Here is a 144,179-nt window from a genome sequence, read left to right as displayed (position 1 = left end):
CCAACCCCCTCACTGCCCTCACCGTGAGGAACCCCCTAACCAACATCCCCCGGCAGGGCATTCCCCAACCTCACTGCCCTCACCGTGAGGAACCCCCTACCCATAATCCCCCGGCAGGGCATTCCCCAACCTCACTGCCCTCACTGTGAGGAACCCCCTACCCAACATCCCCCGGCAGGGCATTCCCCAACCCCCTCACTGCCCTCACCGTGAGGAACCCCCTACCCAACATCCCCCGGCAGGGCATTTCCCAACCCCCTCACCGTGAGGAACCCTCTACCCAACATCCCCCGGCAGGGCATTCCCCAACCCCCTCACTGCCCTCACCGTGAGGAACCCCCTACCCAACATCCCCCGGCAGGGCATTCCCCAACCCCCTCACTGCCCTCACCGTGAGGAACCCCCTACCCAACATCCCCCGGCAGGGCATTCCCCAACCCCCTCACTGCCCTCACCGGGAGGAACCCCCTACCCAACATCCCCCGGCAGGGCATTCCCCAACCCCCTCACTATGAGGAAACCCCTACAAAAAGTTCAGAAAGTTCAGTTCTTATACTCTAAAGGGGTGGGGCCTCTGGTGCGTTTTTGCCCCTTCTCCTTTTACATTGTAAGTTCTGTTGGACAGGGCCTTTTTACTTCCTGGATCAGTTATTGGTTGCTTTGTATGTAAATCTGTATGATTAGTGCATATACCCATTTATTTTACAGTGTTGCGGAATGCTTTGGCACCTTATAAATACATGTTTGTAACAATAATAATAATAATAAAGATATCTGTCTATAATGTCATGTAATGTATTTGTAAAGAGAAATCAGCCTCTTTTCTCCAGAAGAAACAACCCCAACTGTGACTGTTCATGTTTACCAGTTTAGTTGCAGTCTCTGCACTCTCTCCAGCTCATTAATATCCTTCTTAAGGACTGGAGCCCAAAACTGCACTGCATACTCAAGGTGAGGCCTTACCAGGGACCTATAAAGGGGCAAAATTATGTTTCATCCCTTGAGTCAATGCCCTTTTTATACAAGACAGCACTTTATTTGCTTTAGTAGCCACAGAATGACACTGCCTAGAGTTACACAGTTTGTTATCCACAAAAAAATCCTTTTCAATTAATGAGGCCCTTAACCATGCACTTATCAACACTGAACCTCATTTTCCATGTTGGTGCCCAGCTCTTCATTTTAGTCCAATCTCTCTACAAAGTAGCAGCTGTCACATAGAAAAGGCATAACCATGTATCAATCAATGTCGATAAATTCAAGCTTTGTAACTGGGTAATTTTTACTTCAACAAAGCTGCAAAGTGAGTCAAAGTAGTAAATAATACTCACTCAATACTATCATAATATAGAGAAATGAACCATTAAATAAAGGCAAATATATTATAAAACATACTTATAGTTTGCCATTAGGAGGTTCAGGGCTGACAGAGCGCTGTCCTGGCACAATAGGAAATACAGGTATGGGACCCATTATCCAGAATGCTCGGAACCTGGGGCTTTCTGGATAAAGGATCTTTCCGTAATTTGGATCTCTGTGGCTTAAGTCTACTAAAAAATCATTTTAACATTAATTAAATCCAGTAGGATTGTTTTACCTTTAATAAAGACTAATTATATCTTAGTTGGGATCAAGTACAGGTACTGTTTTATTATTACAGAGAAAAGGGAATCATTTAACCATGAAATAAACCCAATAGGGCTGTTCTGCCCCCAATAAGGGGTAATTATATCTTAGTTGGGATCAAGTACAGGTACTGTTTTATTATTACAGAGAAAAGGGAATCATTTAACCATGAAATAAACCCAATAGGGCTGTTCTGCCCCAATAAGGGGTAATTATATCTTAGTTGGGATCAAGTACAGGTACTGTTTTATTATTACAGAGAAAAGGGAATCATTTAACCATTAAATAAACCCAATAGGGCTGTTCTGCCCCAATAAGGGGTAATTATATCTTAGTTGGGATCAAGTACAGGTACTGTTTTATTATTACAGAGAAAAGGGAATCATTTAACCATTAAATAAACCCAATAGGGCTTTTCTGCCCCAATAAGGGGTAATTATATCTTAGTTGGGATCAAGTACAGGTACTGTTTTATTATTACAGAGAAAAGGGAATCATTTAACCATTAAATAAACCCAATAGGGCTGTTCTGCCCCAATAAGGGGTAATTATATCTTAGTTGGGATCAAGTACAGGTACTGTTTTATTATTACAGAGAAAAGGGAATCATTTAACCATTAAATAAACCCAATAGGGCTGTTCTGCCCCAATAAGGGGTAATTATATCTTAGTTGGGATCAAGTACAGGTACTGTTTTATTATTACAGAGAAAAGGGAATCATTTAACCATTAAATAAACCCAATAGGGCTGTTCTGCCCCCAATAAGGGGTAATTATATCTTAGTTGGGATCAAGTACAGGTACTGTTTTATTACTACAGAGAAAAGGGAATCATTTAACCATGAAATAAACCCAATAGGGCTGTTCTGCCCCAATAAGGGGTAATTATATCTTAGTTGGGATCAAGTACAGGTACTGTTTTATTATTACAGAGAAAAGGGAATCATTTAACCCTTAAATAAACCCAATAGGGCTGTTCTGCCCCCAATAAGGGGTAATTATATCTTAGTTGGGATCAAGTACAGGTACTGTTTTATTATTACAGAGAAAAGGGAATCATTTAACCATGAAATAAACCCAATAGGGCTGTTCTGCCCCCAATAAGGGGTAATTATATCTTAGTTGGGATCAAGAACAAGATAATGTTTTATTATTACAGAGAAAAAGAAAAACATTTTAAAAATGAAAATTATTTGCTTATAATGGAGTCTATGGGAGATGGCTTTTCCATAATTCGGAGCTTTCTGGATAACAGGTTTCCGGATAACGGATCCTATACCTGAATTCCCCAAATAATAAACAGCTGATAGCATTACACTGCTATATATAGATCATTTCTAATGCTTCACCCATTTATTGGCCACCTTTGTCATATGATTAAAAAAAAAAAGTGTCAATAAGTATTTAAAGACTCTCAGCCCCTCCCCACCTCAACAAGTAGGGGGCGGAGCTAAATGCCTGGCATACTCAATTCACAGAACATATATAAAATAATAGCGCACATATATACAATAATGGTGCATTTAGTCCATTCTATTTTTGTATCCAAGTGTCCATAAAGTCCATAAATGTTAATTTCAAAAATCCATACAGATGTGGTTTTTTAACTATGGAAAATCCTAATTTAGTTGCATTTCAGAGGGCACACCAGTTATACCAAGGTAGAACAAGTTGCACAGGGCAAGTTGCTTTGCGCCATTTTTTTTGCACTTTGTCCCGTGCTTTGTAAGGATGCCATGAATCTCTGATAAGCCTTCTGTATGAGTACAGTACAATTACTAATATTAGTTTGTAGGGGATCAGAGAACTGTGTCCCCTGTTTCTCTGTCTGTGACACAGGGGGGGGGCAAGCCGACCGGGCGCCCTAGGCAACCCGGTCAGCCAGCTCGCCCCCCCCCCACCCCCGTACTTTCGCACATGCGCAGTCGAGGGGGCGGGGTTTGCGGCGCAATAGATCATTGCCCCCGCCGCATGACAAGCAGTGGGGCAATGACTAAGAGAGCAGACTAGGGGTAGGCAGGAGGGGTTCCTGCCTGGTCCCCCAATGGTTGCGCCCTAGGCAGCTGCCTCTTCTGCCTACCCCTAGTTCCGGCCCTGCTGTGACATCATCCTGACCGGCTATAGACTGGGGAAGAACCCGATTGGCTGGATGCCCCAGTGACTGTTGGGAGAGAGAAGGCGTGCTTAGGTTTGGAGTAAAAAATCAGGGGGGGGGCCCAGCAGTTTATAGAGGGAGCCCCTGTTGGTTTGACAGCTTCTGGAAGAGAGACCCAGAGTGAGTAGCCAGTACCACTTGTTGTGAGTTCAGACTGCAAAGAGAGAAGGCTGCTGGGCTGCTGGTGATTACAGAGGCCTCTGTGGATTCTCCATGTGTGTCCCCTGGTGGTGAGGGCAGGTATTGCTCGCTTGCCTGCTACATGGGAGCAGCCACCTTTCCAAAGGGGAAGGGACTCTGGGGCAGGTAGTGCTACCTGGGGGGGGGGGTTAAAAGCTCTTGGGGAAGGGACTGAACTGAATAAAAGGGTTGGGCTCTGTCCGGATCCAAGTTGGGACTGGGCACCTACAGAGACTGTGCCAGGAGTGGATAGACTGCACGGGTTCCTCAGAGCAGGATAATCAGTTATCCATAAAGTTGTTTTACTTTCTATTTCAACTTTCTAGTTCAAAGGGTTACAGGTTCTTGTATGGTATAGACTAGTGTTCCCCAACCTTTATTACTTGTGAGCCACACTCAGATGTAAAAAGTGTTGGGGTGCCACACAAACATAAAAAAAGTTTTGGGGGTGGCAAATAAGCACTGTGATTGGCTATTTGGTTGCCCTATGGGGACTGCTGGCCTGCAGGAGGCTCTGCTTGGAGTAAAACTGTGTCTCTGGGCCTCCAAAACTTGTCTCTAAGCCAGAAATGTAAAAATGGCAACATGTTGGCCCCGAGCCACTGGTTGGGGATCACAGGTATAGACTGAGGAACAGAAATTATTCACTATATTTAATTTCTTAGTGTAGCCTATCCCCTGCATATTTTCATTAGGGATTCAGCTCAGGATTCGGCCAAGATTCAGCCTCTATCAGCAGGGTTCCATATGCCTGGCCGAACCGAATCCTGACTTTTTGTCACATAAACATGGAGTTGGACACCGGGGATGAATTTCATATATAGAATTCAGAGCAGAACTAACTGCTTATTGGTTGCTATTGGTAACTGCAGACCCAATTCCTTTCTTTTGCTGTTAGCTATTTCCTCTGATTCTCTCTCCCAGTTTGGGGACGGTTGGCCTTTAAACCATAGAGAGAATAATAACCAGAAGCTGATAGAGCGGATAAGAGGCTTCAGGGGAAATGGCTGAATTGCTTCACAACAACTTCTGGTTTGTTCTCTCTCATGTGGTAAAATCTGATAATAATGTTTATGTTCCTGAATGTGGCAAACCACACACGTTGGAAATCTTTCTTACTGCCTACGCATGTATGATAAGCTGAATGATGCCTATCTTGCTATCAGATAGGGAGAGTCATGGTGAGATTTTCCATTACCTGTGTCTTGTATCGCACACATCCCAGTCTCTCAGTTGCACAATTTGTACCCTGGTTGATGTTTATGAAGATTCTCATTCATCCAGGCCATGGTATATCTGTAGTAATAAGTCAAATCAACTGGACTTGCTGGGTTTTTCTTGAAGACATTTTGTTGGTCATCCAACTGGCATTCTCAATTCAGAATGACTTGTACAAAGATCTTCCTGGAATAAATACCCTGGGATGTTGCTCCAATCAGCATTATCTGTTTATCATAACCAACATGGGGTCAGGGATCTCATGGAGTTGAGGTATTGATTGTATTAGCATGATTGGAGCTTTGATGTGTTATTAAACCTTCCAGGGAAAGGTGCCAAACCAGCATTGGATGTGGTAGATCAGTGATCCCCAACCAGTGGCTCAGGGGCAACATGTTGCTCCCCAACCCCTTGGGTGTTGCTCTCAGTGCCCCCAAACCAGGGAGTTATTTTTGAATTCCTGACTTGGGGGCAAGTTTTGGTTGAATAAAAACAAGATTTCCTACCAAATAAAGCCCCTGTAAGCTGATTGGGTGCATAGAGGCTGCCTAATAGCCAATCACAGCCCTTATTTGGCTCCTCCATGAACTTTTATGGTGCTTGTGTTGCTCTCCAAGTCTTTTTACATCTGACTGTGGCTCCCGAGTAAGAAAGGTTGGGGACCCTGCAGTAGACAATAGATGTCGCACCCCCCCCCCTTGCCTCTATTCAAACTTGCAACTGGTTCACCCAAAAGACCCAATCCCAAAGCATAAGAGTAATATTGTGTATGCAGTGCAGTGAGGAGTGCTCTGACTTATATGTGGGAGAAACCAATTTCAAAAGAGGTGTTCAAGAGGTTGTATATGTGAAAACAGAAAAAACAAGTTTGAATAGAGGTGCGGGGAGGGGGAGACATCTATTGTTTGACACAGGGATCCCCAACCTTTTTTACCCATGAGCAACACTCAAATGTAAAAAGAGTTGGGGAGCAATACAAGCATAAAAAATATTCATGAAGGTGCCAAATATGGGCTGTGATTGGCTATTTGGTAACTCCTATATGGACTGGCAGCCTATAGGAGGTTCTGTTTGGCAGTACAATTGGTTTTTATGCATCCAAAACTTGCCACCAATCCAGAAATTCAAAAATAAGCACCTGCTTTGAGGCCACTGGGAGCCACATCCAAGGGGTTGGGGAGCATCATGTTACTCACGGGCCACTGGTTGGGGATCATTGGTTTAACACATACAATGCAGTTTTGGCACCTCCCCATGGAAGGTTTAATAACCCCTCATAGCTCCAATCATTCTTTGTACAAGTCATTCTGAATTGGGAAAGCCAGTTGGATGACTGGGGAAACGTCTTCTGGAAAAACCCAGCAAGTCCAGTTGATTTGACTTATTACTACAGCCTGTCTCATAGAAGGGGTTCCGATTTATCCTATGGGTGTTCATTTGGGTTGCGGTCAGGGCTCTGTGCAGTTAAGTCCTTCCACTCCCATCTGACCAAACCAATTGGGTGGCAGTAGCTCCAAGGTTCCCATAATGGCCCCTGTCAATAGCCACATGTACTTGAGCCTATAGAATCACATGCAGATGCCATTTTGATGCACTTGAAATGAAACAACCCCAACTACACATGGCGACTTGTATCCAAATTGCACTTTGCTCTCTGTAAATGAGCTCTTGTGTTTGTGTATGAGTATATTATGGCTGTGCCCTTGCTCATCCTCCATTGGCAGCTGAAACAAAAACAATAACAATAGCACCCAGGACAAAGGGAACCCTGTATGTTATGTCTGCCCAAAAGGGGGTACTACATACAGGACTTACTATCAGAAACATAGGGTGTTTAATATCTAGATATATAACCTTGTATGAATGTAATTTGAAATTATTTTTGTAGGGCCCATTTTGACCAACCAGGAGAGACTGGGAAACATCACTTCTTATAGGGTAACAGTCTGCTAGAGAAAAGTATTAATGACACAGTAGTAACGATGCAGCCTAATTGTCTCAGCAGCAGCAGTGCGTGTCTGTGGGTAACTGTCATCGGAAACTTCCTCTGGCAGAGATAATAATGATAATAATAAAGAACTCAGCGAGTGTGATTGGGCAGGAGTTGGCATGAAGCTCCTTCTCTTCATCTTATAATTATTATCTGTCTTGTGATAGAGGCACCCACTTGTCACCCACCTGTCTCCCACCATGTCTCCGCTGGCTCTGCTGCTCCTATTGTGTAAGTCTCTTCTACTTCTTCCTTCCACTCATTTCTCTGCTCTGATTGTACAGAGATGTGCCATTAATTGTTATATTGTAGGTTTTATAGGTCTGAGTCCCCTTTGTGTCTTATATACCCTGGAACTATCGGTCTGTATCTGTCACTTCATATGTATTGGTCTGGTACCCCTGGAACTATAGCGGGGTGTTACCCCAATGTTTCTATATATCTGTAACCTTGTTATGGGCTAAGGGGGCCCAGCCTGAAGGCCAGTTAGGGGGGGATTTGGGGTGAGTGTGTGCCCTGGGTACCCCTGGAACTATAGCGGGGTGACTGTTACCCCAATGTTTCTATATATCTGTAACCTTGTTATGGGCTAAGGGGGCCCAGCCTGAAGGCCAGTTAGGGGGGGATTTGGGGTGAGTGCTTATTTGTGCCCTGGGTACCCCTGGAACTATAGCAGGGTGACTGTTACCCCAATGTTTCTATATATCTGTAACCTTGTTATGGGCTAAGGGGGCCCAGCCTGAAGGCCAGTTAGGGGCGGATTTGGGGTGAGTGCTTATTTGTGCCCTGGGTACCCCTGGAACTATAGCAGGGTGACTGTTACCCCAATGTTTCTATATATCTGTAACCTTGTTATGGGCTAAGGGGGCCCAGCCTGAAGGCCAGTTAGGGGGGATTTGGGGTGAGTGCTTATTTGTGCCCTGGGCACCCCTGGAACTATAGCAGGGTGACTGTTACCCCAATGTTTCTATATATCTGTAACCTTGTTATGGGCTAAGGGGGCCCAGCCTGAAGGCCAGTTAGGGGGGGATTTGGGGTGAGTGCTTATTTGTGCCCTGGGTACCCCTGGAACTATAGCGGGATGTTACCCCAATGTTTCTATATATCTGTAACCTTGTTATGGGCTAAGGGGGCCCAGCCTGAAGGCCAGTTAGGGGGGGATTTGGGGTGAGTGCTTATTTGTGCCCTGGGTACCCCTGGAACTATATTTTGGCTTTGTCTCTTTTCAGTCCCAATGCTATCCATCCAAAAACCCCCAATATATTTTCTCAACGTTTAAAAAGCATTTAAAAGTAAACTTAAATGCTAAAATAAAAATTATATCACATATTTCAAAACACAACTTATTTGTTTATTTCTATTTCACTGTTGCTTTATAGCTGATATTGTCCCAGATAGGAGCTGCTTTACTACACACTGTATTTCTGGCTGCATGTTGCCCATATTGAGGCTTAATAACACAATTCTGCACTAGTTAACACTAACTGGCCTGTCAACTTGAATATCCAACTTTTTTTGGCAACTTTGCATGGGACCTAATTGCAGATTGTACAAAGCCTTGAAAAAATGGGCAAACACATCAGCAATAGCCTTTGGATTTTGAATTTGGTCACCTTTTTAAATATATACAGGTATGGGATCCGTTATCCAGAAAGGTTCGAATTAAGGAAAGCCTGTCTCCCATAGATTCCATTTTAATCAAATAATTCAGAATTTTAAAACTGATTTCCTTTTTCTCTGTAATAATAAAACAGTACCTGTACTTGATCCCAATTAAGATATAATTACCCCTTATTGGGGGCAGAACAGCCCTATTGGGTTTATTTAATGGTTAAATGATTCCCTTTTCTCTGTAATAATAAAACAGTACCTGTAATTGATCCCAACTAAGATATAATTACCCCTTATTGGGGGCAGAACAGCCCTATTGGGTTTATTTAATGGTTAAATGATTCCCTTTTCTCTGTAATAATAAAACAGTACCTGTACTTGATCCCAACTAAGATATAATTACCCCTTATTGGGGCAGAACAGCCCTATTGGGTTTATTTCATGGTTAAATGATTCCCTTTTCTCTGTAATAATAAAACAGTACCTGTACTTGATCCCAACTAAGATATAATTACCCCTTATTGGGGCAGAACAGCCCTATTGGGTTTATTTAATGGTTAAATGATTCCCTTTTCTCTGTAATAATAAAACAGTACCTGTACTTGATCCCAACTAAGATATAATTACCCCTTATTGGGGCAGAACAGCCCTATTGGGTTTATTTAATGGTTAAATGATTCCCTTTTCTCTGTAATAATAAAACAGTACCTGTACTTGATCCCAACTAAGATATAATTACCCCTTATTGGGGGCAGAACAGCCCTATTGGGTTTATTTAATGGTTAAATGATTCCCTTTTCTCTGTAATAATAAAACAGTACCTGTACTTGATCCCAACTAAGATATAATTACCCCTTATTGGGGGCAGAACAGCCCTATTGGGTTTATTTAATGGTTAAATGATTCCCTTTTCTCTGTAATAATAAAACAGTACCTGTACTTGATCCCAACTAAGATATAATTACCCCTTATTGGGGCAGAACAGCCCTATTGGGTTTATTTAATGGTTAAATGATTCCCTTTTCTCTGTAATAATAAAACAGTACCTGTACTTGATCCCAACTAAGATATAATTACCCCTTATTGGGGCAGAACAGCCCTATTGGGTTTATTTCATGGTTAAATGATTCCCTTTTCTCTGTAATAATAAAACAGTACCTGTACTTGATCCCAACTAAGATATAATTACCCCTTATTGGGGCAGAACAGCCCTATTGGGTTTATTTAATGGTTAAATGATTCCCTTTTCTCTGTAATAATAAAACAGTACCTGTACTTGATCCCAACTAAGATATAATTACCCCTTATTGGGGGCAGAACAGCCCTATTGGGTTTATTTAATGGTTAAATGATTCCCTTTTCTCTGTAATAATAAAACAGTACCTGTACTTGATCCCAACTAAGATATAATTACCCCTTATTGGGGCAGAACAGCCCTATTGGGTTTATTTAATGGTTAAATGATTCCCTTTTCTCTGTAATAATAAAACAGTACCTGTACTTGATCCCAACTAAGATATAATTACCCCTTATTGGGGGCAGAACAGCCCTATTGGGTTTATTTAATGGTTAAATGATTCCCTTTTCTCTGTAATAATAAAACAGTACCTGTACTTGATCCCAACTAAGATATAATTACCCCTTATTGGGGCAGAACAGCCCTATTGGGTTTATTTAATGGTTAAATGATTCCCTTTTCTCTGTAATAATAAAACAGTACCTGTACTTGATCCCAACTAAGATATAATTACCCCTTATTGGGGCAGAACAGCCCTATTGGGTTTATTTAATGGTTAAATGATTCCCTTTTCTCTGTAATAATAAAACAGTACCTGTACTTGATCCCAACTAAGATATAAATAATCATTACTGGATACAAAACAATCCTGTTGGGTTTAATTAACGTTTTATTGTTTTTTTTTGTAGATTTAAGGTATGGAGATCCAAATTACCCTTGGTCCCGAGCATTCTGGATAATGGGTCCTATACCTAATATATATATATATATTCCACTCTTGTTCTATGTACCCATAAGCTGTGTAAACAATGATCAATCTATTGGAGGGGGAATGTGTTAGTTTGTCAGACGATTAATTTTTGGGATTCTGTTGCTGGAATAGTTTATTGCTGCACAGTAACTATCTATACAGCTGACCCTGTAGTCGTGGGGAGGCCCAGACCATAGGGGCCTGGATCATGGGGTCTCCTTTGTTGTCTTCTCTCCCTATTACCAAGGCTCTACAGGGAGTGGAACTGGGCTATGGGTGGGCATTCAGCACTTTCCTTTGATTTACCCCTATGGTTTATAGAGCTGTTATCCTGTATAAAGGGACAAAATCCTATCCCTGTAGATGCGGTTGCTCATATCTCTCCTTACATGTGTGTCTCTGTATGATCAGCCTATGAGTCTCCTACAGAAGCTTCTGCCCGACCCGTGGTTTCCCTCTCACCCAACTGGACCACAATTCTCTATGGTGATTCTGTAACTCTGACCTGTAACCTGGATCCCAAACCTGAGGGGGAGAAGAGATATTTATGGTACAGAGATAATGAGCAAATACAATATGAGCAGAGCTTTAGAATCCATTCTGCCGGCTGGAAAGACAAAGGGAATTACCAGTGCCGGGCTGGTACCAGTGAAAAAAGTGACGCAGTACGACTGGATACTAGTAAAGGTGAGTCCGTTATATAATATACAAAAATCTATACAATTCCATAAGATTTGTGAATGATTGCCTGTTATTTATCAGCATGAAATAATTTATTTCTAAATATTTATCAGGCAAATGTATTCATATTCTACAGTAGGGGGCAGATTAATCAAAGAGTTCATCCCAGTAAAATTCCCCCACTCTCTATTCATTCCTATGGGATTTAGAAGTGTATCTATCCAATGCTGAACTCACAGACCATGCGCCACCTGGTGGTGAATTTTGATATTTATTTCCCTGTGTAACTGGAACAGACATAACATGACAACATGATTGGCTGCATCTCTAACTCAAAATATCCTTTTAGTGTTACCTTTGCACCATTTTTATATAACTATGTCTGTTTTTTTAAGGCCCAGTCATCCTGCAGGCTCCGCCTTCTGTTCATGAAGGAGATTCCTTTTCGCTTAGATGTTACAGCAGGCGGCACAACAGTACAGAAAATGCTGTATTTACCAAGAATGGTGTCGCCATGGAATCCACAGGCGCCATTTTGGATCTACAGGCAGATACCAATACGACTGGCACTTACCAATGTTCTAAACCACTTAGTATGTTCCCATATTCCGGACACAGTGGGGAAGAATTTATTAACTTTGAAGGTAAATCGTAGCAATTGAAAAGTGTGTTCTCAATAGAAATCATTCCCAGTCAGTGCAAAGGGCAATTCCTAATTCATCCATTTGAACCAACTCAGCGGAAGTTATAAATTATTGGCTGGCACTAGAACGAGGTGATTGGTCCTTCCCGTATCAGGGATCAAGTTAGACATTTGTAGCCTTAAGTGTATGGCACACAAACAGAATCTCAATTAGACAAGCAAATAATTGAAAAACTATCAAAATAATATATAAATGGATTACGAATTGAAATGTTGGTAATAAAACCTCCTATAATATGTATAAAGGGGTGGGAAGATTAACTTCAAAACTCTATACCCTTAGACAAAGCCATAACATTCAGCCATTTCCCATAAAGTCATTTCCAAGACTGAATCCCATACTGTCCTAGTGCAGAAAGATATGTCTATGAAGATTCTCATTCATCCAGGCCATGATATACAGTATCTAATAGAATTACTTTTTCAGAATTCACCAATCACCCAACTGAAGAAGACACTCGGATAAGTGGTGAAATGTTTTCAAGAAAACTCAGAAAAGTCCAGTTGTTTTAGACTTAATTCTACTAGATACTAGGTGCAGGGAGGAGGGCTTTGGGTTTCTCCAGAACTGGGCTGATTTCTCAATCGGCTACAGGCTCTTTGCCAGGGATGGGCTGCACCTCAATGATGATGGGGCAGCTGCTTTGGGGGAAAAGATGGCTAGAGGGTTGGAGGAGATTTTAAACTAGGAGTGGGGGGGGAGGGTGCAGCGGGAAATTCTGAGGTAGACAGGATAGATGAGGTAGTGGGCATAGTAAGGGAAATTGGGGGAGGAGACTTGCTTCGGGATACTGATAATGGCAGGGAGGCCCATAAGTTGTTTACACGTCATTCTCACGCCGGAACCAGTATTAAATGTATGTTTACCAATGCAAGGAGCCTGACTGGTAAAATGGGAGAGCTGGAGGTACTGGCGTTGGAGCGAAAATATGATGTGATTGGTGTTGCTGAAACTTGGTTGAATGAGTCTCATGACTGGGCAGTTAATATTGGGGGGTTATACATTGTTTTGGAGGGACAGGGGCAATAGAAAAGGAGGAGGAGTGTGTCTGTTCGTTAAGCAGGAATTAAAAGCAAATATTAAGGGAAGTTATGGGGTTAACAGAGGGAGCTGAATCCTTATGGGTTGAGCTTCTCACAGATAGTAAAGAATCTACCAAACTAATTGTAGGGGTATGCTATAGCCCCCCTAATGTAAGCGAAGAGGAGGAGGCCCAGCTCCTGTTGCAAATAGAAAAGGCTGCTAGTTTGGGGCAAGTGATAATAATGGGGGATTTTAATTACCCTGATATTGACTGGGGCAATAGTACTGCCAGGGCAGTAACTGGGAACAAGTTTATAAACTTGCTGCACGACAACTTTATGTCACAGGTTGTTGAGGAGCCAACCAGGAACCATGCTATACTAGATCTAGTGATCTCTAATGATCCAGAACGTATAGCAAATGTGCAAGTGGTTGAACCCCTGGGTAATAGTGACCATAATGTTATTTCATTTGATGTTTGGTGCAGGAAACAAATTTACACGGGGGCAACAAAGACACTGAATTTTAGGAAGGCAAATTTTAGCTCCTTAAGGGCAGCGCTTCAGGGCATAGATTGGGGCATTATGTTTTCTGATAAAAACACAGAGCAGAAATGGTTGTCATTTAAAATTATATTAAATCATTACTGTTCTCAATTTATTCCATTAATAAGAAAAAGTAGAAGTGTTAAGAATCACCCTATGTGGCTTAACTCTGAGGTAAAGAAGTTAATAGGGAAAAAAAGGAAAGCTTTTAAGAAATATAAGTCAGAGGGGACAGTAGCTGCGTTTAATGAATATAAACACTATAACAAGTGTTGTAAAACAGCAATCCGGAAGGCAAAGATAGAAAATGAGGAGCGCATCGCGGCCGAGGCCAAGACTAACCCCAAAAAGTTTTTTAAGTATATTAATAGTAAAAAGATGCAGGTTGAGGGTGTGGCCCCATTGAGTTATAATAACAATATGGTTACAGCGGATACAGAAAAGGCAGATGTGCTTAACCAGTTCTTTTCTTCTGTGTATACAGTAGGGGGAGCCAGAGGGCCAAGTCCCACCCAATAGCTGCACTGTTGCCTCAGCTCCAACTACACAGTGGTTGGCACAGGATATGGTGCTTAAAGTGTTACACACGATAAATGTAAACAAGGCACCTGGGCCAGATGGAATACACCCTCGGGTACTGAGAGAGCTAGGGGCAGAATTGCAGTGGCCCTTGTTTCTGATATTCTCAGACTCTCTTTCATCAGGTATGGTACCTAGGGATTGGGGGAAGGTGAATGTCATTCCCATATTTAAAAAGGGAGTAAGATCTCAGCCTGGCAATTATAGGCCTGTAAGTTTGACATCCGTGGTGGGCAAGTTATTTGAAGGCTTGTTAAGGGATCACATTCAAAATTATGTAGTGGAGAATGGCATTATGAGCAGTAATCAGCATGGCTTTATGAAGGACAGGTCATGTCAGACCAATTTAATTGCTTTTTATGATGAGGTAAGTAAGAAGCTGGACAGTGGGGATGCAGTAGATATCATCTATTTGGATTTTGCCAAAGCATTTGATACCGTTCCCCACAAACGACTGCTTTCTAAGCTAAGGTCTATTGGTCTTAGTGAAGCCGTTTGCACATGGATAGAAAACTGGCTACAGGATCGGGTACAGAGGGTGGTTGTTAATGGTACATTCTCTACTTGGAATAAGGTTCTCAGTGGGGTCCCTCAGGGTTCTGTACTGGGTCCACTTTTGTTTAATTTGTTCATAAATGGCTTAGGGGAGGGTATTATGAGTAATGTATCAGTGTTTGCAGATGGCACAAAACTCTGCAGACCAGTCAATTCTATCCAGGATGTGACATCCCTGCAGCAGGATCTTGACCAACTGGCAATCTGGGCAGCTAAGTGGCAGATGAGATTTAATGTGGATAAATGTAAGGTCATGCACCTGGGATGTAAAAACATGCAAGCCCCGTATACCCTTAATGGGACTGCACTAGGCAAATCCATAATGGAGAAGGACCTTGGAGTCCTTGTAGATAATAAACTTGGCTGTAGCAAGCAATGCCAGGCAGCAGCTGCAAGGGCAAACAGGGTACTGAGCAGTATTAAAAGGGGTATAGATTCACGGGAGGAGGGGGTTATTCTTCCCCTTTACAGAGCGCTGGTAAGGCCCCATCTAGAATATGCTGTTCAGTTTTGGTCTCCAGTGCTCAAACGGGACATTACTGAGTTAGAGAGGGTCCAGAGAAGGGCAACTAAGTTGGTAAAGGGTATGGAAAGTCTCAGTTATGGGGAAAGGCTGGCCAAGTTGGGTCTGTTTACACTGGAGAAGAGGCGCTTAAGGAGGGACATGATAACTATGTATAAATATATAAGGGGATCATATAATGACCTTTCTAATGTTTTATTTACCAGTAGGTCCTTCCAACGGGCACGAGGGCACCCACTCCGTTTAGAAGAAGGGAGGTTCCATTTAAATATTGGGAAAGGATTTGTTACAGTGAGAGCTGTGAAGTTGTGGGATTCCCTCCCCGAATCAGTCGTGCTGGCTGATACATTATATAACTTTAAGAAGGGGCTGGATGGATTCTTAGCAAGTGAGGGAATACAGGGTTATGGGAGATAGCTCTTAGTACTAGTTGCCCCAGGGACTGGTCCGATTGCCATCTTGGAGTCAGGAAGGAATTTTTTCCCCTCTGAGGCAAATTAGAGAGGCTTCAGATGGGGTTTTTTGCCTTCCTCTGGATCAACTTGTAGTTAGGCAGGTTAGGTATAGGCATTATGGTTGAACTTGATGGACGTATGTCTTTTTTCAACCCAACTTACTATGTTACTATGTTACTATGTTACTATACTAGCGCAGAAAGAGGTACAGTAGGGTCCAGTTTAGTTGTGAAGAGGCTGAGGGAGAAATTCAGGACTGGGATTGAAGAAGCAGCAATAGACATGGGTTGGAGGCAGCAGAGGAAGGAGGCAGTGGGGGAGAAACAGAGGAGACACAATTGGAGAGAGGAGTGAAGAACCTCATAAGTGTTAGCTTATTTCATGCTTTAATGACCTTTAATTAACAGACTTCTCAACCAATATGCATTCTGTAATGTTTTCAGGAGGTGGGACTAAACCTGTGGTGTCCATTAATCCAGAATGGGACCCAATACTAGAAACGGACTCTGTAATGCTGAGCTGTAATGTGGCGCCTTCCACGCCAGAGAGACAGAGGTATATCTGGTACAGAGATGGAGGCTGGATACCTAAGGAACAGAAGACCTTTACCCTGGACCGTGCCCAAGAAAAGAACAGTGGGAAATACCAGTGCCAGATACCCGGGAGTGAGAGAAGTGACCCCGTTAGAATAGATATTAAAGGTAAGTTTAAATGGGAAAATGCTCTGTAATAACCCAAAATCTTTTTTTTAAGGATAAACAAAACCAGCGTAAGGTGCTGAGAGTACGGTTGGAGGCTACAAGGCAGGCATGGCCCACTTTTGTGCTTCTGATCGACATGCATGGGGGGGCGCCTATTTGCCTCCTTCCTGCCACCCCTTATAAATATAGTGTTGCCGAATACATTGCAACTGCCTTCACATCATAAATGATCCCTTGGGTCTCATATAATAACATACTGTTAGCAAACTGTACTCTTAGCAACCAGTCAATGACATTTATTATAAGTTGCACAAGACTGGTCTTTTCTAGTGACTGCTGGACTAGGTGTTACTGTACCACTGGCAGATGGGACCAAAGTTACCTGTAAATGATATGGCGCCTGACTATGCCACGGAACTAGCTCTGCATTCATAACATGGTTTAAGAAGACAACTGATGGTCCGTATTCTCAGGTCCTTAATCATTATCCATTGGTGAAGGGTCTTCTAGAGATGCTGTTACCCACAGGGACAGGGTGAGGTTGGAAGCAAAATGGTTACTACCTACTGTGTTTCCTGTTCTCTTTACAGAATGAGAATGGAGATTACTAGATAAATGGCTAATATATAGGGTTTTTATTGAAAAGATTAACACAGCTCACACCGACATGGTGACCAATAATTCCAACTTACCCGATACAACCAAAATTCCACCCCCCCCTCCCCACACCCAGTCCAATGGCCAAATATCCTGATGAAGAACTTGACAATTGGTCAAAAGCAGGCTAAAGTAAGCATAAATGATTGGTTAGGTAGTAAACCTTCAATGCATTGAAGTGAATGGGTGTTTTCTCGAAAATTTTTATAGCAATTTTATTTTTGCCGTGAATTCCTGCTGCAGTTTTGCCAAAGAAAATTGCCAATGGTAAAATGCGGAATTTTGCAGTAAATCCATGCCTGGAAAAAAATTTGCTCATCCCTATAACTGAAATAAGGATTTGCCACCAAAGGTCAAGCTTACAGAGCACATTCACTTACCCTGACGCAGTGAGCAAAGTGCAAGCGCCATGATTATTTCCCACGATGTACCATTTATTCCTACAATGCAGGCTTCATGCCAGGCGCAATGTGGATGTGGAATTGGGTGTGCAACTGTGTCTGATTGGTCAAAATGGGAACATATACAGTGATGTGAAAAACTATTTGCCCCCTTCCTGATTTCTTATTCTTTTGCATGTTTGTCACACAAAATGTTTCTGATCATCAAACACATGTAACTATTAGTCAAAGATAACACAAGTAAACACAAAATGCAGTTTTTAAATGAGGGTTTTTATTATTTAGGGAGAAAAAAAATCCAAACCTACATGGCCCTGTGTGAAAAAGTAATTGCCCCCTGAACCTAATAACTGGTTGGGCCACCCTTAGCAGCAATAACTGCAATCAAGCGTTTGCGATAACTTGCAACGAGTCCTTTACAGCGCTCTGGGGGAATTTTGGCCCACTCATCTTTGCAGAATTGTTGTAATTCAGCTTTATTTGAGGGTTTTCTAGCATGAACCGCCTTTTTAAGGTCATGCCACAACATCTCAATAGGATTCAGGTCAGGACTTTGACTAGGCCACTCCAAAGTCTTCATTTTGTTTTTCTTCAGCCATTCAGAGGTGGATTTGCTGGTGTGTTTTGGGTCATTGTCCTGCTGCAGCACCCAAGATCGCTTCAGCTTGAGTTGACGAACAGATGGCCGGACATTTTCCTTCAGGATTTTTTGGTAGACAGTAGAATTCATGGTTCCATCTATCACAGCAAGCCTTCCAGGTCCTGAAGCAGCAAAACAACCCCAGACCATCACACTACCACCACCATATTTTACTGTTGGTATGATGTTCTTTTTCTGAAATGCTGTGTTACTTTTACGCCAGATGTAACGGGACACGCACCTTCCAAAAAGTTCAACTTTTGTCTCGTCAATCCACAAGGTATTTTCCCAAAAGTCTTGGCAATCATTGAGATGTTTTTTAGCAAAATTGAGACGAGCCATAATGTTCTTTTTGCTTAAAAGTGGTTTGCGCCTTGGAAATCTGCCATGCAGGCCGTTTTTGCCCAGTCTCTTTCTTATGGTGGAGTCGTGAACACTGACCTTAATTGAGGCAAGTGAGGCCTGCAGTTCTTTAGATGTTGTCCTGGGGTCTTTTGTGGCCTCTCGGATGAGTTGTCTCTGCGCTCTTGGGGTAATTTTGGTCGGCCGGCCACTCCTGGGAAGGTTCACCACTGTTCCATGTTTTTGCCATTTGTGGATAATGGCTCTCACTGTGGTTCGCTGGAGTCCCAAAGCTTTAGAAATGGCTTTATAACCTTTACCAGACTGATAGATCTCAATTACTTTTGTTCTCATTTGTTCCTGAATTTCTTTGGATCTTGGCATGATGTCTAGCTTTTGAGGTGCTTTTGGGCTACTTCTCTGTGTCAGGTAGCTCCTATTTAAGTGATTTCTTGATTGAAACAGGTGTGGCAGTAATCAGGCCTGGGGGTGACTACAGAAATTGATATTGAAATTGAAAATTGAAATTGATAAACCACAGTTAAGTTATTTTTTAACAAGGGGGGCAATCACTTTTTCACACAGGGCCATGTAGATTTGGAGTTTTTTTTCTCCCTTAATAACGTAAACCTTCATTTAAAAACTGCATTTTGTGTTCAATTATGTTATCTTTGACTAATATTTAACGGTTTTTGATGATCAGAAACATTTAAGTGTGACAAACATGCAAAAGAATAAGAAATCAGGAAGGGGGCAAATAGTTTTTCACACCACTGTATATACTGTATGTGCAGAAGTCTGTCTGGAGTCATTTCCATTGTTAGTTTGCGTGGGTGCGACATTTTCTCTGTCCTTTCCTTACAGAGAGACAACACAAACACCTGGTACCGGTACTCATTGGGATACTGATAGGGGCAATAGTGATATCCGCTGCCATCATATTTAAGTTCGGGCACAAGATAACGTCACTCCTAATGTCTCACCACCGTTCTGAACAAGGTAAGTGACCAGGTGACCCCCTGTTATATTATCCAGTTACATTTGCTACATGCACTTGAATGATCAGTTTTCATGACATAGGCAGCACTTGGTGCATGTTTTTATATATTGGTGCAAATCACCCTGTTTGTTACCCACAATACTCTCAGAATGTCATTGTCATAGCATGTACCCAGCCTTGCTTGCTGTTTACCAATATGGATTCAAAACATAGTCGCATAACTACAGGGGGTGTAGGGGTTCCAAATGCACCCTACAGTGCACCCCCTCGGGGCCCATTAGAGCTGCAATAAAGCTTATTAAGGGCAGCAAGGCAGGGTAATCTTTGTGCATGCACATTTGGAGTGCGAATCCAGAGAAATTGGGGCCCGGTTGCACATCCTGCACTCCGATCCAGCCGCCGTTAGTTACATCACTGACTCAAAGTTTCATCCATTTCAGTACATCATGCTCAAGTTGTTTTGTTTTGTTTTTTTACAAATTGTGTGTAAATTAAGTCATTTCCATTGTTCCAATGGATGTGCCAACAATAATGCATTAGTGTGGTATTTATTATTTAAAATGTTTCGATCTAGAAGAATTACAAGCGCAAACCCCAGAAATCACTATAACGTTTTTTGAATACCGTCAAATGCGCCACTTTACTCTTCCTTTCCTATCACTGCAAGCTCTCACACCATTTGAGGCCTTGATGAGAAATGGATGGCCACAAAAGGCATTACTATCAAATATATATAAAATCTTAAACTCAATACCCTCATCTAACTTGTATGTAAGTATATCTTTATTTATAAAGTGCTACTTATGTACGCAGCGCTGTACAGTAGAATACATTAATACAAACAGGGGGTTATTAAGATAATAATAGATAAATACACAGTATAACAAAAAATACAGATAAATACAAGATACAGTTGCAATAAGTTAAGAGTCAAGGACACAAGAGGATGGAGGTCCCTGCCCCGTAGAGCTTACAATCTATATGGGAGGGTAAGAGTCAAAGACACAAGAGGATGGAGGTCCCTGCCCCGTAGAGCTTACAATCTATATGGGAGGGTAAGAGTCAAAGACACAAGAGGATGGAGGTCCCTGCCCCGTAGAGCTTACAATCTATATGGGAGGGTAAGAGTCAAAAACACAAGAGGATGGAGGTCCCTGCCCCGTAGAGCTTACAATCTATATGGGAGGGTAAGAGTCAAAGACACAAGAGGATGGAGGCCCCTGCCCCGTAGAGCTTACAATCTATATGGGAGGGTAAGAGTCAAAGACACAAGAGGATGGAGGTCCCTGCCCCGAAGAGCTTACAATCTATATGGGAGGGTAAGAGTCAAAGACACAAGAGGATGGAGGTCCCTGCCCGTAGAGCTTACAATCTATATGGGAGGGTAAGAGTCAAAGGCACAAGAGGATGGGGGTCCCTGCCCCGTAGAGCTTACAATCTATATGGGAGGGTAAGAGTCAAAGACACAAGAGGATGGAGGTCCCTGCCCCGTAGAGCTTACAATCTATATGGGAGGGTAAGAGACAAAGACACAAGAGGATGGAGGTCCCTGCCCCATAGAGCTTACACTCTATATGGGAGGGTAAGAGTCAAAGACACAAGAGGATAGAGGTCCCTGCCCCGTAGAGCTTACAATCTATATGGGAGGGTAAGAGTCAAAGGCACAAGAGGATGGAGGTCCCTGCCCCGTAGAGCTTACAATCTATATGGGAGGGTAAGTGTCAAAGACACAAGAGGATGGAGGTCCCTGCCCCATAGAGCTTACAATCTATATGGGAGGATAAGAGTCAAAGACACAAGAGGATGGAGGTCCCTGCCCCGTAGAGCTTACAATCTATATGGGAGGGTAAGAGACAAAGGCACAAGAGGATGGAGGTCCCTGCCCCGTAGAGCTTACAATCTATATGGGAGGGTAAGTGTCAAAGACACAAGAGGATGGAGGTCCCTGCCCCGTAGAGCTTACAATCTATATGGGAGGGTAAGAGACAAAGGCACAAGAGGATGGAGGTCCCTGCCCCGTAGAGCTTACAATCTATATGGGAGGGTAAGTGTCAAAGACACAAGAGGATGGAGGTCCCTGCCCCATAGAGCTTACACTCTATATGGGAGGATAAGAGTCAAAGACACAAGAGGATGGAGGTCCCTGCCCCGTAGAGCTTACAATCTATATGGGAGGGTAAGAGACAAAGGCACAAGAGGATGGAGGTCCCTGCCCCGTAGAGCTTACAATCTATATGGGAGGGTAAGAGACAAAGGCACAAGAGGATGGAGGTCCCTGCCCCGTAGAGCTTACAATCTATATGGGAGGGTAAGAGTTAAAGGCACAAGAGGATGGAGGTCCCTGCCCCGTAGAGCTTACAATCTATATGGGAGGGTAAGAGTCAAAGACACAAGAGGATGGAGGTCCCTGCCCCGTAGAGCTTACAATCTATATGGGAGGGTAAGAGACAAAGACACAAGAGGATGGAGGTCCCTGCCCCGTAGAGCTTACAATCTATATGGGAGGGTAAGAGTCAAAGACACAAGAGGATGGAGGTCCCTGCCCCGTAGAGCTTACAATCTATATGGGAGGGTAAGAGTTAAAGACACAAGAGGATGGGGGTCCCTGCCCCGTAGAGCTTACAATCTATATGGGAGGGTAAGAGTCAAAGACACAAGAGGATGGAGGTCCCTGCCCGTAGAGCTTACAATCTAACTTCCCCAAACACAAGTACATTCTCCATTGGGAGCAAGAAATAGGTGTTAAGATTGGGAATCAATATGGTGTAATGCAAAATGAATGGTTTCATGTGCCAAACAGAAAGAAAATGTGTATAAAGTTATGATGTTGGTACATGACCCCCACAAGGCTAAGCAAAATATTCCCTACTCTACCAAACACTTGCTGGAGAGGGTGCCCGGATCCTGGGTCTCTATACCACCTCCTATGGACTTGCCCTCGACTAATACCATTCTGGGACGAAGTCCAAAATATAATCAATACAGTAACATGCCAAAATATAACAAAAGATCCAATACATTTTTTACTGGGTAAGCCCTAAGAGAGCTATCAAGGTCTTCACAAAAGCTGGTCAACCACATCTTAACAATGGCACGAATAACAATTGCTACAAAGTGGGAAACAGCAACAATACCAGCTATAGCAGAAGTCGTTTAGCTCACGCACAAAGCAGAGTCAATAAATTCCTGGCGATCTGGGCACCCTACGAATTGTTAGCCAAAACACTATCATTTATATGGACATTATATGGACATCATAATGACAAAAAGAAAAAAGGGGTCAGGCCAACCACTTTGAGATGTGGACAGTACCCCATACAAACTTCTCACCCCTAATAGCTTATACCATCTCTCAAACTGTTATCCTTATCAGAATAGCATCATGAACGGAATTTACCAAACTACAAGTAAAAACATAATGATTATCACTGCTTGACTGTTTAATTTTCCCCCTTTTTTCTTTTCTCTCCATCCCCCTCCTTCCTTCTTTCTATAGTTCTTGTTCTTTATCTTTATTTGAACAAAGGGGAATCGATAATATAGCTACTCATGTACCTATTATGTAAGTTTACTACGCATCTTTTTGTCGAAAAATAACCCCATTCAATGGTACTCCACATGCATTGTTTGTATGATTCTTTGTTTCCTTTTTTCTGGAAAATCTATAAATCAATAAAAATTAATTTACAAAAAAAAAATGCTTTGATTTAAAGCTACAGACCAGGATCGGCGCTGCCAAAACTTTCTCTCCTCTGCTCTCTCCTCTCTCTTTGGAAGGGATCGCCGGCACCATCTTGCATTCTGCCCAAACAGGAAGTTGACAATAAACTGGTTACTGCGAATGCCTTCCCTCTCCTGCTTCATGTGCATTTCACTGATCGGATTGGCTGAATCTTGCCGGCCAATGGTATCAAAGATATGCAAATGAAGCAGGAGAGGAAAGGCATGGAAAGAACCAGTTCAGTGTGAATTTTTTTTTACTTGGCTGCCTGACAAGTCCTGGCCTGGTAAATCCCCTACAGAGAGAGCAGATCGGTGAGAGTTTTAAAGGAGAAGGAAAGGTAAAAACTCAGTAGCTTTATCAGAAATGTAAAATCATGTAAATACAGCCATAAGCACTCACAGAAACGCTGCACTGACTTCTCTGAAAAAAGATTTCTTGTGTCTGTACTTCCTGTGCCAGAGACATGCAGCTCTCTGTTCTCTCTCCTCTCCTGCTCCCCCCTCCCTCAAGAATGCTAAGAACTCACTCCCCCCCCTTAGGAATGTGGATCTGAACCAATCAGCAGGAAGCGGACTCATAGTCCTACTAACTGAGCATGTTCAGTTTGGTCTGGGTGTCTGTGCAGGAGTGAGGCATTATGGGAACTTTCTTTACCCAGCTCAGCATTTTTTCTTCCTGTTTGGCTTCAGATCATCTGAAATATGGGGAGACTTAAGGGCACTATTGAGAGAACAGAAGGTATGCCTGCAGCTTGGGATTAACTCTTTATTAGCCTTTCCTTCTCCTTTAACAGTGTTGATTCACAGCTTGGTCTGTAGTCTGTAGTAGTCAAAACTATACATTTAAAATTATAAAGATGATTTACAAAAATGTTATGTTTCTGACAGTGGCTGATCCTGTGTTTCTTTTGATAGAGGACTTGGTGCAGTGTTTCTGTGAGTGCTTATGGCTGTATTTACATAGACCTTTCTGATACAGCTTACTGCGTTTTTACCTTTCCTTCCCCTTTAATAACTTTCAGGATAACAAACACAACTTTCAGGCCGGTGACAGATAACTGTTCTGTGTTTTCTAGATCAGAATGTGTGCAGAACTCCAGGTAGGTAAGTATAAAGACTACTTCTGTTTCATCCCCTTATAAAGTTGCCAGTTCAGAACAATATGAATATGATATGCATCCTATACTTTCGGCACAACTGAACTGCGGTGATTGATGCTGGATGCTAAGGGAACCCTGGAGCTACTATCTGGTCCTGAGGTGGCAGTAGCTCCAGGGTTCCCTGTGTCAATAGACACAACAGTCCTTAATTTGAAACAGAAGGCAGGAAGGGCTGAGTGGCTCAGAGCGCACCTACATGGAAGTGAAAGGACCATATTTTGGTGCAAGGGCAGATATCGGTCAGGTAGGCCCCTCGGACAGCCCCTTATTGCAACACTACTTTAAAGTAAAGGACAATGTTTAGCCTTCCAGAAATTAGGCCCTGGGTATTCTGAGAGTTGGCCTCAGAGAACTATTTCCCAAACAAATTTGAGCCCAATTGGAATTTGCTTATAGGATGGGGTAAGTACCCCAGTAGCCTTGTTGCCAGGGCAAAAGCTGACCATGCTGTCTAACATGGCTGCCTCTCACCTATATAGAACTTATCTCTTCAGCCTGGACCACCTGGTTCCTGGCCAGTGAAGCAATTACAACTGAGCCTAGAAGACCATCTTGATGATGCCAGGCTGAAGAGTACTGCCTGTCTTTGAAACCTCTATTTTACCCACAACAATCTCTCTCATTTATAAATTACAGAACCGTACAGGGATCAGATACTGAAGACAATTTGTATTCAACAGAACTGAATGATGATCTGCCAGGAGACAACGTTGGTAAGAGAATGAACATACGTATATTTGGTGACACTACGGGCTAGCATTGACCATAAGATCCAGACTCAACCTGATCTAAAGAAACCCTTCTGTGATAATGGATGTGTTCCAGATCTATTTCACCTTTCTGCTCTAGCTCCAACTACTTCTTGCCTGCTCTTGCTTTGAGCTTCAGTCCCAGCCTGGAGAATGAGGGTTATTTCATACAGGTGGATATTTACCTATCATCAGTCTAAACTAGAAGAAACAGGAGTAGTTGATGAACCTCAGCTCCAAGCTCCTGAGCTTTAATCTATTCTGATTTCAGCTCCTTTCCTAAGATTGAACCATTGCTACATCTCTAGTTCTTACTTACTAGCAGGAAAGTAAACCTAAGCCTGTGGCACAAACTATTCTTGTGTTATTTCTGTGGCAACTCCTACTCTACACAAATCTTCAATATACAATAATCCCATAGCAAAGGGCTGTATGTACGGGACTACAGTTTTTACATCCAGTTATTTGATCTCTTCTAGCTTGGAGGTACCATCAGACAGCACAAGTTATTGCGTAATGTGCTTTTCAGGCTTTGGGCCTCACTATACTTTAATACTGTCCTATCTAAATGTTGGGCTCTGCTGGGGTTGATCCCAGGACCTCCTAATTGATGGCTGCTCTCCATGTCTATTGAGCTAGTAGAGCAGCTGGCTGGAGTTTGCTACTCGTTTCTCTTCCAATGTGTTTATGTTCTGGGCTTCGTGACATCACCCCAGCAGCCTTATTGGCTAGTTGGGGTCAGCCAATCAGGGCTGACTCTGCCCTATTTAAGCCCAGCCCTCCTCACACACTTTGCCTGAATATTGGTTAACATTGAGCACTGTGGCTTGCCCCTAGTTCGTTTTTCCTGTTCTGGCTCCTTTGTCTTGCTTCCTTGCTTCCTTTGCTCCTTTGATCTTGCTCCTTGCTTCACCCGCCCCGTCCTGTCAAGTCTACACCCGCTCCGTCCTGTCCTGTCCTGTCAAGTCTATGCCCGTTCCGTCCTGTCCAGTCAAGTCCTGTCCTGTTAAGTCTACGCCCACTTTGTCTTGTCCATTCCCGTCCTGTCAAGTCTACACCCACTCCGTCCTGTCCTGTCCAGTCCTGTCAAGTCTATGCCCGTTCCGTCCTGTCCAGCCCAGTCCTGTCCTGTTAAGTCTATGCCCACTTTGTCTTGTCCATTCCCGTCCTGTCAAGTCTACACCCGCTCCATCCTGTCCTGTCCAGTCCTGTCAAGTCTATGCCCGTTCCGTCCTGTCCAGCCCAGTCCTGTCCTGTTAAGTCTATGCCCACTTTGTCTTGTCCATTCCCGTCCTGTCAAGTCTACACCCACTCCGTCCTGTCCAGTCCTGTCCTGTCAAGTCTACACCCACTTCGTCTTGTCCATTCCCGTCCTGTCAAGTCTACACCCACTCCGTCCTGTCCTGTCAAGTCTACACCCACTCCGTCCTGTCCATTCCCGTCCTGTCAAGTCTACACCCACTCCGTCCTGTCCAGTCCTGTCCTGTCAAGTCTACACCCACTCCGTCCTGTCCAGTCCTGTCCTGTCAAGTCTACACACACTTCGTCTTGTCCATTCCTGTCCTGTCAAGTCTACGCCCTCTCCGTTCTGTCCACTCAAGTCCTGTCCTGTCAAGTCTACACCCGCTCCGTCCTTTAACAGCCCTGCCTCAAGGAATCACCTTCCCATCTCCCACTCGTAACACTAATGTGTTGAAAAACTTATTCTCCACTCAAGCTTTTCTTTCTGAGGGTCTATGTGAACCATCTAAGCATTGATCATGTTGCCTTTGTATTCTAGAACTGAGCCTAATTCATTGTAATTCGTGTATTAGAACCATCCAATCACACTGCTGTTCTGATTCACCTTCCTTTGCTGCCTACAGGTGGCAGGAACCCCTCTCTAACCCCGGGTGATTTCACCTACGTCAATATCAAGCACGCCTGGAGACGTGAGTAGCACTAACCAAATGACCTGTTATGAGTAGTGGCAGTCAGGGCCTCACATTACCGCCAACCCCTTCCACCCAAGTCAATGAGTGAAAAGATCTGATAGTATGATTGCAGTCAAGAGGGAAGGTGCAGGGGGATATGGGTCCATTTTGGCCCCTCCATTGTCCTGGGCCACCCTGCTGATACATAGGTTTGCCACTGGGGGCAGCTATACTTACCTGATATTTTATAGATAACTTTTTTTTAATTTTTGGCTTCAATTCCCTTTTTTTTGGTTTACCTTTGGTAGAATTTCACCAAGAAAGCCAGGATAAACAAACCATTCACCCCAACTCTCACCTTCATTGGCCCTTAGACTGAGGCCCTTCCCCTGCATCCTATTTAGGGGTGACTGAGTTCTGGAGCCTATATAGTAGTTAACAACATTATACAGTCACATTATTAATTTTATGACATTCATAGGGGCTTTGCTTACAGATGCCACCAACAAGTCTACTCTGTTTTATCACATTCAATAAAACTGGTGTACGTGTTATACGCCATTTTGTTGTGGCCTATTTATCGTTTATTCACATTGAGTTTTATTTTTAAATTCAACAGCAACTCCAGCCTCAAGACCAAAACCAGTAAGTACAACTACTATAAGGATTTGATCTTTATTCATCTTATTATTATTGGAACTCAATTGAATCTACAGAAATTCAGAAGTGTAGAAACATGAATTATTCTTGGGTGCTTCTTTGTGATTATCTGTTTAATCTCACTGCTTATAAGTTATGTTAATAGGCCTATAGCAAAAAAGGGAAAGTTGTGCTCAACCACTATATTTTAAACCATTAGGCTGGGGTGCAATGGGGCTGTGACCCCAAAATACATATAGACAACAACAAGAGCCCCTCTGCACTCACTCACCCCCGGTCTGGCCTGTCCTACACTCACTCACCCCCGGTCTGGCCTGTCCTACACTCACTCACCCCCGGTCTGGCCTGTCCTACACTCACTCACCCCCGGTCTGGCCAGTCCTACACTCACTCACCCCCGGTCTGGCCAGTCCTACACTCACTCACCCCCGGTCTGGCCAGTCCCACACTCACTCACCCCCGTTCTGACCAGTCCTACACTCACTCACCCCCAGTCTGACCTGTCCTACACTCACTCACCTCCGGTCTGGCCAGTCCTACACTCACTCACCCCCGTTCTGACCAGTCCTACACTCACTCACCCCCGGTCTGGCCTGTCCTACACTCACTCACCCCCGGTCTGGCCTGTCCTACACTCACTCACCCCCGGTCTGGCCTGTCCTACACTCACTCACCCCCGGTCTGGCCAGTCCTACACTCACTCACCTCCGGTCTGGCCAGTCCTACACTCACTCACCCCCGGTCTGACCAGTCCTACACTCACTCACCCCCAGTCTGGCCAGTCCTACACTCTCTCACCCCCGGTCTGACCAGTCCTACACTCACTCACCCCCAGTCTGACCTGTCCTACACTCACTCACCCCCGGTCTGGCCAGTCCTACACTCACTCACCCCCGTTCTGACCAGTCCTACACTCACTCACCCCCGGTCTGGCCAGTCCTACACTCACTCACCCCCGGTCTGACCTGTCCTACACACACTCACTCTTGCCTGCAGTGAGTAAAGGTGGCCATACACATTGCAATCTGCTCATTTGGCGACATTGCAGTGTGTATGGCCACCTTTACTCCCTGAGGTCCAGAATCATATATCCTTAGTATGAGACATAAGGTGGGCAATAACAGCATAATTTGTATAAGAAGAATCTGTATAAGAAGATGGTAAGAGCCATTTCACAGTATTAAAGTGGATGATCCCATTTTCTGTCACTTTATCTCTCCAGGACAAATACTCAGTTGCCTATGCTGTTGTGAAGGGAGGCCCCAGAGGAATGGAAATACTGGAACCTTCAGTCCAAGAAAGTCCAGACTCGCTCATCTATGAGAACTACCGTGGCCCGTATTTTAGAGAAAACCCTTTAAGTGATTAAAGTCTAATAAATTGGACAATATTTATGAATAAGCCCCATAACCTTTGCAGCTATGTGCCACTAATAATACATGTAAGAAATATAGGGCTTCTATTGTTGCTATCGGCCTTGGACTTACCGACCAGAGTATTAAAGGTTCCTTGCTTTGTAGTTAATTGGAAATGGCTTCAGATTTGTATTTTTTGCTTGCATGAACGAGTTTTTCGAGTTTAAGTGGACATCCATTTCCATGAATCCTCTTTATTTTTCCCAAACAGGAAGTGCTCCAGCGGCCATTTTAGGAGCATTGGTGCTCATTCTTGGAAAACAATGATGGAATTAACTTCCCCTTGAAACTGGGTGAAATAGAAAACAATGATGGAATTAACTTCCCCTTGAAACTGGGTGAAATAGAAAACAATGATGGAATTAACTTCCCCTTGAAACTGGGTGAAATAGAAAACAATGATGGGGTTAACTTCCCCTTGAAACTGGGTGAACTAGAAAACAATGAGGGGATTAGCTTCCCCTTGAAACTGGGTGAAATAGAAAACAATGATGGGGTTAGCTTCCCCTTGAAACTGGGTGAAATAGAAAACAATGATGGGGTTAGCTTCCCCTTGAAACTGGGTGAAATAGAAAACAATGATGGGGTTAACTTCCCCTTGAAACTGGGTGAAATAGAAAACAATGATGGAATTAACTTCCCCTTGAAACTGGGTGAAATAGAAAACAATGATGGGATTAACTTCCCCTTGAAACTGGGTGAAATAGAAAACAATGATGGGGTTAGCTTCCCCTTGAAACTGGGTGAAATAGAAAACAATGATGGGGTTAGCTTCCCCTTGAAACTGGGTGAAATAGAAAACAATGATGGGGTTAGCTTCCCCTTGAAACTGGGTGAAATAGAAAACAATGATGGGGTTAGCTTCCCCTTGAAACTGGGTGAAATAGAAAACAATGAAGTGATTAACTTCCCAGTGAAACAGTGTGAAATAGGAAACGATGACGGGATTAATTTCCACTTGACTGGGTGAAAAATAGAACAATGATGAGATTAACTTCACCTTGAAATTGTGTGAAATAGAAAACAATGATGGGATTAACTTCCCCTTGAAAATGTGTCGAAGTGTCACAGACTAGCCTATTTCTCTACTATTCTAAGCCTCCATAGGGCTCAGTAGTACTCAACAGATCAAACCTGCTAAAAAAAATAAACATGAATAAATCTCAAATTATGGGAGTTACCGTATATACTTGAGTATAAGCCAACCTGAATATAAGCCGAGGTACCTAATTTTACCTAAGAAAACTGGAAAAACGTATTGTCTCGAGTATAAGCCTAGGGTGGGAAATGCAGCAGCTACTGCTAAGTTTCATCGAAATAAATACCAATACAATTACATTAAATGAGGCATCAGTGGGGTATATGTTTTTAGATATTTATTTCAAAGAAAAACTGTAAACTAGCTCTGTAAGCGGAGGGTGAAAAAAAACAATTGTTTTATCAACAATGATACCTTAAGAGTACTTAATCAGCAGCCAAGCTAAAACACAAATAATTAAAATCCTTCAAAACTATATATAGTTTATATAGAATATAAAGTGAAATGTCTAGTGCAGAATGGGGCAGGTGAGGATGGTAGATGAAGATGAATTTGGGAGCGGGCCAGGGCGCTGGAGGGTCTGGTTGCGGGGGGCCTAATTTGCACACAAAGGACACAGGGTGCTAGTCTGGAGGGACCCATGGCACCCGACTCGAGTATAAGCCGAGGGTGACTTTTTCAGCACATTTTGGGTGCTGAAAAATTAGGCTTATACTCGAGTATATACAGTACTTTATGAGTCATGTGAGTTTCCATGAAGTGCTCCAGCAGCCATTTTAGGAGCGTTGACGCTCATTCTTGGACAAAAATAATGTGTTTAACTTCTGCTTGAAACTGGGTGAAATTGAAAAATTGGGTGAAAAAGAAAAAAATAAACATTAATAAATTACAAATTATGGGAGTTATTTTGTGAGTCATTTTTCTGTGCTCTGATCTCACATTTTCATAAAACCGTGTATGGTTGCGCCAGGTCAATACCTGCAGAGGGGGAAAACACTGGCCTTTCCATAGGGATAAGGCGACACATGCTTGGCAGGGCAAGCGTGGTCTCTGTGGCGCAATCGGTTAGCGCGTTCGGCTGTTAACCGAAAGGTTGGTGGTTCAAGCCCACCCAGGGACGGCTCTCCTCTTCTGCTTCTGTGGAAAGATAAAGTCTAGCGACGCAAGAATAAATGGCGCCTGGCCTTCTGTTGCCGGAGCATATGGCAAAGCCTGCTGGCATGTAGCAAAGCTGAATCTTACTGCTCTTTGCTGGCTGCCTTTGGAGACGGGGGAGTCAGCTATATATCTTTATAACTAGACTAGGCACTAAAGTCTGCCGATGAAAAACATTGGCATCTCCATATGGTTGCGGCAGCGCCTGCAGGCTGCTTTGCCTCATGGCCAGCTTTGTCACTGTCTTGTAATTGGTTGGCGCATTTCAGGTGTCATTTTGCTCTACTGGCTCGGTGGAAACAAAGGCTCCAGCAATACAAGGAGGATTAAGTGTGAGCTTTGTGCGCCACCTGCCAATTGTATACACGGTGCCTGCTGTGCTGTAGCGTGAATCTATCACAACCCCTGCTCTGATGGCGGCACCCTATCAAAAGAAGCGCACGCAAGCTCATCCCTTTCTTCTCATTCATTTCCTTTGCACTGAGATTCAATGTCGCCTAGAAATCAAGCGGCCTGCCACCATTCATCCTCAAAATCATTTGACTGAAACCCTCCTTTAATTACTCTAGACAGTGGATTGAAAGCCAGATTCTAGGTTGTTTTGCTGCCTGCCTAAAAAGGACTAGCAGAGGATGGTTTCGATCCATCGACCTCTGGGTTATGGGCCCAGCACGCTTCCGCTGCGCCACTCTGCTACGCCCTGGGTGCTGTCACCATTCAGCCTCAAAATCATTTGACTGAAACCCTCCTTTAATGGCTCTAGAGAGTGGATTGAAAGCCAGATTCTAGGCTGGTTTGCTGCCTGCCAAAAAGGGATAGCAGAGGATGGTTTCGATCCATCGACCTCTGGGTTATGGGCCCAGCACGCTTCCGCTGCGCCACTCTGCTTCTGGTCAGATGCTGGCGAGAGGACTCCTCATTAGTTCAATCATAATCACAATGCTTTGCGCCTGTCAATGTGTTCCTTTTAAAAACAAAGTTGTTCAGAGGAATACTGTCGGGGTAAACTGTGTGTCCTGCCATCATAACCATTCTGGCAAAATACAATGATTGATGGATCTATTGCCACCTAGTGGCCGCCTTTATGAAAGCAGTTATAAAAAAAAAAAACCTGCATTTAGTATGTCAGCAGGAAGTGACCTATATCACAGGAAGTTTCAGTGTTTCAGCCTCATTTTGGATGTTATCTCCTTGTGTGGTGTTTCTTCCTCAGTCCTGGGACATCAATTGTTTGTAAGTGTTATTGCACCAAGACACCTATATACCCATGTAGAAGTGTGTTTATACCTGTTCTCTATATATACAGCATACTGATTTGTTGTTGTTTGTATTGCATTTCAGTTTCACAAAAAGACCGTAGAATAAAAAAATACACGCCCTCCCCTGTGCCGCACGGCGCCTTTTCCCTAAGAGATGAGGCTGGTTAGAGCGCCACGGCGATGCGTGGAGCAGGGCCCGGATAGCTCAGTCGGTAGAGCATCAGACTTTTAATCTGAGGGTTCAAGTCCCTGTTCGGGCGAGATGCTTATGGCCCTCGTGAAAGGGCGTGCGTGTATAGGCAAACTAGGGTGACAAGACTCTGTACCGCAGAGTTTATTAACGCCAATAACCCCCAGGAATGTAGGCAGGTCAGAAGGACAGCTTGCCCTTGCGAAACAAAGTCATTCCTGAAAGCAAGTGAAGAGGCAGAACTTCTTTCTGACAGAGCCCTACTTAGCAAGACCTGGGAGCAGTACCCTTTATGTCTTCAGTCTCTCCAAAGTTGCCTCTTTGAAGTCCATCCACCCCATCCCTTTAACAAGACACGGATAGGTAAGGGTCCGCCGGCCTTCGATAGCTCAGCTGGTAGAGCGGAGGACTGTAGGTCTAATCAAGCAATCCTTAGGTCGCTGGTTCGATTCCGGCTCGAAGGACATTTTCCAGCTGTTTTCCCTGCAAGCCAGTGGGGTGATATCCCAACAACTTGCCAAATTCACTCTTTTAGAAAATGGATTTCAGAGTGGAATCCTGTTGAGATTATGATTGAACTAATGAGGAGTCCTCTCACCAGCATCTGACCAGAAGCAGAGTGGCGCAGCGGAAGCGTGCTGGGCCCATAACCCAGAGGTCGATGGATCGAAACCATCCTCTGCTATCCCTTTTTGGCAGGCAGCAAACCAGCCTAGAATCTGGCTTTCAATCCACTCTCTAGAGCCATTAAAGGAGGGTTTAGAGCTCATTCAGAAAGGGATCTGACTGGGCGCTGCACCTTGTGTCAGACAGCAAATCCAGCTGAAGAGGCACGACTTAGGTGGGTGTAAGGGGTGCCTCCCCCTTCTCATAATTGCAGTGCTCATTAAGAAAGGCAGCACTGTATTCATGGGAAGAGTGCGGTTTATAGGAAGTGCAAAAAAACATGGTGGATTGTGCATTATTTACATTTTCTAGAACAGCCACCAGATGGCGCCAAATTACCAAATGTATTTTACCTCAGTGATGTCCAGCAGAAGCTTAAAAACACCTTTGCATAACGTTTATGCATATTTTTTTATATATTTTTTTTAATTGCCATTTCTAAAGGCATAGTGATTGTGCTTGAAAATGGCATTCAGTAATTCTAAATAACTGCCTACTTGCCTCTCTACTAACGGGTCTATTTACCCATGGCAACCAATCAGATGTTTGATTTCAGCTGACCTGTATTATCTTTACAAATATAAACTAAAGCCTGATACTGTAAAAAAAAAGGTACCAATGATATGAGGACTCGTGTATGTCCACAGGGACAGTTAGCAAAGTCCCCCAACAGCCTCATTGCCAGGGGGAAAGCTGACCATTGTGTCTCACCTCTAAGGTTGCAGATCTAATCAATCCAATCCAGCATCAGCACCAAAACAGCATCAGCACCAATCCAATCCAGCATCAGCACCAAAACAGCATCAGCACCAATCCAATCCAGCATCAGCACCAAAACAGCATCAGCACCAATCCAATCCAGCATCAGCACCAAAACAGCATCAGCACCAATCCAATCCAGCATCAGCACCAAAACAGCATCAGCACCAATCCAATCCAGCATCAGCACCAAAACAAGTACAATATGGATTTATTGATTATTATTACTGGAACTGAAAATGGAACCTACTCTATAGCAGAAATTCTATGGTACAAGTTGCCCCAGGGACTGGTCCGATTGCCATCTTGGAGTCAGGAAGGAATTTTTTCCCCTCTGGGGCAAATTAGAGAGGCTTCAGATGGGGTTTTTGCCTTCCTCTGGATCAACTAGCAGTTAGGCAGGTTATATATAGGCATTATGGTTGAACTTGATGGACTTTTTTGGTCTTTTTTCAACCTAACTTACTATGTTGCTCTCAATGGCCTCAAAGTAGGGGCCCATTTTTACATTTCTGGCTTGGAGGCAATAAAGACACCATTTTACTCCAAGCAGAGCCACAGTCCACACGGGGCTACCAAACAGCCAATCACAGCACTTATTTTTCATCTTCAAGAAACTTTATTCATGCTTGTATGGCTTACTAGACCCCTGTATTAAAGGTTCCTGGTAGTGATTGGCGAAATGTTTCGCCAGGCATGGATTTGTGGCAAATTTCCACGTTTTGCAACTGGCGGATTGTTTTGCGAAACGGATGAAGAAATTTGCTGCGGAAAAATTTGCCGCACGTCCAAAAATGTCGCCCGAGGCAAAAGAATAGTCGCGCATCAAAAAAGAATAGTCACGGGCAACAAAAAAATAGTCGCGCATCAAAAAAGAATAGTCACGGGCGACAAAAGAATAGTCGCGCATCAAAAAAGAATAGTCTCGGGCGACAAAAGAATAGTCGCGCATCAAAAAAGAATAGTCGCAGGCGACAAAAGAATAGTCGCGCATCAAAAAAGAATAGTCGCAGGCGACAAAAGAATAGTCGCGCATCAAAAAAGAATAGTCACGGGCGACAAAAGAATAGTCGCGCATCAAAAAAGAATAGTCACGGGCGACAAAAGAATAGTCGCGCATCAAAAAAGAATAGTCACGGGCGACAAAAGAATAGTCGCGCATCAAAAAAGAATAGTCTCGGGCGACAAAAGAATAGTCGCGCATCAAAAAAGAATAGTCTCGGGCGACAAAAGAATAGTCGCGCATCAAAAAAGAATAGTCACGGGCGACAAAAGAATAGTCGCGCATCAAAAAAGAATAGTCACGGGCGACAAAAGAATAGTCGCGCATCAAAAAAGAATAGTCACGGGCGACAAAAGAATAGTCGCGCATCAAAAAAGAATAGTCACGGGCGACAAAAGAATAGTCACGCATCAAAAAAGAATAGTCACGGGCGACAAAAGAATAGTCGCGCATCAAAAAAGAATAGTCTCGGGCGACAAAAGAATAGTCGCGCATCAAAAAAGAATAGTCGCAGGCGACAAAAGAATTGCCGAGAGTGACAAAAGAATAGTCGTGGGCGACAAAAAAATAGCTGCGGGCATCAATTTTTTTTGATGTTTCGCAAATTTTTCACGAATTTTTCTGCGAAGCGAAACGGGACAGATTCGCTCATCACTAGTTCCTGGATCAGAAATTGTATTTTTGGCTTGGATTAGCCAAGTGTTATGTATGTGTATAAGCTGCGTTATGTTTTAGCGCTACCTGGGGGGGGCTTAACAGCTCTTGGGGAAGGGACTGAACTGAATAAAAGGGTTGGGGTCTATACGGATCCAAGTTGGGACTGGGCACCTACAGAGACTGTGCCAGGAGTGGATAGACTGCACGGGTTCCTCAGGGCAGGATAATCAGTTATCCATACAGTTGTTTTATTCTATTTCAGTGGTTATATAAAGTTATCCTTGCTGCAAACTGTGTGTAATTATTCCCTAGTGGGAACCCCCTTGAGGTGTGCTCCTCAGTGTCCACTAGGGGGAAGCACCTGGTATCAAATAGAACTAGTTTAGATTTCACTGAGGAATTACAACCAATTAGCTTTGGCTTTCAGCTTCTGGTTTGTGCTCTCTCATGTGGTGAATCTGACCGTATGCATTATGTGCCTGATTGTGGCTAACCACACATTGGCGATAACTCTTTCTCACTACACACGTATCTGGGGCTGAGCTCATAGCTGCACCTTTCATGTGAGTTACAGTGAGTTTTTCCATTACCCGTGTCCTGCATAGCACGCACTCTGGCACTGGCACAGCACGTACACTGTGCTACATACAGCAATAGGCGTTTGTCTTACATTTTATTCCTATTATAGGGGAAATAGGTCTTATTTAGCTTTGTATTTAGTTCAACCTTGTAATTAAATGAGGGACAGGAGGTTTGTAAAGGAGCCCTGCGTGAAGATGGGAAATGAAGGAGGCTGTACTGGTTACCACCGACTATTTAGGTACTCTAGATAGGAGCACTGATGGCAGGGTCGGACTGGGCCGCCGGGCCGCCGGTGGGCCCCGGCTCTAGTAGGCCCCAGCGGCCCAGTCCGACCGTTGCCTGCGCTCCCCCTGCCCGACCGCTCCTCCCCTGAAGCGTTAAATTTATGAGCTCGGGGGAGGACATCGGGTGGGGGCCCTGCGAGGGGGCTTAGGGGGGGGCCCTGTGGGGGGGCGGGAGCCCCAGTGGGCCTTTCACCCCCAGTCCGACCCTGACTGATGCCTTCATCTATTGGAAATTGTCACGGACTGCTTGGCCTTTTCCGGGTTGAAGTTTGGGTCTCAGTATCTTACTCACCCCATGAGCCTATGAGTAAGTGCCCCATAAGGCACCAACCACGTTAGGCTGATCCTTCTGTCCTAATAAATGACTTTTTGATAGTTCACCACTACTGCTTTGATTATTGATGGTCTTTTGCATTGAAATTGTTTTACTTCTATGCGCAATAGCACATACAGGACTTCTTTACCAAAGTCCCTGTCTAGAACGTGGTGGTGACTGTAAGACCTAGAACAGTGGTTCTCAACCTGTGGGTCGGGACCCCTTTGGGGGTCGAACGACCCTTTCATGGGGGTCACCCAAGACTATGGGAAAACACATATTTCCGATGGTCTTAGGAATAAATTTATGGTTGGGGGTCACCACAACATGAGGAACTGTATTAAAGGGTCTCGGCATTAGGGAGGTTGAGACGAGGACTGGTTATTGTGCTGAAAAAAAGGGTGATAGAAGTAGCAGAACAGGATCAGGATGCAGAGGGCAAAGAAGCAGTGACAGAGAGGAGCAGGTTTAGAACTAGTAACTGACAGGAGTGAGATGAAGAGGACATGTCTGGAGCAGGAACAGGATTGGAACTGAAGCAGGACAGGATCAGGATTTGCCAGGGAGGACTCAAACAAAAACTAGAGAAGACAGAACCAGAACAAGGATAGGACAAGGTTCAAGAACTGGAAGACCAAACTGGAATAAGGACAGGACAAGGTGCAAGAACAGGACTAGAGCAAACCAAACTGGAAGAAGCAGAGGACAAGGTGCAACAACAGGACTAGAGCAGACCAAACTGGAAGAAGCAGAGGACAAGGTGCAACAACAGGACTAGAGCAGGCCAAACTGCAAGAAGCAGAGGACAAGGTGCAACAACAGGACCAGGGTAGACCAAACTGGAAGAAGCAGAGGACAAGGTGCAACAACAAGACTAGAGCAGGCCAAACTGGAAGAAGCAGAGGACAAGGTGCAACAACAGGACCAGAGTAGACCAAACTGGAAGAAGAAGAGGACAAGGTGCAACAACAAGACCAGAGTAGACCAAACTGGAAGAAGCAGAGGACAAGGTGCAACAACAGGACCAGAGTAGACCAAACTGTAATAAGGGGGGACAAGGTGCAAGATCAGGACTAGAGCAAACCAAATTGGAATTAGGATGGGACAAGGTGCAGAAAACAAGAACAAGAGTCAGGGACATGCAAAGAAATAATGTGAAGGAGGGTTTATATATATATAGGGCTGAAACAACTCTGATTGGCTAACAGAGATGAGACTAGAATGGTCCGGTGAAATGTAATGGAAATGAATGAGACACAAGAGCTAGGCAATGGTTAGGGACCAAGGTGTTAGTGCAAAAAGTGTTGCACTTCAGCCGTTATCTCTGTGCTGCTTCATGTCAGCTTCCTCTGGCACAGATAATAATATAAATTCAGCGTGAGTGAGAAAAGCGGAAGTTGGTATAAAGCTCCTGTATTTGTTATTAGAAATCATATCTGTCTGAGGCGCCCACAGTGTCTCCCACCTGTCACCCACCGTGTCTCCCACCGTGTCACCCACCGTGTCTCCCACCTGTCACCCACCGTGTCTCCCACCGTGTCACCCACCGTGTCTCCCACCTGTCACCCACCGTGTCTCCCACCGTGTCACCCACCGTGTCTCCCACCATGTCTGCCCTGGCTCTGCTGCTCCTATTGTGTAAGTCTCTTCTACTTCTTCCTTCCACTCATTTCTCTGCTAACTCTGATTGTACAGAGATGTGCCATTAATTGTTATACTGTAGGTTTTATAGGTCTGAGTCCCCTTTGTGTCTTATATACCCTGGAACTATAGGTCTGTATCTGTCACTTCATATGTATTGGTCTGGTACCCCTGGAACCATAGCGGGGTGTTACCCCAATGTTTCTATATATCTGTAACCTTGTTATGGGCTAAGGGGGCCCAGCCTGAAGGCCAGTTAGGGGGAGATTTGGGGTGAGTGCTTATTTGTGCCCTGGGTACCCCTGGAACTATAGCAGGGTGACTGTTACCCCAATGTTTCTATATATCTGTAACCTTGTTATGGGCTAAGGGGGCCCAGCCTGAAGGCCAGTTAGGGGGGGATTTGGGGTGAGTGCTTATTTGTGCCCTGGGTACCCCTGGAACTATAGCAGGGTGACTGTTACCCCAATGTTTCTATATATCTGTAACCTTGTTATGGGCTAAGGGGGCCCAGCCTGAAGGCCAGTTAGGGGGGGATTTGGGGTGAGTGCTTATTTGTGCCCTGGGTACCCCTGGAACTATAGCAGGGTGACTGTTACCCCAATGTTTCTATATATCTGTAACCTTGTTATGGGCTAAGGGGGCCCAGCCTGAAGGCCAGTTAGGGGGGGATTTGGGGGTGAGTGTTTATTTGTGCCCTGGGTACCCCTGGAACTATAGCGGGATGACTGTTACCCCAATGTTTCTATATATCTGTAACCTTGTTATGGGCTAAGGGGGCCCAGCCTGAAGGCCAGTTAGGGGGGGATTTGGGGTGAGTGCTTATTTGTGCCCTGGGTACCCCTGGAACTATAGTGGGGTGACTGTTACCCCAATGTTTCTATATATCTGTAACCTTGTTATGGGCTAAGGGGGCCCAGCCTGAAGGCCAGTTAGGGGGGGATTTGGGGTGAGTGCTTATTTGTGCCCTGGGTACCCCTGGAACTATAGCGGGGTGACTGTTACCCCAATGTTTCTATATATCTGTAACCTTGTTATGGGCTAAGGGGGCCCAGCCTGAAGGCCAGTTAGGGGGGGATTTGGGGTGAGTGCTTATTTGTGCCCTGGGTACCCCTGGAACTATAGCGGGGTGACTGTTACCCCAATGTTTCTATATATCTGTAACCTTGTTATGGGCTAAGGGGGCCCAGCCTGAAGGCCAGTTAGGGGGGGATTTGGGGTGAGTGCTTATTTGTGCCCTGGGTACCCCTGGAACTATAGCGGGGTGACTGTTACCCCAATGTTTCTATATATCTGTAACCTTGTTATGGGCTAAGGGGGCCCATCCTGAAGGCCAGTTAGGGGGGGGATTTGGGGTGAGTGCTTATTTGTGCCCTGGGTACCCCTGGAACTATAGCGGGGTGACTGTTACCCCAATGTTTCTATATATCTGTAACCTTGTTATGGGCTAAGGGGGCCCAGCCTGAAGGCCAGTTAGGGGGGGATTTGGGGTGAGTGCTTATTTGTGCCCTGGGTACCCCTGGAACTATAGCGGGGTGACTGTTACCCCAATGTTTCTATATATCTGTAACCTTGTTATGGGCTAAGGGGGCCCATCCTGAAGGCCAGTTAGGGGGGGGATTTGGGGTGAGTGCTTATTTGTGCCCTGGGTACCCCTGGAACTATAGCGGGGTGACTGTTACCCCAATGTTTCTATATATCTGTAACCTTGTTATGGGCTAAGGGGGCCCAGCCTGAAGGCCAGTTAGGGGGGGATTTGGGGTGAGTGCTTATTTGTGCCCTGGGTACCCCTGGAACTATAGCGGGGTGACTGTTACCCCAATGTTTCTATATATCTGTAACCTTGTTATGGGCTAAGGGGGCCCAGCCTGAAGGCCAGTTAGGGGGGGATTTGGGGTGAGTGCTTATTTGTGCCCTGGGTACCCCTGGAACTATAGCGGGGTGACTGTTACCCCAATGTTTCTATATATCTGTAACCTTGTTATGGGCTAAGGGGGCCCAGCCTGAAGGCCAGTTAGGGGGGGATTTGGGGTGAGTGCTTATTTGTACCCTGGGTACCCCTGGAACTATAGCAGGGTGACTGTTACCCCAATGTTTCTATATATCTGTAACCTTGTTATAGGCTAAGGGGGCCCAGCCTGAAGGCCAGTTAGGGGGGGATTTGGGGTGAGGGCTTATTTGTGCCCTCGGTACCCCTGGAACTATAGCGGGGTGACTGTTACCCCAATGTTTCTATATATCTGTAACCTTGTTATGGGCTAAGGGGGCCCAGCCTGAAGGCCAGTTAGGGGGGGATTTGGGGTGAGGGCTTATTTGTGCCCTCGGTACCCCTGGAACTATAGCGGGGTGACTGTTACCCCAATGTTTCTATATATCTGTAACCTTGTTATGGGCTAAGGGGGCCCAGCCTGAAGGCCAGTTAGGGGGGGATTTGGGGTGAGTGCTTATTTGTGCCCTGGGTACCCCTGGAACTATAGCAGGGTGACTGTTACCCCAATGTTTCTATATATCTGTAACCTTGTTATGGGCTAAGGGGGCCCAGCCTGAAGGCCAGTTAGGGGGGGATTTGGGGTGAGTGATTATTTGTGCCCTGGGTACCCCTGGAACTATAGCGGCGTGACTGTTACCCCAATGTTTCTATATATCTGTAACCTTGTTATGGGCTAAGGGGGCCCAGCCTGAAGGCCAGTTAGGGGGGATTTGGGGTGAGTGCTTATTTGTGCCCTGGGTACCCCTGGAACTATAGCGGGGTGACTGTTACCCCAATGTTTCTATATATCTGTAACCTTGTTATGGGCTAAGGGGGCCCAGCCTGAAGGCCAGTTAGGGGGGATTTGGGGTGAGTGCTTATTTGTGCCCTGGGTACCCCTGGAACTATAGCAGGGTGACTGTTACCCCAATGTTTCTATATATCTGTAACCTTGTTATGGGCTAAGGGGGCCCAGCCTGAAGGCCAGTTAGGGGGGGATTTGGGGTGAGTGCTTATTTGTGCCCTGGGTACCCCTTGAACTATAGCGGGGTGACTGTTACCCCAATGTTTCTATATATCTGTAACCTTGTTATGGGCTAAGGGGGCCCAGCCTGAAGGCCAGTTAGGGGGGGATTTGGGGTGAGTGCTTATTTGTGCCCTGGGTACCCCTGGAACTATAGCGGGGTGACTGTTACCCCAATGTTTCTATATATCTGTAACCTTGTTATGGGCTAAGGGGGCCCAGCCTGAAGGCCAGTTAGGGGGGGATTTGGGGTGAGTGCTTATTTGTGCCCTGGGTACCCCTGGAACTATAGCGGGGTGACTGTTACCCCAATGTTTCTATATATCTGTAACCTTGTTATGGGCTAAGGGGGCCCAGCCTGAAGGCCAGTTAGGGGGGGATTTGGGGTGAGTGCTTATTTGTGCCCTGGGTACCCCTGGAACTATAGCAGGGTGACTGTTACCCCAATGTTTCTATATATCTGTAACCTTGTTATGGGCTAAGGGGGCCCAGCCTGAAGGCCAGTTAGGGGGGGATTTGGGGTGAGTGCTTATTTGTGCCCTGGGTACCCCTGGAACTATAGCGGGGTGACTGTTACCCCAATGTTTCTATATATCTGTAACCTTGTTATGGGCTAAGGGGGCCCAGCCTGAAGGCCAGTTAGGGGGGGATTTGGGGTGAGTGTTTATTTGTGCCCTGGGTACCCCTGGAACTATAGTGGGGTGACTGTTACCCCAATGTTTCTATATATCTGTTACCTTGTTATGGGCTAAGGGGGCCCAGCCTGAAGGCCAGTTAGGGGGGGATTTGGGGTGAGTGCTTATTTGTGCCCTGGGTACCCCTGGAACTATAGCGGGGTGACTGTTACCCCAATGTTTCTATATATCTGTAACCTTGTTATGAGCTAAGGGGGCCCAGCCTGAAGGCCAGTTAGGGGGGGATTTGGGGGGAGTGCTTATTTGTGCCCTGGGTACCCCTGGAACTATAGCGGGGTGACTGTTACCCCAATGTTTCTATATATCTGTAACCTTGTTATGGGCTAAGGGGGCCCAGCCTGAAGGCCAGTTAGGGGGGATTTGGGGTGAGTGCTTATTTGTGCCCTCGGTACCCCTGGAACTATAGCAGGGCGACTGTTACCCTAATGTTTCTTAAATGCCCCTCATCCAAAAAGACACTGGTGAATTTTTACTAAAAATAAATATAGAAAGACAATATTTTTGGTGTAACTTCCAACCACGAAGTAAGATTTTCGACAGATTTATTTGCCAACCATTTTGGCTCCATCCAACTTACATTTAAACCCGGGGCAAAAACACTGAAACAAATGAAAATAACCATATACACACACACAAAGAGAAGTCCCTGTCCCATAGAACTCACAATCTAACAATGTTAAGTGACACCTTTACCTTTCTAAAATGGACAAATAAGTTATCATTGTAACCCTTTTATACAAAGTTAATATATAAAATACATTTAATACAAAACTCCTTTTCATTTCAATGGATATATTTTTGTTGTACAGGAGCAGGGGCTCCATGTTTGTAGCCCCCACTCTTCCCAGCTACGGTCAGGTGATCCCAATGGGCCAATAAAAGGGCAGCCATTAGGGGTTTAACCTTGAAAGCCAGTAAGTTGCAGGTAAAACTCAGTCCCTTTGCTAAACACATAATTCTACTGTAGACTTCAGACCGACACTGGTTTCAGCTACAATTCCATTTACAGATATCTGTATTTTTTGTGTAATTAATGTATAGTGACAGGCTGATTATAATTACATTTTATTTCTTTATGATAGGAAAAAACAGTTTTTGTGAAGGTGGAAATCACCTTCATTCTGACAGAGCAGCCTGTTATTGTGCCGACGTAGGCGGCGGATGTGTACAACTGTCTCTAACCAGCTCTGCAGCCTACTGGTTAGGGAGTGTTACAAGTACAATGCGCCACAAACCGAAAATAAGGGGTCAAACTGTCAGTGCCTGAATCTACTAATCAGTTACTGCCCGTGAATCTAATGAATCCAAGTAATAAACATCTCTATTCAATAACTAAATTAGAAAATAAATATATTTTCGGCTGAGTATAGCACTTTTAAATGACTATTACCAGTAAAATGAATTAGTCATATTTGTGAAATCGACCCAATTACAGTAGGTTTTGTTTTTCCAGTACAAATCATTTTGTTGGTCATTTTTATGTCAAATTTTTTTATATCTTAGTTATATATAGGGCTGTTCTGCCCCCAATAAGGGGTAATTATATCTTAGTTGGGATCAAGTACAGGTACTGTTTTATTATTACAGAGAAAAGGGAATCATTTAACCATGAAATAAACCCAATAGGGCTGTTCTGCCCCCAATAAGGGGTAATTATATCTTAGTTGGGATCAAGTACAGGTACTGTTTTATTATTACAGAGTAAAGGGAATCATTTAACCATTAAATAAACCCAATAGGGCTGTTCTGCCCCCAATAAGGGGTAATTATATCTTAGTTGGGATCAAGTACAGGTACTGTTTTATTATTACAGAGAAAAGGGAATCATTTAACCATGAAATAAACCCAATAGGGCTGTTCTGCCCCCAATAAGGGGTAATTATATCTTAGTTGGGATCAAGTACAGGTACTGTTTTATTATTACAGAGAAAAGGGAATCATTTAACCATTAAATAAACCCAATAGGACTGTTCTGCCCCAATAAGGGGTAATTATATCTTAGTTGGGATCAAGTACAGGTACTGTTTTATTATTACAGAGAAAAGGGAATCATTTAACCATTAAATAAACCCAATAGGACTGTTCTGCCCCAATAAGGGGTAATTATATCTTAGTTGGGATCAAGTACAGGTACAGTTTTATTATTACAGAGAAAAAGGAAATCGGTTTTAAAAATCTGAACTATTTGCTTATAATGGAGTCTATGGGAGACGGGCTTTCTGGATAACGGGTTTCGCAGTGTAACGATAACCCTACATGTTTAGTTTTCTCAAGGGGTCAATGAAATGTAAAGTGGGCAGTTTCTATCCTGAAAAATGATGAAAGAAGTCATTTTTCAACCTTTTGGAATTGATCTTGATTAATGAGCGCTGTTAGTAATCTTTTTGTTTTAGAAACTGGGAAAGAGCTTTTCATTTAGAAAAGAAATATAATTCAGGGCAGACAGGCGACAATGATCACGTTGTACGATTTAACCGCAGTTTCATTATTACCGAGCTGAAGTCAGAACCGGAGAGTTTAGTATTTAGCCATAAATAAGTTTAACAATGAAATATATAGTATATATAGTAAAATATAGTATAGGTGGGAAAGTCATCAGAAATTTCTCAGACAATAATTTTACCTGTTTATTTGTAAATGTTCTTTTTTGGTAATTTTTCCTCGATGTATGTTTAAATCCCCACAATATCGCAAAAATTAGGCAACAATGTTGTTCTTTCTCTCCTACAATATGGGGCACATTTACTAATCCACGAACGTCCGAAAAGCGTTGGAATGCGTTTTTTTTTCGTAATGATCGGTATTTTGCGACTTTTTCGCGAATTGTCGCGAATTTTTCGAGCGCGCAATACGAAAAAATCGCGACAATTTGCGAAAGTCGTAATGGCTATGCAAAAGTGGCGACAATTCACGAAAGTCATAATGGCTATGCAAAAGTCGCGACAATTCACGAAAGTCATAATGGCTATGGAAAAGTCGCGACAATTCACGAAAGTCATAATGGCTATGCAAAAGTCGCGACAATTCACGAAAGTCATAATGGCTATGCAAAAGTCGCGACAATTCACGAAAGTCATAATGGCTATGCAAAAGTCACGACAATTCACGAAAGTCATAATGGCTATGCAAAAGTCACAACAATTCACGAAAGTCATAATGGCTATGCAAAAGTCGCGACAATTCACGAAAGTCATAATGGCTATGCAAAAGTCACGACAATTCACGAAAGTCATAATGGCTATGGAAAAGTCGCGACAATTGACGAAAGTCGTAAAGGCTACGAAAAAAGGTGACGAAAAAATCGCAAAAAATACGAAAAAGTCGCAAAATGTTCGTTTCCAATCTGATTTTTTCCCATTTGGGATTCGGATTCGTAAATTAGTAAATCAGCCCCTATATATATATATATATATATATATTGCGTCAAATTGGAAGTAGTCGCGTCAACATATTTGTGATCGTGTGAATATGGGCCCTGTATACATGTTTTGCAGAATTTTCACCGTTTTGTGAATTTTCCTGTCATTTTGCCAATTTTTCACTCATATATATATATATACGGTATATCATTTATATAGTGTAAGTAAAGTTTATTTTGCTTGACAAACACAATAGAAAAGAATTTGAAATTATTTCTTAGGGTAACAGGTCCCCCTTTACTCTGATACTTTGGGGCAGATTTACTAAAATTCTGTTTTGTTTTTGTTCCTGAGAGTTTTTCGATTAACACAATTCGACAACTAATAGTCATGATCATTTGTAAGCTGATTGTATGGCAGTTTTGAATGTTGTGTTAGCTTTATGCAAAATGTTATTTTTCTCAAAAATGTAAGACGTTTTACAAAAACTTTGAGAATGTATTTCTCGAAAAAATCATGAAATTAAAATGGACATTCATTTCCATACATCCTCTTTTTTTTTTTCCTTAACAGGAAGTGCTCCAGTAGCCATTTTAGGTAGTGATGGGTGAAATGTTTCACCAGGCATGGATTTGCGGTGAATTTCCGCGTTTCGCTATTGGTGGATTGTTTCACGAAATGAATCGCTTCACCATAAAATTCGACCAGAAAAAAAAAATCCGTGAAACGTGTTTCTCACTCGACTTTTTTGTTGCCCATGTCTTCTTTTTTCTCACCCACAACTTTTTTTATGCGACCACACCCATTTTGACGCAACTGCACCTAATTTGACGCGACCGTTACTTTTTTTGACGTGCAATAAATTTTTCTGCACCGAATTTTCACAAAACAATTGGCCAATGGCAAAACGCGGAAATTCACTGTGAATCCATGCCTGGCAAAAAAATTTGCTCGTCACTAATTATAACTGGAATCATGTCTCTGATTTGCCTTTGCAATAAATAGAACATAACATTATGTCCCTTCCATTGTTGTTCTTTTTATTTCTTCTTTTGTTTTTTTTTTATCAGTCTATGAGTCTCCTACAGAAGCTTCTGCCCGACCCGTGGTTTCCCTCTCACCCAACTGGGTCCCCATTCTCTATGGTGATTCTGTAACTCTGACCTGTAACCTGGATCCCAACCCTGAGGGGGAGAAGAGATATTTCTGGTACAGAGATAATAAGAAATTAAATCACTATAAGAAGAGCTTTATAATCCATTCTGCCAGCTGGACACAAAAAGGGAATTACCAGTGCCGGGCTGGTACCAGTGAAAAAAGTGACACGGTGCGACTGGATATTAGTAATGGTGAGTCCGTATATATCTTATATAATGTAATAATAAAACAGTACCTGTACTTGATCCCAACTAAGATATAATTACCCCTTATTGGGGCAGAACAGCCCTATTGGGTTTATTTAATGGTTAAATGATTCCCTTTTCTCTGTAATAATAAAACAGTACCTGTACTTGATCCCAACTAAGATATAATTACCCCTTATTGGGGGCAGAACAGTCCTATTGGGTTTATTTAATGGTTAAATGATTCCCTTTTCTCTGTAATAATAAAACAGTACCTGTACTTGATCCCAACTAAGATATAATTACCCCTTATTGGGGGCAGAACAGCCCTATTGGGTTTATTTAATGGTTAAATGATTCCCTTTTCTCTGTAATAATAAAACAGTACCTGTACTTGATCCCAACTAAGATATAATTACCCCTTATTGGGGGCAGAACAGCCCTATTGGGTTTATTTCATGGTTAAATGATTCCCTTTTCTCTGTAATAATAAAACAGTACCTGTACTTGATCCCAACTAAGATATAATTACCCCTTATTGGGGCAGAACAGCCCTATTGGGTTTATTTCATGGTTAAATGATTCCTTTTCTCTGTAATAATAAAACAGTACCTGTACTTGATCCCAACTAAGATATAATTACCCCTTATTGGGGCAGAACAGCCCTATTGGGTTTATTTAATGGTTAAATGATTCCCTTTTCTCTGTAATAATAAAACAGTACCTGTACTTGATCCCATCTAAGATATAATTACCCCTTATTGGGGGCAGAACAGCCCTATTGGGTTTATTTCATGGTTAAATGATTCCCTTTTCTCTGTAATAATAAAACAGTACCTGTACTTGATCCCAACTAAGATATAATTACCCCTTATTGGGGCAGAACAGCCCTATTGGGTTTATTTCATGGTTAAATGATTCCTTTTCTCTGTAATAATAAAACAGTACCTGTACTTGATCCCAACTAAGATATAATTACCCCTTATTGGGGCAGAACAGCCCTATTGGGTTTATTTCATGGTTAAATGATTCCCTTTTCTCTGTAATAATAAAACAGTACCTGTACTTGATCCCAACTAAGATATAATTACCCCTTATTGGGGCAGAACAGCCCTATTGGGTTTATTTCATGGTTAAATGATTCCCTTTTCTCTGTAATAATAAAACAGTACCTGTACTTGATCCCAACTAAGATATAATTACCCCTTATTGGGGGCAGAACAGCCCTATTGGGTTTATTTCATGGTTAAATGATTCCCTTTTCTCTGTAATAATAAAACAGTACCTGTACTTGATCCCAACTAAGATATAATTACCCCTTATTGGGGGCAGAACAGCCCTATTGGGTTTATTTCATGGTTAAATGATTCCCTTTTCTCTGTAATAATAAAACAGTACCTGTACTTGATCCCAACTAAGATATAATTACCCCTTATTGGGGGCAGAACAGCCCTATTGGGTTTATTTAATAGTTAAATGATTCCCTTTTCTCTGTAATAATAAAACAGTACCTGTACTTGATCCCAACTAAGATATAATTACCCCTTATTGGGGCAGAACAGCCCTATTGGGTTTATTTCATGGTTAAATGATTCCCTTTTCTCTGTAATAATAAAACAGTACCTGTACTTGATCCCAACTAAGATATAATTACCCCTTATTGGGGCAGAACAACCCTATTGGGTTTATTTCATGGTTAAATGATTCCCTTTTCTCTGTAATAATAAAACAGTACCTGTACTTGATCCCAACTAAGATATAATTACCCCTTATTGGGGGCAGAACAGCCCTATTGGGTTTATTTCATGGTTAAATGATTCCCTTTTCTCTGTAATAATAAAACAGTACCTGTACTTGATCCCAACTAAGATATAATTACCCCTTATTGGGGGCAGAACAGCCCTATTGGGTTTATTTCATGGTTAAATGATTCCCTTTTCTCTGTAATAATAAAACAGTACTTGTACTTGATCCCAACTAAGATATAATTACCCCTTATTGGGGCAGAACAGCCCTATTGGGTTTATTTCATGGTTAAATGATTCCCTTTTCTCTGTAATAATAAAACAGTACCTGTACTTGATCCCAACTAAGATATAATTACCCCTTATTGGGGGCAGAACAGCCCTATTGGGTTTATTTCATGGTTAAATGATTCCCTTTTCTCTGTAATAATAAAACAGTACCTGTACTTGATCCCAACTAAGATATAATTACCCCTTATTGGGGGCAGAACAGCCCTATTGGGTTTATTTAATGGTTAAATGATTCCCTTTTCTCTGTAATAATAAAACAGTACCTGTACTTGATCCCAACTAAGATATAATTACCCCTTATTGGGGGCAGAACAGCCCTATTGGGTTTATTTCATGGTTAAATGATTCCCTTTTCTCTGTAATAATAAAACAGTACCTGTACTTGATCCCAACTAAGATATAATTACCCCTTATTGGGGCAGAACAGCCCTATTGGGTTTATTTCATGGTTAAATGATTCCCTTTTCTCTGTAATAATAAAACAGTACCTGTACTTGATCCCAACTAAGATATAATTACCCCTTATTGGGGCAGAACAGCCCTATTGGGTTTATTTCATGGTTAAATGATTCCCTTTTCTCTGTAATAATAAAACAGTACCTGTACTTGATCCCAACTAAGATATAATTACCCCTTATTGGGGCAGAACAGCCCTATTGGGTTTATTTCATGGTTAAATGATTCCCTTTTCTCTGTAATAATAAAACAGTACCTGTACTTGATCCCAACTAAGATATAATTACCCCTTATTGGGGCAGAACAGCCCTATTGGGTTTATTTAATGGTTAAATGATTCCCTTTTCTCTGTAATAATAAAACAGTACCTGTACTTGATCCCAACTAAGATATAATTACCCCTTATTGGGGCAGAACAGCCCTATTGGGTTTATTTCATGGTTAAATGATTCCCTTTTCTCTGTAATAATAAAACAGTACCTGTACTTGATCCCAACTAAGATATAATTACCCCTTATTGGGGGCAGAACAGCCCTATTGGGTTTATTTCATGGTTAAATGATTCCCTTTTCTCTGTAATAATAAAACAGTACCTGTACTTGATCCCAACTAAGATATAATTACCCCTTATTGGGGCAGAACAGCCCTATTGGGTTTATTTCATGGTTAAATGATTCCCTTTTCTCTGTAATAATAAAACAGTACCTGTACTTGATCCCAACTAAGATATAATTACCCCTTATTGGGGGCAGAACAGCCCTATTGGGTTTATTTAATGGTTAAATGATTCCCTTTTCTCTGTAATAATAAAACAGTACCTGTACTTGATCCCAACTAAGATATAATTACCCCTTATTGGGGCAGAACAGCCCTATTGGGTTTATTTAATGGTTAAATGATTCCCTTTTCTCTGTAATAATAAAACAGTACCTGTACTTGATCCCAACTAAGATATAATTACCCCTTATTGGGGGCAGAACAGCCCTATTGGGTTTATTTAATGGTTAAATGATTCCCTTTTCTCTGTAATAATAAAACAGTACCTGTACTTGATCCCAACTAAGATATAATTACCCCTTATTGGGGCAGAACAGCCCTATTGGGTTTATTTCATGGTTAAATGATTCCCTTTTCTCTGTAATAATAAAACAGTACCTGTACTTGATCCCAACTAAGATATAATTACCCCTTATTGGGGGCAGAACAGCCCTATTGGGTTTATTTCATGGTTAAATGATTCCCTTTTCTCTGTAATAATAAAACAGTACCTGTACTTGATCCCAACTAAGATATAATTACCCCTTATTGGGGCAGAACAGCCCTATTGGGTTTATTTCATGGTTAAATGATTCCCTTTTCTCTGTAATAATAAAACAGTACCTGTACTTGATCCCAACTAAGATATAATTACCCCTTATTGGGGCAGAACAGCCCTATTGGGTTTATTTCATGGTTAAATGATTCCCTTTTCTCTGTAATAATAAAACAGTACCTGTACTTGATCCCAACTAAGATATAATTACCCCTTATTGGGGCAGAACAGCCCTATTGGGTTTATTTCATGGTTAAATGATTCCCTTTTCTCTGTAATAATAAAACAGTACCTGTACTTGATCCCAACTAAGATATAATTACCCCTTATTGGGGGCAGAACAGCCCTATTGGGTTTATTTCATGGTTAAATGATTCCCTTTTCTCTGTAATAATAAAACAGTACCTGTACTTGATCCCAACTAAGATATAATTACCCCTTATTGGGGGCAGAACAGCCCTATTGGGTTTATTTAATGGTTAAATGATTCCCTTTTCTCTGTAATAATAAAACAGTACCTGTACTTGATCCCAACTAAGATATAATTACCCCTTATTGGGGCAGAACAGCCCTATTGGGTTTATTTCATGGTTAAATGATTCCCTTTTCTCTGTAATAATAAAACAGTACCTGTACTTGATCCCAACTAAGATATAATTACCCCTTATTGGGGGCAGAACAGCCCTATTGGGTTTATTTCATGGTTAAATGATTCCCTTTTCTCTGTAATAATAAAACAGTACCTGTACTTGATCCCAACTAAGATATAATTACCCCTTATTGGGGCAGAACAGCCCTATTGGGTTTATTTCATGGTTAAATGATTCCCTTTTCTCTGTAATAATAAAACAGTACCTGTACTTGATCCCAACTAAGATATAATTACCCCTTATTGGGGCAGAACAGCCCTATTGGGTTTATTTCATGGTTAAATGATTCCCTTTTCTCTGTAATAATAAAACAGTACCTGTACTTGATCCCAACTAAGATATAATTACCCCTTATTGGGGCAGAACAGCCCTATTGGGTTTATTTCATGGTTAAATGATTCCCTTTTCTCTGTAATAATAAAACAGTACCTGTACTTGATCCCAACTAAGATATAATTACCCCTTATTGGGGGCAGAACAGCCCTATTGGGTTTATTTAATGGTTAAATGATTCCCTTTTCTCTGTAATAATAAAACAGTACCTGTACTTGATCCCAACTAAGATATAATTACCCCTTATTGGGGCAGAACAGCCCTATTGGGTTTATTTCATGGTTAAATGATTCCCTTTTCTCTGTAATAATAAAACAGTACCTGTACTTGATCCCAACTAAGATATAATTACCCCTTATTGGGGGCAGAACAGCCCTATTGGGTTTATTTAATGGTTAAATGATTCCCTTTTCTCTGTAATAATAAAACAGTACCTGTACTTGATCCCAACTAAGATATAATTACCCCTTATTGGGGCAGAACAGCCCTATTGGGTTTATTTCATGGTTAAATGATTCCCTTTTCTCTGTAATAATAAAACAGTACCTGTACTTGATCCCAACTAAGATATAATTACCCCTTATTGGGGGCAGAACAGCCCTATTGGGTTTATTTCATGGTTAAATGATTCCCTTTTCTCTGTAATAATAAAACAGTACCCTCACTGGGTGAAATAGACAACAATGAGAAGATTAACTTCTCTTTGAAACTGGGTGAAATAGAAAAAAATGATGGGATTAACTTCTCCTTGAAAATGTGCCAAGGACAGGTTGTCACTGACTATTCTAAGCCTCCGTAGGACTCAATGGTACTCGACAGATTAAACCTGACAAATATTTGTTTTTTACAAAAAAAAGTTAACTAAACATTAGTAAATTACAAATGATGGGAGTTATTTTCGAAAAACTCGAATTTTTGGGGGAACAGTAAAGAAAAAATCAAGGTCTGGTTAAAAGCAATTTGTAAATCTCGAATATATCTAGAAGTAAAACAAACTCTGACATTATCTCAAAATTGCCTTGTAAATGTGCCCGTTAGCCTGCCCCCCTCCCCCAATCCTCCTACCCACTTCTAAGTAGGTTCTGATTAGTGATTAGTTTCCCAAGGCATGGATTCGTGGCAAATTTCCGCGTTTCGCCATTGGCGGATTTTTTCGCGAAATGGATGGAAAAATTTGCCGCACGTCCAAAAAGTGTCACTGGCGTCAAAAAAGAATAGCCGCGGGCGACAAAAGAATAGCCGTGCGACAAAATAATAGCCGCGGGCAATAAAATAATAGCCACACGACGAAATAATAGCCGCGGGCAACAAAATAATAGCCACGCGACAAAATAATAGCCGCGGGCGACAAAATAATAGCCACACGACAAAATAATAGCCGCGGGCGACAAAATAATAGCCACACGACAAAATAATAGCCGCGGGCGACAAAATAATAGCCACACGACAAAATAATAGCCGCGGGCGACAAAATAAAAGCCGCGGGCGACAAAAGAATAGCTGTGCGACAAAATAATAGTCGTGGGCGAGGAAATAATAGCCACGCGAGGAAATAATAGCCACGGGCGACAAAATAATAGCCGCAGGCAACAAAAGAATAGCCGTGCGACGAAATAATAGCCGCGGGCGACGAAATAATAGCCACGCGACGAAATAATAGCCGCGGGCGACAATTTTTTTGGCGCACAACATTTTCCCCATTTCGTGAATTTTTCGCCGTTTCGCGGATCTTTTGAAAGATTCACAAATTTTTCGGCGAAACGAAACGGAACAGATTCGCTCATCACTAGTTCTGATCCATTTTGAGTCTATGCATTGGGACTGTCTCAGGCGTTAGCCCTTCTATATAATTTAACATAACTTTCACTTTTTCTAAGGCCCAGTCATCCTACAGGCTCCGCCTTCTGTTCGAGAAGGAGATTCGCTGTATCTTCGGTGTCACGCTCAGTTTGGATATTACATAAGAAATGCTCGTTTTTACAAGAATGGTGTCCTCATAAATTCCTTCGGCGCTGGTTCTGCTTACAGACTGGAAAAAGCATCTCTGGATACGACTGGTACTTACAAATGTGCTGCATCAGCTGATACATCCCCTGCAGTCGGGAACAGTAAGGAGGAGTTTATCTATGTTGGAGGTAAGGACATGTCCGTGTTCCCATTCATCCAGGTCATGGTGTATCTGTAATTAGAGATGTAGCGAACTGTTCGCCGGCGAACTAATTCGCGCGAACATCGGGTGTTCGCAAGTCCGCAAATTCGCGAACTTTTCGTGATGTTCGCAATTTGGGTTCGCCGGCACCGAAAAAATCGCAAAACTTACGATAACGGTACGAATGCTCCGAAAAAGTCGCAAAACTTACGATAACGTTACGAAAGCTCCGAAAAAGTCGCAAAACTTACGATAACGTTACGAAAGCTCCGAAAAAGTCACAAAACTTACGATAACGGTACGAATGCTCCGAAAAAGTCACAAAACTTACGATAACGGTACGAATGCTCCGAAAAAGTCGCAAAACTTACGATAACGTTACGAAAGCTCCGAAAAAGTCGCAAAACTTACGATAACGGTACGAATGCTCCGAAAAAGTCGCAAAACTTACGATAACGTTACGAAAGCTCCGAAAAAGTCGCAAAACTTACGATAACGTTACGAAAGCTCCGAAAAAGTCACAAAACTTACGATAACGGTACGAATGCTCCGAAAAAGTCACAAAACTTACGATAACGGTACGAATGCTCCGAAAAAGTCGCAAAACTTACGATAACGTTACGAAAAAGTCGCAAAATTACCGATCATTTCGAAAAACAGCGTGTCAATTTTTCAGAGGTTTTTGCCCTTGATCCCCCTCCTGCATGTCACTGTCCAGGTCGTGGCACCCTTTAAACAACTTTAAAATCAGTTTTCTGGGCAGAAATGGTTTTTCTAGGTTTTAAAGTTCGCCTTCCCATTGAAGTCTATGGGGTTCGCAAAGTTCGCGAATATTCGCAATTTTCGGCGGAAGTTCGCGAACAGGTTCGCAAACTTTTTTTTTGAGGTTCGCTACATCCCTATCTGTAATAATAAGTAGTGATGCAAAATTTGTAAAATCCAAAACTTATATATTTATACATAGTTATCATGTCACCTCTTAAGCGCCTCTTCTCCAGTGTAAACAGACCCAACTGGGCCAGTCTTTCCCCATAACTGAGACTTCCCATACCCTTTACCAGCTTAGTTGCCCTTCTCTGGACCCTCTCTAACTCAGTAATGTCCCGTTTGAGCACTGGAGACCAAAACTGAACAGCATATTCTAGATGGGGCCTTACCAGCGCTCTGTAAAGGGGAAGAATAACCCCCTCCTCCCGTGAATCTATACCCCATTTAATACAGCTCAAAACCTTGTTTGCCCTTGCAGCTGCTGCCTGGCATTGCTTGCTACAGCCAAGTTTATTATCTACAAGGACTCCAAGCTCCTTCTCCATTATGGATTATGGCCCCTTATGTGACAGGAGCGGTATAGTTTCCCTTTAAAATAAAAGACCTCACAATAAATATGCATTCTGTAATACCTGCAGGAGCCGGGACTAAACCTGAGGTAGCCATTAATCCACAACGGGGCCCAATACTAGTAATGGAATCTGTAACCCTGACCTGTATCGTGGCTTCTACCACGTCAGAGAGCCGGAGGTATATCTGGTACAGAGATGGGGACTGGATACCTGGAGATTTGAAGTTTTTTACCCTGCTCCGTGCCCAAGAGAAAGACAGTGGGAAATACCAGTGCCAGATACCGGGGAGTGAGAGAAGTGACCCCGTTAGAATAGATGTTGAAAGGGGTAAGTTTTAGTGAGAAAAATGCTCTATAATAACCCTGTAGTTATTTCCATGACATGTAACTGGAGGAGTCCCAAGCCGGACTTGGATTTCTTACTATTGAGTGCTATTCTGATACCTACTGGGAGCTGCTATCTTGCTCCCTTCCCATTGTTCTGCTGATCGGCTGCTGGGGGGGAGGGGGGGATATCACTCCAACTTGCAGCGCAGCAGTAAAGTGTGCCTGAGTCTGAGCTTTCAGCCAGCGCTACACATTAGAACTGCTTTCAGCTAACCTATTGTTTCTCCTACTCCCATGTAACTGGAGGAGTCCCAAGCCGGACTTGGATTTCTTACTATTGAGTGCTATTCTGATACCTACTGGGAGCTGCTATCTTGATCCCTTCCCATTGTTCTGCTGATTGGCTGCTGGGGGTGAGGGGGGGGATATCACTCCAACTTGCAGTGCAGCAGTAAAGTGTGCCTGAGTCTGAGCTTTCAGCCAGCGCTACACATTAGAACTGCTTTCAGCTAACCTATTGTTTCTCCTACTCCCATGTAACTGGAGGAGTCCCAAGCCGGACTTGGATTTCTTACTATTGAGTGCTATTCTGATACCTACTGGGAGCTGCTATCTTGATCCCTTCCCATTGTTCTGCTGATTGGCTGCTGGGGGTGAGGGGGGGGATATCACTCCAACTTGCAGCGCAGCAGTAAAGTGTGCCTGAGTCTGAGCTTTCAGTCAGCGCTACACATTAGAACTGCTTTCAGCTAACCTATTGTTTCTCCTACTCCCATGTAACTGGAGGAGTCCCAAGCCGGACTTGGATTTCTTATATTATTATATTACCAGCTGAGGAAGGAAAGGCAGTCCTGTAGAGTAGGACCAAGAGCACGGTATATAAAAGTACCCTCCATCAGAAGCCGACATGTTTTTTAACATATGTTCAAGTACAATAACTCAAAAGCTTGGTTATTCATCCCCAGAGATGAAGAATTTTCACGTATTAAAATCTTTGTTTATTTACTTTCCAGGAATATTTACTATTCCCCATGTAAAAGTGAATCCAGGTGACATTTTAGAAGGAGATCACATGACCATAACATGTGACACAAAGCTCAGCCCACGAAGAGCGACTACAGAGCTGCAGTTTGCTTTCTACAGAAATGGGCACAATGTGCAGGGATTCAGTTTATCCAACCAATATGGAGTCCCCTCAGCTCAGCTGGAGGATTCTGGGAATTATACCTGTGAGGCACAAACTCCAGTTGACGGTGTGAGGAAGAGGAGCGGCGTGTTACGTCTTTGGATATTGGGTGAGCTTTTTTCACAGTGGTCACGTGACTAGTCCCGTGATAAACTGAAGAGTGTGCGTTCGAGCCCTGGTCTCAGTATATTACTCACCCTATGAGCCAATGAGTAAGTGCCCCATAAGGCACCAAACGCGTTCGGCTGTTCCTTCTGTCCTAATAAATGACTTTTTTATAGTTATTTCACCACTTCTGCTTTGATTATTGATGGTCTTTTGCATTGTGCAATAACACATACAGGACTTCTTTACCAAAGTTCCTGTCTAGAACGTGGTGGTAACTGTAAGACCTAGAACAGCGTTTCTCAACCTGTGGGTCGAACGACCCTTCCACAGGGGTCACCTAAGACCATTGGAAAACACATATTTCCCATGGTCTTAGGAATAATTTTATGGTTGGGGGTCACCACAACATGAGGAACTGTATTAAAGGGTCTTGGTGAGAACCACTGACCTAGAAGGAATACAACGAAATGCCACTCTATATCATTATATTATTTCCACATATTCATTTGCACAATGAAATCTATGGAGCTTACTCTTCAGTTCCAATAGGATATCCTGGATGGCTTCCTACTCAGAAGTTCCCTCTCTATCCCTACACTCATTAGCCATAATGCAGGACGTGTTTAAAGATTCTGAGGAGCCACAATAATAAGTGTCCCTATACCTTACACCATTGCGTTTCATGCAGAGATCAAAATAAGTTGAATATGTGTCACGACTAAGCAGGAAACGTCACTGGAAGAAGTCGTTGAGGAAGGACCTCTCCTACACCTCCCACTAAGGAACACAGCCGCTGGGGATGAAACAGGACTGGAGCCAAGTGAAGGAGTGGCAGGAGTGCCGAACCAGGCGTCTAGGCAAAAACGGAAGGCAATCGGATGGTCAGGCAGGCAATAGGTCGGTACAGGCAGCAGGATTCAGAATCGGAAGTCAGGCCGGGTCAAAATAACAAATATCAATCAGAAAACAATGCTTGGCGTCTTTCACAAGGAAAATGATCACTTCGCAGTGATCCTAGGCCTCTGGCGTCTTTTTAAACGCAAGGCGCATGCGCGGGCGTCAAGACGCACGCCGGCGTCAGAACGTGCGCGTGCGTCAAGGCGCGCGCCGGCGTCAAGGCGCGCGCCGGCGTCAAGACGCGCGCCGGCGTCAAGACGCACGCCGGCGTCATAGCGTGCGCCAGCGTCAGAGCGCGCCCCCTTGCGACCAGGTGGACGGCCACGACGAGCAGGTACCTTACATTGCCCCCTCCCAAGGCACGGCCTCCGGACGTGCACCGGAGCGGGCTTTCCAGGACATCTCCTATGGAAAGATCGAATCAGCCGAGGAGCATGGACATTTCTTACGGACTCCCAGGAATTATTCTCCGGCGAGTAACCCTTCCATTGGACCAAGTACTGCAAATGCCCTCTATGGAATCTGGAATCAAGGATAGCCTGGACCTCGAATTCCTCCACACCCTGCACAGTTACCGGCTCCGGAGGCATCTCCACACGACCAGGGAATGGATTTCCTACCACCTTCTTTAGTAGCGAGACGTGAAAGACAGGGTGAACCCGAAGATTAGCAGGTAATCTTAATTTGAAGGTAACAGGATTGATCTGTTCAACAATCGAGAAGGGTCCCATGAACTTTTGGCCCAACTTCTTGGTAGGACACGAGAGCTTAAGGTTGCGAGTGGATAACCAGACAAGGTCACCAACCTTAAATTCGGGATTTGGCTTCCGTCTTTTATCAGCATGTCTCTTATAGCTAAGTTGTGCTTCTCGTACAGCTTGTTGAAGAAAGTCAAAATTGTGATTTAAAAATAAAAGTCTGTCTTGAGCTGCAGGAACCGACACTTCAGATAGACCTGGCAGAGAAGTGAGGTGAAAGCCATAATTGGAGAAAAAGGGAGTCTGTTTGGACGAGGTATGTATAGCATTATTATACGAAAACTCCGCTAGGGGCAAGAGCGTAGACCAATCTTCTTGAGAATAAGAGGAAAAACACCTTAAGTATTGCTCCAAGGTTTGGTTGGTGCGTTCAGTCTGCCCATTCGTTTGAGGGTGGAATGCGGAAGACAGAGCGAGGCGAATATGAAGCCCTTGGCACAAAGATCTCCAAAACCGAGAGGTGAACTGTGATCCCCTGTCCGAAACTACCACCTTGGGTAGGCCGTGGAGCCGGAAGATCTCTCTAATGAACACCTCCGCCGTTGTAGCAGCCGATGGTAAGCCAGACAAGGGTATAAAATGAGCCATCTTAGTCAGCCCGTCAACCACTACCATAATCGTGTTAAACCCAGCAGACTTGGGAAGATCCACAATAAAGTCCATAGAGATCCTTTCCCAAGGTCTTTCAGGAACAGGGAGGGGCTGAAGTAGACCCATTGGGCGTGAATGTGAATTCTTAAACCGGGCACACGTTTGACAGGAAGTAACATACTTAGCACAGTCTCTCATCATCCCAGGCCAAAAAAAATGTCTCTTGGCAAGTTCCTGTGTCTTGTAAACACCCAGATGACCAGACACCGGGTGGTCATGAATAAACTTAAGTACCTCAAGGCGTAAGTCTTCAGGGACAAAAATCTTATTATTTGCTATGAGGTACTTCTCTTGGCGGACAACATCCCCCGGGGGGTTGACGACAGACTCAGAAGCATACTGGATCTTTTGTAGTAGTTCCGCCTGAAGTAGGAGAAAGTTGGAGGCGTGTAGAATCGTGCTGGAAGACGATTTGTTTTCAGGAGCAGGGAACAGGCGAGATAAAGCGTCCGCTTTCCCATTCTTGGAACCAGGTCTGAAGGTTACATGGAAATTAAATCTGGAAAAGAAGAGCGCCCATCTGGCCTGACGAGGCCGAAGTCTCTTTGCAGATCGTAGGTATTCTAAATTCTTATGGTCAGAGAATACTAGGATGGGGTGAGCAGCCCCCTCCAACAGATGGCGCCATTCTTGGAACGCCGATTTAATGGCGAGTAACTCTCTGTCTCCCACATCATAGTTCTGCTCAGAAGAGGATAGTTTCTTGGAGAAAAATGCAATAGGGTGAAGCAGACTCTGTACGTCATTTCTTTGTGACAACACTGCTCCAATGGCATACTCCGAGGCGTCTACCTCTAGAACAAATGGACGAGTGGGGTCAGGATGCTTCAGAATGGGTGCCGAAGTAAAGCGACTCTTGAGATCAGAGAAGGCTTGCTGGGCCTCAGGCGTCCAACAGAATTTCTTTAGCGAGCTGGTAAGGGCGGTAATAGGCGAAATAATCTTAGAAAAGTTCTTGATGAATTTTCGATAAAAATTGGCAAAACCAACAAACCTCTGCACAGCCTTGCGGCTATTTGGTGTGGGCCAATCTAGAACCGCTGAGACCTTACGAGAGTCCATCGACATTCCCTCAGGGGAGATGATAAAACCCAGGAATTCTATAGTTAATCTCTCGAATTCACATTTCTCCAGTTTCGCAAACAGTTTATGGGCTCGCAAACGAGAGAAAACTTGTTTGACATGGCGTCGATGTTCTTCCAAGGAGGACGAAAAGATCAAAATGTCATCTAAGTAGACGATAACAAAAAGATCCAAGAAGTCCCTAAAAATATCATTCACGAAGTGTTGGAACGTTGCTGGAGCGTTACATAGGCCAAAAGGCATAACCAGATATTCAAAGTGTCCGTAACGTGTGCGAAAGGCCGTCTTCCATTCGTCCCCCTGTCGAATACGGACCAGATTATACGCCCCTCGAAGGTCCAGTTTAGTAAATACTCGGGCGGAGCGTAGTCTCAGGAACAATTCCGGTATGAGCGGCAAAGGGTATCGATTCTTAATGGTAATTTTGTTCAAATCTCGATAATCAATACAGGGGCGTAAGGAGTGATCCTTCTTTTCAACAAAGAATATACCTGCTCCGGCAGGTGAGGTGGATGGACGAATGAACCCCTTTTTGAGATTTTCTTCAATATAGTCCTTAAGAACGGTAAGTTCAGGTTCTGATAAAGGGTAGATTCGCCCAAAAGGAATAGCTGCGCCAGGAAGAAGGTCCACAGGGCAGTCGTAAATCCGGTGCGGTGGTAGTATATCCGCTCCTCTCTCATCAAAGATGTCTAGGAACTCGTGATAGGATTCCGGAATGAGCTTAAGCCGAGGATCGGAAGACAGGACCGACAACTCCTTCGAGGCCCAGTCATGACGGGAGCATTGGCCGGAAGGAAATGTTATTTGATTAGAGTCCCAATTGATGAGAGGATTATGTGCCTTCAGCCACGGGAACCCCAAGATGAGGGGATACAATGGGGAGGAAACTACATCAAACGAAAGAGTCTCACTGTGCTTCTGAATCTTTATTAACAAAGGAAAAGTCTTAATCAAAACTGGACCAGAAGAAATATCAGATCCATCTGCCAATTTCACCATCAATGGGCTGGATCTGGGTTTCAAAGGAATACAATGCAATCGGGCGAACTCCCGATCAATAAAGCAACCGCAGGCCCCGGAGTCAATCAGTGCTGGAACCTGGAGCGTCTTTCCGGACCACTGTAAAACAGCAACAACAGACATAAGTGAAAGTCCATTGACCCCTTCTGCACTGAGAAGAACTGGTGCTGAATTCTTACTATTAGGTCGCACAGGACAACTGCGAAGGAGGTGGCCCGAAGCACCACAATAGAGGCATAAGTTCATACGTCGTCTGCGTAGTCTCTCCTCAGGTGTTAATGGAGAGCGGATGAGGCCGATCTGCATGGGTTCAGGCTCCTCAGACAACGAAGAAGCGGCCATGGGAGGTGTTGAGGTAGATTTGGGGAACAGGGGTGCTTTGGGGAGCAACCAGCTTGATTGCGAGACCCCGGATTTCTCCAGTCTCCTCTCCCTCAAACGCCGATCAATTTGGATCACTGTCCCAACAAGCGATTCTAGTTCGTCAGGAACTCCAACACGAGCTAGCTCATCCTTCAGAACTTCCGACAAGCCAATTCTAAACTGGTGTTTCAGAGCCGCTTGGTTCCATTGGGTGTCCGCAGCGTAGTTGCGGAAATCTGTGATATACTCCTCAACCGGGCGTCTACCCTGGAAGAGGGATCTGAGCGCAGCTTCAGCTGAAGCCTCTCTTTGGGGGTCGTCATACAGTACAGCCATCGCCTGAAAGAAAGCAGTAGAGTCACTGAACAACGGGCTGTCTTGTTCCAGAAGACGGTGGGCCCATGTCTGAGGCTCCCCGGATAGAAGCGAAATGGCAAACCCCACCTTAGACTGTTCGGTCGTATAAGTATAGGGGTTCAAAGTAAATTCCAGCTTGCAGCTATTCATAAAGGCCCGAAACTTCTTGCGGTTCCCAGAAAAGCGCTCTGGCAGAGAAAGCTTGAGCTTGGGCGTCGCTGGCTGAATAGCCCCGGGTGAGGGAGCAGCGGGGACATCAGCGGGATCTCCAGGCAAAGGCTGTAATTGAGCCTGGACAGAATGCAGCCCGGCTTGGAGTTCTTGTACCGCTTGAGTGAGGGCGGTCATTTGCTGAGTCAGCAGTTGCATGGCCGGGATTTCCTCAGCTCCTTCCATACTGGCGAAGTGATACTGTCACGACTAAGCAGGAAACGTCACTGGAAGAAGTCGTTGAGGAAGGACCTCTCCTACACCTCCCACTAAGGAACACAGCCGCTGGGGATGAAACAGGACTGGAGCCAAGTGAAGGAGTGGCAGGAGTGCCGAACCAGGCGTCTAGGCAAAAACGGAAGGCAATCGGATGGTCAGGCAGGCAATAGGTCGGTACAGGCAGCAGGATTCAGAATCGGAAGTCAGGCCGGGTCAAAATAACAAATATCAATCAGAAAACAATGCTTGGCGTCTTTCACAAGGAAAATGATCACTTCGCAGTGATCCTAGGCCTCTGGCGTCTTTTTAAACGCAAGGCGCATGCGCGGGCGTCAAGACGCACGCCGGCGTCAGAACGTGCGCGTGCGTCAAGGCGCGCGCCGGCGTCAAGGCGCGCGCCGGCGTCAAGACGCGCGCCGGCGTCAAGACGCACGCCGGCGTCATAGCGTGCGCCAGCGTCAGAGCGCGCCCCCTTGCGACCAGGTGGACGGCCACGACGAGCAGGTACCTTACAATATGGCGTAAAAGGCAAAGGTTGGTGCATTCCGTACATATAGACATCATCTCCTTGTCTTATGGAGACAATTGTAGCTCCTACTATGGTTGAATGACCATAGTAAAAAAGAAAAATGTATGTTCATTCACGTTCAGTTATTAGAACCTTCCTTAATTTCTTTTAAAGAGCTATTCTCAGTCCCGTATGTCCAAGTCAATGCAGATAAGATTCTACAAGGAGATCACGTGACCATAACCTGTGACACAGAGCTCCACCCACACAGAGAGACTACCGAGCTGCAGTTTGCTTTCTACAGAAATGGGCACAATGTGCAGGGATTCAGTTTATCCAACCAATATGGAGTCCCCTCAGCTCAGCTGGAGGATTCTGGGAATTATACCTGTGAGGCACAAACTCCAACCGGCAGTGTGAGGAAGAGGAGCAACATGTCATATCATTGGATACTGGGTGAGCATTTTCAATTGTCTCTTTCTTGATAAAAAGCTTTAGTTTGTGGGAAGCTTTACTCAAAGAATTAGGGATATGTCTATATCACTCCAGCAAATTACCCAGCACTCTGCAATAATTTTTTTTAAAACTTGGGTTCTCTGCTCCACCTAAACTTAAAGTCTAAATGGTGATGGGGTTGAACCTAAGTAATTCCTCTCATCCATAAATGATTCTGTTGGAATGCTCAAACTCAGTTTAATGGGTATAGGGATAAGCGAATCTGTCCCCATAAAATTCACAAAACGGCAAAAAATTAGCGAAACGCATTTGTTGCGTGATTTTTTTTGTCGCCCACATCATTTTTGTCGCCTGCGTCTATTTTGTGTGGTATCCAGTGGTTGTTATTCCTCCCCATAAAGAGACCTGTCTGGCAATGAAACACCGTGCTTTGCTTTGTGAGGCCAAACTTGAGTGTCAAAATATGTTACTTAAGAATGTTCTAGGTGCTTCATTTACCTACTGTTACCTACCTAGAGCTGGACTTGTTCTTAGTCAGGCTTTTCCTCATTCACTATGTCCCCTACTTAGTCTTAGACCTTACTAGCATTGCCCCAGGCTTGAACACACTGCCTTTCCTAGGAGAATGGTGAAGGGAGAGATAGATCCAACCTATACACAGGCTTATAAAGCTGACTGGATACCCGTAATAGAACCCAGTAGGGCTATACTTCTTGAAACACTTAGTGGAACTGACAATAAAGGGGAAGCAATCACTGCCTGATTATAGTGGACACAATATAATGCAAAGAACAAAGGTTGCTTTCCCAGTAATAATAAAGCAATGATGCACCACTGCCCATGTCCTTTCCTTATAGAGAGAAGGCACAAACACCTGGTACCAGTACTCAGTGGGACACTGATAGGGGCAATAGTGATATCCGCTGCCATCATTATCTTCAAGTTCAGGCAGAAATTGATATCACTCCTGATATCTCAACACTGTCGTAAAGCAGGTAATGTAACATGACAAAATACCCTGTTTTATTATCCATTTGTTACATGTGTTTAAATACTGTAGCACTGTTCCGTGTTATGATCTACAATGAAAAATATTTATAGCATGCTTATCTTGATCACTAAGGCTCATGTAGGAAAGCAGTGCTTTGTGTAGAGCACTTACTATGGTTTAAGAAAGCAGCCGCCATTTTAGCTTGGTCTGGAGTCACTTCCCTGCTCTGGGCTCAGATTACATCAGGGAGGGGAGGGGGAAGGAGGGAGAAGGGAGGGGGAGAGGGAAAGAGCCTCCCCCTCCCGGGAGGTTTGAGATGAGAGAAGGAAGTCTGATGCAGAAGCTCATGTTTACACAATAGAAGGAAAGAAAAGTAGTTTCATTTCACAGAGGACTCAGAACAACAGCGCTGAAAGTGTTTATGGCTGTATTTGCATTAGGGCCGATTCACTAAAGGTCGATAAAACGTGCGTTATTTATAGCATGCGTAACAAATATTATTGCGTCAAATTTTTTTCGCAAAGACTGTTTTCATGCGGTATTCGACGCAACGTGTGCTAATTAACGCATCGCGCACAAATTGTCACCGCGTGCGAAAAAACGCACACCATATTAGCCATACACGGCATTGCGTTCGTAAAACTACTGTACTGAAAATGCCCATTTCCCTGCAAACTGGCGGCTGCATCATTTTAGGGGCAACACAGACTTGAATAAATAACACTGCAAAGTCCATATTGTGTTACATAGTTACATAGGGTTGAAAAAAGACCAGTGTCCATCAAGTTCAACCCATCCAAGCACACCTAACCCCCACCTACCAATCTATACACTCACATACATAAACTATAAATACAACCACTAGTACTAACTGTAGATATTAGTATCACAAACTAACTGTAGATGCCAAAAGCTCATTAACTGTACTTTTCTATAATTACCGCCTGCCCCAAGTAGGGGTTAATTATAGACTTTTCATAAAGCTTACTTAGCTTTCACCTTTCCTTCAAAAATAATATACTTTATATATTTATATACACACTATATAATAGAAATATACCTTAGTAACTGTTGGATCACAAATATCAAATATTCAGAGTGAAGTTACTTCATTTTTCTTTGTTTTTCTAGATATAGATTTGTGCAGAACTCCAGATAGGTAAGTACAAAGAAACTACCTCCGGCAAAGACTGATGAAAAAAAAAATATCTCTGTTAATAAGGTACCTATTGCAAAGATCTAGTATCCCTCCAATACACTCCAGCTTTATGCAACAAAATCCCATGTCCCGTGAAATTGTTGGGTAGTCATATCTCATGGAACACCTTAGAACGCCTAGAATAGACCTAGGAATAGTTGCAGACTTTCTCTTTATTGCAGCCTTACCAGAACCTAGAGCCAACGCTAGTGTTTTCTTCTAGAACCTACACATGTTCTTACGCACATGTTCCCACAAAAGGAGTGAGCAAATGCTTAAGCAAACCACCTCTGAGAGGTGCTTAATTCTCTTTAGGGTCTTCTTTTGAGCCACATAGTCCAACTTGAGTCCTTCCCAAGGAGGCTCCTAAGGTTTCCAGTAGTAACGTCAACTCTCTCCCTGTTTCCCTGTTGAGTAGCGTATTCACCCACCAACCTCCTTGCCAGGGAAACAGCTTCTCATGAAATCTGGCTGCCTCTTACTTTTGAGGAAAACTCTTACAGGTCTAACCTATTTAGTCCTCAGTCAGCACCTAGACCTTGGCTATAGAAGCAATTATTCTACAGTTTTCTAGATGTCCTCCTTGATTTTAGTCAGACCCAAACATCCTTGCCTCTCTTCCAATCTCTTTAAATTGGTTGAAGGCCTCAGGACTTCCCCTCTACCAGACACTTCCCAGGGAACTCCTAGCTAATGACTAAACTAGACAACTCTTGCTCAACCAGTGAGTGGCTTTCCCTGGGTCACCTGTGCTTCAGCTGGCCAACACTTATTGCCAACACTTGAAGGTTCAATTTTAGCCTGACTAGAGCTCACCAAGAACACATCAGCCCAATAAGTACAGTTCTGGAGAAAGGGTGGAGTGATATGCTAGCTGTATGCTTCTTTCTGCATTGCTGTAGTCTTCATTGCATTGTAGGTCCATGGAACAATGTGGCATTGAAGGTCTTTCTTCTCTTTAGCCTTTATATTACAGCTGTTTGATTTGATGAAGTGTTAACCTGCTTTGACCATAATAGACCATAACCTTTCAAAGGCTCTTAACTCTTTCTTAAGCTCTTAACTCTCTCTACTGCATTAGTCAAGGCCCCCATTAACCTCATTTGGCCCCAACAACTGCTGGGTCTGATGCCTCTTTTTCAAAGCAGACAACAATCTCTTTCATCTATAAATTACAGAACCGTGCAGAGATCAAACAATAAGGACAACTTTTATTCAGTAGAATTGTGTGATGATGATCAGCCAGTCAACAGCATTGGTAAGAGAATAAATATAAAATGAAATATAATAAGTATAATTCGGTGACACTAGGTTCAAGTGCTCTGGGTTTTGCAGCTGACCCTGAGCCATGACAGATACTCTACTCCATCTGCTTCAGTGATGGTCCTATTAGATTAAGGCTGATGTCCCACGTGTGTCGCCCTTGGTTAAACTCTGCTACAGTGGGCAACTGATCTTCTTGAAATGCCTTTCCACCAGCAACAAAGTGATTCGCCGGTGGAAATGTATGCGTGTCACTTCCTTTTCTGAAGCTGGGTGAAGTTGCCTGCAGGAGGAAACGTTGTGCAACTTTAGAAAAACATTGCCTTTCCACTTTGTTGCTGGTGGAAGGACGTTTTGAGGAGATTTGTTGATAATCCCCTTGCCAGGGGCCCACCAGAAAACCTTAGACCCTAGGCCCCCTCTCAAAACTATTTTTCCTCCTTTCTTCACCCAACCTCTTTATTCTCCTAGTGTCTTTTATTTACCGCTAGCATCTATTCTTCCATCTATTTCTTCCCATACAGAAATAAGGAATGACCATGAAACAGGCCAACTGGTCAGGAGCAGGAGGGCCCACTTACACCTGGGCCCACCGGAGTTTTCCTGGTATCCTGTTGGGCCAGTCCAACACTGATAATGGACTTCTTTTAACAAAACAGTCACAAAAAAGGGTGACAGAAGGGGGTTGTATGCTGGTAATCTAGTTATCTGTCTTGCAAGAACCAAACATGGAATAGCTTCAACTTTCCTGTTTGCCCTGTTTAGCTAAAGAAATAACTAAAAAAAAATTATTATGTAATGTAATTTTAGGAACAATTATCACACAGATATTCTGATGCATCCCTCCTTACTGTCGACAGGTAGCAGGAACCCCTCTTTGACCGAGGATGACAATGATTTCTCCTACGTTGTTATCAAGCATGCCTGGAAACGTGAGTAGCACTGCTGAACCAAATAAACTCTACTGTATATGGGCCATTCACCCTGTACCCCTTATTTTTCCACCCAGGACTAGCTCCCACTCCCCCTTAGTGGACCTGGATCACCTCCAGTTGATCCTTCAGGGAATCCTCTAACCTGATTCCCTACCCACTATGATTCCTACACTAACAAGCAATATCACCTGGAAGAGATACCTCCAATCCATCACTCCTATGTTGGGGCTCAGGACTGCTCTTTGTAGCTCAACCCTAACTGACCTACACCCCTAGAGTGGTACTATAACAGGACCTTACCTACCACTATCTAATATGTAATTCATACGGCCCTGTTTCCTGACTTCTCCAAAGGCCTGACTCTCTTGGGGCCTTATCCTCCCTGTAGCTTAAAGGTCCCCATGCATAGGCTGATTGTAGCTGCCGATATGTGTCCCTTAGACCGATTCAGCATCTTATCGGCCCATGTAGGGGCACAAACGACAGGCCTGCCTAAAGTCGGCCACATATCAATCGGACAGGTTAAAAAATTTAGTCGGATCAGGGACCGCATTGGCTCATTGATGCAGTCCCTGAACCAATTGCACCTATTACCGGCGTTCTAATTCGATCATTTCACCCAATATCCCCCACCCGTAGGTGGGGATATTGGGAGAAGATCCGCTCGCTTGGCGACCTCTCCAAGCGACCTCTCTAGGCGAGCAGATCTTAACGTGTATGGCCACCTTAACTCCAGGCTCCCCAGCAACCTTCCAAAGAGGAGGAACAACCTGCTACAATATACTATATCAAACTATCACAGGAAGTGGTCACCACCCATGGGGCCAATAAGGAACCCATCACCCCCCAGGTATCCAGGTTACTAAGCTTGCTAACAGAAATAGGAGCAAAAACCTTATGGGTTCCTACACCCCAACTCTCACTTTTATTGGCCTTGGGACTGTGCCCCTTCCCCAGTAACCCATATCATAGCCTATAGGTGATAACTACATACAGTATGGTCAACCTTCAGTTTATTACATCTATAGGTGCTTTGCTTCACAGATACCTATAAAGAACACTGTCTATTTTGTCAGGGTCAATAAGACTGATGTGCATGTTATTTACACGTAATGTGGCAACACAAGTTCCATACAATAATGCTCATATTTCATTGCATTGAAATGTATAGCCTCATTCTGTGTGCAATAGACACACTATCACCATTGAATTTATTTTTTTAATTCCAACAGCAACTCCATTATCAACTCCCAAACGGGTAAGTATAACTACATTATGGGCTTATTAATTAACTTTAATCATGGGAGAAAAAAGTATGACCCATAAAGTTGCACCTCCCCCTCCATCAAGCTGACGCCTTACTGACGTTCCCCACTAAACACGCATTGGGCCCATTTTAGCTTCAGTTAGGCAGGATTTCCAATACTGGGTTAATTGGGTGATTGTGGGGTGGCAGCTCGGGTGTAATTGGGTGTAATTAGGTTGATTTATGAATTAGATGCCACTGAGTGGCTAAAGGCAGATCTAATATGGGTGGGGGCTAAAATGCTATATATACTATATTAGATGCCACTAAATGGCCATAGACAGGCTCGTCATTGACATTAGAAAGCCGTACATACCAGTTTAGCTATCACTCTATGCCTATAGGTTGGTCTACCCAAGCTTATCTCCTAAACCAGTGATCCCCAACCAGCTGGCAACATGTTGCTCCCCAACCCCTTGGATGTTGCATAAAAACAAAATTTAATCCCAAATAAAGCCCCTGGAAGCTGATAGGGTGCATAAAGGCCCCTAATAGCCAATCACAGCCCTTATTTGGCTCCTCCATGAACTTTTATGGTGCTTGTGTTGCTCTCCAAGTCTTTTTACATTTGACTTCACGAGTAAGAAAGGTTGGGGACCCCTGAGCTAAACCTATCTTTGAGGGTACTAATTGTCGATTAGATTGGAATAGTATGTAGGTATAACAATTACTGTTGGCTACCAGGATTTTTGATAAAGTTCTTGCCCAACTGGTATGCTTTGTTTTAATGGGGAGCTTCATTAAGGCATCAGCTTGATAGAGGGGGAGGTGCAACTTTATGGGTCATACTTTGGTTCTCCCATGATTTTGAGATCACTATTGATTTTCAGCCCCGAACACCCTTTGTTGTGTTCTCTAGTTCATGGAAGGTGCTTCCTATACACAATCATTTTCATCTGTAACCAACATTACCATTGGCGGTGGCTGTACATGGAAAGGAAAATGGTGGGACATTTCAAGGTATTGAAGATGATTATTCTATGTTTTGTCTTTTTTCAGGACAAATACTCAGTTACTTATGCTGTTGTTACGGGAGGCAGCAGAGGAATGGAAATACAAGAACCTTCAGACCAAGAAAGCTTGGACTCCTCCTGCAGCTATGAGAACTATTGTGCCACATAATTTCAGGCAGACCTTTCAGTTGAGGGTCTCAATATACTGGATTGGGGGAGGCTGAAGTCTTATCTTCAAGGACACGTAATATTTAGAGTTCTGAACTAATGAGCTGGGACGTATGAATGGTCATTGTGACTCTTCTTTTGAGAGACCCTCATTGCTATAGTTTCAGAAGAGGTTCATTAGTGGCTTCATGAAGGAACTCCATCCATCTGAACTTTGCAGCCATATTGTACTTGGGAACACCATTCAGGGAATATGAAGATATGTGAGGCTTTAGGTGGCCATACATGTAAAGATCTGCTCGCTTGGCGAGGTCACCAAGGGACCAGATCTTCTCCCGATATCCCCACCTACAGGTGGACGATATTGGGCAAATCGAATTCTAACAGCGGCAATGGCAGAGTCGGTTCGGGGACCGTATCAACGAGCCGATGCGGACCCCGATCCGAATCAATCTTTTAACCTGCACGATCTATATCTGGCCGATTTCAGGCCAGATATCGGTTGGGCATGGCCGTCGTTTCTGCCCCTACACGGGCCGATAAGCTGCCGAATCGGTCCAAGGGACCCATATCGGCAGCTACAATCGGCCCGTGTATGGCCACCTTTAGCGTGTATCAAAGGTCACCCACTCTTGTAGATAACAATAAATTGTGATAAGCCAATGTATAAGAAAGATTATTTTGAGGGAACAGTTGAACCTTATTGCTGGATATGTTCTTCAACCTCAACTACAATGTTATGGAAGGTGAAAGAATTAATGCTGGCTTGTGTTACAAGTTTGGGGGGGTTGTCCAGAGGGGGGCCATCTGTAGGGGGCCATCTAGAGTGTGAAAGGATTTGCCCCAAGGGTTGAGGGGGGCCCAGAGAAAATCATGCAGAGTCTAATTATACAACTGCATCTATCAATACAGGGGAAATCCTGGAATTATTGACTAATTGAAGATGGTGGTAACACCAGGGTTCCCCTCCATCAATAGGTTCCCTTTGGAAGAGGAGGCAGGACCGGCACATTGGAACGAGGGCAACTATGGAGAAGTGCAAGGAGTGTCTTTGGATACAAGCACCTTTAATGAATGGTGTCAATGCAGCCAACAAGTTACATCAATTAGTAGTAAATGAGTCTGTTAGCCTCTGCAAATAGATGGGTAAGCAAAGCTGCCGTACAGTTGTACAGGTATGGGATCCCTTATCCGGAAACCTGTTATCCAGAAAGCTCCGAATTACGGAAAGCCTGTCTCCCATAGACTCCATTTTAATCAAATAATTCAGAATTTTAAAATTGATTTGCTTTTTCTCTGTAATAATAAAACAGTACCTGTACTTGATCCCAACTAAGATATAATTACCCCTTATTGGGGCAGAACAGCCCTATTGGGTTTATTTCATGGTTAAATGATTCCCTTTTCTCTGTAATAATAAAACAGTACCTGTACTTGATCCCAACTAAGATATAATTACCCCTTATTGGGGCAGAACAGCCCTATTGGGTTTATTTAATGGTTAAATGATTCCCTTTTCTCTGTAATAATAAAACAGTACCTGTACTTGATCCCAACTAAGATATAATTACCCCTTATTGGGGGCAGAACAGCCCTATTGGGTTTATTTCATGGTTAAATGATTCCCTTTTCTCTGTAATAATAAAACAGTACCTGTACTTGATCCCAACTAAGATATAATTACCCCTTATTGGGGCAGAACAGCCCTATTGGGTTTATTTCATGGTTAAATGATTCCCTTTTCTCTGTAATAATAAAACAGTACCTGTACTTGATCCCAACTAAGATATAATTACCCCTTATTGGGGCAGAACAGCCCTATTGGGTTTATTTCATGGTTAAATGATTCCCTTTTCTCTGTAATAATAAAACAGTACCTGTACTTGATCCCAACTAAGATATAATTACCCCTTATTGGGGCAGAACAGCCCTATTGGGTTTATTTCATGGTTAAATGATTCCCTTTTCTCTGTAATAATAAAACAGTACCTGTACTTGATCCCAACTAAGATATAATTACCCCTTATTGGGGGCAGAACAGTCCTATTGGGTTTATTTAATGGTTAAATGATTCCCTTTTCTCTGTAATAATAAAACAGTACCTGTACTTGATCCCAACTAAGATATAATTACCCCTTATTGGGGCAGAACAGCCCTATTGGGTTTATTTAATGGTTAAATGATTCCCTTTTCTCTGTAATAATAAAACAGTACCTGTACTTGATCCCAACTAAGATATAATTACCCCTTATTGGGGGCAGAACAGCCCTATTGGGTTTATTTAATGATTTTAAGCAGACTTATCCGGAAAACCCCAGGTCCCGAGCATTCTGGATAACAGGTCCCATAGCTGTATGTTGTTTCCCGAGGGGACTGGAGGTAGTTTCAGTCAGAGTGAAAATAAAAGTGCTGTTATTATATACAGCAGAATGTTGATCCAGTTCATTGTTTTGGTTTTTTTTTTAATCAGGGTAAAAAATTTAAACTACTATTTAGTTGAGCTAAAGATGCCAAAATAGGAAAAAACATGCAATTAAGGAAAGTTCAAGAAGGAGCCACTGGGAGGAAATCACTGAGTAATGAGACATCAGGCCCAAGACAAAGTCCCTGGTTTCCATGGGCCGTAGCAGGGAGGGAAGTTTGTGTTGGCACCGCTGGAGTGTGATTATTGTGTAGAGATTACCTACGTAGGCAGGTATCCGGCCCCCCCAGAGCTCAGCCACGACAGCGGTTTCCTACTGGGGCTGCTCTGTATTTTTAACCATCGGGAGCTGCTACCCGAACAAGCTCCAGTACGGCTTTTATTCAGCCGAGGAGATGAAATGAGGGAAGTAATAAGGGGTAATTATATCTTAGTTGGGATCAAGTACAGGTACTGTTTTATTATTACAGAGAAAAAGGAATCATTTAACCATTAAATAAACCCAATAGGGCTGTTCTGCCCCAATAAGGGGTAATTATATCTTAGTTGGGATCAAGTACAGGTACTGTTTTATTATTACAGAGAAAAGGGAATCATTTAACCATTAAATAAACCCAATAGGGCTGTTCTGCCCCCAATAAGGGGTAATTATATCTTAGTTGGGATCAAGTACAGGTACTGTTTTATTATTACAGAGAAAAAGGAATCATTTAACCATTAAATAAACCCAATAGGGCTGTTCTGCCCCAATAAGGGGTAATTATATCTTAGTTGGGATCAAGTACAGGTACTGTTTTATTATTACAGAGAAAAAGGAATCATTTAACCATTAAATAAACCCAATAGGGCTGTTCTGCCCCCAATAAGGGGTAATTATATCTTAGTTGGGATCAAGTACAGGTACTGTTTTATTATTACAGAGAAAAAGGAATCATTTAACCATTAAATAAACCCAATAGGGCTGTTCTGCCCCCAATAAGGGGTAATTATATCTTAGTTGGGATCAAGTACAGGTACTGTTTTATTATTACAGAGAAAAGGGAATCATTTAACCATTAAATAAACCCAATAGGGCTGTTCTGCCCCCAATAAGGGGTAATTATATCTTAGTTGGGATCAAGTACAGGTACTGTTTTATTATTACAGAGAAAAGGGAATCATTTAACCATGAAATAAACCCAATAGGGCTGTTCTGCCCCAATAAGGGGTAATTATATCTTAGTTGGGATCAAGTACAGGTACTGTTTTATTATTACAGAGAAAAGGGAATCATTTAACCATGAAATAAACCCAATAGGGCTGTTCTGCCCCAATAAGGGGTAATTATATCTTAGTTGGGATCAAGTACAGGTACTGTTTTATTATTACAGAGAAAAGGGAATCATTTAACCATGAAATAAACCCAATAGGGCTGTTCTGCCCCAATAAGGGGTAATTATATCTTAGTTGGGATCAAGTACAGGTACTGTTTTATTATTACAGAGAAAAGGGAATCATTTAACCATTAAATAAACCCAATAGAGCTGTTCTGCCCCAGTAAGGGGTAATTATATCTTAGTTGGGATCAAGTACAGGTACTGTTTTATTATTACAGAGAAAAGGGAATCATTTTTAAAATTAGAATTATTTGCTTATAATGGAGTCTATGGGAGATGGGCTTTCCGTTATTCGGAACTTTCTGGATCACAGGTTTCCGGATAAGGGATCCCATACCTGTACAGAGTTTTCCATTATAGTTTGTTCAGGAAGAGAGCTCCACAGTTGCATTAGATGTGCTGCATCTATATAGAAATATCTACAGTAAATCTTTGAGGTCTGGCATGGTGCCAAGAGACTGGCGGATTGCTAATGTGGTGCCGTTATTTAAAAAGGGATCCCATTCTCAGCCTGAAAACTATAGGCCTGTTAGTCTGACATCAGTAGTAGGAAAGCTTTTGGAAGGGGTAATAAGGGATAGGGTACTTGAATACATTGCAGTTCACAATACTATTAGTTTGTGCCACATGGGTTTATGGGTAACAGATCTTGCCAGACTAAATTAGTCGCCTTTTATGAGGAGGTGAGTAGGAACCTTGATGCTGGAATGGCAGTGGATGGGATCTACTTGGACTTTGCTAAAGCGTTTGATACAGTACCTCACAGAAGGTTAATGATCAAATTAAGGAATATTGGCCTAGAACATAATATTTGTAATTGGATAGAGAACTGGCTGAAGGATACATTACACAGAGTGGGGGGAAATGGAACATTTTCTAATTGGACCAGTGTGGTTAGTGGGTACCGCAGGGGTCAGTCCTTGGGCCTTTGCTTTTTAACTTGTTTATTAATTAATTTTCCCCCTCTGTGGCAAATTAGAGAGGCTTCAGATGGGGTTTTTGCCTTCCTCTGGATCAACTGGCAGTTAGGCAGGTTATATATATAGGCATTATGGTTGCACTTGATGGATGTGGGTGTTTTTTCCACCTAACTTACTATGTTACTATATAAGACAGAGACAAAGGACAAGCAGTAATGAAAGGGTTACTTCCCAGTGCAGAAATAACAGCACTTAAGCCGACCCCTAATTAAAAAAAAAACAACTATAAGAAGAATTTCAATGAAGGAAAGTTGGCATCGCGTTTTGCCTTTTTTTTCTTGAAGAAAGGCTGCCATTGTGTATAAATACATATTTGTGTGTTTTTCTAAGATCCTCCCTTCCTCTGATTCTCTCGTTTTGCCTCTGCCGCGTCTGTTCAACATGAAAGTGAAACTGTCTCAGCCGGTTTGTATTCGCAGCCCAGCTCTGTATCCTGAGCGGTGATGGCTGGGGGAGAGAGCCAGCCATGGCGGCCAATGAGAATGTCGCATTGGTGGAGTCATTCTGCATCTGATCATCATACAGCCAATACTGTGACATAATTGGTTGGGCGGATGAGCAAATCAAAGCAAAGGACCATGTCACAAGATCCAATGGTTCCAATGAATCATGGCCAAGCTGCCGCATAGTGGCCAAAGCCAAGCCAAGTAGTATTGGCGACAATGGCGTGACTACACAACTAGGGAGCTGTCCCCCTACCCCCAGCCTGAACCCCCAACTGGGACACACTCTGCACACACACTCCTACCCAAAAACTTCCATTATCAGACATGTAGTGTCTCCGACAGACCTCGAAAGGCCGATGAGTGGCGACCAAGGCCAAGCCAAGTAGTATTGCCAACAATGGCGTGACTACACAACTAGGGACCTGCCCCCTACCCCCAGCCTGAACCCCCAACTGGGACACACTCTGCACACACATTCTTACCTGAAAACTTCCATTATCAGACATGTAGTGTCTCTGACAGACCTCGAAAGGCCGATGAGTGGCGACCAAGACCAAGCCAAGTAGTTTTGGCGACAATGGCGTGACTACACAACTAGGGAGCTGTCCCCCTACCCCCAGCCTGAACCCCCAACTGGGACACACTCTGCACACACACTCCTACCCAAAAACTTCCATTATCAGACATGTAGTGTCTCCGACAGACCTCGAAAGGCAGATGAGTGGCGACCAAGACCAAGCCAAGTAGTATTGGCGACAATGGCGTGACTACACAACTAGGGACCTGTCCCCCTACCCCCAGCCTGAACCCCCAACTGGGACACACACTCCTACCTGAAAACTTCCATTATCAGACATGTAGTGTCTCTGGCAGACCCCAAAGGCCGATGAGTGGCGACCAAGGTCAAGCCAAGTAGCATTGCCAACAATGGCATGACTACACAACTAGGGACCTGTCCCCCTACCCCCAGCCTGAACCCCCAACTGGGACACACTCTGCACCGACACTTCTACCTGAAGACTTCCATTATCAGACATGTAGTGTCTCCGGCAGACCCCAAAAGCCGATGAGTGGCGACCAAGGCAAAGCCAAGTAGTATTGGCGACAATGGCGTGACTACACAACTAGGGACCTGTCCCCCTACCCCCAGCCTGAACCCCCAACTGGGATACACTCTGCGCACACACTCTAACCTGAAAACTTCCATTATCAGACATGTAGTGTCTCCGGCAGACCCCAAAGGCCGATGAGTGGCGACCAAAGCCAAGCCAATAGTATTGCCAACAATGGCGTGACTACACAACTAGGGACCTGCCCCCTACCCCCAGCCTGAACCCCCAACTGGGACACACTCTGCACACACATTCTTACCTGAAAACTTCCATTATCAGACATGTAGTGTCTCTGGCAGACCCGAAAGGCCGATGAGTGGCGACCAAGGCCAAGCCAAGTAGTATTGGCGACAATGGCGTGACTACACAACTAGGGACCTGTCCCCCTACCCCCAGCCTGAACCCCCAACTGGGACATACACTCCTACCTGAAAACTTCCATTATCAGACATGTAGTGTCTCCTGCAGAGCATGAAAGGCCGATGAGTGGCGACCAAGGCCAAGCCAATAGTTGGCATTGCATTTTGCCTTTTTTTTCTTGAAGAAACGCTGCCATTGTGTATAAATACATATTTGTGTGTTTTTCTAAGATCCTCCCTTCCTCTGATTCTCTCGTTTTGCCTCTGCCGCGTCTGTTCAACATGAAAGTGAAACTGTCTCAGCCGGTTTGTATTTGCAGCCCAGCTCTGTATCCTGAGCGGTGATGGCTGGGGGAGAGAGCCAGCCATAGCGGCCAATGAGAATGTCGCATTGGTGGAGTCATTCTGCATCTGATCATCATACAGCCAATATTGTGACATAATTGGTTGGGCGGATGAGCAAATCAAAGCAAAGGACCATGTCACAAGATCCAATGGTTCCAATGAATCATGGCCAAGCTGCCGCATAGTGGCCAAGGCCAAGCCAAGTAGTATTGCCGACAATGGCGTGACTACACAACTAGGGAGCTGTCCCCCTACCCCCAGCCTGAACCCCCAACTGGGACACACTCTGCACACACACTCCTACCCGAAAACTTCCATTATCAGACATGTAGTGTCTCTGGCAGACCCCGACAGGGCGATGAGTGGCGACCAAGGCAAAGCCAAGTAGTATTGCCAACAATGGCGTGACTACACAACTAGGGACCTGTCCCCCTACCCCCAGCCTGAACCCCCAACTGGCACACACTCTGCACACACACTCCTACCCAAAAACTTCCATTATCAGACATGTAGTGTCTCCTGCAGACCCTGAAAGGCCTATGAGTGGCGACCAAGGCCAAGCCAAGTAGTTTTGGCGACAATGGCGTGACTACACAACTAGGGAGCTGTCCCCCTACCCCCAGCCTGAACCCCCAACTGGGACACACACTCCTACCTGAAAACTTCCATTATCAGACATGTAGTGTCTCCGGCAGACCCCAAAGGCCGATGAGTGGCGACCAAGGTCAAGCCAAGTAGCATTGCCAACAATGGCATGACTACACAACTAGGGACCTGTCCCCCTACCCCCAGCCTGAACCCCCAACTGGGATACACTCTGCACCCACACTTCTACCTGAAGACTTCCATTATCAGACATGTAGTGTCTCCGGCAGACCCCAAAGGCCGATGAGTGGCGACCAAGGCCAAGCCAAGTAGTATTGGCGACAATGGCGTGACTACACAACTAGGGACCTGTCCCCCTACCCCCAGCCTGAACCCCCAACTGGGACACACTCTGCGCCCACACTCCAACCTGAAAACTTCCATTATCAGACATGTAGTGTCTCCGGCAGACCCCAAAGGCCGATGAGTGGCGACCAAGGCCAAGCCAATAGTATTGCCAACAATGGCGTGACTACACAACTAGGGACCTGCCCCCTACCCCCAGCCTGAACCCCCAACTGGGACACACTCTGCACACACATTCTTACCTGAAAACTTCCATTATCAGACATGTAGTGTCTCCGGCAGACCCCGACAGGCCAATGAGTGGTGACCAAGGCCAAGCCAATAGTATTGCCAACAATGGCATGACTACACAACTAGGGAGCTGTCCCCCTACCCCCAGCCTGAACCCCCAACTGGCACACACTCTGCACACACACTCCTACCAGAAAACTTCCATTATCAGACATGTAGTGTCTCTAGCAGCCCCCGAAAGGCCGATGAGTGGCAACCAAGGCCAAGCCAAGTAGTATTGGTGACAATGGTGTATCTACACAACTAGGGAGCTGTCCCCCTACCCCCAGCCTGAACCCCCAACTGGGACACACTCTGCACGCACACTCCTACCCGAAAACTTAGATGAATGGCAACCAAGGCTCGCTTGACCCCTTTGCCCCACATTATCTGGGTCTGCATGCTACCCCTACCGCTCACTCCAGTCAATGCCAATCTGCTGACCTCAAGTTGCACCCAATGCACAGATTCCAGCCCTGATAGTCAACAATGAAGCCTGTTCAAAGCATAGAAAACTTTACAAAACATAAAAACAAGCACACCCAAGCCGCCATATTGGTGCTCTCGCTCATCATGGCTCATCGCTCCTCATTGGTGCTCAGCTCAGGTAGCCAGGAGCGTATATGGGTGCAGGTACCTTTATGAATGGCTTCCATTTGCTCACAATATTGTGCCCAGTCTAGCGGATAAGGGTAAGTAAAAATAAGTAAAAATGTAATTTACAATTGCTCAGGGCACTCTTGTGAGCACTTTTGCAATTTACATTATTTAGTTCCTTCAGAAGGAAAACATTGAAGGGTTCTGATGTTGCTCTGCTCAGGAAGAAGGTGGGAAAGGAACTGGCCAGCAGGTGGCGCTGCTGTTACAAAATTCATTATATCGGCAGTTAATAAAAACTTAGCTCTGAAATGGAAATATATACCGGTATATATAATTAATGTATATTGCTTAGAAAAACAGCCTGGGCAATTTTACATATTTTTTTAAAAAAGTTTACTTATCCTTTTTTCTTTTTAATAGGAGTTTTATGAAACCCCAGGCAAGCTGGGCATTCAGAACATATAACTATTACATAAAGAGGATAATAAAACAGTGTTGGGGCTTTTGAAGACCATTTCCCAGGGGCAAATTAAGAATGAAAAGAATGAAAGAACTGCCCAAAGCCCGGGGTAGGAAGCACCTGGAACTTTATTTTACATCATTAGGAAGAGGGAATTTAGTAACGGATACAGAGGTCAGTTATCCCACCCCGGGTCTGCGGAGAAAGGCAACTTAATGGCTTCCCCTATAGAGGAGCGACAACTGTTACGCTATACGGGGGCTTATTGTACGCTATACGGGGGCTTATTGCACGCTATACGGGGGCTTATTGTACACTATACGGGGGCTTATTGCACGCTATGCGGGGGCTTATTGCACGGTATACGGGGGCTTATTGCACGCTATACGGGGGCTTATTGCACGCTATGCGGGGGCTTATTGCACGGTATACGGGGGCTTATTGCACGCTATACGGGGGCTTATTGCACGCTATGCGGGGGCTTATTGCACGGTATACGGGGGCTTATTGCACGGTATACGGGGGCTTATTGCACGGTATACGGGGGCTTATTGCACGCTATACGGGGGCTTATTGCACGCTATGCGGGGGCTTATTGCACGGTATACGGGGGCTTATTGCACGCTATACGGGGGCTTATTGCACGGTATACAGGGGCTTATTGCACGCTATACGGGGGCTTATTGCACGCTATACGGGGGCTTATTGCATGATATACGGGGGCTTATTGTACGCTATATGGGTGCTTATTGTACGCTAACACTATACGGGAGCTTATTGTATGCTATACGGGGGCTTATTGTACGCTATATGGGTGCTTATTGTACGCTAACACTATACGGGGGCTTATTGTATGCTATATGGGGGCTTATTGTACGCTATACAGCTGCTTATTGTACGCTTACACTATACGGGGGCTCATTGTACGCTATATGGGTGCTTACTGCACGCTATACGGGGGCTTACTGCACGCTATACGGGGGCTTATTGCACGCTATACGGGGGCTTATTGCACGCTATACGGGTGCTTACTGCACGCTATACGGGGGCTTATTGCACACTATACGGGGGCTTATTGCACGCTATACGGGGGCTTATTGCACGCTATACGGGGGGCTTACTGCACGCTATACGGGGGCTTATTGCACGCTATACGGGGGCTTATTGCACGCTATACGGGGGCTTATTGCACGCTATACGGGTGCTTACTGCATGCTATACGGGGGCTTATTGCACACTATACGGGGGCTTATTGCACGCTATACGGGGGCTTATTGCACGCTATACGGGGGGCTTACTGCACGCTATACGGGGGCTTATTGCACGCTATACGGGGGCTTATTGCACGCTATACGGGGGGCTTACTGCACACTATACGCGGCTTATTGTACGCTATAAGGGGGCTTATTGCACGCTATATGGGTGCTTATTGTACGCTATATGGGGAGGCTTACTGCACACTATACGGGGACTTATTGTACGCTATAAGGGGGCTTATTGTACGCTATAAGGGGGCTTATTGCACGCTATATGGGTGCTTATTGTACACTATATGGGGAGGCTTACTGCACACTATACGGGGACTTATTGTACGCTATAAGGGGGCTTATTGTACACTATACAGGGGCTTATTGCATGCCATATGAGTGCTTATTGTACGCAAACGCTATACGGGGGCTTATTGTACGCTATACGGGGGCTTATTGTACGCTATACGGGTGCTTATTGTACGCTAATGCTATACGGGGGCTTATCGTACGCTATACGGGGGCTTATTGTACGCTATATGGGGGCTTATTGTACGTTATACAGGGGCTTATTGTACGCTATACGGGGGCTTATTGCACGCTATATGGGTGCTTATTGTATGCTATATGGGGAGGCTTACTGCACACTATATGGGGACTTATTGTACGCTATAAGGGGGCTTATTGTACACTATACAGGGGCTTATTGCATGCCATATGGGTGCTTATTGTACGCTAACGCTATACGGGGGCTTATTGTACGCTATATGGGTGCTTTTTGTACGCTAATGCTATACGGGGGCTTATCGTACGCTATACGGGGGCTTATTGTACGCTATACGGGGGCTTATTGTACGCTAACACTATACGGGGGCTTATTGTACGTTATACAGGGGCTTATTGTACACTATACGGGGGCTTATTGCACGCTATATGGGTGCTTATTGTACGCTATATGGGGAGGCTTACTGCACACTATATGGGGACTTATTGTACACTATACAGGGGCTTATTGCATGCCATATGGGTGCTTATTGTATGCTAACGCTAAACGGGGGCTTATTGTACGCTATACGGGGGCTTATTGTACGCTAACACTATACGGGGGCTTATTGTACGTTATACAGGGGCTTATTGTACGCTATACGGGGGCTTATTGTACGCTAACACTATACGGGGGCTTATTGTACGTTATACAGGGGCTTATTGTACGCTATACGGGTGCTTATTGTACGCTAACACTATACGGGGGCTTATTGTACGCTATACGGGGGCTTATTGCACACTATACGGGGGCTAATTGTACGCTATACGGGGGCTTATTGCACGCTATACGGGGGCTAATTGTACGCTATTCGGGGGCTTATTGCACACTATACGGGGGCTAACTGTACGCTATACGGGGGCTTATTTTTACTTGTGTCTAGGGCATGGGAAGTTGATACCATTGACTTTTCTAAGGGGAACCTTTTGCTAAATATTATAGGTTTATCTGACGAATAAGAGAAAGGACCTTGGTACAAAATACAGATGCAACCAAGCCCCCTACCGTGTTGTTGCATTATGTCTCAGTTAACACAGAGGGAAAAAAATACCTAAGTTCGCCACCAGGTGGTGCATGGTCTATGGCGTTTTCTAATGTCTTTTACTGGCAAGCCTTTGCACTCCAGCCCCATCTAGTGGCAGGAATTTACTTTCAAAAAATGGTGTCTGGACATGATGAGACAAAATGTGAAAAGTTGCTGCTGGCTGCATCTGTAGGTCCTCTGCAGTTGGCTAAAATGGAATAGTTGCAGTCCCAGTGGCTCCTCCTCCTTAGCAGAATATAAGACAACCCCTTTTAGGCATTAAATTATTTTTTTTTGCGGTGGAATAGGACAGATTTGCTACTCACTAGTAGCTGCACTTGATTCCAAACAGGATTTATTATGAGATACTGACAGGGGCACTTGTATCTAGCAAATCCACCCAGCAGGGTTGAACTGGACTCTCTCAGGGCTGAACTCCCGGCAATACCGACACGCACAGTGTTCCCACTAACACATACTCAAGTATTTAATTACATTCTAAAGCCCTAAGAGTTTCCTGAACAGAGACACTCTCCCTATCAGAGCGCTTATTAGACAGGCGCTGGCTGGACAATGGCAGGAAGTCGGCTTGGAGATCGCTTTGGCAGTGGGACGGGGGTCATTCAGTGACTGGGCTGCTTACAGACACCATGGCCGGCCTGGGACTGATCATTCTCACCTGTAAGTACAGTTCTACTTACCCTTTATTTCCCATCTGAGCCCTGTGTGTGAGACTGGCCCCTATATTCTAACCCGTCACTGTAACAATATGTATGTGAATAAGGGAATCCCTGCAGCCCCAGATCAGCTCTATTCCCTGCGGGTTTGCCTTGAAGTAGCACCGTCACCAACATATTCTCCTTGCAGATTGGCCAATTCTAAGCAACTTTTCAATTGGTCTTCATTATTTCTTTTTTCTTGTTTTTAAATTATTTCTCTTCTTCTTCCAACCCCTTGCAGCTTTTCAAATGGGGGTCACTGACCCCGGCAGCCAGAAAACTTTATTGTTATGCTTTTTATAGCTGATTATTCTATTCAGCCCCTCTCCTATTCATATATCAGTCTCTCATTCAAAGCACTCCCGGGTTGCTAAGGTAATTTGAACCCTAGCAACCAGATACCTGCTGAAACTCAAGTCATTCAAAAATTGCCAATAATAAAAAATGAAGACCAATTGCAAACCGTCGCAGAGTATTATTCTCTATAACTCAAAGGTAAACAACCCCTTTAAAGGGGCAGTTCACTTTTATTATGCATATTTAGGATAGTTTTTTCAATTACTTTCCTTCTTCTGACTCTTTGCAGCTTTCAAATGGGGGTCACTGACCCCGGCAGCCAAAAACCTATTGCTCTGCGAGGCTCCAGTTTTATTGTTATTGTTATATATTGTTACTAATCTTTCTATTCAGGCCTCTCCTATTCATATTCCAGCCTCCCATTCACACCACCACTGTGGTTGCTAGGGTAATTTTGGCCTTAGCAACCAGATAGCTGCTGAAATTCTGAACGGGAGAGCTGCTGAAAAAAAGCTAAAATGACAGATTGGCTCAGAATATCATTTTATAGATCATAGAGGCCACATAGTGCATCACACATGCCACATATTCCAAGTTCAATGGTCATGTTTATACCCCCCCCCCCCCCCATAGCAATGGAACATACCAGAGCTCATTAACTAATGGGCACAAAATGGGCAAATCACCATTTACTTTACCCACAGTGAACTATTGTATTCCACCTTTCCAGTCTGCCTGCTGCAACCTGCTTTCAGTCTTTATACCCCTTATGGGCGGAGGCAGGGTCGGACTGGGCCGGCGGGACACTGGGAAAGAACCTGGTGGCTCCCAACTGCCCAGAACCAATCCCTGCTGAGGATTCCTGAATCAGGATTGGGTGTGCAGCAGGGGCCCGAGGGGGGGGGTGTGGGGACTACAGTGGGGGGGTTTGGTGACCATATAAAGGGGCCCCTGTGGTGGGAGTCGCGGTGGGCCCTGCATCCCCCAGTCCGACCATGGGCAGAGGTGCAAAGATTGGTGCGGGCAATAAATAGTGCACCATAGGGTATAAGTTAGAACTGCCATGATGGGACATTAGAAAGGGATATGGGCACACAATGGGGCATCAGTTCAGCACCTTTGCAGCAGAAGCTCTGTTCCCATTGGCTGCCCACTTGCACCTGATGCTCTTACCTGGCACAAGGTGGCAGGGCAATACTTTGTTATTCCCAGGTAGGCAAATACCCCAGATATATCACTTTTTAATGTGCTCAGTATTGCACCCTATTCCTAATTTTAATATATTAACTTTATGGAGTTTTAAAGGGAAACTATACCCCCAAGAATGAATACGTAACCAACAGACAGATTTATATTACGTCTATGTGACCTATTAAAGAATCTCCCCAAACTGGAATATATATATATCAGTAAATATTGTCCTTTTACATCCTTTCCCTTGTGCCGCCATTTAGTGATGGGCTGTGTGCTCCGTCAGAGATCAGCTGACAGGAAGTGATGTGTGTGGGAGCAAAAGGCAGAACTCTGCCCATTCATTGGCTGATGGGGCCTAGCATGTATGTGTGCCTTGGCTTGTTTGTGTGCACTGTGACTCCTATGCCACAACCAGCAGCAATTAAAGTGCCCTACTCCTTATAGAGTCACCGAGAGCAGACTTCTGGTCACAACATCATTGAACTTCTTCTATGCAGTTGGGCAGTTTTTTTTTTTAGAAAAAAACCAGTGTCATTTCCTGGGATGGAGAGTAAACACCGGGGATTGTCCCCGGAAAACGGGGACAGCCATAAAGGGTGAGAATGGTGGGATAAGGATGGATATATAATTATACCCGTGTAATGGGGAATATTACAGTCCTGTCTGGGTACAATCATATTTATGCAGTCAGTCTACTTTATATTTCAGGCCTGTGAGTGTGAGTGGGTGAGTGAGTGTGAGTGGGTGAGTGAGTGTGAGTGGGTGAGTGAATGTGAGTGTGAGTGAGTGTGAGTGGGTGAGTGAATGTGAGTGTGAGTGAGTGTGAGTGGGTGAGTGAATGTGAGTGAATGTGAGTGTGAGTGAGTGTGAGTGGGTGACAGACCAATTGTGATTCTCACTGAGCAGTTCTCAGTACAGGTGCCTTTATAAATCAATGGAATCATCCTGCCCACATCCAAAATAGATTTCTATATACAGTGCAGCAATCAGCTTCTCTTATCAACAAAGGTTCCTATTTCCTTTATATATTTATCACCTCTCGGGACTCTTTGTTTTCTGGTTCCTGATACAGAGGCGCTGGTGCCATCCTGTCTGGTACATCTAATATCTTAGTATAGGAACACCGCCCCCTGCTGGGGGTATTTCCTCTCCCTGCCCTGGTGTCTGTATGGTATCCTTCTGTATCCATTGTATTGGCCTGTGTTATATTGGTGTAGGGAGTAAAGGAGAAATCTGCTGCAGTGTCTCTAAGGGATAATGTGCCCCCTACTATAAATGATAAGGATATTAGCAGTCACTGAGGGGTTCTGTGCCCATATAAAGGCACAAGGCTGCAGGCTGAGTTATACAGGGAACTCTGAGTATCACTCATGTATTATAAGGGATAATGTACCCCCTACTGTAAATGATAAGGATATTAGCAGTCACTGAGGGGTTCTGTGCCCATATAAAGGCACAAGGCTGCAGGCTGAGTTATACAGGGAACTCTGAGTATCACTCATGTATTATAGGGATAATGTACCCCCTACTGTAAATGATAAGGATATTAGCAGTCACTGAGGGGTTCTGTGCCCCCCATATAAAGGCACAAGGCTGCAGGCTGAGTTATACAGGGAACTCTGAGTATCACTCATGTATTATAAGGGATACTGTACCCCCTACTGTAAATGATAAGGATATTAGCAGTCACTGAGGGGTTCTGTGCCCATATAAAGGCACAAGGCTGCAGGCTGAGTTATACAGGGAACTCTGAGTATCACTCATGTATTATAAGGGATAATGTACCCCCTACTGTAAATGATAAGGATATTAGCAGTCACTGAGGGGTTCTGTGCCCCCCATATAAAGGCACAAGGCTGCAGGCTGAGTTATACAGGGAACTCTGAGTATCACTCATGTATTATAAGGGATAATGTACCCCCTACTGTAAATGATAAGGATATTAGCAGTCACTGAGGGGTTCTGTGCCCCCCATATAAAGGCACAAGGCTGCAGGCTGAGTTATACAGGGAACTCTGAGTATCACTCATGTATTATAAGGGATAATGTACCCCCTACTGTAAATGATAAGGATATTAGCAGTCACTGAGGGGTTCTGTGCCCCCCATATAAAGGCACAAGGCTGCAGGCTGAGTTATACAGGGAACTCTGAGTATCACTCATGTATTATAAGGGATAATGTACCCCCTACTGTAAATGATAAGGATATTAGCAGTCACTGAGGGGTTCTGTGCCCATATAAAGGCACAAGGCTGCAGGCTGAGTTATACAGGGAACTCTGAGTATCACTCATGTATTATAAGGGATAATGTACCCCCTACTGTAAATGATAAGGATATTAGCAGTCACTGAGGGGTTCTGTGCCCCCCATATAAAGGCACAAGGCTGCAGGCTGAGTTATACAGGGAACTCTGAGTATCACTCATGTATTATAAGGGATAATGTACCCCCTACTGTAAATGATAAGGATATTAGCAGTCACTGAGGGGTTCTGTGCCCCCCATATAAAGGCACAAGGCTGCAGGCTGAGTTATACAGGGAACTCTGAGTATCACTCATGTATTATAAGGGATAATGTACCCCCTACTGTAAATGATAAGGATATTAGCAGTCACTGAGGGGTTCTGTGCCCCCCATATAAAGGCACAAGGCTGCAGGCTGAGTTATACAGGGAACTCTGAGTATCACTCATGTATTATAAGGGATAATGTACCCCCTACTGTAAATGATAAGGATATTAGCAGTCACTGAGGGGTTCTGTGCCCATATAAAGGCACAAGGCTGCAGGCTGAGTTATACAGGGAACTCTGAGTATCACTCATGTATTATAAGGGATAATGTACCCCCTACTGTAAATGATAAGGATATTAGCAGTCACTGAGGGGTTCTGTGCCCAGATAAAGGCACAAGGCTGCAGGCTGAGTTATACAGGGAACTCTGAGTATCACTCATGTATTATAAGGGATAATGTACCCCCTACTGTAAATGATAAGGATATTAGCAGTCACTGAGGGGTTCTGTGCCCCCCATATAAAGGCACAAGGCTGCAGGCTGAGTTATACAGGGAACTCTGAGTATCACTCATGTATTATAAGGGATAATGTACCCCCTACTGTAAATGATAAGGATTATTATCCCAAGCAGCCTCCTAAAGAACGAGATGGGCACTGAACAATCCACATAGGTCACCAAAGGAATAAGTTAAAAAAACACTAAACCTTTGTTTAAGACAACATCTGCAAACCTTTATATGTTTCGTGCTTCAAGAGCGACCATATAAAGTAGCGCCTTGTTCTACCTATCAGACACTAGAGGGCACCAACCGCTCACTCCTACTCTTGCTGGTCACCTGTTCTACTTTATGTTTTATACTTCACTGGTGTGCATTAATACAATTATCTAAATTACATGAGGGTAATAGTCATATTCTGAATCATTCTGAGACATCATGTGGATGGTATTTTTCTGTTTCTCACACACATTTTAAAAACCACAGGCACACTTTACTGCTGCGCTGCAAGTTGGAGTGATATCCCCCCCCTCACCCCCCCCCACCCCCCCCCCCCACCCCCAGCAGCCGATCAGCAGAACAATGGGAAGGGAGCAAGATAGCAGCTCCCAGTAGGTATCAGAATAGCACTCAATAGTAAGAAATCCAGGTCCGGCTTGGGACTCCCCCAGTTACATGGGAGTAGGAGAAACAATAGGTTAGCTGAAAGCAGTTCTAATGTGTAGCGCTGGCTCCTTCTGAAAGCTCAGACTCAGGCACACTTTACTGCTGCGCTGCAAGTTGGAGTGATATCCCCCCCCCCTCACCCCCAGCAGCCAATCAGCAGAACAATGGGAAGGGAGCAAGATAGCAGCTCCCAGTAGGTATCAGAATAGCACTCAGTAGTAAGAAATCCAAGTCCGGCTTGGGACTCCTCCAGTTACATGGGAGTAGGAGAAACAATAGGTTAGCTGAAAGCAGTTCTAATGTGTAGCGCTGGCTGAAAGCTCAGACTCAGGCACACTTTACTGCTGCGCTGCAAGTTGGAGTGATATCCCCCCCCCCCCCCCAGCAGCCGATCAGCAGAACAATGGGAAGGGAGGAAGATAGCAGCTCCCAGTAGGTATCAGAATAGCACTCAATAGTAAGAAATCCAAGTCTGGCTTGGGACTCCTCCAGTTACATGGGAGTAGGAGAAACAATAGGTTAGCTGAAAGCAGTTCTAATGTGTAGCGCTGGCTGAACCAACAAACATTTGTTGGTTCAAGAATAAAAGTTTAAATGGCAGAGGGAATTATTTGCTGTGTAACAGTGTCATTTAGAAATAAAAAGTGCCCCATAAACATCATGACTTCATAGTAAAGGAAAAAAAGGTCTTCATATGACACCCTCAAAGCGGATATAGTGCTAATTAGATCAGGCTTGCCTGAATGTAGCTACCAATCTAAACTTGATCGCCAGACTCCCCCCCATCACACTGGACAGCCTTTCCCTTGAGCCACCATTTTGTGATGCTCTGTGTGCTCCCTCAGAGATCAGCTGACAGGAAGTGATGCAGCTCTAACTGTAACAGGAAGTAGTGTGGGAGCAAAAGGCAGAACTCTGTCCATTCAATCAAATACATTATTGCTGGTGTCATTAGCCTACAAATTAATAAAAGTAACCCGTCAGTGGCCATTTTTCATCACCTTCCAAAAGTACAGAAGCCAGACAGGCGACCATTACGGAAACCCATCATGGCAGCTATTGGCTCTTTGGGTCTGCCATCTTCCTAGTTACATCAAAGATGGTGGCCAAATAATGGAACGTATGAATTCTATGAACAATCTATTAAGTGGCCATTCCCACGGTCGCACAAAACGCGTCAGGCTGTGGAGATGTTGTCTTAAATAGAGGTTTTTCTTGTTCCTTGGGTGCCCTCTGTGTGTTGTTGAGTGGCCATCTCAGTTTGTGTATGTATATGGATTTATGCTCCTTTTGCCGAGGGTCTGGGGCTGGTGCATTGGGCCCTTGTTACTACTTTCAACCTTGTTTTCCCATGTGGGACGTGGGTTAATTACGTTAATGGGTTTTGCCTTGATTTCGGCTCTGACGTATATATTGGCGGTTGCTAGTATTATTCATCCCCCCCTGCCCTTGTTATAGAAGACTCTGGAATACCTTGTTGGTATATATACGGTATACGAGAAAAGGATCTATTATCCATTATCCAGAAAGCTCCCAACTACGGAAAGGCCATTTTCCGTACACTCCATTTTAAACAAATAATTCAGATTTTTTTTTATTTAATCTAGAAATGATCATTGAGTAGACTTAATGTAGGGTGATCCTAATTACAGAAAGACCCCTTATCTAGAAAACCCCAGATCTCAACAAGCCTATTAATGCTCTCCCTGTTTGTATTTACAGTTATTTGCACGGACACTGCAGGTAAGGCTTCATACTATTAGTATTTTGTAACCTGCCAATAGAATATGGGGTACCTGTATGTATTGGGGATATATTTGCATGCAGTCTCTGCTAGTGATGAGCGAATCTGTCCCGTTTTGCCGGAAAATTTGCGAATCTTTCAAAAGATTTGCGAAACGGCGAAAATGTCGCATATCAAAAAAAAACTGTCGCCTGTGGCTATTATTTTGTTGCATGGCTATTATTTTGTCGCCCGTGGCTATTATTTTGTTGCCTGCGGCTATTCTTTTGTTGCACTGCTATTATTTTGTAGCCCGCGGCTATTATTTTGTCGCCTGCGGCTATTCTTTTGTTGCCCGCAGCTATTATTTTGTTGCGCTGCTATTATTTTGTCGCCCGTGGCTATTATTTTGTCGCGCGGTGAATTTTTCCGCGGCAGATTTTTTAATTCTATTCTATTTCAATATTGTGTGCCTGTAGGAGCTGCTGTGAGACCTGTGGTTTCCTTCTCCCCAAACTGGACCCCAATATTCCCAGGGGAGTCTGTAACTCTGAGCTGTAATGTGGCTCCTACTGCCCAAGGGAACCTGGGATATTCCTGGTACAGGGATGGAGAGCGGATACGCAGAGATGAGCAGAACCTTACAGGAGTGACTGACAGTGGGGATTACCAGTGCCAGGCCGGTGCCAGTGAGAGAAGTGACCCGGTTACACTGGATGTGAGTGCGGGTAAGTTACTCAGATTTGATCTATTGCTACAGACTCCCTCAGTACTTTCCTTATAACCAATCTTTCCAATAAAAAAAGGTTTTCAGAAGGGCTGTCTGGGTCAAAAATGCCTTCCTGGTTTTTCCAATTTGGAAATCTGGACAGGACTCTCAGAGATTGACATGGCGACTGGCCAATCGCCGATTACCACGTCATAGCCCCGCCCGGTGACATCACCACCCCACCCCGTGTGACGTCACTGTCCCGCCCAGTAATGCGCCCCTTTTTGGCATGCCCGCACCCAATTTGATGCGCAAAAAACTGACTGATGGGAGGTGAAATCAGTGGTAAATTACACAGTGCCCAATCACCCAATTGCCCATTGTTACTGGGTCCTGTAGAATGAAGTGGCCTATTTTATAATGTATTTACTGATAAGCTAATTGACGTAGAGAAGTAACAATTGGCATTACTGTCCCTTTGGGTTGGTGGCCCACAGGGAGATCAGTCACCTGTGGTTAATTCTTGGCTACCGAAAATGCCTTCCCACCGGCAATAAAGTGAATCGCTGGTAGAAAGGCAAATGCAGCACTTTGTTTCCTGAAGTTTCCTGCTCAGGAAAGGTATTTGGGGGAGATTAGTCTCCCCAGTAGCTGAGATTTAACCGCGGGTGACTAATCTCCTTGCATATCATTGCCCTTAAGGTGAAATGTTCCTTTAGGTTTTTTAAAAAATTCCCGTTTACCCCATTAAGTGTTGTTTCTTTCATTTCAGATCCACTCATCCTGCAGGCGCCCCCTGCTGTTTATGAAGGGGACTCCCTGTCTCTCAGGTGCCACAGTCAGCCTGCATATAGGGAAAAGAAGCTGGTATTTTACAAGGACAATGAGACCATTGGGCCCCCAGTCAGTGGCTCTGAGTTACAGATAGGGAGAGTGAATGTTACTGCGTCTGGTACATACAGGTGTGGAAAAGAAATCACTCGCTATGTTTTCAGCCCTGTCACTCCTTACACAGCCCATCGGAACATCTCAGTCCAAGGTGAGATCTGTTTCCTTTATTTTGAGCCCCTGCCCAGCCCTGGATGGATCCCATTCATTCTGCTGATATGAGAAGAATTTGACGAGTTTTAGGAAACACAACAAAGCCCCAAAGAAATATAAACATGGCTCTTTAGTTAGTCTGTACAGTATGTGCCCCCGGTGTCAGTGAATGAGCCCCAGTGAGTGAGTGAGGGGTCCGGCTCTGCTACATAAGGAGATATTTATATGGAGAGTAAAGTTCATAGTGACAGGGAGTTGCTTAGAGTTTGCTGAAGCTTTAGGTGCTGCACAGAATTCACTAACTGTCCCACTGAGCCCTGAAATGGCTGCCTACTGGCACCAACATGGAAGCAGATTTCAGGAGCCCATTAAGTACAAGGGGCCCCTATCATTGCTACCAGCTTGGGCTAATGTTGTACCCCACTAATGGTAAGGCTGCAGTTCCAAGGGTATAAGGGCTCCCCGACTGGAACCTTAGCTGCCCCCCTGCCTGACTGTGTAAGTGACTGCTATCTGCCCCCCATTTTATTTCATTTTATTATATTTTCCTATTTCTCTTAAGGCAGGAAACAGAAAGAGGGGCCTTTGTTTGAATAATTATTTCATGTGGTTTAATCTATTTTTTTCATGTTACAGAGCTGTTCAGTCCCCCGCATATAAATGTGAGCCCATACGATTTGATAGAAGGAGATCACATGACCATAACATGTGACACAGAGCTCCGCCCACACAGAGAGACTACAGAGCTGCAGTTTGCTTTCTACAGAAATGGGCACAATGTGCAGGGATTCAGTTTATCCAACCAATATGGAGTCCCCTCAGCTCAGCTGGAGGATTCTGGGAATTATACCTGTGAGGTACAAACTCCAACCGGCAGTGTGAGGAAGAGGAGCAGTGTTGTTACTATCCACATACAGGGTGAGTAATGATTAATGATCAATAGTATCTTATTCGTCATTTAATCAAGCTGAACTGTAATGGTATTTGCCGATAATTGAATATCTGCCCTTTCTTATAATGGCTGATATATACCTTGAGCCGCCATTTTGTGATGGTCTGTGTGCTCCAGGGTTGCCAGATTCATTTTTCCAAACCGGCCAAAGTCCGTTCTAAGACCAGCCCAAAACTATCCAAAATCCACTTCGAAAGTAGCCCAAAATGAAAAAATTCGAAAAAATAAAAGTATATATGGGAAAATATGCCTTTTTAAAGCGTATAATCACTACCCAAGCCCTGTGCCCCCTCTCCAGTTACTGGGATATCTCCCTGCCCCCTGTGCCCAGTCCATGCAGGTTATTGTAGTTTTGCTACTTCAGGTTAAGCCTGAAAACAAAAAAGAGGAATAAAAAAGGGAGCTTCTGTCTATACTGCCAAATTGCATGCTGGGTATTGTAGTTTTATATTCATCCTTCCATATAGTAAAACCATATAAATGGATTTACTATATGGAATATAATAGTGTAGGGGACTGAAGGTTCAGGTTCCGTTTATTGCAGGCAGTCCCCTAAATTGTTGGATGGCTAATCAGGTCTTAATTCACAGTTGGGAGGGGGAGCTGGCATTCTACTCTTTAAAAGGGAAACCGGCTCTGCCTTTTAGGGTCCCTGTTGGATAAAAGTATGATCCTGGGTGGAGCTAGGCGGTAGAAGTGAGAGCTTGGATCAGGGTAGCTAGCCAGCAGCTTGAAGCTCCAACGAGGAGAATAGAAGGATTAGTAGTCCCGGGCATACCATCTGAAGAGTAGGGACTTAAGTGTACAGACCGAGGGGTGCGTTCCCACCTAGACTGAGGTTTGTGGAGCTGACGGATAATGTGAGGAGCTGATTGTTCTGTCTCTTTGTGTTATTCTGTAGGAGCTGCAGCCAGACCGGTGCTTTCCGTCTCCCCAAACTGGGCCCCGATACTCACTGGTGATTCTGTAAATCTGACCTGTAACGGGGCCCGTCCTGCACAAGGGAATGAGAGCTATACCTGGTACAGGGGCAATAGCCAGAGGACTGGTGTGGAACGGCAGACGTATGTGATCCACAGGGCCAGGAGAGAACAAAGTGGGAGGTACCAGTGCCAGATCGATGCCGGCGACAGAAGTGCCGCCTTCCAGCTGACAGTTAGTGATGGTGAGTTCTGCTCTGAGAGTGCCCACTAATGATAGAAATGTTTGACCCTTAGGGGCCCGTTTAGAGGGTCAGGAAGGGGTTTATTTGATCCCTATGAGACAATTCTTTTTGATGACAGAAGCAATTCTTTTGGCAAGAGACAATTGTTTTTGATGAGAGAGACAATTCTTTTGGCGAGAGACAATTCTTTTTGATGAGAGAGACAATTCTTTTGGCGAGAGACAATTGTTTTTGACGAGAGAGAATTCTTTTGGTGAGAGACAATTCTTTTTGATGAGAGAGACAATTCTTTTTGATGAGAGAGACAATTCTTTTGGCAAGAGACAATTCTTTTTGACAAGAGAGACCATTCTTTTGGCGAGAGACAATTCTTTTTGATGAGAGAGACAATAATTTTTGATGAGAAAGACAATTCTTTTGGCAAGAGACACATTTTTTTGACAAGAGAGACAATTCTTTTGGTGAGAGACAATACTTTTGGCGAGAGACAATTCTTTTTGACGAGAAAGACAATTCTTTTTAATGAGAGAGACAATTCTTTTTGATGATAAAGACAATTCCTTTGGCAAGAGACACATTTTTTTGACGAGAGAGACAATTCTTTTTGACGAGACAGACAATTCTTTTGGCGAAAGACAATTCTTTTGATGAGAGAGACAATTCTTTTTGATGCTATATAGCTTTGTCAATCATGACCCACTACTGTAAGTAATTATATTTATTTAACACATTGGCACCCCCAGTAAATTTGGGTTGACAACAGAGACAATTCTTTTGGCGAGAGACAATTCTTTTTGACAAGAGAGACAATTCTTTTCTTTTTGATGAGAGACACAATTCTTTTGCTGAGAGACAATTCTTTTTAATGAGAGAGACAATTCTTTTGATAAGAGAGACAATTCTTTTTGATGTGAGAGACAATTCTTTTGGCGAGAGACAATTATTTTTGATGCGAGAGACAATTCTTTTGGTGAGAGACAATTCTTTTTGATGAGAGAGACAATTCTTTTGGCAAAATACATTTTGTGATGAGAGAGACAATTCTTTTGGCGAGAGACAATTCTTTTGGCAAGAGACACATTTTTTTGACGAGAGAGACAATTCTTTTGGCAAGAGACAATTATTTTTGACAAGAGAGACAATTCTTTTGGCAAGAGACAATTCTTTTTGATGAGAGAGACAATTCTTTTTGATGAGAAAGAAAATTCTTTTGGCAAGAGACAATTCTTTTTGATGAGAGAGACAATTCTTTTTGATGAGAAAGAAAATTCTTTTGGCAAGAGACAATTCTTTTTGAGGAGAGAGACAATTCTTTTGGCGAAAGACAATTCTTTTGACGAGAGAGACAATTATTTTTGATGCGAGAGACAATTATTTTGTGAGAGACAATTCTTTTTGATGCAAGAGACAATTCTTTTGTGAGAGACAATTCTTTTTGATGCAAGAGACAATTCTTTTGTGAGAGACAATTCTTTTTGATGCAAGAGACAATTCTTTTGTGAGAGACAATTCTTTTTGATGCAAGAGACAATTCTTTTGATGCTATATAGCTTTGTCAATCATGACCCACTACTGTAAGTAATTATACTTATCTAACACATTGGCACCCCCAGTAAATTTGGGTTGACTTGTCCTTTAACAGTGCCCATTCCTTTTATACCTATCCTAATCATTTAGTGCTTTTCTTAATGTTTTTCTGTTATTATACATTTCCTCAAATAAAGAAACAATAAACCCCGCCTTGTTTATTTTAGAAAAGCTCATCCTGCAGGCGCCCCCTGGTGTCCATGAGGGGGATGAACTGATTCTCAGATGTCACCACCCCCCTGATTATCGTACAAGTGACACAACGTTTGAATTCCGGGAGGAGCCAATAAATCGCTCCCTGGGGTCGGACTCTGTTCTCCCACTCGGGAAGGCGCAGGCGAATATGTCCGGGCCCTACAGATGCAAAACCAAACTGTATGATAAGTTCCACGATATCACTCACAATTACACATCTCCTGTGGAACATCTTTCAGTTACGGGTAAATATACATCTGTCATCCCTGCTTCCATTTTCAATATTGATCAATATTTTTCATCAGGAACCCCAAAAACCTTTAAAACCATAATGCTCTACCTATTCTTATGCAGCAACATAAAGATACAGGTTAGACACCTATGGGGTAATGTAATGAAGGTCTAACATTTGCCCGCATCTAGTCACCCATAGCAACCAATAAAATGGCTGTTTTCAAACAGCTGACCAGCAAACGCAGCATTTTATTGGTTGCTATGGGTTACTAGGCAAGTGGCAAACTTTAGATCATTTATTACATTCCCGATTCAAGGTATTCAGTATGGGCAGGAGAATGTATGAGCTGTTTGACTCTCCCACCTGCCCCTTCCAAATATGTTGTGATTACTTGTTCATATTCTGTAATATTATATTAATGTTACGTAAATAAATTAAAAATAAAATTCCAGCTAAATTATTTTCATTTCAGAGCTGTTCAGTCCCCCACAAATAAAAGTGAGGCCAGATCAGGTGACAGAAGGAGATCACATGACCATAACATGTGACACAGAGCTCCGCCCACACAGAGAGACTACAGAGCTGCAGATTGCTTTCTACAGAAATGGGCACAATGTGCAGGGATTCAACTCATCCAACCAATATGGAGTCCCCTCAGCTCAGCTGGAGGATTCTGGGAAATATACCTGTGAGGTACAAACTCCAACCGGCAGTGTGAGGAAGAGGAGCAGCATGGTGCATATCCACATACAGGGTGAGCAGGAATAATTACAATTATCATTTAAACTGGTAATAATAGTTCTCTGTAAATTCTTGCAATCAGCAATTTTTCATTTTTTTTCAGAGCTCTTCTCTTACCCACAAATAAATGTGAGCTCAGATCAGGTGACAGAAGGGGATCACATGACCATAACATGTGGCACAGAGCTCCGCCCACACAGAGAGACTACAGAGCTGCAGTTTGCTTTCTACAGAAATGGGCACAATGTGCAGGGATTCAGTTTATCCAACCAATATGAAGTCCCCTCAGCTCAGCTGGAGGATTCTGGGAATTATACCTGTGAGGTACAGACTCCAACCGGCAGTGTGAGGAAGAGGAGCAGCATGGCACATATCCACATACAGGGTGAGTAAGCGATAATTTAAAGCAGAATTTTTCTGGCCTACGTGGTGGAGGGCTGATAATGGAAGCCAGTTTTGACCGCTCCCCTTTTAAACCACACCCACTTCAAACCACACCAATGTTTTTACAAGAGCTTTTAAGACCATACCCAGTATATAATTACACACCTTAGGGACCATATAATGACTATTTCCAAATGCTAACAAACTTCCAGAACAAACCCCTGCCAGCTTCACCTCCCACAGGCAGCATAGGGCAGGCAGAATACTGCCTGTGTGTGCCATACTCTGCCTTCCCCACCCTGCCTGTGTGTGCCATACTCTGCCTGCCCTATGCTGCCTGTGTGTCCCATACTCTGCCTGCCCAATGCTGCCTGTGTGTGCCATACCCTGCCTGTTCTATGCTGCCTGTGTGTCATACTCTGCCTGCCCTAGCTGCCTGTGTGTGCCATACTCTGCCTGCCCTACCTGTGTGTGCAATATTCTGCCTGCCCTATGCTGCCTGTGTGTGCCATACTCTGCCTGCTCTATGCTGCCTGTGTGTGTCATACTCTGCCTGCCCTATGCTGACTGTGTGTGCCATACTCTGCCTGCTCTATGCTGCCTGTGTGTGCCATACTCTGCCTGCCCTACCCTGTCCATGTGTGCAATACTCTGCCTGCCCTATGCTGCCTGTGTGTGCCATACTCTGCCTGCCCTACCCTGCCTGTGTGTGCCATACTCTGCCTGCCCTATGCTGCCTGTGTGTGCCATACTCTGCCTGCTCTATGCTGCCTGTGTGTGTCATACTCTGCCTGCCCTAGCTGCCTGTGTGTGCCATACTCTGCCTGCCCTACCTGTGTGTGCAATATTCTGCCTGCCCTATGCTGCCTGTGTGTGCCATACTCTGCCTGCTCTATGCTGCCTGTGTGTGTCATACTCTGCCTGCCCTATGCTGACTGTGTGTGCCATACTCTGCCTGCTCTATGCTGCCTGTGTGTGCCATACTCTGCCTGCCCTACCCTGTCCATGTGTGCAATACTCTGCCTGCCCTATGCTGCCTGTGTGTGCCATACTCTGCCTGCCCTACCCTGCCTGTGTGTGCCATACTCTGCCTGCCCTATGCTGCCTGTGTGTGCCATACTCTGCCTGCTCTATGCTGCCTGTGTGTGTCATACTCTGCCTGCCCTAGCTGCCTGTGTGTGCCATACTCTGCCTGCCCTACCTGTGTGTGCAATATTCTGCCTGCCCTATGCTGCCTGTGTGTGTGCCATATTTTGCCTGCCCCATGCTGCCTGCGTGTGCCATACTCTGCCTGCCCTATGCTGCCTGTGTGTGCCATACTCTGCCTTCCCCACCCTGCCTGTGTGTGCCATACTCTGCCTGCCCTACCCTTCCTGTGTGTGCCATACTCTGCCTGCCCTATGCTGCCTGTGTGTGCCATACTCTGCCTGCTCTATGCTGCCTGTGTCTGCCATACTCTGCCTGCTTTATGCTGCCTGTGTGTGCCATACTCTGCCTGCCCTACCCTGTCTATGTTTGCCATACTCTGCCTGCCCTATGCTGCCTGTGTGTGCCATACTCTACCTGCCCTACCCTGTATATGTTTGCCATACTCTGCCTGCCCTATGTTGCCTGTGTGTGCCATACTCTGCCTGCCCTATGCTGCCTGTGTGTGCCATACTCTGCCTGCCCTATTCAGAACAGTGATCTTGATAATATTATGAAACTAAACCACAGATTGGCTCACAAATAGTGCAAATAGTCTTCGTAATAATATACTGAAACATAAATACAAAATATAACACATTACAGAAAGCGCTTAGTTCTTCTATTCTATCATATTAATCTACAAAATTTTGTTTCAACTAAATATACTTTATTTTTTATTTACAGAATTATTCAACAACACACAAATAAAAGTGAGTTCAGATCAGGTGACAGAAGGAGATCACATGACCATAACATGTGACACAAAGCTCAGCCCACACAGAGAGACTACAGAGCTGCTGTTTGCTTTCTACAGAAATGGGCACAATGTGCAGGGATTCAGTTCATCCAACCAATATGGAGTCCCCTCAGCTCAGCTGGAGGATTCTGGGAATTATACCTGTGAGGTACAGACTCCAACCGGCAGTGTGAGGAAGAGGAGCAATGTATTGTATATCCACATACAGGGTGAGAATATCCACATATTTGTATGACTGTTTTTGCCTTGTTTCTGTTGTAGCTTATTACCCCTAGGGGCAAGGCAAGTTTTTGTGACAGAATCCGAATGCATTTGTGCTTCATACCCAGCAATATGGTTCGGTTTAACTCATTTAAAGCCTATTGTATAGTTCACAGCCAATAGACTAGGCTTTTCAGAGACTTTTCATTGACTTGTATGTCTGAGGGCTGACTAGAACATGTATATAATGCTTGTATTGTGTTCTAATGGGTTTTTGTTTTTTTTTTCAACAACTTTTTATGTAAAATGTAAGTGTTGTTACTGATAATGTCCACTAGAGGGCAGAGATGCTAAAAAAAATGGTCTAGAAAAGAAGAGAACTCATAAAAGTATAAGCCATAGAGAGACTTGGCATGGATTGTAAGCTCTGTGAGGCAGGGATTCCTTCCTAATGTGTCTTTTTACCACGTGGCACTCAGTAGTTGTACTACACAGCCACCATGATTATTTTGTTTTTTTAATCATTATCTGTTTCAGAGCTGTTCTCTACCCCACAAATAAAAGTGAGGCCAAATCCGGCAAGAGAAGGAGATCACATGATCATAACATGTGACACAGAGCTCAGCCCACACAGAGAGACTACAGAGCTGCAGTTTGCTTTCTACAGAAATGGGCACAATGAGCAGAGATTCAGTTTATACAACAAATATGGAGTCCCCTCAGCTCAGCTGGAGGATTCTGGGAATTATACCTGTGAGGTACAAACTCCAACCGGCAGTGTGAGGAAGAGGAGCAGCATGGTGCATATCCACATACAGGGTGAGCATATATAACTCTAGCTGTGTGTATCTAGCACTTCTCAAAAAGTGGGATCCGACATCATGTCCTTCTGTTAGTGTAGATGGCTATAAAGGGAGTTGAGAGTTTTAGGAGCACAGCAAGCAGTCTTGGGATCCCACATGATGTTTGTTCAGGTTCTTCCATTAGTAAAGTTGACTATTATGGGAATTGTTTGTGTGTTGAAGGCACAACTAGCAGTCTTGGGATCACAAGTGAGTCCAGTTTCTTCTGTTAGTAAAGTTGACTATAATGAGAATGTTGAGGGCACAACAAGCCTTCTTGAGATCACTTATCACATTGGGTTTGGTCCATTCTTGTATTTAACATGAATTATAATCTACCGCAGAGCTCTTCAACCCCTACAACACTTTTTTTTGGAACTTCACTCCTACGTAAGCTCCATCAAGGATGAACTTGTGATAACTGGTCCTGCAGTGTGTCTTATGAGAAACTTGTTCCCAAGCTAAATACACACAGCCAGCAATCTTGGGATCACACATGATGTTTGTTCAGGTTCTTCCGTTAGTAAAGTTGACTATTACGGGAGTAGTTTGTGTGTTGAAGGCACAACTAGCAGTCTTGGGATCACAAGGGATATGAGTCCAGTTTCTTCTGTTAGTAAAGTTGACTATTACGGGAGTAGTTTGTGTGTTGAAGGCACAACTAGCAGTCTTGGGATCACAAGGGATATGAGTCCAGTTTCTTCTGTTAGTAAAGTTGACTATAATGAGAATTGTGTGTTGAGGACACAACAAGCCATCTTTAGAGCACTTATCACATTGGCTTTGGTCCGTTCTTGTATTTAACAGGAATTATAATCTACCGCAGAGCTCTTCAACCCCTACAACACTTTTTTGGAACTTCATTCCTACGTAAGCTCCATCAAGGATGAACTTGTGATAACTGGTCCTGCTGTGTGTCTTATGAGAAACTTGTTCTCAAGCTAAATACACACAGAAGGCAATCTTGGGATCACACATGATGTTTGTTCAGGTTCTTCCGTTAGTAAAGTTGACTATTGTGGGAGTAGTTTGTGTGTTGAAGGCACTACTAGTAGTCTTGGGATCACAAGTGATGTGAGTCCAGTTTCTTCTGTTAGTAAAGTTGACTATTACGGGATTAGTTTGTGTGTTGAAGGCACAACTAGCAATCTTCGGATCACAAGTGATGTGAGTCCAGTTTCTTCTGTTAGTAAAGTTGACTATTGTGGGAGTAGTTTGTGTGTTGAAGGCACAACTAGCAGTCTTGGGATCACAAGTGATGTTAGTCAAGTTTCTTCTGTTAGTAAAGTTGACTATTGTGGGAGTAGTTTGTGTGTTGAAGGCACAACTAGCAGTCTTGGGATCACAAGTGAGGTGAGTCCAGTTTCTTCTGTTAGTAAAGTTGACTATAATGAGAATGTTGAGGGCACAACAAGCCGTCATGAGATCACTTATCACATTGGGTTTGGTCCTTTCTTGTATTTAACAGGAATTATAATCTACTGCAGAACTCCTCAACCCCTACAACACTTTTTTTTGGAACTTCACTCCTACGTAAGCTCAAAACAAAGAAACGCTCTTGAGAATCTCCCATCCCATGTCACAGAAGAAAGTATGAATTGGCCTGTTCCATTCTCTAGATCATTTCCCAACAAACCTCTCTAGAAGTGAGGAAGAGAGTTGACCCACTTAAGAACGGCCAATCCTAAGGTTTTCATGCAGATCTTTATTTTCTGGGCCAAAACTGGGTCTACCATAGGCAAGACCTTCCTTCAGAAGCAACCATCCTAACACGGCAAGACTGAAATTGCAATGTGTGGCATCCACAGTGGTTTTGGCAAGGTTACTTTTGTACACTGAGGTCACCTAGCCATCTAGTCTAGTATAAATGGATGGATCATAGTTTGAAAATGTCCTTCAGAGGAACATGCAACAAGCAGATGCTACCAACATCTACAAAATTTTCTCACCGGGTCTAATACCGTGAGACCTAGTGAAGATGGAGCATTTCATTAATATTATGGAAGCTTCTAGAGAACTTTTTTGCTTGAATGAGCCTCAGCAGTGAGTTTGCCATTTGATACACCCATCTAGTCTAGTATAAGCATAGCTTGAAAATGTCAGAGGAACATGCAACAAGCAGATGCTACCAACATCTACAAAATGTTCTCACCGGGTCTAATATGGTGAGACCTAGTGAAGATGGAGCATTTCATTAATATTTTGAAACCTTCTAGAGAACTTTTTTGCTTGAATGGAGCCTCAGCAGTGCCATTTGATACACCCGTCTAGTCTAGTACAGTATAAGCATTGCTTGGAAATCTCCTCCTAAGCCATTACCATTCAGAGGAACCTGAAGAGGCTCAAAATCTACAAAATGTTCTCACTGGGTCTAATACGGCGAGACCTAGTGAAGATGGAGCATTTCATTAATATTATGGAACTTTCTAGAGAACTTTTTTGCTTGAATGAGCCTCAGCCGTGCCATTTGATACACCCGTCTAGTCTAGTATAAGCATAGCTTGAAAATGTCCTCCTAAGCCATTACCATTCAGAGGAACCTGAAGAGGCTACAAATAAATACTTTGGGCAATAGAAGGTTATTGACTGTGGTTAAATCTGAATTCTTTCCGTTACAGCTCTGCTCACGAAACCCCAGATAATACTGAGTTCAAAGCCTTTGGCTGAAGGAGATGAAATGACCATAACCTGTGATCCTAACCTTGGCAATATTAGGAATAGTACGGAGTTGCAGTTTGCCTTCTTCAAAAACGGGTTGATTGTACAGGGATTCAATGACTCCAGTAACTACACAGTCCCATCAGCTCAGCTAGAGGAGTCTGGGAATTACACCTGCGAAGTGAAGAAGAGAAGCTCAGTGTCGCAAATCCAGGTAGAAGGTGAGGGACATGAATCTCCTTTCTATATTCTGTATCTGTATGAAGTCTTTTCAAAGTCTCTTCAAAATATACATACGTGTTATAAATGTATTTAAAAATGTCAGCTGCCAGCTGTCATATGTTGCCTGAGGCGGGGCAAGCAATTACTTTCACTTTCCATTCAGCACTTCCTAGATATTATAATTTATAAGTAATTATAAACTATATAACTGCTATTTAATTATTTGCTAACATTATCTGTTTCAGAGTTGTTCAGTACCCCACAAATAAAAGTGAGGCCAGATCAGGTGACACAAGGTGATCACATGACCATAACGTGTGACACAAAGCTCCGCCCACACAGAGAGACTACAGAGCTGCAGTTTGCTTTCTACAGAAATGGGCACAATGTGCAGGGATTCAGTTTATCCAACCAATATGGAGTCCCCTCAGCTCAGCTGGAGGATTCTGGGAATTATACCTGTGAGGTACAAACTCCAACCGGCAGTGTGAGGAAGAGGAGCAAAGTGTCACATATTGAAATACAGGGTGAGTAAAGTTTTAATACTACCTATTAGTCATACCATACATACTCTAGAACAGACTATTGGGGTTCAAGTCCATTTTTGTGGTCCAACAACTGGCCAGGGCCCCCTTACTTATATATATATCAGACATGTGGCCTGCGGGGTGGGCAGTTGGTTGGAGGTAAGTAGGTGTACAAGCCCACTGTCCCTTAATTGTGTGACTAAAGAAGGATCCAGTATGCACTGGGCCACATTGATGCAAAGGATATTGGTTGAGACCAGTGATGAGCGAATCTGTCCCGTTTCGCTTTGCCGAAAAATTCGCGAAACGGCGGAAATGTCGCACAACAAAAAAAATTGGCGCCTGCGGCTATTCTTTTGTCGCCCGCAGCTATTCTTTCATTGCGCGGCTATTATTTTGTTGCGCGGATATTATTTTGTCGCCCGTGGCTATTATTTTGTCGCAAGGCTATTATTTCATCGCCCGTGGCTATTATTTTGTTGCGCGGCTATTATTTCATCGCCCGCGGCTATTATTTTGTTGCGTGGCTATTATTTCATCGCCCGCGGCTATTCTTTCATCGCGCGGCTATTATTTTGTCGCCCGCGGCTATTCTTTCATCGCGCGGCTATTATTTTGTCGCCCGTGGCTATTCTTTCATCGCGCGGCTATTATTTTGTCGCCCGCGGCTATTATTTTGTTGCGCGGCTATTATTTCGGCGCCCACGGCTATTATTTCGGCGCCCGCGGCTATTATTTTGTTGCGCGGCTATTATTTCATCGCCCGTGGCTATTATTTTGTTGCACGGCTATTATTTCGTCAATTTTTGGACATGCAACTAATTTTTTCATCCGTTTCGCGAAACGCGGAAATTCACAGCGAATCGATGCCTGGCGAAACATTTCGCCCATCACTAGTTGAGACTATAGAGCACATAACCGTGCTAGGTATAAAGAAGAGAACTGCCCAAACACATCCCCACCCCACAGGCTGTAGAAGACTGTCTACAGGGTGTAGAACATCTATCGTTTTATTTCTTAAAAGGAGCTGTGGAGTCTCAAGATGGGGGCACTACAGACAGTCCGCCATATTTGAATAAAAGTAAAAAAGGTAAGTTGATGAGACGTTCTTAGCAACAGAAGTCTAAAATGGCCTAGTGTAGGTAAATTTCAGGTTACACTTGGGTGGGGCCTTGGTTAATATGCCGGCACTGTATGAAAAATGAAAGGTGTCTTTAACTGGGCAGGGGTCTTGAACCAAAGAAGACTTTAAAGGAGAAGGAAAGGTAAAAACTCAGTAAGCTTTATCAGAAAGGTCTATAGTGAAATGCTGCACTGACTTCTCTGTCAAAAGATTTCTTGTGTCTGTAATTCATGTGCCAGAGACACGCAGCTCTCTCCCCTCACCTGCCCCCCCTCCCCAAGAATGCTAAGAACTCACTCCCCCCCCCTTAGGAATGTGGATCTGAGCCAATCAGCAGGAAGCTGACTCATAGGGGCCGATTTACTAATCCACAAACGGATCGAAAGCGTCCGAATGCGTTTGTTTCGCAATGATCGGTATTTTGCAATTTTTCCGTCGCCGGCGCAACTTTTTCGTAGCCGTTACGGCTTGCGCGAATTGTCGCGACTTTTTCGTAGCCGACGCGAAAAAATCGGAAAGGTTTGCCCGCCGTTTACTAGCGCTCAATACGAAAAAGTCGCGACAATTTGCGCAATTCGTAACAGCTACGAAAAAGTCGCAACAATTCACGCAATTCGTAACGGCTATGAAAAAGTCGCGAAAATTCGCGCAATTCGTAGCAGCTACGAAAAAGTTGCGACAATTCGCGGAAAAAGTCGCGACGGCGATGAAAAAAGTTGCAATATGTTAGTTTCCAATCCGATTTTTTCCCATTCGGGATTCAGATTCGTGGATTAGCAAATCAGCCCCATAGCCTTACTAACTGAGCATGTACACCGGTCTGAGTGTCTGTGCAGGAGTGAGGCATTATGGGAACTTTCTCTACCCAGCTCAGCATTTTTTCTTCCTGTTTGGCTTCAGATCTTCTGAACAGGTGAAATATGGGGAGACTTAAGGGCACTATTGAGACAACTGAAGGTATGCCTGCCTGATTAACTCTTTATTAGCCTTTCCTTCTCCTTTAAATTAGAGATCTCCCTGCTAGGAATGAACACATCTATAGGCCCAGATGGGCTACATCCCAGAATTTCAAAGGAGCATAAGTGTTAACTGCATCTTTAACAGATCTTTTTTTTCTCACTATCTTTAAAAGAAGCTGCTTCTGGAGATGCAAAAAGTGCAAAACGTATTCCAACCCAAACGAATGAGACAATGGGAGATCCAGGTAACTACAAGTCTCTTTAGCACCGATACAGAATGTGTACCCCTACAACTAAATATAGACGAGAGGGTGTAATCAAGCTGGGTTATTGGTACTGGAGCTTCTGACGCCAAAGAAAACACATTAATAGGGCCGGATGGAAGGCTACTCCGCTGCTTATATGGTTATATGGCTAAATTTCTAGCTATAAATGTACCAGGATGCTCACAATTAAATACAATGGGGCCCATTCATGAAAGCATGATAGGAAAAAATTCGGAGTAACCACGATAACTTCTGATGTTCGAAAATGTCACGAAAATTATTTTCCCGGACGAACAAAATTATTGTGGTTGTGATCCGAAAGTCACGAAATTTTGGGATCCGAACAATAGTAAACGGCGCCAAAACCTTTCTGGCTTTGAAACTTCAATGCATGATTTTGGAAGCCTCCCATAGGGCTCACTTTTTCGTGGAAGTAAATTTAAACGATATTATCGTGGTCGATACGAAAAGTTCTATAAATGAGAAAAAATACGATCTTGAAAAAACAAATTTGTGCTATCATGAATGGGCCCCAATGTGTTAATCTTAATAAATAAATGGTCTGGCATCCTTACTTATTGGGGCACATTCATGAAATCACGAGTTTGAATCCCGAATGGGACAAATTCGGATTGGATACGAAAATTTCTGAAGATCTCAAATATCACGAAAAAACGTATTAGTCATGAAATTTTAGTACCGAACGATTGTAAACAGTGGGAAAACCTTTCCGATTTTTTCGCCCAAGCATACAAAAAAGTCGCGCGGGCGCCGAAAAAAGTCACACAAGCGACGAAAAATTCGGCGGAAATATGCTCGGACCGTTCGAATGAACACTCTGAGCGTTTGTGAAAATCTGCCCCATTGAGTTAGAAAGATCAGAGTTAAGTGTAACTATTCCTTTTTATTAGATAACAGCAACAAATGTGGACAAAATGTCCATTATAAACAGGCCTATAGACCCAGAATGCATCTGTCCTAACTGTACCTTTAACAGGTATTTGCACCTTATTTCTCTTTAAAGGAGCTTCTCATGAAGGCAGAACTAACGCAACTGGTGTTTCATCCCAAATGAGGGAGACAAAGGAAGATACAGGTAACCAACAGCCTCTCTAACAACGTTAGTAGGGAAACTTAGCAGCCGACCTGCTCAAAAGAGTAGGGTAATCAGGGTATTGAGATAAAAGTGCTCTTAGAAGCTAAATTACTGTAAAACCATCATGAACGAGACCTAAGCCGAACAAAACAGAGGTAGCTAGTAATATGGCTTAGTAATATGGCTTCCAGGTATCCCCCAATACCATCCCTATAATGTAATCCTACTGTAGATCATCATTTCCACCCAAAGTATACCTGTTATAAATTCTTCCAACTAACAGTGGTGGTGTATCTAAATCCCCCGCTATATGTCTATACTATCCTCTAATGTACAGGGCTTGTAAAGACTAATCATGTCCCCGTTCCAGAGAAAACAACCCCGACCTTGGCACTCTACCCTCATAATTTCAATCGTCCATCTCTTTTACCAGTTTAGTTGCACGTCTCTGCACTTGCCCACCTCAAGGTCATTAAAAAAAAAAGTTAAAAAGCAAAGGACCAAGGACTGACCCCTGCGGTACCCACTAACCACACTGGTCCAATTAGAAAATGTTCCATTTACCCCCACTCTGTGTAATCTATCCTTCAGCCAGTTCTCTATCCAAGTACAAATATTATGTTCCAGACTAATATCCCTTAATTTACCTGGTACTGTATCAAATGCTTTAGCACAGTAGATCACATCCACTGTCATCCCTGAGTCTAAGTTTCTACTCAGCTCCTCAAAGAAGGCAATTAAATTAATCAGCTCATAAAAACCATGCTTGCATCCTTCCCTCTGGCTGTCGTGTGTCGCAACCCCGCCCCTTTCACGTCCCTACCTTGCCCCCCATCAGCCGTTGAAAGATTTTAGAAAGGTGGCAACCCTAAACATACTGTAGTTGGATGGGATTTGCTTCCAATTAAATACCAAAGGGTGGGCACTAATGTTGACTGAGCAAACCTGGCTCACATTGCTATTCCAATCCCTTCCTCAGGAGTTCAGTTGGGTTGATGTGCTGGTCAGTAAAGTTCTTCTTCTCAGATCTCCGATGTTCCATGTTTTGTACCTAGGGCCATTATGGTGCTGAAACAGGAAAGATCCTTCCCCAAATGATTGCCAAAAGTCGGTAGGACAGTATTGTACAGGAGCTGAGATGAGGTGAAATAGATTAATAGTTTCCAAAATGGCTCGTTAGAAACTAAAACAGTTCTAGAATTCTAGAAGTCGAAAACAGGTTAATAAAAAGAAGGCTATGGGGCACATTTACTATGGGTCGAATCCGAGTCCGAATTGGAAAAATCCGATTTGAAAACGAACATTTTGCGACTTTTTCGTATTTTTTGCGATTTTTTCGGCACCTTTACGACTTTTCGGAAATTATCGCGACTTTTTCGTTACCAATACGAAAACGCGAGTTTTTCGTAGCCATTCCGAAAGTTGTGATTTTTTCGTAGCGTTAAAACTTGCGCGAAAAGTTTTGCTTTTTTCGTAGCTTTAAAACTTAAAAGGCGCGACGTTTCGCGCAAGTTTTAACACTACGCAAAAATCGCAACTTTTTGCGCAAGTTTTAACGCTATGAAAAAATCGCAACTTTCGGAATGGCTACGAAAAACTCGCGTTTTTTCGCAAAAATCGTATTGGTAACGAAAAAGTCGCGTCAATTTTCCGAAAAAATCGCAAAATACCGATCATTACGAAAAAAAACGCAATCGGACGCATTCGGCCCGTTCGTGGGTTAGTAAATGTGCCCCTATGTTTCATTATCTCTATACATTGCATCATTGCAGAGCAGCCAGGAGCGTCACTACCCAGTAGGGGAAAGGAGACAAGCAGCCAACTACATTTCCAGCTTGGTGGTACGTATAGAACTGAAAATGACTTCATAGCTATCACATATTTCCTCTACAAAAATACACATATGGGTTTCTTGGAAACAGAGTGTCTACAACAGGGGTGGCCAATACGTCAATCGAGGTCCACCCCCGTGGATTTCTGGTGGACCTCGATGAAGCTGGGGATGCGTAAGTGCTTTCATGCAGTGCTTCCGCATTCCCCAGTCATCGGTTGATCACCGTTGAGAAAGGTCTGGCCACTAGTGATGAGCGAATCTGTTCCGTAACGGCGAAAATGTCGTGCAACAAAAAAAATTGTCGCCCTCGGCTATTATTTTGTCGCGCGGCTTTTCTTTTGTCGCCTGTGGCTATTATTTTGTCACGCGGCTATTGTTTTGTCGCCCGCGGCTATTGTTTTGTTGCACGGCTATTGTTTCGTCGCCCGCGGCTATTATTTCGTTGCGCGGCTATTGTTTTGTCGCGCGGCTATTGTTTCGTTGCCCGCGACTATTGTTTTGTCGCCCGCGGCTATTATTTTGTCGCGTGGCTATTGTTTCGTCGCCCGCGGCTATTATTTTGTGGTGCGGCTATTCTTTTGATGCCCGCGGCTATTCTTTTTTGACGCCGGTGACAATTATTGGACGTGCGGCAAATTTTTCCATCCATTTCACGAAACAATCCGCCAATGGCGAAACGCAGAAATTCGCCGCGAATCCATGCCTGGCGAAACATTTCGCCCATCACTACTGGCCACCCCTGGTCTACAATACGTCCATCTCTACTACTGGCTCTCAATGGAGGGAAGGAAATGGGGTTGATGTACAACACAGTAGAACCGAATCAGGCTTCAGTGAGGGCAAAGGTTCCTAAATAATGTTTTTTTTTCATTAACATGACTCCAGATAAAGTTATGTGAATTGTATCTGTTTCAGTTTTGTTGTTGTTGTTCTATCTGTGATGGTTAAGAAGTTGTCTACAAGGTTGGAGAAGAATTTCCAATTACAATATGGTGGAGCAGTACAAGGGACATGCCAAGAGATCCAGTACCTATTAATCTCTTGATTACATTTCATCGTTCCAAACAATATTTAGGAGCAGGAATCTACAAGCTGGGTTTCCAGATACCCATGGTGTGAGAAGTTACAGTATATGAAAGAAAGAGAACATGCCTCAGAACTGACATAAGGCAGTAGAACGATCCGTTCCAAGTCAATGTATAAAACAGGAATGTTCTACAGGTTACTTACAGTGAATGGATCTAAAGAAGTCCACTTGCTCCTTATGGTTCTAAATCGAGTTCTTTTGGTTCCTCACAGAGAGAAGTCAGATGTACCTGGCACTGGGGCTCATAGGATCAGTACTAGCCCTGCTTGTTGTTGCTGCTGCCTTTGTTATCAAGACCAGACAGAAACGATCTTCATGGCTAATCCAGCACCTTCAGCGTCTTAAAACAGGTACCCTCTACCCTGCCCCATAATGCCTTGCTCATATATAGTAGAGGAGATGAGTTCAGTTTTAAATGAATGCAGTAACAATACAAATGTAAAGGGTATGAATGATTATGTTTGGTCCATGAAAGGGAGGCAAAAAGAACTTTTAACGTTCTGGTAAAGCTCTAATGGGAGGGTGGAGGCCCCTGGAAAGGCTATTGTGGTGCAACGTCTTGTCTTCTCTCTGTAGTCCACAGCCGCATTCCCAAAGTGAAAATGTCTTCTACACCCATACTGGTATCATTTGTGCCAGAGGAGCCCAGGTACACCGAGTTACCTTCACGTAAGTCTCTCATTGGTTCTAAGCCACGGCAAATTATTTTGCAGAATATGAATATAATCGAGAAGTTCAATCCTTTTGCCACAGAACCTCCTACATCATTTCTAGGCAGTCTAGAGAAACAGCTATCTGAAGCCTTGTCCAATTTGCTCGAGAATGGGTAACAAATTCATCCTGATCCCAACCGTTCCAGGCAATACATTGGTGAATGTATTAGTAAGATCTCCCTACACTGGGAGATATTGTCCTTCTCCTCTTATGCCCTACGTTATTCCTGATGAGCTTTCAGTTTTTTTTTATTATCAGGACAAAATTGTTTCAAGTTTACCTAAGCCTAAGCCTATGTTAGTGATGAGGCTATTCATAGCCATTTGCTATCCTGGAGGTACCTTCATGTTGTAGTGGTACTCAAAAGACCTCCCATTACCTAGAACAGTGGTTCTCAACCTGTGGGTCGGGACTCCTTTGGGGGTCGAACCCTTTCAGAGGGGTTGCCTAAGACCATGTTGTAGTGGTACTCAAAAGACCTCCCATTACCTAGAACAGTGGTTCTCAACCTGTGGGTCGGGACTCCCTTGGGGGTCGAACCCTTTCACAGGGGTTGCCTAAGACCATGGGAAAACACATATTTCTGATGGTCTTAGGAATAATTTTATGGTTGGGGGTCACCAAAACATGAGGAACTGTATTAAAGAGTTGTGGCATTAGGAAGGTTGAGAACCACTGACCTAGAACGTCTGTTGGTTATAACATTTATTCCGTTAATCTCCTATTTAGTTGGCTATAATGCATATTATTTTTTTCCCATCCTTGTATTAGAAGGCACAACAGAACATCTCAACCAAAAAAGGCATTTCCTAGCCCATCATCAGAACAACAACGACCAATCTGCTGGAAGGGTTCCTATTTTTGGGCAAAAGAACGAGTTCTCCGATCTAACAAACGATGAAACTGCCATTTTGAAGCAGCACTTTCCAGGAAGTAATTCTATCCCAAGTTCTAATGGTTATTCTGTTGGTGAATCTTACCCATAAACAACTCAGTTCTGCTGGTTTCTGTAGGGATCAGAGGTGGAACTCAGTCTGAGAGCTAGGTAAAAAAAGAGACTTCTGGTCTTTATGGCTACTGGACTGTATTTAACCTTTCTAACAACTTAGGTGAGCTAAAAAATAACAAAATGTATACTATTTTGCTACCAAATGTATATATTTATTATGGTATCCATAATTCAATGTGCCATTTTTATAATATAAAATATTATTATTGTTAATTTGCCTTGGGAAAATACTGTCAAAATTCACTATCCCTTCCAATAAAGCTTATAAAAAGGAAGAAAAGGACATAAAGATATGTAAAGGAGAGGAGGTCTGATCATGGACCTTATTATGGAATTGTCCATTTCAATAACAGCTTTATGAACCAATAAGGAAGCTGGATAGTTATCTTCGAGCTGATGGTTCTACTTACACTTTGCAAAAGCTTTTAAAGCAGAAGGAAAGTCATTTTGACATTTTACTGGCAATAGATTAGCCACATTAGTTCCACCTAGAACAATATGAAAGCTTTACTATACCTGAGTAACAGCTCTAAAAGCTTCTTGTGATAGCAGCTGCCATTTTAGCTTGGTCTTGGTAGCTTCCTGCTGCAGTTATGGCCGTTGGAAGCTCAGGTCACACATTCCTAAGGGAGGGGGGAGCAGGAGAAGGGAGGGGGAGAGAACTGAGCAGACTTGTGCCCCAAACCTGAAGGAACCCTAAAAGAGAGGAAGTCTAATACTGAAGAACATGTTCCCAAAAAGAGGAGACAAGAAATCCTGTTTCTTTCGATAGAGGACTCAGTGCAGTGTTTCTGTGAGTGCTTATGGCTCTATTTAGATAGACCTTTCTGATAAAGCTTAGTTTAAAAAATTTTACCTTTCCTTCTCCTTCTGGCCCATAATGAATTATTGTTTAATGGTCTTGGAAACTCTGTGAGAATTGGCATAATGGTTATACATAGTGATGAGCGAATCTGTCCCGTTTCACTTCGTCATAAAATTCACGAAACGGCAAGAAAATTTGCGAAACGGCGAAAAATTCGCAAAACGCATTTGTTGCACTTTTTTTTGTCACCCGCATCTTTTTTGTCGCCCATGCATTTTTTGCTGCGACCACGCCCAATTTGACACAACCACGCCCTTTTTACACACAATTGCGCCTAATTTGGCGCGACTGCGCCCAATTTGATGTGACCGCACCCAATTTGACGCGCAACAAAAAAATTTCTGTGCAACGAAATTTTCCACGCCGGATTTTCACGGAAGTTTCGCGAAACAATTCACCGATGGCGAAATGCGGAAATTCACTGCGAATCCATGTCAAAAAGATTCGCTCATCACTAGTTATACATACAATGCTAACTGGTCAGATGCCATGTATATATAATTGCACCTTTATGCACTGGTAGTGGTATTACTTCTGGAAGCTTTTTTTGATATTTATGAAATGTCTCCCTTCTTGGACCTCTCTCTGGTCCTTAACTTTACTCTTCTTATCACGTCATTACATTATACTGATCTTCTCAAAACAAGTATTTCTCTTATATGCTTCAGATTTCTTGATAATACTTGTTGAAAATCTACCCAGAAAGACTTTGAGTACGGTATAGCTCCTCACTGAACTATCAATGTGTAAATGGGCTCAAAATCTCCATCTGTTCCAATAAATGTGATTCTTGGAAGCTGAACAACCAGAATTTCACCGAGTTTTGCAAAGAGATTCTCATTAAGGTTAACTTAATATCGTACAAACCTACCTACAACAGCCAACCTTCTGCTGAGGGACATGGGCTTCTTCTTTTTATCTTGTTCCTTATTTGTCTTTTATTATCATTCGAACATTATAGTTACATATCTGCTGAAGTTCTATCAAACACCCCAGAACTCACTATTAATAATGTATAGTTCTATTATTTAGGCTTTTATATATCTCAGAAGTTTTTTGTAGGTTTGAACTGTGGAGTTCTAGTTTGCTACATATCTTTCTTCTTGAGGATCTTTGTTGAAGGACCCCTCTGGGGCGAGAATAAGGGATGATCTTTATATCCACCTCCTTATGAACCAAATAGTAGACGACACAGAACATCCAAAGTTCCATTTAGAATCACTGTGATTTGAAGCCCTTATAGGGTAATGAATGAAGCTCTACACACCCAGAACCCTTATGGTTATGGGACTTTCCTATCAACGCCAACCAATGGGCATTTCTGGTCATCGTTAGTAATGAGCGAATCTGTTCCGTTTGGCTTCGCTGAAAAATTTGCGAAAAAATTTGCGAATCTTTCAAAAGATCCGTGAATTGGCGAAAATGTCATGCGGCAAAAAAAATTGTCGCCCGCGGCTATTATTTTGTCACTCGCGGCTTTTATTTTGTCACCCGCGGCTATTATTTCGTCGCCCGAGGCTATTATTTAGTCGCCCGAGGCTATTATTTTGTCGCCCGCGGCTATTATTTCGTCGCCCGCGGCTATTATTTTGTCACCCGCTGCTATTATTTTGTCGCCCAGGCTATTATTTCGTCGCACAGCTATTATTTCATCGCACGGCTATTATTTTGTCGCCCGCGGCTATTATTTTGTCACTCGCGGCTTTTATTTTGTCACCCGCGGCTATTATTTAGTTGCCCGAGGCTATTATTTTGTCACACGGCTATTATTTCGTCGCCCGCTGCTATTATTTTGTCGCCCGCGGCTATTATTTCGTCGCCCGGCTATTCTTTTGACGCCCGCGACTATTCTTTTTTTTGACGCCGGCGTCAATTTTTGGACGTGCAGCGAATTTTTCCGCGCAAATTTTTTCATCCATTTCGCAAAACAATCCGCCAATGGCAAAATGCGGAATTTCGCCACGAATCCAAGCATGGCGAAACATTTCGCCCATCACTAGTCATCGTCTCTCAGACAGACATAGAACTGCTAAGAAAGGTTTAGAACATATTTTTTATTGCACATATCATTTATGATGGGCAAGACCTGTAGCCCAATAAGAGCAGAGCGGATATACAGTAGGTTGCACAATGCTCATTTAACTTATTAGATTAAAAAAGACACATTTTCAAGTCAAGCTTAATTTCTGATGACATGTACTCTCAGTATATTACATTGGGGGAAAAAAATATTGGCGCTTTTGCAGATATCACATGACTTCATCTTAAGATTTTTTGATGACTTCGTATTTAGTAAAAACATCTTCATTTGCTGTAATAGGTGCCTGGGTAAAGATAAAGGCATTAAATTATATTTCCAATTCGTTGATGAACATCGAGACCCCCCTCCACCATGATACATAAAACAGGTTAGTGGTGGATCCTCTACTAAGAATGTTGTTGCCCCATTGCTCTACTACAATCCTAAGAGCCAATGGATAATTACCTGTGGAAATGTGACCTGCTCATAAAATGGTTCTGGGTCCATTTGTTGCTCTTGTCCTTTCTGTTTCCTGGGTTTCTTTTTTGGGTTATTTTTCTCCTTAAAAAAATAAGATGAATTCCAATGAGCCACAAGACTACAGTAATTGGTGAAGCAGAGAGGGTCCAGGCAACTACCTTTGATATAATGTATAATCGTAATTGGTCTTTATTTGTTATCGTTTGTGGTTTTGCCATTCATTTTTTGGCTCCATTTTGGAATTCCTTACTTACTAGGGTCCCACCAGGTAATGGTCTAAACATAAGTGGGAGCGAATAGTAAGATGAGGAATCCAAGATAGTAATAATAAGAACATCGGTGTAGACTAAGGATTAATCTGCTTTCTGGGTGAATAGTCAGAGACCCTGGCAACCCAAAGTTTCAATGTAAGAGAAGCGAAACAGAAGGTCAAACACCTACAAATACACCACAAAAAATACAAAAATTAAGACTGATTTAAAATGGTCTTTTTGTCCACATCATTCTTTAATTTAATTTCAACTAATACCATTGGGCTTGGATAGACTGATTGAATCAATTCACTATATTATGGAACCATTAAGCCCTCTTCTGTTTCCTCATAGTCGCTAAAATGTCACCTATGATATTCCAGAATATATTTTGCTGTTTCAGATTAACATTTTCTTTTTTACTTAGCACTGAGAATGAAAATACCTTCCATCAGCTGCAGGCCAGACAACCAATTATAAGGCTCTTTCTAAGGCTGATGCCACACGAGGCGTTTTTCCACTGCATATTTTCGAATTCTCTCGGCGGCTGAAAAACGCCCGATATCATCATCCATCGAAATAACTTGAAAAGACTCAAAGCAAACCACACAATGCGGAAATACGCTAGAAAACGCCTTAGCACGGATTTTTCAAGCGTAGGCCGAAATACGCCAGTATTTGCAAAGCAAGCTATTCCTATGTATACACAAAGGCAGCTGCCAGACCTAGCGGAAATACGCAGCGTTTTTTGCTATTTCGCACTATTAGCACCATGGAAATGGGATTTGCTACGTCACCAGTACTAGGCTGAAAAACGCCATGTGTGGCTTGTGCAGCGTTTGTAGGCCGAGAAAAAACGCAGTGGAAAAACGCCACGTGTGGCATCAGCCTAAAGCCAATATTAAAACAAACCCCACCCTCCCTACCCAAATAACAAACACAATCGTTGTCCCAATCTGGTCTCCAATTTTAGAAAATGTAAAGCCTACATTTTCCTACAATGAATTAGGGATGCACCAAATTCGGGCCGAATCCAGCCTTTTTTTAATGGATTCGGTTTCGGCGAATCCACCCCATGCCCAATGGCATTATTTGTACTGCATATATCCCCTCTGTTTGCCAGCACCACCATCACCATATTTAAACAAATAGCAGCTTTCACCCAGCAGCCATTTTTCCTCTGACACATGATCAGTTATGTTTAAATCTACAAACAGCATACACCCACAGAGACCTTCATTCAGCATAGATTTTATCAAGAATGCAGGCTTACACAGGCAGAAATAGTTCTGGTTTGTTTGAGCACTGTAATAATTAAGTCGAACTCAGGAGAGAAGGTTAGGAGAAAAAATAGGCTAGCTACAACCGGATATGCCATCAATTCATTGGCTGCCCATTTACTAAAGGTCATGGGTTTTTTTTTTTATGATTTTTATTTTCTTTTTATGCAGAAGAAAAAGTGGATTTTACTGTTTTCTCTAAACCACGAAAAATGTGCGATTTATTCGATTATAAAACGAAAAAGTTTTGTCTCGGAAAAAAAAGTCGCACCCTGGCGAGAATCACATTGTTTCATTCATTTTTTCAAGTTTTGAGAGACAATTTTTATTGGCTTCTATTGAACCTCTCCGGCTTTTACTTGCCGTGTTTTTTCTGACGACTTTTCAAGGATTTTTTCTTTATAAAAAAGCGAATATTCGTGGTTCTTAAGAATATCCTTCAGTATAGTCTGATTTGCGGGGGTTTTTCGAACCGTGAAAAAAACATAAACTCGAATTTTGATAAATCCTGGTTGGAGAGGTTTTTGTGTATTTCTTTGATTTGTAAGCGCACAAAAATTCTTATGAAAATCATTTTTCGGGGCATTTGTGGTTATGCGGATTTTTTTCATGGGGTTTTTTTTGGTCATTTTGATAAATTACTTGCCATTCGTGATAATTAGAGAAAATGTGTTTTTTCGTGCCTTCCATAGCCTCTAAAACGAGAATGGCAATAGATTTGCCTCCATGTATTTCAATAAACCGGAGGGAGATTCGGGTCATTATGGGTTATTTTTGGTTAGATGAACAATAAGGTTGACTTTGCAGTTGGTCTACTGTAGGAAAGGGCTTCATTCCATTAGTGACCATGTTTGGGTGATCAGGCCAAGGAGAGCCACAGGAATCAATGCTGGCTCCAGTCTTTTAGCAGTCTACACTGTTTAAGGTATAGAATATATAGGTATCTAGAAGACACAAAACTTGGGTGCAGAGCTTGGCTTGAGTGAGGGTGTAGTTGAGTTTCACGATGAAGAAATAGAAAAACCACCAAACCGTGGCACAATATGCACATTATCTCTTGATAAATCAATGTTAAGTGACTTAGGAAATAAGAAACATAGAAACTATGGTAGGAAACGAGCAGAGTTGTAGGGGTTGATGAATACAATTCCAGCATAGGGCATTAATTCTAGAACATCTAACTTGATCTGTTCATTATAATATTCCTTCAGAACCAATTAATTGAGGGGTTTGTCCATTAAAATATAGAACAGCTGTCAACTTTTGCAGTTGGTTCAGAGAAAACATCTGCCCTACTGTATATATTCCAGTGGTTATACAGTTCTCTTGGGGATTATTATTCCCATAAGGATATAGAGTTCCTTACCTGAGTAGGATGGCACACCACACTATACTCTGTTTCTGCATTGACTTTGGCGGTTGCTCCGTTCTTTTGGTTTCTTTCTGGCCCCTTTTGAAAAGAAAAATGTTTTAATGACCATGGTCTACTCTGCAGGACATAATACCCTTGTAATGACCCAATAAACACTACAGTTCCTTACCTGAGTAGGATGACACACCACACTATACTCTGTTTCTGCATTGACTTTGGCGGTTGCTCCGTTCTTTAGGTTTCTTTCTGGCCCCTTTTGAAAAGAAAAATGAGTACATATGTTTTAATGACCATGGTCTACTCTGCAGGACATAATCCCCTTGTAACGACCCAATAAACACCACAGTTCATTACTTGAGGAGGATGAGACACCATACAATACTCTGTTTCGGGTTTCTGCCTGCTCGTTTCGTTGGTCGTTTCCCTATTGCGCCCCTTTTGAATAAGAGAATTGGTATCATGTTTGGTGTATATATATATTAGTGAAGCAAGAAGGCCTAAAGGAAGGTGTTGCAGGTATTACAACAAGCAGTCATGCCTGCAGGATCCCTACAGTGTATATTATATCATACAATGTCCATTTAAGATGACATGTTTGCTTACACACCACCTGCATTGAGTGGAGCTTGAAATCAGAGGGCTCATTTATTAAAGTGGGCAAGGGCCAAAATTCAAAGCAGCAGGTACAAAGCTCTTTATTTTTGCCCCACCTTACACCTGACAGGGCAGCATTTGGTAAAAATGTCAAAGTCTCCTAGAAGGAGATGGTTCCCCACAAGGAACCAAAGCCCAGAAGCTCTGCAACTCAACCAGGTTCCAGTGCTATGTACATTGGGTGCTGATGAGTATCTTCCCTATCCAATGGGTATCCCAATGTGATTTATAAACATCTTCAGGGTAACTACTAGAAACCAGTAGCACAACACTTGAAAATATTGTCTAATAAATAGATTTGGGGTACAGGTGAAAGTCTCCCTCTTGCCTTTTCTGCATGTACTTGGCTATAGATGGTCAGGGAGGTGTTGGTTCTTCTCTGGGGAGTGTTGGCAGGGTATATATTGACATCTTCCACCTGCAATAAATACAAAACACATAAATATATTGGATTGCAGAGAGGGGTACTAGTAATTATGTGGGAGCTCAACAAATCTGGGTGTATGGGCTTGCTCAGACATAATGCCCAGTATCCCAAAACATATTGATTGTGAGGCTTTGATTGTATAGGTATGGGATCCAGAAAGTTCTAAATTACAGAAAGGCCGTTTCCCATAGACTCCATTATTAGAAAATAATTTTTGAAAATGATTTCCTTTTTCTCTGTAATAATATAACAGTACCTGTACTTGATCCCAACTAAGATATAATTACCCCTTATTGGGGCAGAACAGTCCTATTGGGTTTATTTCATGGTTAAATGATTCCCTTTTCTCTGTAATAATAAAACAGTACCTGTACTTGATCCCAACTAAGATATAATTACCCCTTATTGGGGGCAGAACAGCCCTATTGGGTTTATTTAATGGTTAAATGATTCCCTTTTCTCTGTAATAATAAAACAGTACCTGTACTTGATCCCAACTAGGATATAATTACTCCTTATTGGGGGCAGAACAGCCGTATTGGGTTTATTTCATGGTTAAATGATTCCCTTTTCTCTGTAATAATAAAACAGTACCTGTACTTGATCCCAACTAAGATATAATTACCCCTTATTGGGGCAGAACAGCCCTATTGGGTTTATTTCATGGTTAAATGATTCCCTTTTCTCTGTAATAATAAAACAGTACCTGTACTTGATCCCAACTAGGATATAATTACCCCTTATTGGGGGCAGAACAGCCCTATTGGGTTTATTTAATGGTTAAATGATTCCCTTTTCTCTGTAATAATAAAACAGTACCTGTACTTGATCCCAACTAAGATATAATTACCCCTTATTGGGGGCAGAACAGCCCTATTGGGTTTATTTAATGGTTAAATGATTCCCTTTTCTCTGTAATAATAAAACAGTACCTGTACTTGATCCCAACTAGGATATAATTACCCCTTATTGGGGGCAGAACAGCCCTATTGGGTTTATTTCATGGTTAAATGATTCCCTATTCTCTGTAATAATAAAACAGTACCTGTACTTGATCCCAACTAAGATATAATTACCCCTTATTGGGGGCAGAACAGCCCTATTGGGTTTATTTCATGGTTAAATGATTCCCTATTCTCTGTAATAATAAAACAGTACCTGTACTTGATCCCAACTAGGATATAATTACCCCTTATTGGGGGCAGAACAGCCCTATTGGGTTTATTTAATGGTTAAATGATTCCCTTTTCTCTGTAATAATAAAACAGTACCTGTACTTGATCCCAACTAAGATATAATTACCCCTTATTGGGGGCAGAACAGCCCTATTGGGTTTATTTAATGGTTAAATGATTCCCTTTTCTCTGTAATAATAAAACAGTACCTGTACTTGATCCCAACTAAGATATAATTACCCCTTATTGGGGGCAGAACAGCCCTATTGGGTTTATTTAATGGTTAAATGATTCCCTTTTCTCTGTAATAATAAAACAGTACCTGTACTTGATCCCAACTAAGATATAATTACCCCTTATTGGGGCAGAACAGCCCTATTGGGTTTATTTCATGGTTAAATGATTCCCTTTTCTCTGTAATAATAAAACAGTACCTGTACTTGATCCCAACTAAGATATAATTACCCCTTATTGGGGCAGAACAGCCCTATTGGGTTTATTTCATGGTTAAATGATTCCCTTTTCTCTGTAATAATAAAACAGTACCTGTACTTGATCCCAACTAAGATATAATTACCCCTTATTGGGGCAGAACAGCCCTATTGGGTTTATTTAATGGTTAAATGATTCCCTTTTCTCTGTAATAATAAAACAGTACCGGTACTTGACCCCAGGTCCCAAGCATTCTGGATAACAGGTCCCATACCAATACTAATAGGATTCAGACAATTCTTTTCCCCACTGGGACAAACTGTTGCAAGCATGATGGGTAAACTCTTGGCACATATGTGCTCAGTGAGCTTGTTCAATTTTCAAAATGCACTTGACAAGGGTGACCATTATAACCAATCGTCTTGTCCCAAATCCAGCTGCAGAACTGGTAAGTTCTTCGTAGAAGGCTTCAGAGTGAGTGGCTATAATAACTAAATGCCATACAAGTACAACTTTCTGCAGAACTAGGGCAATGCTTGGTAGACCTTTTCTGGTCAAAGCCCCTTTGAAGGACCTGCCTCAGTTTATAAAAAGTTATAGATATAGAAAAATGAGACCATCCAATTATAAGAATATATAAAAAGCAAATTGGCATCATCTCCATTTCCCCCCTAATATGCCTTCAGGCTGAGCCCCATAGTCTAAGAACCACCGATCTAGAACCAAGCAGATCTATCGTAAGCCTGTCTGTACTCAAACTGATTGAACACCTTGACCATTATGATAACCAAAATTACTGGGGAGAAATCCGTGCAATATAAACCTGAGAGTAGATGGACTGTCCTTCCATTTCTCCAGCTGTATTCTGATAATCTGAAAGAGAGAAGTTTAAAAATAGTAGTAGTAAAATATGATGGTGTAAGAAAACGGAAGTAAAAATAACCGTTTGCTAGGTTTTTGCAGGAAGGAGCTCTCACAGATCAAACACAGAGGTTATCACAAATATAACATGTAATATATATATATGTATACCAATGGTAACTTTGTATTAAATACACAGGTATGTTCTCAGCAGGAACATCTACTTACCTGGCTTCTTCCTCCTCTTTCTCACAAAGAACAATATGGCGGATATGGTGAACACGATTAGAAGGGCAAGTATCAGTCCTATGAGATAATGGAGGTATTCAAGCGGGTTTTGATCCGTGCCTGAAGAATAGAATAATGAATTAGTCATATTTCTAAGTTATATTAGGGTTATTTATTGAATAAATAATACAACTCATTAGAGAGAAGGGTTCTGATGTTGTTCTGCCCAGGGAGGAGATGGGATAAGGGCATCTGAGGTTTCTGGTCTCTTTCCTGAGCAACATCAGAACCCCTCTCTGTTTTCCTTCTGTAGGTATAGCTTTCTGCCTGTACAGTTACAGGAACTGACCAGCAGATGGCACTGTCATTACAAAATGCAATATATTGGCAGTAGTGATGAGCGAATCTGTTCTGTTTCACTTCGCCATAAAATTGGCAAAATGGCAAGAAAATTTGCAGAACGCATTTGTCGCACCATTTTTTTTTGTCACCTGCCCCCATTTTTGACACGACTGCACCCAATTTAGACATGACTGCACCCAATTTAGACACGACCACACCCAATTTAGACACGGCCGCACCCAATTTAGACACGGCCGCACCCAATTTAGACACGACCGCACCCAATTTAGACACAACCGCACCTTTTTTTGACACACAACTGATTTTTCCGCATCGAATTTTCACGGAAGTTTCGCAAAACAATTCACCAATGGGGAAATACAGAAATTCACTGCGAATCCATGTCTCGCAAAATAATTCGCTCATCACTAATTGGCAGGTAATACAAACTTAAATAGCTCTGAAATGAATTTGTAAATTGCAAAAGTGCCAAGTAGTGATGAGCGAATCTGTCCCATTTTGCTTTGAATCAAAAGATTCACGAAAAGGGGAAAAATTTGTGAAACGGTGACAATTCTTTTGCCGCTCGCGACAATTTTTGGATGCGCAGTGAATTTTGACACCCCTCTTGTGAAAAAATCCACCAAATGCATAACATGGAAATTCACCGTGTATCCATGCCTGGCGAATTTTTTCATCCATCACTAGTGCTAAGAAAAGCACCCTGGCCAATTTGTTTTTAAGGTTTAATAAAATTAAATATAGTATTGCCATAAATAAAAATACAGTTCCTCTCCTTTATAATGATAAAAGTTGAACTGAGTTAGACCTGAACACAAAAGCAGAACCAAGAGCAATACTTGATGGGAAGCTGTAGCCCAACTGCCCAGTAAAGTTCCCCCCCAAGCCCAGTATTTGTGTATGGGTTTCCGCTAACGGTGTTTATACCTTCTGCAACAAACCTTAGATATAAATAAATAAAAAAGTTCAGCATTTGGGATCATTACAAGGTGGGAAGTCATGTGGTTGGCTGGGAGGCCACACAACTAGAGAAGCATCAAAGTTGGGGAGTTCACAGAAGGACAATTACTTTGATAAGGGGTATGGAAGGTCTCAGAAGGACTTGGGCTTGGGGTTGTCTACACTGGAGATGACGCTTTTGGGCGGATTTGATAACTGCATACAAATATAAATAGTTCATAAATAAGGGATGCTTCTTTTCAACCATTCTTTCTAGAGGCCTCAGGGGAATCTTTTCAGTTTAGAAGGAACAGGTTCCATCTTGAGATGGTTTGATTTAGTTATTCAAAGGTCTGAAGTAGGCTTGGACCTGAATTTTAATGAAGTGTAAATATAAGATCATTGGTATTAACAAAAATGATTTAATGTTAATCCACTGGCCACCATTTTTGGGAAGATTTTTTTTTTGGGAAGTTGAGGAGCATGGGAGGTCTCAGAAGGGCTTGGGCTTGGGGTTGTCTACATTGGAGATGACACTTATGGGCGGATTTGATAACTGCATACAAATATAAATAGTTCATAAATAAGGGATGCTTCTTTTTAACCATTCTTTCTAGAGGCCTCAGGGGAATCTTTTCAGTTTAGAAAGAACAGGTTCCATCTTGAGATGGTTTGATTTGGTTATTCAAAGGTCTGAAGACCAGGTATTGGACCTGAATTTTAATGAAGTGTAAATATAAGACCATTGTATTAAGGTCTCAGAAGGGCTTGGGCTTGGGGTTGTCTACACTGGAGAGACGCTTATGGGCGGATAACTGCATACAAATATAAATAGTTCATAAAAAAGGGATGATTCTTTTTAATCATTCTGTCTGGAGGCCTCTGAAGGCCAGGTCTTGGACCTGAATTTTAATGAAGTGTAAATATAAGATCATTGGTATTAACAGAAATGATTTAATGTTAATCCACTGGCCACCATTTTTGGGAAGATTTTTTTTGGGAAGTTGAGGAGCATGGGAGGTCTCAGAAGGGCTTGGGCTTGGGGTTGTCTACATTGGAGATGACACTTATGGGCGGATATGATTACTGCATACAAATATAAATAGTTCATAAAAAAGGGATGATTCTTTTTAATCATTCTGTCTGGAGGCCTCTGAAGGCCAGGTCTTGGACCTGAATTTTAATGAAGTGTAAATATAAGATCATTGGTATTAACAGAAATGATTTAATATTAATCCACTGGCTGCCATTTTGGGAAGAATTGCATGGAGGCTCAGTGGGTAGCCCTTCTGCTTATGCTGGGGTCCTGGGTTTGATTCCAGCCAGGGCACTCTCGGCAAGGAGTCTGTTTGATCCCCCCGATACTTCGGTTTCTTTATTAATCTATTATGTTACTGTAGCTAGGGCTTTATATGGCCAATACCTGGCATAAAGTCCATCATTTCCTTGTGTAGAAGGAACCCACCTTTATTACAGATATCGGAAAGTTTCAGACCCCTAGAGGCGCTGCTGACAGGATTGCGTGCAGTACAGGTATAGGCCCCATCTGATTCATTATAGACATGGAGAGTAGGGCCGGGCCCCTCTGTGTCTGTCCTGTCTCTATGACTCCAGGTAATGGTCACATCCTCTTCATTTACTGTGCAGCTTAATATAATGTTACAGCTCCCACTCCCACTCCTATTGTGATGGATCTGTATGTCCTCAGCCACCAGGGATTCTACATGAAACAAAAAGTCAGTAAATTACAAGATTAAATTTGTTTATTTGTGGGGCAATAAATGAATGGGGCAAAGACCCAAGCTTTGGGTATTCTGCTCAAGCTGCCAGACAACTGCCAGACAAAATGTAGTTTTTGACCCAGAAAGTTGATATTTCTGCTCCTTTTTCTGAAGATCTGAGGCACCTAGGCCCCATATCTACCTTGGTCAGTGCCACTATTGCTTTACTTTTATTCTTATGGCCTTCAACTATTAGGTATCATAGACTGGTCTGCTGATCTTGAGTCTACTGTGCCATATTTGGCAAAGAGACTATGGGTAATGGTGGGCCAAATGGGTTGTGTGGTGCACTTATACTTATATAAAGGATAATCCAGTCTGTTCATGATACTCTTGAGCCTCAGTCATCAGGGCCTACTGTAACTACTACTGGGAATATTGCAATCTTTGGGCCAGGCATCCCCAACCTTTCTTACTCATGAACCACAGTCAAATGTAAAAAGACTTGGGGAGCAACACAAGCACCATAAAAGTTCATGGAGGAGCCAAATAAGGGCTGTGATTGGCTATTAGGGGCCTCTATGCACCCTATCAGCTTACAGGGGCTTTATTTGGTAGGAAATCTAGTTTTTATTCAACCAAAACTTGCCCCCAAGTCAGGAATTCAAAAATAACTCCCTGGTTTGGGGGCACTGAGAGCAACATCCAAGGGGTTGGGGAGCAACATGTTGCCTACTGGTTGGGGACCATTGCTTTAGACAATGCCCAATAACTCTGTGCCCACCTGTTACCCACTACCAGACCAACAATCCTCCCATTGCCACACAATTTAAGGTAAGCTCCCCTTACCCTTTTTAGGTCTTCCAATCTGGGGTAAGAAGTTGGTAATTGAGTAGAATACAGACTTACTATAGACCCTGAGACTGTAGTACTGATCGCAGTTTGTTTGGGAGATGTCTGTCAAGTAGGTCCCTTGGTCCTTCTTGGTTAGATGAGTGAAGATTAAGGAGCCATCAGTGGTGCTGTCTATTCTCCCCTGGTACTGAGAATCCCTGATACTGATAGGGGAGTTTGGTTTGGTCTCAGCAAATAGATTCCCACTGGTACCAATGACAAACTTCCAACCAATCTCTGTGTTCCCTGTTACATTCACCGGTAGAGTCGCTGTTCCTCCCACTTTCCCGTTGATATTTCGGTTGGGCCCACAGGAACCTGCATACACACTGCCTGATGATACAAAGGCAAACACATACCAGACTTTAAGCAAAATAGAAATGGGGTATTTTAATTCCCCCTTCCCTTCTATCTCTTTCTTAGCTGAGCCCTCATAGAATATTAGAAGCTGAACTATAACATATGACCTGTGCTCTGATAAACTTCAGGCACACTTTACTGCTGCGCTGCAAGTTGGAGTGATATCCCCCCCTCACCCCCAGCAGCCGATCAGCAGAACAATGGGAAGGGAGCAAGATAGCAGCTCCCAGTAGGTATCAGAATAGCACTCAGTAGTAAGAAATCCAAGTCCGGCTTGGGACTCCTCCAGTTACATGGGAGTAGGAGAAACAATAGGTTAGCTGAAAGCAGTTCTAATGTGTAGCGCTGGCTGAAAGCTCAGACTCAGGCACAAGGCACTGAGATGGCGCCTACACACCAATATTACAGCTACAAATACATTTGTTGGTTGAAGAATAAAAGGTTAAATGGCAGAGGGAATTATTTGCTGCGTAATAGTGTCATTTAGAGATAAAAAGTGCCCCATAAAAATCATGGCAGGGTCCATTTAAACTAAGGTTGCTCAACACTGGGCAGCAACCCATAGCAACCAATCAGTGATGAGCTTTTTTCAGCCAGCTGCAGGTTGAACACTGAGAGCAAGCATCTCCTTGGTTGCCAAGGGTTACTGCCCAGGTGCTTATTAGCCCAGTGCTTTATAAATGACCCAGACTATCTATAGATTTACTGAAGAACAGAAATAGAGGCTGGAGAGCAGGAAGTACATCACTCTGTATGCCGCCATGGTTTCAATATGTATCGAATACCCCAGATCTCATCGTATTCACAATGGAGGTAAATTACATTCCTACACAGTTACTACATATCTGCACTAATCCTGACTATCCCAATATTTCAATATATGAGCGGTTGTGTTTAGTGGTGCAAATCTATGTGTGTGCTCTTTCCCTCTCTCGTATGGGACTTATTTATATAAAGCTGCTGGGGTTATAAAGGAACAGCAAGAAATAGACTGCGGATATGAATGATAAAGGCCGTGACTTTACATTTTATTTATAAATGGAGATGAGATTGAGGTTTGGAATAAAAACTAAAACCAAAAAGGAAAACCCTAAACGCTGAACTAAATGTGGAAAACCTGCAACTCTGCAGCCCTCCCGAAATAATATAAATGTATGTAGAACTGCAATTAACTCAAACACCTACAGCTGCCCCCCGGTCTGTATGTTACACACATTTATATACTCACCCACACACATCCTGTGTCATACACTGCTCAGCCTGAGCCATCAGCCTCATTATGGGGCGTAGTATTATTATATAGTGCCTATAGTAGCAGTGAGGGGATAATAGCCTCTGGGAAGGGACTGGGGCTGTGGGATAGCAGGTATAGTAGGGAGAGATGGTGCCTATAGTAGCAGTGGGGGGATAATAGCCTCTGGGAAGGGACTGGGGCTGTGGGATAGCAGGTATAGTAGGGAGAGATGGTGCCTATAGTAGCAGTGGGGGGATAATAGCCTCTGGGAAGGGACTGGGGCTGTGGGATAGCAGGTATAGTAGGGAGAGATGGTGCCTATAGTAGCAGTGGGGGGATAATAGCCTCTGGGAAGGGACTGGGGCTGTGGGATAGCAGGTATAGTAGGGAGAGATGGTGCCTATAGTAGCAGTGGGGGGATAATAGCCTCTGGGAAGGGACTGGGGCTGTGGGATAGCAGGTATAGTACGGAGAGATGGTGCCTATAGTAGCAGTGGGGGGATAATAGCCTCTGGGAAGGGACTGGGGCTGTGGGATAGCAGGTATAGTACGGAGAGATGGTGCCTATAGTAGCAGTGGGGGGATAATAGCCTCTGGGAAGGGACTGGGGCTGTGGGATAGCAGGTATAGTAGGGAGAGATGGTGCCTATAGTAGCAGTGGGGGGATAATAGCCTCTGGGAAGGGACTGGGGCTGTGGGATAGCAGGTATAGTAGGGAGAGATGGTGCCTATAGTAGCAGTGGGGGGATAATAGCCTCTGGGAAGGGACTGGGGCTGTGGGATAGCAGGTATAGTAGGGAGAGATGGTGCCTATAGTAGCAGTGGGGGGATAATAGCCTCTGGGAAGGGACTGGGGCTGTGGGATAGCAGGTATAGTAGGGAGAGATGGTGCCTATAGTAGCAGTGGGGGGATAATAGCCTCTGGGAAGGGACTGGGGCTGTGGGATAGCAGGTATAGTACGGAGAGATGGTGCCTATAGTAGCAGTGGGGGGATAATAGCCTCTGGGAAGGGACTGGGGCTGTGGGATAGCAGGTATAGTAGGGAGAGATGGTGCCTATAGTAGCAGTGGGGGGATAATAGCCTCTGGGAAGGGACTGGGGCTGTGGGATAGCAGGTATAGTAGGGAGAGATGGTGCCTATAGTAGCAGTGGGGGGATAATAGCCTCTGGGAAGGGACTGGGGCTGTGGGATAGCAGGTATAGTAGGGAGAGATGGTGCCTATAGTAGCAGTGGGGGGATAATAGCCTCTGGAAAGGGACTGGGGCTGTGGGATAGCAGGTATAGTAGGGAGAGATGGTGCCTATAGTAGCAGTGGGGGGATAATAGCCTCTGGGAAGGGACTGGGGCTGTGGGATAGCAGGTATAGTAGGGAGAGATGGTGCCTATAGTAGCAGTGGGGGGATAATAGCCTCTGGGAAGGGACTGGGGCTGTGGGATAGCAGGTATAGTAGGGAGAGATGGTGCCTATAGTAGCAGTGAGGGGATAATAGCCTCTGGGAAGGGACTGGGGCTGTGGGATAGCAGGTATAGTAGGGAGAGATGGTGCCTATAGTAGCAGTGGGGGGATAATAGCCTCTGGGAAGGGACTGGGGCTGTGGGATAGCAGGTATAGTAGGGAGAGATGGTGCCTATAGTAGCAGTGGGGGGATAATAGCCTCTGGGAAGGGACTGGGGCTGTGGGATAGCAGGTATAGTAGGGAGAGATGGTGCCTATAGTAGCAGTGGGGGGATAATAGCCTCTGGGAAGGGACTGGGGCTGTGGGATAGCAGGTATAGTAGGGAGAGATGGTGCCTATAGTAGCAGTGGGGGGATAATAGCCTCTGGGAAGGGACTGGGGCTGTGGGATAGCAGGTATAGTAGGGATAGATGGTGCCTATAGTAGCAGTGGGGGGATAATAGCCTCTGGGAAGGGACTGGGGCTGTGGGATAGCAGGTATAGTAGGGAGAGATGGTGCCTATAGTAGCAGTAGGGGGATAATAGCCTCTGGGAAGGGACTGGGCTGTGGGATAGCAGGTATAGTAGGGAGAGATGGTGCCTATAGTAGCAGTGGGGGGATAATAGCCTCTGGGAAGGGACTGGGGCTGTGGGATAGCAGGTATAGTAGGGAGAGATGGTGCCTATAGTAGCAGTGGGGGGATAATAGCCTCTGGGAAGGGACTGGGGCTGTGGGATAGCAGGTATAGTAGGGAGAGATGGTGCCTATAGTAGCAGTGGGGGGATAATAGCCTCTGGGAAGGGACTGGGGCTGTGGGATAGCAGGTATAGTAGGGAGAGATGGTGCCTATAGTAGCAGTGGGGGGATAATAGCCTCTGGGAAGGGACTGGGGCTGTGGGATAGCAGGTATAGTAGGGAGAGATGGTGCCTATAGTAACAGTGGGGGGATAATAGCCTCTGGGAAGGGACTGGGGCTGTGGGATAGCAGGTATAGTAGGGAGAGATGGTGCCTATAGTAGCAGTGGGGGGATAATAGCCTCTGGGAAGGGACTGGGGCTGTGGGATAGCAGGTATAGTACGGAGAGATGGTGCCTATAGTAGCAGTGGGGGGATAATAGCCTCTGGGAAGGGACTGGGGCTGTGGGATAGCAGGCATAGTAGGGAGAGATGGTGCCTATAGTAGCAGTGGGGGGATAATAGCCTCTGGGAAGGGACTGGGGCTGTGGGATAGCAGGTATAGTAGGGAGAGATGGTGCCTATAGTAGCAGTGGGGGGGATAATAGCCTCTGGGAAGGGACTGGGGCTGATATTTTTACAGTAGGGGGTACATTATCCCTTATAATACATGAGTGATACTCAGAGTTCCCTGTATAACTCAGCCTGCAGCCTTGTGCCTTTATATGGGCACAGAACCCCTCAGTGACTGCTAATATCCTTATCATTTACAGTAGGGGGTACATTATCCCTTATAATACATGAGTGATACTCAGAGTTCCCTGTATAACTCAGCCTGCAGCCTTGTGCCTTTATATGGGGGGCACAGAACCCCTCAGTGACTGCTAATATCCTTATCATTTACAGTAGGGGGTACATTATCCCTTATAATACATGAGTGATACTCATAGTTCCCTGTATAACTCAGCCTGCAACCCCCCCCACACTCACACTCACTCACACACACACTCACAGAGACAATAAGGGAGAGAGCACTTACAGGGGAGCAGAGTGAGGGCTAGCAGCTTCCAGTAACCCAGAGACATGTTCCTTCTGAGCTGTATAACAGTATCTCTGCTCTGCTGGACTCCATCTGCCCACTTCCTTCCCTCTAGCTTCCCATCATGCTCTGGGCTTCTCGCTTTTCTCACCTCAAAGTGGTCGCCTGTAATAACTCAGTGTGAGGCAGCGAGCGGATCTGCCCCGAGTTGCAGAGATGTCTCTGAGTGACATTCAGCAGAGAGAGACAGTGTTTATGGGGAATGCTCTGGGCCCCTGATTAGCAGTGTCAGCTCCCTCACTATTTACCCCTATTCTATTATATATATATATATATAAACTTCCAAATAAATGGCGGCATTCACGTATAGATAAGTTGCTGTTGCCTGGGTGCAGGTCCAAATAATGTTGAAGGTGTTCGAGAGAGCTCCTGTGAGTGCTGACCCTCTCTCGAACACCTATATATATATATATATACTGTAATATATATATATTAACATGGTATTTCCAACCGGGGGTTGCACACGTATTATTATTCTATATATGTTTAGAAAAAAAAGTGGTATTAACTTTCCCTTTAGTAAAGTCCCTGCATGGCCTCAAGCCCTCCCCGGGGCCGTAATACATACAAACAGGGGCAGGGTGGGACTGGGCTGCCGGGGCACAGGGAAAGAACCCTAGTGGGCCCCCCACTGGGCGCTCCCCCCGAGTCACCGGTCTCTCTCCCATGAAAGTAAGTTTAATTTCTGTGTGTTCAGGGGAAGGGGTGGGAAAGGTGGGGGGGCTGTGGCCCTTACACCCACCACAGGGGCCCCGGGGCGCAATGGTCCCGGTGTGCCCTGCCCTGAACAGGAGTGAGAGCTCTCCACTTATTGGCCATGATTTATCAAAGAGGCAAAAGGCACCAAAATGCTTTATATTGTTGCCCCCCCCCCCCCAAAAGAAAAATATATATGGAATTTCAGCAGCTATCTGGTTGCTAGGGTCTTGTTTAGCAACCAGGCAATGGTTTGAATGAGAAACAGAAATATGAAGAGTACAACAGGATATGAATATAAAGATAAGAAATAAAAAGCAACAATAATAATAAAAGGTTCAAGGGCAAAAGTTTGTTGACTGCCGGGGTCAGTGACCCCCTATTTAAAAAGCTCACTTCCCCTCTGCCACGGGGTGAGATTCCTGCCAGTCTGTACTCAGGGGAGTCAGTCTGTATTACACTCTGTATGGGGTGTTGCCTGTACCACTGGCCCCTGAAGCTGTATTGTGAGTAACCCTGTGGGGGTTCAATAAACACTTGTTATTTTGTTGTTTGCAAGAACCTCTGGCGCCCTCTGTTGTCATTTTTCTGCATAGCAGCAAGAGAGGTGTAGTTGCACAACCCCCTCACCTTCCTCTTCTACTTAGCGAAGGCCCATGCTGGGTGGGAGAGTACAGTGTAACCCATGTTCTACTGGTACTAGTCCGGGAAGGCAGCTATTGAGCTGAAATAGAGGTTACACATAAAACCCTGCTTCATCTAAAACAGCCAATGAATGGGCAGAGTTCTGCCTTTTGCTCACACGCTACTTCCTGTTACACAGAGCTGCATCACTTCCTGTCAGCTGATCTCTGAGGGAGCCCACAGCCCATCACAAAATGGCGGCTCAACGTAAGAGATGTAGAAGGGCAATATTTACTGCTATAGATTCTGTAATAGGCCACTTAATATGAATAGTGATGAGCCAAATGTATCTCCGGGCATGGATGGTGAATTTGCGCATTTCACATGAAAAAAATTACGTGGGAAAGGGACTTGGCTGCTTCTCTATGTGGCTTCCCCTGTTTAAAAGCAAGCATCCTATTGGTTGGTATAGGTTACTGCTACTGGGCAGCGCAGCATTAACCTGACACTATGGGGGGCATTAATGTCACACTATATGGGGGTGCAAGGGCTCTCTGGCAGTCACATGTGCAACCTCAGCCAATAAGAGATCTGTACATGACTGTATGAGGCGGAGGCTCATTGGACCATGGGAAAGTATAGATCTCCGTAGTGGTTTAGACCATTTAATCTCACTAATAGGGGGACAAGCAGCCATTTTGGGGAACATCAGCACAACATTTTGATGTAAAATACCAGAAAACAATTTGTAAAACCAGGGTACTCGGTGAAATTCATTATAAAAGGGGCGGGACCAAAAAAATGTGTAAAATGCAGGAAAACTTAAAGTCAGGGAACTAAAAAATGGAGGTTTCACTGTGTAAATGAAAGATCCTCTCTCATTGGCAGGGACCCCACATCCCTATACACCGCATTCTGTATGCAATTTATGGAAATGACAAGTTCTACAATCAGAAACTACATTCATATTTATTATGTCAAGATTAGTTTATTCCATTAAATAGTTCATTCATTTCATTTGGAAGAAACATTAAAGCTAATGCAGATTTCCCATGACATCATTATGATTATCTCCCGATGACATCATTATGATTATCTCTCGATTATATCATTATGACTATCTCCCGATTACATAATTATTATTATCTCCCAATTACATCATTATGATTATCCCCCGATGACACCATTATGATTATCTCCCGATGACATCATTATGATTATCTCTCGATTATATCATTATGACTATCTCCCGATTACATAATTATTATTATCTCCCTATGACATCATTATGATTATCTCCCTATGACATCATTATAATTATCTCCCTATGACATCATTATGATTATCTCCCTATGACATCATTATGATTATCTCCCAATGACATCATTGATTATCTCCCAATGACATCATTATTATTATCTCCCAAGAACATCATTATTATTATCTCCCGATGACATCATTATGATCTCCCAATAACATCATTATGATTATCTCCTGATGACATCATTATAATTGTCTCCCGATGACATCATATTCAATAAAGGAGCTTGTCAGCTGCTGATACAGTGGTTCCGGGTTTGTTTGTTGTTTGTTTCTCTCATTCTGGGTTCTGGGTTTCTTTCTCTGGTTCTCTGTCTCCTTTAATGTAAAAATAAAAGATGATTCTCTATGAGACACAAGAATATGGTCATTGTTGGGGGGGCGGGACTTGAAATGATCATTTAGTATCATGAACCCGCTGGTATTCTTAAATTCTTGTTATTTTTTTTATTCTTAGGATTTTGAATTATTTCATATTCTGCTCTGATTTGGAAGTGAACCTGTTATCCAGTTGCTATGGTCCCAATTACCCAGCAACTAGGCACTGATGTCAATGGCAAAATGGAAAATCTATATGAGGGGTGTGAATAGTTAAGATAGGAAATATAATGGCCGTGCCTCCTTCCTACTCTTCATATTCCCTGAGATGCCACCTAAGGCTTCTACTGTTTATTCATGCAGAGGAGATGAGATGTGGGATATATCTTATCTTATGGTGTCTGAATGGAGTCCCCCGAACCCCCCCCCCATTGTATTCACAGTTCCACCTTAAACTCAACCAGTCCCAACCCCTTACAGCTACTTTATATCCATGGAATATGAACCTGGGGTCGGACGCTCTGTGCTCCCATTTCTTCTACTACATTCTGGTTCTCATAGTCTGGAACAGAAAGATAATGGTCTCAGCAGTGGAGGACACCTCTTACTTCCAGCCATTAGATCCACATTAAACTTCTACTCACCTGGTCTCTTCCTCCTCTTTCTCACAAAGCACCATATGAAGCCCAATATCAGGGGTGAAGTTATCAGTCCCATGAGATAATAGATATAGCCACCTAGTTGGGTTTGATCCGTGCCTGGAAAATTGGAAAATAATAATGATGGTCTCAAAGGGGCTTTATAGATGTACAGAGTGCAGAGAGAGACAATTAAGTTAGTAAGGGGAATGGAAGATTTCAGTTATAAAGGGTTGGCTGTGTGAGAACTGCAGACAGGAACATCAGGAAGGATATGATGCACAGATATATAAGTAGGAGGCTTCTCCATTTCTTTTAAGAGAAACCAAGGATAACTCTTGAGTTAAGAAGAATGAAGGTTCACCTTCTCAGGATCTCAGGATCTATAGAAGAACAAAGGCTCATCTCAGGATATATAGAAGAAAGAAGGCTCATCTCGGGATATATAGAAGAAAGAAGGCTCATCTCGGGATATATAGAAGAAAGAAGGCTCTTCTCGGGATATATTGAAGAAAGAAGACTCATCTCGGGATATATAGAAGAAAGAAGGCTCATCTCGGGATATATAGAAGAAAGAAGACTCATCTCGGGATATATAGAAGAAAGAAGGCTCATCATCTCGGGATATATAGAAGAAAGAAGGCTCATCATCTCGGGATATATAGAAGAAAGAAGGCTCATCTCGGGATATATAGAAGAAAGAAGGCTCATCATCTCTGGATATATAGAAGAAAGAAGGCTCATCTCGGGATATATAGAAGAAAGAAGGCTCATCTCGGGATATATAGAAGAAAGAAGGCTCATCTTGGGATATATAGAAGAAAGAAGGCTCATCTCGGGATATATAGAAGAAAGAAGGCTCATCTTGGGATATATAGAAGAAAGAAGGCTCATCTCGGGATATATAGAAGAAAGAAGGCTCATCTCGGGATATATAGAAGAAAGAAGGCTCATCTCGGGATATATAGAAGAAAGAAGGCTCATCTCGGGATATATAGAAGAAAGAAGGCTCATCTCGGGATATATAGAAGAAAGAAGGCTCATCTCGGGATATATAGAAGAAAGAAGGCTCATCTCGGGATATATAGAAGAAAGAAGGCTCATCTCGGGATCTATAGAAGAAAGAAGGCTCATCTCGGGATATATAGAAGAAAGAAGGCTCATCTCGGGATATATAGAAGAAAGAAGGCTCATCTCGGGATATATAGAAGAAAGAAGGCTCATCTCGGGATATATAGAAGAAAGAAGGCTCATCTCGGGATATATAGAAGAAAGAAGGCTCATCTCGGGATGTTTAGAAGAAAGAAGTCTCATCTCGGGATATATAGAAGAAAGAAGTCTCATCTCGGGATATATAGAAGAAAGAAGGCTCATCTCGGGATATATAGAAGAAAGAAGGCTCATCTCGGGATATATAGAAGAAAGAAGGCTCATCTCGGGATATATAGAAGAAAGAAGGCTCATCTCAGGGTGTGTAGAAGAAATCTCATCTCGGGATGTTCAGTTTGAATGATTTTTCTCTATAGAAAGTAAAGATTAGAAGTTCCCTCTACTAGAAACTGTAACGGCAGATATAACAGATCAATTTTATGACAGGGTTGGATGTGGATTTCACTAAGGAGCATATTTATTATAGCAAATTAGACAATATCACCGCAACATAGCAACATTGATTTATTAAATTATTATTTTACTGTAGGTAGGGCTTTATATGACCAATACCTGGCATATCCTTGTGTAGAAACAACCCACCTTTATTGCAGATATCGGAAAGTTCCAGACCCCTAGAGGCACTGCTGACAGGATTGCGTGCAGTACAGGTATAGGCCCCATCTGATTCATTATAGATATGGAGAGTAGGGCCGGGCCCCTCTGTGTCTGTCCTGTCTGTATGACTCCAGGTAATGGTCACATCCTCTTCATTTACTGTGCAGCCTAATATAATGTTACAGCTCCCACTCCCACTCCTATTGTGATGGATCTCTATGTCCTCAGCCAATAGGGGTTCTACATGCAAAACAGAATCAATAAAGTGCAACATATAACAGTTCTACAATCAGTCCCTATAATTATTGCAATATAACTGAGATTCTGCTCTCTAGGCCCTGTGGGGCAATAGAAAGGCTTTGGGAGTGCAATAGGCTAACACTCAGTTTGGGAATGTTCTACTCCACTCAAATTGACCTAATAGGGATGCGTTTCCCCCACATACCTAGTTACAGTAGGTTGTTATAGGAGTGTATAGACCTGATATAAAGGTCCACAGGGAGATCCAACTCCAAGCAAACTGAAGTCCTCTTTATAGTCCTGCCTGGCAGGTTGAATTTATTAAGGGATCTCCTTTCAGGCCTTGCACCCTCCATTGGTCCCATCCCAGTCTATTCCTACATCCCTATCTACTCTTACTCAAACCTACCCCTGTTTCATGCAGTTTAACCAAGATCCCAGGACCCTGAACTCTTACACTAAAGGTTTTCCATCCACCATTAACTTTGTTATTAGTACCAATGTGCAGCAGCCTCCCCTTTCCCCTTCCCTACACTTACTGTCACCCAACCGACTGCCTCCTCATCCTGCAACTGATTCCCACCCCCAGTACAACCTGCCCCAGCTGGGTCCTGCCCAGTGGGCAATAGGTTCCCCCCATGCTTTATATCCAACAACCCTACAAGAGCAGGCCCCAAAGCATTGAGACAGTCCTCTATGGTGCAACCAATCCCCCCACCTTCCCTCACTGAGGCAAACCTGATATCATTCTAAAAAGAATTTCAAAACCCTTAGGTTCCATAAACTCCTGCTATGCGCCACCTAGGAGGAAAAAACCTTCTATTCAGGTTTGGACAACAAATAAACTTGGAAATAAAAGCTTTTATAAGTCAAATAATTCTTTGTTCCTTGTAACAGTAGTTATTCTCCAGCCTGTTAGTGAGCAGGAACCCAACTGCCCTTGTGAAAAATGGGAAATGTAGGCAACGCCCCTGAATAACTCTGGCCCCTCCTGTTACACAGTCAGGCCCATCATCTTCTCTTTCCCACCCACTTTTTGGTAAGCCCCACCCTTTCTAGGTCTTGACTCAGGGCTGTGCTACCAAGAGTTGTGGGGTAAGAAGTTGGTAATTGAGTAGAATACAGACTTACTATAGACCCTGAGACTGTAGTACTGATCGCAGTTTGTTTGGGGGATGTCTGTAGAGTAGGTCCCTTGGTCCTTCTTGGTTAGATGAGTGAAGATTAAGGAGCCATCAGTGGTGCTGTCTATTCTCCCCTGGTACTGAGAATCCCTGAGACTGATAGGGGAGTTTGGTTTGGTTTCAGCAAATAGATTCCCACTGGTACCAATGATAAACCTCCAAGCAATCTCTCTGTCCCCTGTTGGTTCCACCGGTAGAGTCGCTGTTCCTCCCACTTTCCTGGTGATATTTCGGATGGGCCCACAGGAACCTGCATACACACTGCCTGATAGCACAAAGGCAAACACAAACATACATGACAGCTATTCCGATGTGCATCATTTCAATACTCAGATGCCGAGTGTAGTTCAACCAGAACATTCCAAGCTGTGTAAGTGTGAGCCATAAGGCACAGATCTGGTGTAGGAATGAGCCCATAAATGAATGGTGAGGATATTTAGTAGGCACAAGGAATAATGTACTATAGGTTTCTGTCTCTCTGCCGCCTCCAGAACCTATAGGGTGGGCTTAGGGTGCTGGTAATTTATCTGCATTCCTTGCCTGGAGAACAACATACATAGCTGGAGCCCCTAACTCAGTGGGTCTCAACCTCCCTAATGGCGCGACCCTTTAATACAGTTCCTCATGTTGTGGTGACCCCCAACCATAAAATGATTCCTAAGACCATCGGAAATATGTGTTTCCCGATAGTCTTAGGTGACCCCTGTGAAAGGGTTCGACCCCCAAAGGGGTTTCCGACCCACAGGTCCGCTGTCCTAATTGGATATTATGGGATTTCACTGTAGGCCTAAGCATTTCTAGAAAAGATCATGTAATGATTAGAGAGGAGGGAAGGGGTGATAGATTTGCTCTTGCCCTTTATATAGAGCCAACATATCCCACCGCCATCATTCCTATTAGTCTCTGCCCCAGTAAAGCTTACAATCCCCAGGAACAAATAACCCACGTGGATGTATTGGGGGAGTAGAAGGAAACCCACAGACTGTATAGCAATGCTCTGGCTGGAATAGAACCCAGGACCCAGCACTACAAGGAAACACCCATTGCACCACCTCGCTCCCAAGTTGCTGAGGGTTTTGATGGGAATCTCACCTCTGGGGTAATGGAAGTACCAACTGGGAACACCCCCCCCCCCCTCCCATCACCAACCAGCTGGATAATCATGGTTCTGCTCCATAACATGAAAATAATAGAGGTTAAATATAAATTTATACAGGGGGTCATTTACGTGCAAATTTGTCCGAAGAGGCAGGACTAACACTGTGGGACCCGTATGAATTGTGTGCCCTCTATTGTGTCCGTTTCAGAGCACCCACAACCTTGGGTATAGTCATAAATTACACTCATTTATACCTTATTTATTAGTTATACAGAGGCATGCTGAGAATGCGTCGGGCCCAACCGCAAGAAAATCTTTAGAAGGACCCGGCATGCACAGGTACTTAGTTGGCACCATTTCCCCGCCTACTCTTATGTTATACACGCCCTTTAACAATAATTAAGCAGTGGGGGTGCATTACTTCGGCAAGGAGAGCGGCTATAGAGGGGGCAGATCCCTTTCCCCCGGGCCCCCCCCCCCCCCCACTCTATAGTGACACCACTGAAGTTATAGCTCAGTAGAGCCAAGCATGCATTTTCCCCATTGTTCTCAATAATTTGGCCACTAGGGGCATTGTTTTACTGTAGTCGCATAATTTTCCATTGTAACACAATAATAATAAGAGGATTAATTATGGCTCCCCGGAGTAGGATAATATCTCCCAATGTTTTGTACAAAAGAGTTAAATCAAGGTAAACTAATCCTAATTTCTATATAAAATATATATACTCCCCTTTATATTGTTCTCTTTTGCAGGATTAGGAAGCATATAATGCATGATTTTCTGCCCCCCCCTCCCTCCACACACACTCCCACTCACACACACTCCCACTCCCACTCCCACTCCCACACACACTCTCACACTCTCACACTCTCACACTCTCACACTCTCACACTCTCACACACACTCACACACACACTTACACACTCTCACACTCTCACACTCTCACACTCTCACACTCTCACACACACTCACACACACACTTACACACTCTCACACTCTCACACTCTCACACTCTCACACTCTCACACACACACACTCTCACACTCTCACACTCTCACACTCTCACACTCTCACACTCTCACTCTCACACTCACACTCACACACTCACACTCACACTCTCACACTCACACTCACACACTCACACTCACACACTCACACTCACACTCACACACTCACGCACACTCACACACTCACACACACTCACACACTCACACACACTCACACACACACACACACTCACTCACTCTCACACACACACACTCACACTCTCACACTCACACACACACACACTTACACACTCTCAAACACACACTCACACACACTCACACTTACACACTCTCAAACACACACTCACACACACACTCACACACACACACTCACACTCTCTCACACACACACACACACTTACACACTCTCAAATACACACTCACACACACTCACACACACTCACACTCACACACACTCACACTCTCTCACACACTCACACACACACACACACACACTCACACACACTCACTCACACACACACTCACAGAGACAATAAGGGAGAGAGCACTTACAGGGGAGCAGAGTGAGGGCTAGCAGCTTCCAGTAACCCAGAGACATGTTCCTTCTGAGCTGTATAACAGTATCTCTGCTCTGCTGGACTCCATCTGCCCACTTCCTTCCCTCCCGCTTCCCATCATGCTCTGGGCTTCTCGCTCTTCTCACCTCAAAGTGGTCGCCTGTAATAACACTGCGTAAGGGACTGGATGTTTTTAAGATCTGTGAGATACAGTGTCCCCCAAAGCTTTAGAGCCAATCAGCTGTCAGAAATGAGAAAAAACATCTTTACTGTGAGACAAAACGCCCTATAACTCAGTGTTTGTCCCTAATTCCATACTGTGGGGCAATAAGGCCGATAGTGAGCAATGCTGGTAATTTGTGCCCTGTTGTGTTACCCCCATGAATGCATTTGTCCCAATTCATTTTATTCCCCACACGGTGAATTTGCAGATGGTGAAAGGCAGAATTTTGCCTGATTAAAACATTCGCTCATTACTACCCCTCAACCCTGTACTAATATTGTTCTTCTCACTGTCATCAATAGAAACTATACTTTTCAAAACTGCATTTATATTTTATATTTATTATAGTTATTAAGATGAATGCATTTAGTAAACTCATTTATTAATTTCATTTAGAAGAAACATTTACGTTATTGCAAATTTCCCATTACATCATTATGATTATCCCCCAATGACATCATTATGATTATCCCCCGATGACATCATTATGATTATCACCTGATGACATCATTAGGATTATTTCCTGATGACATCATTATGATTATCTCCTGATGACATCATTATGATTGTCTCCTGATGACATCATTAGGATTATCTCCGGATGACATCATTATTATTGTCTCCCGATGACATCATTATGATTATCTCCCAATGACATCATTATGATTATCTCCCGATGACATCATTATTATTGTCTCCCGATGACATCATTATGATTATCCCCCGATGACATCATTATGATTATCACCTGATGACATCATTAGGATTGTCTCCTGATGACATCATTATGATTATCTCCTGATGACATCATTATGATTGTCTCCCGATGACATCATTAGGATTATCTCCCGATGACATCATTATGATTGTCTCCCGATGACATCATTAGGATTATCTCCCAATGACATCATTATTATTGTCTCCCGATGACATCATTATGATTATCTCCCGATGACATCATATTCAATAAAGGAGCTCGTCAGCTGCTGATACAGTGGTTCCGGGTTTGTTTGTTGCTTGTTCCTCTCATTCTGGGTTCTGGGTTTCTTTCTCTCGTTCTCTGTCTCCTTTAATGTGAAACAGATTATTATCTATAAGAAACAACAATATGGCTTTGAATTATTTAACCTTATAAATCCCAGTAACTAGGCAATGATGTAAATGAGGGAAGATCTATATGAGGGGTGTGAATAGTTAAGATAGTAAATATAATGGCCGTGCCGCCTTCTTCCTCTTCATATTCCCTGAGATGCCACCTAAGGCTTCTAATGGTTATTCATACAGAGGAGATGAGAAGTTGGGTATATCTGATATATATAATATCTGTGCCCAGTAAATGGCACCTGAATGGAGTCCCCCGAACCCCCGATTGTATTCACAGTTCCACCTTAAACTCAACCAGTCCCAGTCCCTTACAGCTACTTTATATCCATGGAATATGAACCTGGGGTCGGACGCTCTGTGCTCCCATTTCTTCTACTACGTTCTGGTTCTCATAGTCTGGAACAGAAAGATAATGGTCTCAGCAGCATTGACCCCTTGGTCCCACTCAAGGACCCCTCTTACTTCCAGCCACTAGATCCACATTAAATTTCTACTCACCTGGTCTCTTCCTCCTCTTTCTCACAAAGCACCATATGAAGCCCAATATCAGGGGTGAAGTTATCAGTCCAATGAGATAATAGATATAGCCACCTAGTTGGGGTTTGATCCTCGCCTGGGAAATTGGAGAATGAATAATAATTGATGGTTGGGTGAGGAAATATAAGAACATGAACCTAAGTATTGGCTCAGTTGTGTAGACCCTACATCTATGGCAGCAAGTTATTCCTTTTGTTATATATACAGTATATAATATACACAAGAATATTTAACATTTCCCATATTATTTTCCTTAACTGCTAAGGGAACGAAACGTAATTGTTGATCTGCCCTAAATTATGGAGGTCATTTGCTATAGGTCCATAGAAGTCAAGCGGGTGCCTTGAATGTGCATATACAGGTAATATAAAGGTAACGAGCGAGGAATTGAGGAGCAAATCAGTAGAGGAGCGTAAAACAAGCAGTTTGGTTAGAGATGTAGGGTGGGGCAGAGTTGGGTGCTGCTTTGAATGTCAGGATCATTGGTTCGATTGAGCCTTGTTGGGTTCATTCTTACCTCTCCACAACCTAGTAAAGCACCTGGAGTCCTTTGGGCTTGACCCTAGGCCAAGACTTGGTGGGTCTCACCCTAGCTGCAAGGCGAAGGGGAGTCCAACGACCTGGTGGGGTTTACCCTAGATGCAAGGCGAAGGGGAGTCCAAGGACCTGGTGGGGTTTACCCTAGCTGCAAGGCGAAGGGGAGTCCAACGACCTGGTGGGGTTTACCCTAGATGCAAGGCAAAGGGGAGTCCAAGGACCTGGTGGGGTTTACCCTAGATGCAAGGTGAAGGGGAGTCCAAGGACCTGGTGGGGTTTACCCTAGCTGCAAGGCGAAGGGGAGTCCAACGACCTGGTCAGGATCATTGGTTCGATTGAGCCTTGTTGGGTTCATTCTTACCTCTCCACAACCTAGTAAAGCACCTGGAGTCCTTTGGGCTTGACCCTAGGCCAAGACTTGGTGGGTCTCACCCTAGCTGCAAGGCGAAGGGGAGTCCAACGACCTGGTGGGGTTTACCCTAGATGCAAGGCGAAGGGGAGTCCAAGGACCTGGTGGGGTTTACCCTAGCTGCAAGGCGAAGGGGAGTCCAACGACCTGGTGGGGTTTACCCTAGATGCAAGGCAAAGGGGAGTCCAAGGACCTGGTGGGGTTTACCCTAGATGCAAGGCGAAGGGGAGTCCAAGGACCTGGTGGGGTTTACCCTAGCTGCAAGGCGAAGGGGAGTCCAACGACCTGGTGGGGTTTACCCTAGATGCAAGGCGAAGGGGAGTCCAACGACCTGGTGGGGTTTACCCTAGATGCAAGGGGAAAGAGAGTTTAACGACCTGGTGGGTCTCACCCTAGCTGCAAGGCGAAGGGGAGTCCAACGACCTGGTGGGGTTTACCCTAGATGCAAGGTGAAGGGGAGTCCAACGACCTTTTGGGGTTTACCCTAGATGCAAGGGGAAGGGAAGTCCAATGACCTGGTGGGGCTCACCCTAGATGCAAGGTGAAGGGGAGTCCAACGACCTGGTGGGGTTTACTCCTAGATGCAAGGGTAAGGGGAGTGCAATGACCTGGTGGGGTTTACCCTAGCTGCAAGGTGAAGGGGAGTCCAACGACCTGGTGGATCTTACCCTAGCTTTGGCAAAGGTTGTCCTACTTGCCCAAGCTGTTTTTGGCTGATGCCTTGGACACATGAGCATCAGAGCCCATGCCTTCGGGTAGGACTCACACACAATGATTCAATATCATCTGTGGCAATTGAGAAGAGCCGGCACTTATTTGCCTGTGACAAACAGGAAGATCTTGGTGTAAAGTGCAGGATATTTTAAACTGCAGACGGGGAACTAAGGGAAGGATATAACAGTTGTGTAATAATATATAAATAGCCCATTAGAAGCTGTGAGAAAGCTTTGGGGAAGCTGCGGGGAAGCTTCTTCATTCGGAATCCTTCTGAAGAACTAAGGGCATCTCTTTCAGCTCCACTGAAAGCCGTAAAGGCAGATTTCAAGACAGGACAAGCGGTATTAATACAAATTATTCAGGGTTGGTTTTTTTTTGTTAGCGCACATAATCTTTACCAAATAAGGGGCATGTTTATAGAAATTTGCGTGTGTGGGAAAAAAAATTGATCACAATGGTAGGTGGCAGGAGAAGGAAAGACATTCCTAGAACCCTATATTTATTCTGCAGAAAGCTTTACCATACCTGAGTAACAGCCCTAGAAGATCCCTCTGTTTGTTTAAGATAGCAACTGCCATTTTAGCTTGGTCTCAGTAGCTTCCTGCTGCAGCTCTGGCTGCTGGTAGCTCAGATTACACAGAGTTGGGAGGGGGAGTGAATTCTGATAGGAGGAGGAGTGTATTCTGATGGGAAGGGGAGTGAATTCTGATGGGAGGGGGAGCAGGAGAAGGGAGGGGGAGAGAGGAGCAAACTGAGCAAACTCCTGCCTGTGCCCTGAGGGATTTTTCTGAGAGTAGAAATTCTGACAAAGAAGAACATGTG

At 43.6% G+C, this 144,179-nt stretch overlaps 4 protein-coding genes and 3 non-coding genes across 7 annotated transcripts; 5 read left to right on the top strand and 2 right to left on the bottom strand.

Annotated features, from left to right (window-relative positions):
* Positions 1–16,034: 16,034 nt before the first annotated feature.
* LOC116406731 lies at positions 16,035–29,310 on the top strand. Its single transcript, XM_031891485.1, has 7 exons — positions 16,035–16,534; positions 19,439–19,573; positions 24,374–24,401; positions 25,094–25,170; positions 27,072–27,137; positions 27,739–27,764; positions 29,002–29,310. Exons 1-7 carry the CDS (start codon positions 16,255–16,257, stop codon positions 29,146–29,148), a joined length of 759 nt encoding a protein of 252 aa, XP_031747345.1. The 5' UTR covers positions 16,035–16,254; the 3' UTR covers positions 29,149–29,310.
* Positions 29,311–31,279: 1,969 nt separating this feature from the next.
* Positions 31,280–31,353, top strand: trnan-guu. The gene has a single exon. It is a non-coding gene; the product is annotated as a tRNA-Asn (tRNA).
* Positions 31,354–33,215: 1,862 nt separating this feature from the next.
* Positions 33,216–33,301, top strand: trnay-gua. The gene is given in 2 exon segments: positions 33,216–33,252; positions 33,266–33,301. It is a non-coding gene; the product is annotated as a tRNA-Tyr (tRNA).
* Positions 33,302–33,450: 149 nt separating this feature from the next.
* trnam-cau lies at positions 33,451–33,522 on the top strand. Its single transcript has one exon. It is a non-coding gene; the product is annotated as a tRNA-Met (tRNA).
* A 49,469-nt stretch (positions 33,523–82,991) lies between these two features.
* LOC100493237 (Fc receptor-like protein 3) lies at positions 82,992–112,093 on the top strand. The gene is made up of 19 exons (XM_031891484.1): positions 82,992–83,187; positions 90,115–90,135; positions 90,595–90,843; positions 91,597–91,863; positions 92,502–92,783; positions 93,719–93,982; positions 95,737–96,009; positions 96,472–96,753; positions 96,844–97,125; positions 98,997–99,278; positions 99,808–100,089; positions 103,238–103,519; positions 104,544–104,609; positions 105,775–105,846; positions 106,892–106,963; positions 108,736–108,804; positions 110,097–110,234; positions 110,461–110,553; positions 111,370–112,093. Exons 1-19 carry the CDS (start codon positions 83,157–83,159, stop codon positions 111,582–111,584), a joined length of 3,522 nt encoding a protein of 1,173 aa, XP_031747344.1. The 5' UTR covers positions 82,992–83,156; the 3' UTR covers positions 111,585–112,093.
* Positions 112,094–118,779: 6,686 nt separating this feature from the next.
* LOC100494772 (SLAM family member 9) lies at positions 118,780–130,474 on the bottom strand. The gene is made up of 6 exons (XM_031891833.1): positions 130,317–130,474; positions 125,585–125,902; positions 124,420–124,674; positions 121,653–121,772; positions 121,387–121,436; positions 118,780–118,947 (listed from the first exon to the last, which is right to left on the bottom strand). Exons 1-6 carry the CDS (start codon positions 130,360–130,362, stop codon positions 118,780–118,782), a joined length of 957 nt encoding a protein of 318 aa, XP_031747693.1. The 5' UTR covers positions 130,363–130,474.
* Positions 130,475–132,646: 2,172 nt separating this feature from the next.
* On the bottom strand, positions 132,647–140,061 carry LOC101730355 (SLAM family member 5). Its single transcript, XM_018096953.2, has 6 exons — positions 139,826–140,061; positions 137,111–137,428; positions 135,725–135,979; positions 133,979–134,092; positions 133,841–133,896; positions 132,647–133,334 (listed from the first exon to the last, which is right to left on the bottom strand). Exons 1-6 carry the CDS (start codon positions 139,869–139,871, stop codon positions 133,203–133,205), a joined length of 921 nt encoding a protein of 306 aa, XP_017952442.2. The 5' UTR covers positions 139,872–140,061; the 3' UTR covers positions 132,647–133,202.
* Between the last annotated feature and the right edge of the window lie 4,118 nt (positions 140,062–144,179).

This window comes from Xenopus tropicalis, chromosome 8 (assembly GCF_000004195.4).
Source record: "Xenopus tropicalis strain Nigerian chromosome 8, UCB_Xtro_10.0, whole genome shotgun sequence".
Lineage (NCBI taxonomy): Eukaryota > Metazoa > Chordata > Amphibia > Anura > Pipidae > Xenopus > Xenopus tropicalis.
This window is presented reverse-complemented; position numbering and strand designations above follow the sequence as displayed.

Excerpts from the sequence above, each read along its gene's own strand:
- LOC116406731 (XM_031891485.1), top strand. The coding sequence starts at position 16,255 with ATGCATTCTGTAATGTTTTCAGGAGGTGGGACTAAACCTGTGGTGTCC. Across the intron at positions 19,574-24,373 it reads TCACCACCGTTCTGAACAAG|ATCAGAATGTGTGCAGAACT; the intron begins GTAAGTGACCAG and ends TGTGTTTTCTAG. Across the intron at positions 27,138-27,738 it reads TATCAAGCACGCCTGGAGAC|CAACTCCAGCCTCAAGACCA; the intron begins GTGAGTAGCACT and ends TAAATTCAACAG.
- LOC100493237 (XM_031891484.1), top strand. The coding sequence starts at position 83,157 with ATGGCCGGCCTGGGACTGATCATTCTCACCT. Across the intron at positions 90,844-91,596 it reads TACACTGGATGTGAGTGCGG|ATCCACTCATCCTGCAGGCG; the intron begins GTAAGTTACTCA and ends CTTTCATTTCAG. Across the intron at positions 93,983-95,736 it reads CCAGCTGACAGTTAGTGATG|AAAAGCTCATCCTGCAGGCG; the intron begins GTGAGTTCTGCT and ends TGTTTATTTTAG.
- LOC100494772 (XM_031891833.1), bottom strand. The coding sequence starts at position 130,362 with ATGTCTCTGGGTTACTGGAAGCTGCTAGCCCTCACTCTGCTCCCCT. Across the intron at positions 124,675-125,584 it reads CTACAGTCTCAGGGTCTATA|AATCCCTGGTGGCTGAGGAC; the intron begins GTAAGTCTGTAT and ends TGTTTCATGTAG. Across the intron at positions 118,948-121,386 it reads GACAGTCCATCTACTCTCAG|GTGGAAGATGTCAATATATA; the intron begins GTTTATATTGCA and ends TATTTATTGCAG.
- LOC101730355 (XM_018096953.2), bottom strand. The coding sequence starts at position 139,871 with ATGTCTCTGGGTTACTGGAAGCTGCTAGCCCTCACTCTGCTCCCCT. Across the intron at positions 135,980-137,110 it reads CTACAGTCTCAGGGTCTATA|AACCCCTATTGGCTGAGGAC; the intron begins GTAAGTCTGTAT and ends TTTTGCATGTAG. Across the intron at positions 133,335-133,840 it reads CACAGAGCGTCCGACCCCAG|GAGACAGAGAACCAGAGAAA; the intron begins GTTCATATTCCA and ends TTTACATTAAAG.